The sequence below is a fragment of the Sturnus vulgaris genome, chromosome 5 (genome assembly GCF_052056855.1).
Source record: "Sturnus vulgaris isolate bStuVul1 chromosome 5, bStuVul1.hap1, whole genome shotgun sequence".
NCBI lineage: Eukaryota > Metazoa > Chordata > Aves > Passeriformes > Sturnidae > Sturnus > Sturnus vulgaris.
The window spans coordinates 23,780,293-23,902,188 of record NC_142247.1 but is presented as its reverse complement, the minus strand read 5'-3'; the positions used below and the strand labels follow the sequence as shown (position 1 = coordinate 23,902,188).

Sequence of the window (121,896 nt, the reverse complement as noted above, 5' to 3'; positions counted from 1 at the left end):
GAAGATGCTCCTCTTCCAAGTAACTAATGAATCATCCCTTTTAGTACATAGCATGCATGACTGCATTGTTAAAAGCAGTCTTAATCACTCACTGAGAAAAATGTTATTGATCATTTCTCCCTTTTAGTTGTTAAGTGGAAGCCTTGGGAGTTGTGACTCACAGCCTTTGTGCTGTGGCAAGCCCAGAAAAACTTTAGTAGATTTTTAGATAATTGTAGGAGCCCTCTGCATCTTATTCTTCACATCTTCCGAGTATAGCTATAATTTGGAAAAATGGTAGATTTCTTAGTTTTATATTATTCTAGAAATCACTGTTTTGCAGATGGATTTGGCCTGACCTTTACACCAAAATTAACAAAGAGAAGGATTCGTGGTAGGCAACTGACTTGTAGCAGTGGGCAGGAGGAAGCCCACCTCTCATTTTGCCTGTAGCTCTGTAGTGGTGTTGGACATGCCATGCATACAGCAGTTCACCCTTGTTTATAAGCATAGGAGTATGTCAACAGAACAGTGAAATATAAGGAAAAGGAAAGGAAAAAATAAGTTGTAAGATTAAGTTTGAAGGCTCTTGACAGCTTCCTGGAAAGAGAATGAATGGGACTGAGGTAAGAAATAAATTCTCTTGTTTACTTGGAATTGCTAAAAGCAGAGAAAAATGAATAGATAAAATGTTTTCAATGTGACATGGGAAAAAAGTATCTGTAGCTATTTTAAATGTAGACAGATATACTGATACTTGTGTATTAACTGCATGAAAAATACTAGGGTGAAAGATTATTATTAATGCCAAATTGTAAAGTTTTCAGCTGATGCAGGGTGCCGTAGTTATGACAATCTCTACCCTCTTAAATCAGTCTTTCTATGTTTGTATATCTATTATATGAGTATAATATGGCTGTATTCTATTATTACATCCAACTTACTTAATTGAATCAGTCACTTGTTCATTCCTCCACAAAAGCAGAAGAAGCTACAGGGTCTCCATGGAGGATGAGGAGTAAGACGTGTAGGGACAGTTCTGGTAGTGAGTGATTGAAGCATGTTTGTTGTTTCCAATTTTTTTTGTTATTTCCCCTAAATAACCTTTCTCATTCATTCTGAACAGAGAGCTTTCCCATGTGCTCCTCCATGACACTACATCAAATATTGCTGGTCAGTAGTTCCTCTGCTCTCCCCCATAGTTTTCCTTAGCTTCTGGAAAATGGAGCCAACCTCTGCTGTGAGCAGACACTTAGGAGGCAAGGGTAAGAGGGGTAAAAAGGCACCCAACTAGTGATTAACTGTGTAATGATACTGAAACAACATGCTTTACAAGACTTCATCATGTCTGACTGTAGCTGGGAGCAAAGGTTATGTAAAATAATGTATGATAATAGTTTTCTTTCAGCATCTTTGCCTAGCACCAGATAAGTAGCTTTTTGTTTCTTGGGCTGTCATTGTTGGGAAAAGTATTGCCATCAGCTGTAGGCTCTTAAAAATATCCTTTGATGTATGGCAAAGAAATGGGATTTATTTTGAGGCAGAATCTTGCCCCCCTGGTGCACTGCTTGATGACTGTGGTCACTTGATAGAAGCCTGCTCCATGGGGTAACAGCCCTTGAGATTTGTCCCTGTGTCAGGTCAGCTCTTAGAGAATGACACGGAACCATTGTGGAGGAAGAAGATGTTCCCAGTGGTATCACAAGGAAAGAACAGACAAGAAGATATTTGAGAAGAAGGGCATGCTAAAGACCCTAGCAAAACTGCATTTGGCATCTTCAAGGAAGGATTCAGTGAAGGCAGAGATTTAGAGTGAGCCTTGCAAGGGGATAGCTCCAGAGACTCCCCCAGCCATCACAGGCTGTGGGCGGGAGCTCACTTTTTGTGTGTTGACCCTACAGATGCAGAGGAGTATAACTTGTAGAGCTCAAATCACTCCATCCTCTGGATGGAGTTTAAAGGATCCTAAAAGATCTGTGAGAAGCAAATAGTAACTGTATAAAATTCTAAAATTCTAGTCTTTACATAGTTTTGTCTTCGTAGGAAATAGCCTAGGCTTTGACAGCTGAAAGTGGACAGACCTGCTATAATCATCTGTAACAGTTTTTGCAATGCAGAGATACAGTAGCCAGCACTTGTTCTTTGTGAGTAGCAGGTATCAGGAAACCAACATCTTTAATAAGAAATTGTTGGAGTCAGTAAGTTTTTGTCTTAGCTAGTTGGAAAGTTTTGTAAAAGAACATGCATCAGGGAGAGCTGGTGCTCTATGCCATGGCTTTATGCCATGTGCATTTTGCCACTGCAGCTTTGCCATTGCTTTATGCCATTGCTTTGCTTTGCTTTGTTCTTGCTTTTGAGACTGATGTGCTTCTGCAATAAATAACTTTATAGCAACTATTAGCTGCTTCGCTTTTTAAACAAAAGAAGAACTAGCCCGACAGTGTGGGTACACAGGAGGCACCCGGAAGTCCCCCGAAACCTCACAAGAAACAGCAATTTGAACTTCTGAATGTGACTTCAGTTTGAACTCTCTTTAACACTCTTAAAATATATTTCAGTTTAATAACCTCATTCAGCATCAATTTTTGCTTGGATCTGAGAGCACCTTTTATTATCTGCTGTTTCTTACATTTATAAAAATAGTACTTAACACCTAAGGAACCTTTAAAGAGATAAGCTTCTTGGATCACTTCAGTACATAGCTTATTGCTACTAATTGCCCACCACTTCATAAAACCCCTTTCTCTTTTATGACTCTTCCTTGCAAAGCCTCAGTGAGACCGAGATAACTCCATATCTAGTATCCCAATATTTAAAGTATAAGATTGTGACTCTCAATTCATCTTTTCCCTTTCTTTTTGCATGTATTTCTAAGTCTCAGGTCTCCTTGTGAAAGGAGGATTGCAGAGGCAGGCCATTGCATTGTGAATCTGGAGGATTCCCACTGGTTCCCACTCTCAGCCGTGTCTATGGTTATGGTCTCATATACCTCTCTGACAGCAACGCCCACATGCTTTCCGTGTAAACAGAGCCCCCAGCTGTGCTTCTACCTAACAGGAATACTAGTCCTCAATGAGAATCAAAAGTCAGGATGACCAAAAATGTTCTGCTCAGTCATGAACCATGTGTAATGAGTTTTCTCTTTCCTTAGTGTAGACTGGAATATTGATTTAAAAACCTCACTGAGGTTAGGTCCGACTGTGTGCAAAAGAGCCAAGGGTCCAATGGTCAGTATTGGGAGATTTCTTTCAATGTCGTGAAACACTGAATACCTCCTCAATTCTTTTTCTACTTTGGGCCAGGCAACAAAACAGATGTCCGGTAGAAATTATTGTGGATGTAATATTGCTGGGCAGCTGAGAAATGATGTAGCAGTAGATGACCCTCATCTCCTTCCTAAAGAGAGAGGACATTTTTACCATTATATTTTTGCAACTATATTGCCAGAATCCAGGAATACATTACACAAGCTTAAAAATTAAAGATTTTCATACAAATCAGTATTGTCCAACTGTTTGCCAAAAAAAGGGCTTTATTATTCCCTATGGAAAATCTCTATATTTGATCAGAAATGTCTAATATTAATAAAATGCCCTAACTTCAAAGAATACACTTGATTTTCCATTTCTTGATCATTCAAATTACCTGGCAAATTCATAAAGAGATTTTGGTGCACTAAACACTTCTAGCCAGGTAGTTAAACCACTGCTGAGACATTTTTTAGGTTGGATGATTTTATTTGGTTTTGTAATCTTAAATAAAAAATTTATGTGATGCTTTTCTTGCTTCTTTGGTTTTAAAAATTTTGAGACAGAGACGGCCCTTACTAAAACCTTCCACAATATATATCCAGTTTTGGGGGAGCCATTTCATTGCCAAGCTGGAAGTAAGGAGTGAATATTTATTTTTTGAGCAGATACATCACTAGTATGACCATTACAGCTAACAATCATCTAAGAAAAGAGAGGTATAGAGGCCAGGCTAGGGTTACATGGCTTGGCAAATCAGACTTCAAAGTACTTAGCTGGAGATCAGAAAAGTTACCAGCACAAATAGCAAAATTCCAGGTGTTGTGCAAATTTATTCTACCTAACAAAATGTATTAACATTGTTTTAAAGCAATTACTTTCTTCTGGCCAGTTTTATAATAGATTTGATGTGGAAGATTTTTGCCTGCAATTAACTTGCAGTCAACTGAAAGTATAAAACTGCTTTAACATTATAACCCACACTCTTCTTAGCTCAGATGATACAGAAATTCAATGATGCATGTGTATTTGTTTCAGAATAAATCTGTATTGTTTGTTGACCCAGTAATGCATCTAGCTGGCATTAATGGAAAGGAGCCTCAGCTGTTGAAGGGTTGATCCTTGATAACTGTGTAACCACGTGGTATTTCATCATGCCACAGGAAATGCATTTGTTACTTTTTCCTTCACTGATACCCACTGCCTCTTTGCCCTAGGCCTTGGTATATGCATTTTATTTTCCATTAATAAATTAGATGGTTTGGGGTTTTTTTGCTTCAGTATTTTATGAAATACTGAAGCAAATGTACCTGCTCTATACCAGAAGAAGATGAGTGAAAGGTCCTACTCTTAAATTTTTTAGTGAGAACAGTCTAAATCATTACTACAATTGCTACATAGACAGGTTTGGCTAGTACTGCAAGAAAAACAACGGCTTGCCAGCCAGCATTTAGTAGTGTTCATTTATATATACACCTTAAAAATAGCATTTTGATTCCTAGATGCAGCAGACATTAAAATACAAATATAGATGACTTTGAGAGGTCAACTTTACAATTACAGATACCATTAAGCATTATGTGATTAGTGTAATGCTATGGGTCTATTTGTTTACTGTTTTAAGAAAGCCTGTAGTGTAATGCTATGGGTCTATTTGTTTACTGTTTTAAGAAAGCCTGTTAACCTCCTTTTATAGTTAAAATTCAGGCTCTTTATTTAGCAGCCTGTATTCTGGTAATTTAAAAATGTTTAACTGAATTGCTGATGCAACACGTGTACACAGTGACTCTCAATAAAGCTAACATTTATTGCATCTACTTACATACAAGGCCATGAACAAATAGTGCATTAATGTTCAGAGAGAGAGGACAGAGTTTGAATCAGTGCTGTATGGACATTCCTATTTTTTAAAAAAAACAACCAACCAACCAAAATAACAACAACAAGCAAAAGCTTGTTGTTGCACTTGGTTGGATCTATGTTGGAATAAAAACAACCCATGTCAGACCTTCAGCATTTTTTGCAGTTATGCAGAAGGGTGATAAAAATTATGCCCCTAGCTGTTATCATTAAATCTTCAAACATTAATCTTCATTCACTGAAAATTCATCTAATGTTTCTGCTGCAACTAGGAAAGTCCTACTAAGGTTCATTTTAATAACCATTAATACTGACATGCAAATGATCACTACTTCTCTTACTTCTTTCATTTGGCATTTAAAGCATTTTGCTTAAAAATCTTTGAAATAGTCTCAAACATGCCTAGACTGATGGAGATGAATAACTTTGTGTCTAAGAGGAGGGAAAGAGAAACTACATACGTATATTAGCACATGCCAATATGAACAGATAAGTAACCCCAAAGAATCTGTTATTCAATATATTTTAATTTTACTCTGCAGTGAAATTCCACAAAGCCCCTTTCTTGTTCCTTTTCACCCATTTTCTGTGCCATTTACTGGAAAGTACCTAGGCAAATTGCCAACAATTCTTAACCTCTCTGGACTAATGGGATCAGAATGGACATGGTATCAGCGCAGCTTTTTATGGTGGAATTTTAAAATATTTCTTTTGTGTCAGGCTTTCAGCTTGAAGCAGAATAATTTCTTAGCTGAGGCATTTGGCAAAGACTGCTCTGCATGACTCAGCAGCAGATCTTCTCCATGTCAGATTTTGGTTATATTAATATGGGGCTTATTTTTTACACAAACTTTTACATATTTATGACTTCAGTTCCCTTGCATGCTGCTGGGCTTTCTCTAGTTCCAGTGCCTGTCTGTCCAGCTACAGTAGCAAAGTTACATGACATATGCTACACAGGGATTCAGTATTGAGATGGATGGAAAAGAAGTCGGTGACAAGAGCAATTTTTTTTGTTGATAATAGAGATAATTCTGCCCCTAACTGGGGTTTCTTAGGGAGAGCTGTGCAAATTTTACAACATTCAGATTCTGTAATACTAGAATGAAGTCATTATTTGGAGCTCTTGTATTTGGTATTAATGTTGGCTGTGCAACCTTTATTAGTACACACTCTCATTACTCATGCAAGTAATTGCACTGACTTGAAAGAGGCTCTCTGTAGCACAGGAACCGGCCTCGAGTCGCCAGCTCTTTGTTAGAGACATCACCACAGAGCCAGACAGGTTCTAAAGCAGCTGAGCAAACACACTCTAATACATGCAGGGAGAAGTACTCTGGCTAACCTCTTCAGTACCATGAGTGAAGAATTGGAGAGCTGTTATTTTTCTCTGTAGTGAGAAGGGAATGGGTCAGGAACTATTGGTGATTAGTTCAAGCATAGACTAAAACTACTCTATGTGCTGGTAAATAGCCCTGCCTTCAGCTGAAAATACATTTTTGTCCAAATCGGCACTTCATAAATCTTCCAAATTTTGTCATACACCTTTCATAGTGTCATTGAAGTTTGTAAAGACCTGCAAGATCATTAAGTCCAACCTTTGACCAAATATCACCATGTAAACTGAACCATATCTTTTAAACAATCTGTGTTCAACTGAGTTTCATAGACCTCAGCTTGAAAGGAGAGAGCTTCAGAAAAAGATGTGGGTAAATTTGAAAGTTACTTACTGATAGTATATGGAACAACACACAGTGACAGTCAAAAGTGTACAGTTAAAGAGCTAGGAAAAAGAAAACCAACCAGAGGCTGATACCTTTTATAAGTAGGATACTTAGAAACAACATCTTGTCTTGTGCAGTACATCATGAACCAAAGGAGCTTGTGACCAAGTGATTTTGAGGTCAGGAATTTTACATGACTGAAAATAGTCATCTATATAAACACTGAAAACATGTAGGACAATAAATAGCCCAGAAACTTGTAGGCTGTTAGTGTAAGCAAGCATATGTACTGTGCATATACCACATGTCTTCTTTGCCATTTTCTACCAAATGACAGTGGTTCCTTGTAGCCCTCAATTGAGGTAGAAGACTGTGTGAACACCAATTCTTGTGAGCCATGGCCCAGACATCATTGCTTTTTATTTGACTATATGCATAGCCATTAAAAATAAAGAAAAACTCCCCAAATTCCCAACAAAACCCTGCAGTTATCTATTGGAAGATCTGAGAAGTGCTAGTGCACACTGGGCCATCCTGAAAACTGCTTGTACAGTCCAAAGACTGATTTCAGTTCTGTACTGAAATTAAAAAATGCTGGCTTTGACAGAGGCTGCAAGAGGTTGTTGTAGTTCAGACTCTCAGGCTTCAGCTTCTGTTTAAAGGATAAGGTACCTGTTCCCAGCTGCTTTTGGAAAAATCTTTGCTGTGATTGTGTTCTGAGACTTTCTACCAACAAGTGACTCTTTAGAAAGGCATCTTCTAACCGTTGTGTCACCAAACCCTTAAGAGAATTTATGAACTTGGATGAAATGAAAGTTTACAGCTCCCATGCCTGAAGACACAGCTTATTTATCAACAGCTGAAAATTCTATTGAATTTTAGGAGGGCACATGATATGAATTCATAGACATTACTATACAAACAATAATTAAAACCAAGGACTTCCACTAGAAATGGGACAGATGATTTTCCCCTAGATCTCTGCTGCAAGGGTGAGTTTTTATGTAGATTTTCTGGTACATAAAAGCAGCCACGCTGCAATCTTTCCTTACAGCCATGATTCAATAGGGACTCTCCTCTCCCTGGCTACCTATTTAAATTTGTAGGAACTTAGCATCTTTGAGCCTTATCTGACTCTGTTGTATTTGAAATCGGCCCATAGATGAACAAGTTACTGAGGGAATGATGCTTGGACAGGGAGACAGATGCATGTGTTCTAACATCCATGCAAGGAAAGGATCATGTATTTCCTTTCAAGTCTTGATAAGAAAAGCCTCCTCTGATATAAGAGTTTTAACTAGTGTCCTCAAATCACTATCATCTTCCTCTGAGCACTAAGGAATTGCTAACCTAGGAAAGTAAAAACTATTCTACAAAGATGGGCTGGTCATGTTGCTTGGGTCTGGCAAATTAAGCACTCCAGCAGTTTGTTGCGTATGCTCTCACTCTTGTTGAAATATCTGTAAAACTTGCAGTCATTTCTGTTTAGATTCAGAGTAAGTATCTGTGGTCTGCCTAAATATTTAAAGATCTGTACAGCTGTACAAAACCAGTCTTATTCCCATTATTAATCCCAAGTACAAAATTCAGAAAAAAAACTAACTGCCAAGTCACCACTCATCAGCTGAAGCCATTACCAAGTGTGTGTGTGTGCTCTTAATGTGCCTCAGTTGTGGATCCAATGACATTAACGTGAAACACATTGGAACCTGTTGCTGGAACAAACTGAGTCCAGTCACATAACGCTGCCATGCTTCAAGGCTCCAGCTGCGGCAGCCAAATTCCTCTGGTCATGTGCTCACAACTCACGCAATGTGTGAGGATTTTAGAGTACTTAGAAATGTCAGCTTCTGGGTAGAAAAATGTTTTTGATCTTTATAGCACGACTGGTGCTCTGCTGTGATATTTGTTCTAGTCGACACAATTAGTCATTGACCAAGTTTATTATTTACTTGTGACCCTATGTCTGGCATCTAAAATGTGGAAATTGCAGCTTTTGGATAGAACAGGGAGCTGTAACTTGTTGAATTACGTATTCTAGAGGATACATGCATTCCAGCAACTCTTCTGCCACGTCTGATGTGGGTTTTTGCCTAAAGATTCTGGTTACTTCTCAGTTAAACTTGTCAGGAAAATTAATCCACAAACGCCAGAGGTTTATGTGAAAAAATGAGACAGAGGAGTCCTGTAACTTTATTTGCATGAAGGGAGAGGTCATGGAGCATTCCCAATGGGGTCTCTCAAAATTTTAGGGAATACAGTCCCTCCTTTTTATCCTGATTTCCTGGCCACATTTTCCCTCTCTTTCCACATTGGCTGAGGTACATTGAGAGGTACGGACTCCCCGAAACACCTAATACCTAAGACCCCCTTCTAATGTATAGCCCCCTCCCCCCATTTTTCTTTTTCCTGTCTCTGTTCTTTTTCTCTAAATCCAGAGATTTAGCACAGTCTTGAGTGAGTAACAGTCTGTGTCAATTAATGGAATTCCTATGGAACTGATGATTCTCCCTATTGCTTCTTTTACCACTCCGTATCTGGCCTTATCTACCATCAGGCCCACAGTTTGTTTGTAAAGACACCTCCTTCTCATTCCTTTCAAAGAGATGCTTTTTGGGTTGTATCTTTTATTTTTTTAAAGATATGTGTTTGTGTGAGTAAGATGTTATTTTCTGATATTTAAAAAACACCTAATGGGTCATGCCACATGTCATCTTTTCAGCTGAGGGCTTGAAGCAAGGAGCTGCTTCGTCAGCATTAAATTTCCGGTTAATTATCCAAACAAGTTTGCTGCAACAATCCTCACTGAACGCGCATTTCTCCGTACTTTCAGTGCCGCACGAGTAACAAAGTAAGACGAGCTGCATTTGCGCTTTGCCTCCTTCAGTGAGCCCTCAGCCGCAACCTCCTTTTCCTTCTCCCGCCCGATGCCAGATTGGTTGCAATAGCAAGAGGCCCGCAGCTGTCGGGAGCCTGGGGCAGTCCCCCGAGGGGAGAAGGGCCGAGGGCCGGGACACCGCCGCCCTCTGTTCTCCCCCGCCCTGCCCTCAGCAGCCAGGACGCCTCAAGGGCGGCAGAGACCCCGGGCACAACACAGGGACAGACCGAGAGCGATCGGGGCGCAGACTCCCTCCCGTCCCGGGAGCAGCCTCCGCCGGCCCGGCACACTCCGCACTTCTACCCCATTTTGCCTCCCCTGCTCCTCGCGGCCGGGCGGTGGCCACTGCCCCTTCCCCGTGGGACCCGCCCCTCCCTGGGGCGGAGCGCGGCTGCCCCGCCTCCCCGGCCGCGGCGGCTGTCACGGGGCGAGCGGGCCGCACCGGGCTCCTGCGGGGCGGGGGCGGCGCTGTGCGGGGCCCCGCGGCTTCCCTTCGGCCTGGCCGCGGCCGCCCAGCGGCATCCGCGCTCTACCACCATGTTCAGGCGGATTCTGCAGCGGGTAAGGCAGCGAGACCCGCCCCAGCGGCGAGGGCGGCGTGCCGGTGTCGTGCCGGTGCCGCTTCCTGGTGCCGGCCGGCCGCGGAGCTGCGCTCCCGCGGCGGAGCCGGAGTCGCCGGCTCTGTCCGGCCCGTCCTCTGGCTCAGGGTACGGGTTAGGGCCGTCGCGGCTCCGGAGGCCGTGAGTTTGTCCGCCCCCGCCTTCTCGCCGGGGGACGGCCCGAGCCCCGACGGGACGGGACGGGCCGAGCCCACTGTCCCGGCTGAGGGCGGTGCCGTCCCCCGGGCTGGGCGGAGGTGCTGGCGGCGGGCGGTTCCCGCGGCCGGGCCTGTCGGAGGGGCGAGGGGCGGCCCTGGCCGGCGTGGCTCCTTTCCGTAGCGCGGCGGCGTCTCCGCCCGCCGCCTGCGCCCGTCGCGGCGGCTGCGGGTGCCCGCGCCTAGGGCAAGATAAAGGGAAGCCCGGCCTGAGGAGAGCCGCCGCCGGGACCTGCGATGATTTCCTCAGGGGCTGGCAGGTAGCAGGCTCTTAGAGAGCCAGCCCGGCAGCCACCGTCCGGCCGCCTCCCGTGTTTTAGGAACCGGCTTTTCCGGCAGCTCTGCCGGGCTTGGAAAGCCAAGTTGTGACACCCGTTTATGAAACCCTTCTGGCTTGGCCAGATGCCCCGCGCCGGTGCAAGTCGCCTTGCGGCTGGCGTGCGGCTCGGTGGCAGCTGCGGGCGCTCGGCGGGGCGATGCACCGAAAAGGGTTGAGTCACGCCGGCGGTGGGCAGGCAGCGCTCCAGATCCCGCACCGCAAGAGAGCGGTGTCGGTGTCACGCAGGAGGCGCTCACGGATAGAGAGAAGACCAGCTGCCCTCCCCGTTTTATCTGCTGTTCCTTCCAAAGCGTGCTGTCTATATAACACCTCTGCCAAAGAGTATTTTATTGGAAACACTGGCTTGCTCTCCTTATCTGCCAAGCAAAGAAGTGTTGCTACAAGAATGAGAGTTAGGGGAAATAAATTAAGTATACCACCGACTTTTTCAGTGTAAAACATGCCTCAGGTTATTTTTCGGTCACAGACCCTGTGCAGGTGAAGAGTCTTGGTCTATTTGGAGCTTCGTGTTTACAAGGAAGAACTTCCTTCCTGAAGCTTGATGGGAAGCTCTGCTAACAAGCAGGAAAACTTAGTTCGGACCTAATTAATTATTGGCAGCAGTTAACTGAGTGTTTATTGATTCTGAGAAATACTAGGCCATCAAGGAAGGCTTCTATGAGAGAGGAAAAAGCTTCATACAGTGCCAAATGATATTTGCCCCTAAGTATGAATTCAGTTAAACACATGTAATAAAAATCTAAAGTGAGTGCAAAAGTTTCAATGGGAGAAACAGACATCTTTTCCTGAAAGATTGAGCAAATAGTTGTTCTCCAGTTGCTCCTGAAAATTACAGGATTACAGGAGGGCTTATTATCAAGAAAGGTGAAACAGACTTCTTCCTGCCTATAAATTAGAAATGCCAAGATTTTTGAAGGTGTTGACCTTTTAATTGCTGAAAATAATTATGCTTTTAAAAATTCACCTCATACTAAAAGGGGCTTTAGGCATTTTGTAAAAGCAGTGATTGCATGCACAACCTCATACATACATACCATTTTGACTTGCACTCTGGCAGGTGTGAAAAGTCACTTGGCAAACTGTGAAAAATACTTCTGCTGCACTTTAGTATTAAATATGAACCTTAGGTTTATGTCAGATATTTTAATAAAGAGCATAGTTATTAATATCTTTCATGTGTCTTGTGCAGTAATTTGAAGGATAAGAAACCTCCTGTTGACCCTTTTATTGGCCATCATTTATATAGCTGGCAAAAAACCCCCCTGCCTTTCTGTCACTGAAACATAGCTTCTTGCACATCTATTTGGGTTTTTTTATATGATTGTAGGTGATGCCACCCTTTCTAGCCAGAGAGCTAGTCTAGTCATTAATGGCGATATAACTTGAGTTATAAAAGTGTATTTTTTGAAAAAGGGATTATTTATTGCATTCCTTTTTGTTGTAACTCAGCTAGCTGACAAGCTGCAAAGGAGGCAGACAACAGCTAGAGATATATGGTTTATAGTTTCTGATTCCTAAAGTTTCAAAACATTAGATGTTTCTTTTTTATACTACTTCTCTACCTTGATCACCTTTTTATTTCTTCCACAGTTGTAATTTCTAAGAGCATCTTCACCGTGGCTTTGAATAACATATTTTCAAAGTAGAAAGTATTATATACTGAACATTACTTACATTGTTTTTGAGGTTAGTATCTCCATGCTATCTTCAACTAGCTCCTCATTTTACATCCTTTCCCTGCAAGCTTCTGAATTTTTTTACAAGTTTCTAAATTTTATGTGTGTTTTCAGCATGGCATCTCAGAGATCCACCTGTTTTGTGTGTTTGCACCATAAAACCCCCATTTATACGTTGTTGCCACTTCCTGGTTTTGTGCATTGTTCATCATGCTGATCTAGAAAAAGGCAGTTTTTCCCAAAAGGCATCTGTATGGAATGTCCAAGACGCAACTTTCCTGCTCAAATAGTTTGGTTTTTGTCAGCGGATTCCTTGGAGAGCAGTCTTTTCTTTATTGTCTTCAACTTTGATGCCCTTTGTGGGCATTGTGTCATCTCTCCATTGTTAATCTACTTGTGGGACAGTGGCAGTTGCCTCTGGCCTGTGAAAGCAGAGCTTATTTCTTGTATTTGCAAGGAGGAGACATTTATTTTCAGCTGGTAGAAAGCTGATTACTTTGACTTCCTTCTGAGCCTTATTCCCATTGCTCATGATTTTTTAGTGGACAACTCATCCATTGGACCAGTGTAACTACTATTTGCATTAGTTTTTGTCCATTATTTGTCTTTAACTGAATGTCTACAACTGTTGACTACTGTGCTGTGTTTGGGTGCTCTCTGTGCTTCTCTATTGCTTTCTGTTTCTAACTAATTCTTGAGTTTTTGGTCTTGAGATCTTAGTGTCTGTGGGAGAACAGGGCTTTGCAGGCATTTCTGTAGTTCAGGTAGTACAATCGCCTTTTCTCTTACTCAGGCTCAGGCATGGAGATATTTACCTGTCTGAAATCATTGCATCTCATGCCTGACTTACACTTTTCACATTTATATGTGCAGGGCTCTCTAGATAGCATATTTACTTAGATAGATGCTGAACTGCAGCTGTGCCTCTGCCCTCTCCTCAGGAGTCAAAGGGAGCATGCGTGCCTCTTCCAGGGCACAAAGTGTGCTTGTGTGAAACTGATGGCATGATGAGAAAGAAAACTTTTATGCCCTCTAAAGTCAGGGGTCATTTCATTTTACAGAGTCATAAAGTGGCATCACACTGCTTTAGAAATAAATGGTGTTACTGTTCTGTATGGCAAAATACCGTTCCTAGCACTGAGAGTTCTTTGGCAAGAAGGGCTTTGGCCCTCTTACCTTCTCACTTTTGTGGCTTGTTTGTTGCTTCGGGACCTTTTAATGGTTGTAGTAGTACCCGTAGTAGTAGTATTTAAATCTGTGCTGGTAAAACTGCTAAGTCTACTGTATTTTTTTCACATTTTCTCAAGGCTTTACATATTTTCTTCCAGAGGTTTTAATTTATTCTGAATTTAAAATTGCTGAAAAGAGTATTCTGACTGAAAGGAATGTAGCTGTAGACACATAAAAGACGATTTAAAAATGACACAGTAGTGGTCCATATTTATACTCCCTCATCTTAAAGCATTAACTCAACTCATTCATTATATAATTTTCAATTCCTTTTCAGAAAACAAGCTGCAATCATTGTCATCCTTTTCGTTGTTACTGATGTTTGTTTATATTAGCTTGCACTTTTGAGAAAACACAGAGAACGGCATTATGAAGTTTAGCATATTACTTCTACAACTCTAGGGCTAGCAGTAGAAACGTCTACTCTGCAAAGTAAACAAATGTAATTGACAATTAGGAGAGAAGTATGCTGGATCAAAGACTAGCTTTGCATTAGTCTTTCAACTCTGGGTATGCCTTCAGATGTCAAATGTTAATTTTGTAATTGTACATACACAGAAGCCTGTGTGGAAATTTTCTTTTTCTCTGGGATTAGTAAGTCATTTATTTGCTTCCCTGTATAGGCCATCTGAAAACAAAGGACATCATTCTGAGTTCTTTCGTAGATCACAAGGTCCAGATTGTTCGATGTGTTGTGGTTCTTTTTTTTAGTGGAATGTGATACCACAGTGGTACGTGAGCACAGCATAACTGTGTGTGAACTAATTTGATGATGCAATGATCATCAAAAAAAAGATATTCTCAATGCTCCATTCTTTATTTGGATGGTGAAAGATATTTAAATTGCATTACAACCTTGAAAGATAAGTTGATTTCATTTTTTAGCTTGGCTTCCTTAACATTTTTCCAGGTTTTAGTTTAATTTTTCTTACTACTCTGTATATTTTGCAAATGGATACTGTAGACTATAACTTGAAAGTTACTTAATGACCTCTTTTCTTCCCGCTCTTCTTTCCCTGCGCATGGCACTCACCAGAAAATGTAACCATTTGTACTAAGCTTTCTAAATCTAGCTTGGAATTGTGCTTTCTCTTTTCAAGAACATACACTGATATTTGAAAGGTTAGAAGGATTTTACCAGGTACTGTCTAATAATTTCTGTCATACAATGCTGCATAAGACATGCCATCCAGTGCTTATTAGTGTGATTATACAATGTCTCAAGTGTTTCATAAAGCAAATACTTTGAGCAACCATGGAGTAATAACAGTGTACAGTGGAGTAATAACAGAAGAGCTTGCATCTTGGAGGTTGTAATAATCTCAAATTTGTAGTTCTAGAACTAGCAGAACTTAATATGCAAATCTCATTGCAAAATGGAGTCAGCTCTAGGGTGAAATGGGATGGGCTAATAACAATGTACAGTAGTGTTGTATAAGGAATTATGACATGAGGTGAAGAAAATATTGTGTTAATTGTTGCAGAAGATTCTTGGGTTTGGGACTAGATGATTCATCAGGTGTGCTGAAAGTGTATGCTCAGATATTGCAAAAGCAGAGGTAGATGCTGCCTGTCGAAAGAAACTGTTAGACCATTTCTTAGTGCCACTGAAACATTAGGTGCAGTATTCTAAATTACCTGTCTTCCTGGGAAACCTGGCTACGACTTATAATTTCTTTTAGATATTATTCTTCTGACCGTCAATTGAAAACAATCCACATGTTCATTAAGGGAGTTACTTAGCTTGTATTTCAAAGCTTTCCTGTGGGATGTGTATTTCTGTGGGCAGCACTTCTTAGGCTGCAGAACAATTAGGGCAGGAAGGGAGCTCAGGATCTCCCAGGAGTGAACAGGATCAACTTGGAAGGTCAAGAGCAAGTTGCTCAGACCTATCTCATACTGGGAAAGTGGTTCTTTATATCCAGTAGGAATCTCTAATTTCAGTTTTTGTGTCTGGTGTTCCCACCATGTGCTGCTTAGACCACTTGGCTTCCTCTGTTTGATGGCCTCTTCATGAATGATAGTATGGCTGCTGTTTGGTGCTCCCAAAGCTGTCTCTGCTTTCAGGCTGAGCCAGCCTGTTCCCTCAGCTTCTCCCACAGGTCAGATGCTTCATCCTCAGTTGTGCTGGTTGCTTTTTGCTAAACTAGCGCTGGTTTATCAGTGTTTTCCCTGGACTGGGGGAGCAGTACCTTGACAGGGTCCAAAGAGTGCTGGCCAGTGGGGAATGATCACTTCCTTTGATCAGTTGGCCGGGCTCCTTGTTAACACAATCCAGGCTTCTGGCTGCCATCTCTGCAGACAGGGCACACTGTGGGCTCCTGTTCGGCTTGCTGGCTCACATATGGCCTTGGTCCTTTGCAGCAGAGACCTCTGTTACTGCCAGGAATTTTCCTTCCCTGGCACCAGACTCTGCATTTTATCCCTGTTGAATTGCGTAGGGTTCCCCTTGCCCTGTTTCTCGTGGCATTTCTAGGTCCCTCTGAGTGACAGCGCTGCCCTTGAGTGTATCAGCTGGTCCTCCCAGTTTGATGTCATGTGGAAACCTGAAGAGTGTGCACCTGTGGTCCATGCTGGCATGTACCTTGTTTAGCGTCTTGTGTCAGTCACCCTGTGAAGAAGTACTGATGCCTTCACTTTGATATATTCTGCATGTGTATAGTATCTCTGCTTACTCCCTTCTTTGCCTCTCCTATTATTAACTTGCAGAGCTTGCATTGCCTTGCCTGTTGCTTTTGTATGCTGTACTAGAAGGAAATGTTGTTTATATTTTCTTTAGAAATACAATACAGCTAAGGCGAAAAAGACATGGAGTAAGAAAACCAGAGTATGTTGATCACATAACTGATGACCTCAGGGAAGGCTGGGGTGAGGAGAGATGGTTGTCTTCTCTTACTGTCACCAGCCCCCATAGCTTAGTGCTTCACTCCTTCTCATTTCCCTTTGGCCAATCTTCCAAAACCGAAATGTATTTCACTGGGAATTAGGTCTTTAATCAACAAACTTGACCTGTTAATGACATATATTTTAGATTTGATAAATAGTAAAAGGCTGTTATCTTTGCTATCTTTGCTATCTTTACTATGTTATCTTTTTATCTATGAAAGTTGAAAATAGAACATTCTTTTTAAAACAAAGTAGGAAAATATACTTAATATTCAAAGAATGGGAATCATGTGTGCTGCAGATACCTTATAAGAAGTTATATAACTGATTTATTTTCAATAAAAGGATCTATCTTAGCAAGAAAATTCTTCTCCAAATAAGATTACAGAGGCACAAAGATCAAGAAACTAAAACTCTGTCCCTCTCTCCGTAGATTTCAGTCTATATATTTAAATTCTTTACCCTCTTATATTAAATTATAAAATCCTTTATGGAGTTACAAGTATTTCCAGATGGACTAAAATACAGCAGTAGCATTACTTTATCCCATTTGAGATTGTCATACTGGAACTAGATAATGAACTTTTTGTTCTCTCTTGAAACTAGGATTGCATATACATATTAAGATAATTCTTTAATGATGTTTACTTTGAGAATGCTTACTCTTCTGCCATCAGTTAAGCAGTGACATTCTGGAGATGAGTAAGAGAAGTTAAATCAAATTTAAATTAAAGTTATAGTTAAATAACGACTATAAGATACAATCCATCTATGCAGATTTTGAATTATGTCGTATTTAAAGTTCATTTCCTTATTTTATATAAGTCTGTAGTTTCAAATTATTATTGTTGTTTTGATTTTCAGCATATTCATAGGAGTATATCTTTATAGGTTGTCTTACTGATTAGCATGTTTTAACTTTACCAAAGGTTTGATTATTATTTTTATTTTTTCCAGATCAAGGCAGTGTACCTGCTTGTGTGCTTGTTGAATGAACAGGATTCTCAAACTTTAGTTTTCCGTCTTTCATATGTATAAGGGCTTGTCCAGAATGTAGAAAGTTACCAAGAAAGTGGATGATACCAGTTTACTACTAATGAAACGTTTTAGATTATAATTTCTGCTGTTTTCCTGTAGGATATAGCGACCTGATTTACCATCACGAAGAGTGATACAAGGGCAGAGTTTAGTTTTTATTTTGTGGTGAGCATTCATGAGAGGAAGTGGTTTAAAATCCTAGCCTTTGCTTCTGGTATCTGCTTGGTTTTTTTATGTATGGAGAGTGTTGGATAAAGGCTTTTGTTGAAGCGTTGTGCTGAAAATTAAACAGGCTTGTCAGCCTGTTCACTTCTTGTGGAGGGAAAATACCTCTGTATTCCAACAAGTAGAAGAGAGGCCTTTGCATAGGATGTGTACTGTGCTTTATTAAATATTTATTAAGTATTAAAATGTAGACTGTCATTTTTGTCTTCCCCATCTATTTCAGACTCCAGGTAGAGGTGGGTCTCAGAGTTCAGATTCAGATTCATCTGCCACACCTGGAAATGCCGTGGACGTGAACAACGAAGGCTCCTCAGAGGTACTGTGCACCATACATGGGACTGATGTCCTAAATCTTGGATGCTATTTCTCTGATTCATGGAGCTGTTGGAGTAACTTTCCTAAATATCAGCTGTATTAAACAAATACTTGCAAATGTCATATACTAAAAATTGTTTGTTATTTAAATAAAAATGGAAGACTAGGCTATGTTTATATGTAACTATTAATTAGGCTTATTTATCCTAATGGTCACAAGCAATGCTTCCTGTAGTTGTAGAGATGAATTATTAAAATTAAAAGCAATGGGATGTAAGCATAAGGCTCCTTTTAAATAAATCTTTCATGAGAGCTGCAAAAAACAAGAATTGACGTTTTATCATGCTTGTACTCCAATTTCACCTTGCTTCTGCTAAGCTATAGTGTGTACTGGAAACCTCTTCCTTCTTGTGAAACATCAAATATATTGGGTTTTATTTGGTGTTGGAGTAGAAATCCTATCAGTGTTTCCTGTGCTGTATGCCATACTTAATCAGCAGAATAAGTTGTTATTCTTGCTGCAATCCCGTATTGCAATGTCTTTGTATTTACAGTGTTGTCTGACACTAACTCTGAAAAATACAAATTGACTTCACTGGCTGTTGAAGCTTGTTTGTGCTAATGTAGCCTGATTACTTATTTTAAAAATGTTTTGAGCTTAACATACAAATACAGTGCAAGGTTAATTACCCCTATTACAACACTGAAGGGGGAAAAGTGACCTTTCTAACACGGAATAAAGTGTGTGATGATTCAAATGCTCCTGTGTGTTGATACCATAAAAGATAAGATAAACTTTCACTGTGCTGTTTAAAATCTTGTCTGTGCATCTGCTTATTTCTTCTTTCTTGAAGCCTTATTGCAGTCCATGCAATCAGAGATTCCTTAATATTTTGCTGCATTTTCTACATGTCACACATTTTAGAGTCCAAATCTGTTCTGTGTGCATATTTAAAAATCCCTGAAGCAGATAAATATTCTTAAATTGCAGACTGAAATCTTACTACTTATGTAGTTGATTAAGGCATAAAAACATGCAATGAGATGATTACTTCTTTCTAAAGTTTGGCTAAAATTATACAATTCTGTTAACATGAGTGCACGATCGCTGACTGTACAGCTTGTGTGTGCCATAAGGTACCTCAGAACTAATGGAGCGGTATTTTCTTGACATGGGATGAGCTTTCAGTGTGGTGATGTGCTTGCACTATTGCCCCATTGGCTGTTCTTTCTACTGAGTCAAAACTGGATCAGACCAAAGGCTGCCTTGTCACCCTTGATATGCATGTTTTATATAAAAAAATGTATCTTTTAGCTGCCCATAACTCCATCATTTCTTGCAAAGAGTATTATCCTTAGCACAGAATTTCAAAGTCTGTTTGAAACTGAGCTCTGAACCTGGTGATGGGTATTTAGATTCACATGTAACACTACTCAAATCTGTTACCCTTCCTTTTCCCTCACAGCTTGCCTGAGGTCTTGTCTCTCCTGGAACTTCTCTTCAGGGGCACCATAGCTGGTCTCTGCAGAATGTTTGCTGTTTGTTTTATCATGATATTCCTACCTGGTTATCCATTATTATGCAGTCAGAAGTCCATTAACTTGTTTTCACTCTGGTTTCTTTGCTAGATTTTCTTATTTGTATTGTTGCACGATTCAAATAGAGAATAATTATTAAATCTGTGCAGATTTGCATGTTTCCTTTCTTCTCGAGCCTGGTTGAAATAAATCCTGATTTTTGAGAATTGTAGTATGAAACAGAAGGAGTGGGAAAGTCTGAATTCAGACTGCTCAAACTGCTCAAGGAGAGGTAAAAATTTGCTTATGTCCTGTCTGTGACCATGTTGGCATTCAGGTCACAGGCCATAATGAAGTCTTTCATTCACTGTACAGTCTGCCCAAGGAGGAAGCATTTGAGTCTCTCTTACATTTGCGGCTTAGGTCCCAGTGCAACTCTCTGCAGTGCAGAGTTGCTAAATATTCCATGCTTGCAGTGAGTCTACCAGTGAGATGATGCTCTCCTTAATGTAGTGTAACTGCCTTAACCAGACAGGTTTGCCTCAGACTCTCCTGCTGCTGTTGCAAACTTGCTTATTAATTTATAGAGGCATTTCTGCAATCTCACTGCACCACTACTCCCTCTTTCTCTGAAACATCTGAACACCCTTATGGGAAGCCTTGTGATGGATGTGACATAATGTGCCTTGTAATGCTCCCTTCACAGTTTGTTATGCAGCTTGTTCCTCTGTCACATGAAGGGGGCACCAAGAGTGTAAGGAAAACACACAGTATACAGCATAGTCCTAGTTTTTAAGGCATGTTTTAGATTTATTTATTTTCATGTCCTTAATAATTCCTCCTTTTTGCCTTCTCTGTGGTATTGGTATGGTTTGTAGAAGTTCTCTCCTCAAGAGGAAAACAGTTTTTGCTTTTGGTGATTATAGAGAGCTTTCAGCATACGAATTCAATCTTTTGATTCCTGATCTGCATTTTTTTATCTTAATTAGTTTCTTAAAAACAAATGTACATTTCACAGGGCTTCATCTGTCCATTGTGTATGAAAATGTGTGTAACTCCCACTGATCTGTTTGAACATTACCAGAGTGAGCACACTGGGACAGAAGGAAGACAGGAGCTTCGCGACCTCGCAGCTGTTAGTGTGGGTCTTGTTTATTTTGTTTAAATAGCTTTGGTGGTGGGCTGCTTTAAATGAACTACATATTTTTATGGTGTCAGCCTTTTAAATAGTTTCTTTTGATTCCTTGCTTAAATGCAATTTTACCTCATATGCATGATTCCAAAGTATACATTCAGCAGAAGAATTAATTCATGTCAAGTTTTCTGGTTTGCAGTTGTCTGTCACATGAGACATTTGCAGTATTGGAAGACTTGCAGTCACTGATATATACACTTTTTTTTAACGGCTTTTGCTTGATTTTCTTATAAATAAGACTGTTTCCTTATTTGATTTTCTTCACATCAGACTCAGTATCATGATAAACATGGTGTTGGATCAGGCACGTTCTTTGTGAAAAGAAATCTTTTGAGTTCTTATTAGCTAACGTTTCTTAAAAGCGAATTTCTAGTGCAAGATCGTACATTGGGTAAAGACAATAGAGGGTGGTAATATAAAAAAACTCAGAAACTTCTTTTTTAAACATGTTTAAGAGCTTATGTATTGCAGCAGTATTATAAGGTTAATAAGAAAACCAAATTTTTAATAGATAAGGTGACTGGATTGTTTATGCCCCCAAGAAAATGCAAAGGCTGTTTCAGTAAATTGATGTAAATTGTAGTGCATTTCTAAATTCTTCCAGTTGTGCAGTGTAAAACTGCACACTTAAAACAAAATGCATAGTTTTATGCTCAAGAACTAGAAGAATTTAGATTCTGGAAGTCAACAGCTTCCAGCTGCACAAGGCTATCTGATTCTTTTTGCTGTAAGCCTTGAGAGAGTAGATTTGACTTCTGGGGGTAGGCAGCTTGCTGTACACTAAATGGGTTGCTATAGAGGTGAAGTTTTGCATTGCTTCTGCCAGTGTTACTTTTGTTGAGATTTGATATCTAAGTGTTTATTCTAGGATGTGTATGTGATGTGATTTTATTTGGTTTGTTGTTACATTTTCTAGGTAGTGCTTTTTTCCTTCTTTATACTTGATATGTACTTGTACTGTATTTTTGAAGGGAAAACTTCAAATTCTTGGATGTTATTCTCAAAAATGATGGAAAGAATCAATACGTTGATTATTCTAGAGATAACCTGAGGCGTCATTTCGAGTGTGAAGTGTCACCTGCTAAAGTGAGAAGGATCTGTGATAAGACTGAGCTGTGCTGCTTTCTTGGAGTGGTGTGGGACCTCCTCAGAGCCAGGACAACTTGAGTATGGCTTTTGATGGACTCCTCACTGCCTCTTGTTGAAGCAGTGGCTGTCACTAGGGCTCTGTTGTAGTCAAGTCAACTTCTTACTTTTGTTATTTTCTGGTCACAATGCAAGTGCTGTACTGAAATAAGCTGTGGTTTTCCTGATGTGATGGTGTCAGTAGACTGTGGGATGTGAGCCATCAGAGGTGGTTTGATTACCTGAAGTTGTTGATGTTTTATTTAAGCTGGTTGTGTAGCATATTTATGGCATTGACTGCAGGGTTCTTGCCCACTTTGACTTTTTGTTTTTCCACTGACTTTTTGTCAGTTCGTTGGTCTGTACTTTTCACTGGTCAAGAGCTGATTACAGATTTTAACTTGATAAACCTGTGTATTGAGTGTGGCACTTGAAATACAAATTCACTTGTTTCTAGCTGTTTCCTGTTGCTGAAGCTGTGTTTCTTTGTACTGTGGATATTTACTGAGTAAAAGGTGAGAAACAAAGAAAGCGAATATGTGTGTGGGATTTTTTTCGGTTTGATCTTTTATTATATGAGAATGCTTAGAAGCATTGAAAACGTGGGGAATTCTGTTAATAACTGTAGTCAATACCAGTATGAAAAGTTTAAAATGTTTGACTACTGAGAAGTCAACAAGCAAGCTTATTGTTTGCTTATGGAGAATAGTTTGCATTTGTAGCGAACACATTGAAATAGCAACACAGCCAGGCTGTCGCACCTCATTCAATCTCTGCCCTTTCTGGGACAGCATTATAACAATGATAAAATGTTGTCAATGTCATCTTATGTAGCAGACATATGAAACATTTCTCAGTTTGCCTTATTTAAACTGTAAATGTTTAGTAGTATTGCTTGTAGAGTACTGTGGATAGTATATAATATTGGGAAGTGTTCAAATACCTTTTGTTGGAAACAGTGCTGAAGAAGCTTGAGAGTTCAGGATTTTTGCTAGTGAATTCTTTTTAAACAAGGAGATAGGATGTGTTGCAAGGCCAGTGTTTGGTCACACTTTGTGAGACCTGAAAAATTGTTACTTGGTTCACAAAAGCCTTAGTACCTTGATTTAGATTTTAGGTGTAGCTTCTTTGTTAACCCTTCTTCAACTGATATACCTACCAGCTGATGGAAATTTCATCAAGTGCCCCTCCGTTCTCCTTGCTCTTTCTTCCTCTCTGTCCTCCAATCAATGAATTGGTCTTTGTTCTTCAAGCACAAACATTCACACCTGCAGTGTTGTGCACAGCTCCTGTTGTGGGAAAGGTTTCTTGCCACTTGCCTACAGCCTGATTTATCGCCATCTTCTTGAACGGCTCTCTCTGCAGCCCTCTTGTTCAATCTAGGGGTTGAAACATATGATGACTGGTGAAAATGTCAGTGAAACACTTCATCTGCCTCCCAAGCTGTGATGAAGCCTTGCTTTAAAATACAATGGCCTATTCAGCTGCAGGAAAAACCACCAAAATGTTGGCAAATATCTGTCCATGTATAGCCAACTTAACCAAACAAATGCTGTATGAAAGTCACACACATTGCCAAGTTCCCAAATATTGTTCCCCAACTTTCATGTATACAGTGGTGTCACTAACAAAAGCTGTGTGGTGGCTTCTGTTTTATTTTCTTTTTATTGAAAGGAACGATACATTTCTAAACTGTGTCCTGCATTTCCTGACAGTCTCTGTTGGACGTTCAGAACATCTAAACAGTGAGTCACTATAGAGGCATAGTTTGAGACTTCTTGTCCTGTTTTTGTCAGAGGCATCCACAGCAACCACTGGATGGTACCCCTGCAGCATTTAGAAAATAGTGGCTGTTAATATCTATTGTCTTATCTACCAGTTGGGCTAAATCTAAGACAATTTTCAGATGGTTTTATTGGGTAGTCTTCATAAATTTCCAGACATTTAGTAAGAATATGTTTCTTGGCTAATACAAGCAAGATGACCTTGATGTTTTCTGAATAGGTTTTTCATAGCAGAATTGCAGAGAATGTAAATTGGCATAGTAGTTGTGCAAAAATGTGTGGTTTTGAAGTCAGTCTTTAAAAAGACTACATTCTTTATGTTTTTTCCCACTTGTCTCATATTGTAGTTGCAATTGAGTGAATCTTCTCTTTTTATGTGTGCCCTTGGAATGTTTCAGACTGTTATTGCACAGGACATCATGTCACTGCTTTAAAGCTGATATTTTATTCTCTTTCAGTTGCTTCCCAAATTAGGTTATGGTGCCTCTTTTCACCTCATGCTTTGTACATGAACAGAAATTATTGATGGAGTTACATTAGTGTATTAGCTTTCTTTAACATCTGAACAGTATTAAGAAAATGAAGAATTAGATATACTGATTTGATTTAATTTGGCCATGGAATATGACTTTTCTTTAAGAAATAGAGATCCCACTGGATTAGAATTTGTAATTCATGACAAAATTGGGGTCTTGTAGGTTGTGACACAATTTTAGTCTTACTCATCAATAGCAGTAAAAACATAAGAGAACTGAATCAGAAATTATGTTGGTTCTATTCTTCTCAGGAAGAATCCAGCTTCTTTTCTAGGAAGAAACAAATTCTACATTCTGGTATAAAATACTATATAAATGCACCTTTGCTCTCTTTGTCCAGAAATTTAAATACTTGTAAAATTGGAATGGACTGCAGGTCTTAATTATATTCAACGTGACCTTTTTACCTACTTTTCTAATGATTAAATAGAGATGTTATCTAAAAGCCACTGTCATCTTCCTGTTTACATAAACACAGAGGAAAGGGCTTTATCTGGTGAAAGACACGAAAAATGTCGACTGTATTTTCCTTTTAGCAATATATAAAAGGATTGACCTAATTTATTTATTCTTTAACTTAAAATATGTCATGATTTTTTAAATCAATATGTAAGCCTTCTGAAATAAATTATAAAATGTAGTCTTCCCCTTGCTGTCTCTGCAGACTGTTTAATCTGCTTCTGAGAACTTCCTGAGGATTCAGTTAATTGCTTTGATATATATTTGGCAAATACAATCTAGAAGCTACTTGATACATCTTTCAGCTCTGAAGTATCACTTATGTTTCTCTCCACTGGCCCTAAATATATAGTTTGTTATCTTCCATCATGTAAAAAGTTTCAGACTCTAAATCACGGTGTAACTAGAGAATATCTGGGTTTTAACTTGGACTTACTGTTTGAGTGCTGGTGAAGATGTGTATCTTGTATTGAGGATCATTGTGGAGGTTCACCTGCAGTGTAAGAAACATGAATGGTAAGCTTACTTTCAGTTTTCTAAACATGTTGGACTTTATTCACAGCATACAGCTTATTGTACCAATACAGTTGTGTGAGAGTTGCTAATGTCAGTCTGGATTCTGAGAGATAGGCTAACCTACGTCATGGCCAGAAGGTGTTACAGCCCTGGGCTTCAATCACTGCTATTGGCTTTTTGTTCATGCAGCTCACTGGAAACAGGCTGCAGTTGGGGGGTGCTGGCCTGGTATTTCTGAAAGGTCAATGGTGAAACTTAGATACTCAAATCTGTTTAAACTTAAAGCCTATTCATGTGAATGCCAAGCATGTTAAAGTGCATCCTGGTTTTTGGTTTGGGCTAAGGTGTCCTATAGCATGTGTATAGTAGAATAGTCATGAATGTTTTCCATATGGTAAAAGTGTCAGTTATCCTGAAATTATTCTGTAGGGTGGAGGTTTTTTTTAGTTAGATTTTTTTGTTTTGTTTTGTTTACCACAGTTCTTAAATATTTTCCAAGAAGGGAAAACAGTGAAGCAGTGAAGTTACACGATTCTCTAAGCTTGACTCATGATGTAAGTGCTGGAATAAAAGTACAAGATGTTGCAGAAGTTTTGTATGTATTAGTAAATGAAGCTCTGTGCTATATGAAGCTATTTGTGCTATGTGGCTCTCTACCACACACATCTGTAGATCAGCAGCAATCATAGCACCCTATTATTCAATTCTATGCAGTATTAAAATGGGATTGACTACACTATCATCAGATATTGCTAGAAGATGCTAAGGAAGCTGAGTTGCTATGGCTGTGACTTTAAAACTTAAATAAGGTGCCTTATTTCTTGAATTCTAAGGACCTGAGCACATTCCATCCAGTAAAAACTGTTTTGTCTATGGGACTATCCTACAAGAGGTATTATCTGTCTGCCAGATAACTCCAGTTTTAATTTGTGAAAAAAGACCTTTGAATGAAGTAAGCTGTGCTCTCACTCATTAGCTGATTAAGACAAGATTTCATATTAGCTCTAAAAGACCATTTCATTAAAGCTCAGGGCAAAAGGAGAGTAGTTGTCAGAAGAAGAGAGATTGAATGCATCTATATGTAGGTGTCTCAGGCTCCAGTTACCGATGATGGAGCCCTGGGAGTTGTTATGCTGACCCTACCTAAGGTATACACATTTGTTCAGTCAGATGACTAGTTTCTTGCTCCATTAACTGTGTTAAATAGCTCTGCATTGGTATTGACTGGGGAGTAGACATCTACATGTAAATGTTAGGGGTTTTTTTAAACTTCAGTTGGGAGCCTTTAACTGATGAAAAAAAATCATTAAAAGTAACACAATATTCTGAAAAGGCTGAAATTTTCAAAATACATCCTTACACAGCCAACCCCACTACCCCTAGTCCTGCAGAGTAATATAAGGAGAAGACAGAAACGGAGAAACCATTCAGTCCTACACATTTATTTTCCTGTTACAGAAACTACTTCTGCATCCAGTTTAAAATCATGTGAGGATTAGGAGGTAGCCTGCAGTTGGTCTGGTTGTGCACTTGTCTGCCTGTGGGTCTGTGCCCTGCTTTTGCTGGGCACTGTGTTTCAGTGTTGTAAAGTTCTTCTAATAGTTAATAGCTCTGTAAATTATTTTAGTACAAAAATCCCCCAAACCCCACACTAGTTTTTGTAGCCAGAGTTTCCTTCTAGTGTTGTTTTTAGTATCTTGGCATACTTCCCAAAGAATGCTGTCTTAATGATTCATACAAATATTAATGTTACCAGAAAAAAATAATTTACCTTGGATGGCTTTGAGGAGATAGAGCACTGAGAAGCTTAACTTTATCAAGCCTGAAAATAAATCTCAACTGTTAGAGAGGAAAAGTAGTTTTTTGCTCTTCGGGTTTATTAGTGAGTCTGTCTTGAGAAAGGTAGATAAGAAAGCTTCTGGTGCTTTCATGGAGTCTGAGATATTTTGTGAAATTTGGCATTGTAACTCAAGGCAAGATGCTTTCCTACAGAGCTTCTACGTAGCAGTTTCTGTTGTGCTGTGAGTGAAACCCGTGTGTTTTGGAGTCTTTGCACTGCGGAAGGCCTGTCCCACTGCAAACAGCATGGTGCTCTGGTAGTGCTTGATGCTTGGCATGACTCATGGGCCTCCTGAAAGAGGACATTTCCCTTGGGATGAGAAGATTGGGATTTGAAGTTTAGCATTTCACTCCTTGTCATTGAAATGCCTGGATTATTGGATGGGGGCTATAATGAGCTTTAAATTGTGTGCTGTCTCCTACTTGGTTGTTTGTGTAGGTATAATTGGGGTTTGGTTTGAATGCCTTTGGTTTTTTTACTGTTCTTTCTGTACATTACTTCAGAAATTCTGTGGCGATTTCAAGAACTCTTTCCTGATAGAAACTAGAGCATGTAGTTGTTATAATTTATTTTTTGTTTTCTGTGAAGCTGACAGGCATCTGCAAAAATCTTTAAATTCAATAAATTGTCATTTCTTGGTGAGATGGCATAAAAACAAACCCAAGTAATCATCATTTAACTTCTTTTAGGCTCCTTTCTTCCTGTATAAAGTGAAAGATGAAACCCAACTAGAAACATCAGCCAGGGAATCATGAGTTACGGTGCAGCACTGAAGGGGCTGTAAATGCTGTCTTCACTTTTACTAAATGAAGAATGTGAAATACCTTTCACTTCTCCATGGCTGTGCTTTATGCAAAGTAATCCCTAAGTACATGTTAAAAGGAAACTGACGAAAATTCAAGATACTCTCATACTTGCTTCTTGAGTAAAGGAGTCTGTTAGTTAAGGTATCCAGGTGTCTGGGCAGAGAGTGATTTCAGCTCTTTTGTGAGCTCTCCGCTTTGGTCAGTGCAGGAGGAAGAGACGGGAGCTGGGTGTGGTGATCCAAGGCAAAGCTTTATTCTTCTTTCCTTGAAGGGGTCCAGGGACGAACAGGCTCAAAGGGATCTGAGGGAGCAGGGTTGATATAGGAAAGCCAGGGGGTGGGGTAAAGCAGCAAACGAATCATCTGAGGGCTCAGGGGAGGTACAAAGGGGGAAGGGCCAATGGGGTAAAGGCAATTTACATGAAACAGGGAGGCATGCTGGGAGTAACTTCTTGTAACCATTATGAGAGGAGTGCCTAAGGGCATAACCTCCAGGGGAGTGATGCAGATTCTCTCATTGAGAGGCTTTCAGCCTCCACATCCAGGTGCAGGCTTACTGGGAAGGATGCCTCAGCTGCTCCCTGAAGCTGTGATGACCTGTATTACATCTCTAGGTTGTAGCTACACAATCTCCTCTTTATGCAAGACAGGTGTGGTTCTGATACAGGAATATGTTGGACCTGATATAAATTCCTGCAAACTGACAGAAATGTTCGCTAAATTTAAGCATCTCAGACTATGAGGTTTCTTCCCCTCTTACATGTTTGTCTTTGGAATAGTAAAACACACTTTTGACCATATTTACAAAGTTCATCTCAAGGTGATACTGAGAGATATTTTTTATTTGGCTGTATTTAATTTTAATTTTTAAAGAGATTTTAAAATTAGTGATACACCAACCCAATTTTCTAAACAAGATTGTCACTGGGGCTGATAGTAACAGATCCAGGAAACTATACACTTCTGTCTGTTACTGCCTGCTGCCAGGAAGATCCTGATAATTCTGATTTTCCTGCTGTAAAGAGAACTGAATTAGTGCTTCTGAGCCAACATTGGATATTATCAGTCTGTGAGGGGCAGCTGGTTCCTGGGTTCATGCAGTTTGAGGCTCTGATGTATGAGTGGTAGTTGCCTGCATCTATAGGAGCTGGTGTTCCTGTCCACCTCTGCACAGGAAAGATGACATTTTCCATGGCAAGGGCACCTTGTTGCTGAAGGGTAATGGCTCACTCTGTTAGAGCCTGTATGTCAGACCTCTAGCAAAAACTGCATTAAATTAATTGTGCAGTTGAGAGCTGACTCCCACAGTGCCAGGTCCCCCAAAACTGAGGCCAGCCACGGTCATGAGAATGCTGGTGGAGAGCTTGTGGCTGGTGAGTGATGCATTCTTTATCCCTGCTCGTGTAAGAGGAAGGCAGTTTCTAACAAGGAGAGGAAGAGGTTTTATCCATGTTTCCCCCCTCTGCCAGTGTCAGTATGCCTGCCTCCCAAGAGCTCCCATCCACCCTGGAAGCTCAAAACTGCAGCACATTCCCTTTGCTCAGCAGCTCTGCTCTGCTTCTGGCCCCTTGTCCTTGTGGACATTGCCTTTAAATCTGCCTCCCTGCCTGCCTGGGAAATCTTGGCTGGCGTTGCCCAATAATTGAGATGAATGATTGCTGTTCCCCTGGGCTAATTGCACATGTAATCTATTCTTTCCTCTTCTCTAGGGCTCCTATCTGCACAGAACAAACCCCAAGCACAATAAAACCACAAAAAAAAGAAAAAAAAAGAAAAAAAAAAAAAGAAAAACCAAGCAAAGAAACAGATTTTATTGTTTAAATTAAAAGAGATAAAGGGCAAAAGGAAGGAGAGGCCGGAACAATTTTCTGCACTTTTTCTTTCTAGATGTGCTTACTGGAACTATGAGGAACATGTACTTTTCTCTATGAACAGCAGGCCTTCCCATCACTGGGAAACTAAACAACTAAACACTGCACTGAGAACTGCTTAGTACAGTATCACCTCAAAAGGATGCTGTGGCAGTGCACTGTCATTGTATGAAACTGACTGCTTTCTGTATAAAGCATACTAGGAAAAACCCCAATTCCCATTTTTTTTGACCCCCTATGGTTCATTAACATTTGCTGTGTGCCAGGCAGTCCCTCTGGTTCAGAGTGACTCTCACTGGCGTCCTATGCAAATTGTATCAGATAAACATTACTGGGAACGTTGTAGCTGAACAAATTTTCTCTACTTTTACGTATATATAGGTTAAACTGGTTTAATCTGGAGTGAAACTGTGCTGATCAACTCTGCAAATAAATAAATGGTTGTTCAGGTTAAATGCCTGTTTATTGTTTAGGGAAGAGTACACTGTATTTTTGGCTAGTTGTGACAAAACTAGTTTTCCATGTGATATGTGGGGGACTTGACAAGCAACTGCATTTACTAATTAATTTCTGAAACACTAAATAAATAATAGAAGTTATGAAGGCTCTGTTTAAAGCTTTGGCTACATTTGAGTAGCTGAACATGGTAGTTTTCCTGGGTTAAAACCATGTAAATGTTGTTGAATTCTTAGTGACTCATGAAACAAAATGCTATGAATACCAAGTTAATAAATGAGTGCTTTTTGTGCTTATCAACATACACATTCAATAAGTTTACTTTGTGCTAATATTTAAAATGTGGTGGCTTGTCTGTTAGCATCCAAATGCAATGTTAAGAGCAGAAAAGTGTCAAAACTCTTCATGGGTCTTTCATAAATCATATATGAGCCTGTGCTAGGGGAAGTGTAATAATCCTGTTTAGAGGAGTGCTCTCATCTTGGATATTGGAGTACACTACAGTTTATAGTGCATAAGAAACTTAAGGATAACATATAAAAATGCATATTTGAAATGAATTAAAGGAACAGGGAGCCTTAAAAAAATTAAAGACAGTCATACTTACATAAGGTCTTTTGCACTGCTTGGGATTACAGGGAGTCTTTAATGTGAGGTTTTCACCTCTTACTCTGGAATGTCTTAGTGTTGCTGCTATGTTGCATCACAGGCTGAAGTGTAGATGGGAATTGGGCTCGGAGTTGGCATGATAACCACATGAGTGAGGAGCCAGTGTAAAGTCCAGCAGTCAACACCAGATGTAATAAACTGTGAAAAATTAGGTGGATGGTACTTCTGCTAAGTGGCAGCTTGGACACTCCACAAATATTTAGAGTTACATAAGGAGGACCATAACCCTTACTGTTTCCATTTGTGGGCTAGTGGGTAGAACAAGGGCATCAATCTGCTACATTTCCACTCTGGTAAGCTTGCAGTACATATGCTGGAAAGAAAATTGATGATTTCTGATCCTTAAGGCTGTAGAGATCTGATTTTCTTGATGTGGTATTTATCTGAATGACATTTGCAAATTAATTATATGAAAAGTAAAAAGTGATTCTTAGTTGTCCAGCCCATATTAAAATTAGTAGTTTCTATATGGAGATAAGTGGTTTATGAATTACTATGCTTTAGAGAGGGTCTTTATATTTCCTTTTTAAAAACCAAGCTCCAGATTCTACCTTCTGTTTGGAATAAGAATGTGATGTTATGAAAAGTTATATGGAAAATTGTTTTGTTGAGGGTAGAGGGGAAGAAATTGTAGAACAGTTCTTTTTTATTTTGCTAAATAAAATTTTGTTGCTATTATATAATGCTGTTGGGGAAAAAAACTTACTGAATAATGGAATATGCTTTTTGCAGGCATTTTCTAACATTTTAATTGCCAGAACTGTTATTAGATCATGAAATAATTAGTATGAATCTTCAAAATTGCACTTACTACTTCTTAAATGTGCAAAGAAAATTTACAGTTCTGTATGAAAATAAGATGGAAAAGAAATGTGTTTCATATTTTTTTGTTTGTTTGTTTTTCCTTTTTGCAATAGGGCTTTATTTGTCCTCTCTGTATGAAGTCTCATGGATCAGCAGAGGAGCTGTTCAAGCACTATGAAGCAGTTCATAATTCTGGCATTGATTCAACTCATGGAGGGGAAGGTCATCTGTCACCAGAAAGGTGAAACAGTACTCGTTTGTGCATGTGCTTTTGTGCCAGTGTTGAGCTGCTTCTAGTTACACTGAAGGTTTTATTAATTTGAACTTATGCAGTCAAGTATGTAAGTGTTCATGTCCCATTTCCATCTAGAATTAAAAGGCAGCTTGTAGCTTATGTTGTCTGGTACTGACCTGACAGTAAGTGAAACTCAGATACCTGTGTTTATGATATTAAGCCACCTGTTTCTAATTCAGCAGACAATGCAGCATTGCAGACCAGAATGATTTTTACAAGTGTGGCAGAAAAAATACAGGTTTCTCCTAGTTTCTGATATAGAGCTGAAATATCATCATTTGAGAGTGGAGAGGACAGCCCTAAAGATAGCAAAGAAACTCAGTTTGTCCCTAGTTAATTAGGGTACTTACTGGGTAATTACAATATCAGTATTTGCCTGAAGAGCTTATTACCTAGTTATTTGCAAATCTGAGAAGTTTCTGTGTGTGCCAGTAATTCTCCTTCTGTGTTTCAGAAACTCTATGCTGATCTTCAGAAATCTTAACTAGTTTAAAAAAACTATAAACTAACTACATTTTTTTGGCCAAAACTGTATTGTTAAATACATCCCTGGAAGAATATGAGGTTGTTTTATTTTTGAGAGCAGCAGTATGTAGCAGGAACTGATAATGTGAAACTTTATTTAGAAATGTTTAACTGAGTAGTCTGAGTTGCTTTGGGAAGATTTTTCTTGGGGGTAAAATTTGCATAGGTTCCCCCTTGCTTCCTACTAATTCTGTTCAGTGATTGTTTTGTGCTGTTGTAAATAGCAGTCTGTGGTGCTCTTATGTCACACTCCCCCAGACTCCCCCAGTTTATACACAGGAGAGTCAGAGTGAGTAGCAGAGAGATACACAGCATATGACCCTGTGGCTTCTACTGATCCTGGGAACAGTTCAAACGTTTTGTTACAAGCAGAAATGTGACCCGAATTGACAAATAATTACATTGAAAGAAATACATATATTTATGTAACTAACTCAAGTGAGGGTGACTGTGGTGAGAAAAGAGTGTGGAAGATAACATGTTTCAGTTGTTACCCAAACACAGATTTCGATCTTCTCAGTATTGAGCAAAACTGGCAGCCAGCATTAGCAGAGGTCTTGGATGACTCCTTCCTTGTGGATAGCTGCCTTCTCTCTCAGATGCTGCATCAAAGAAAGCAAAATTGTGGCTTTATACAGGGTAAAGTGATAGGGTACTAGTGAAGTCATATTGGGCTTCTGATGTGCACATTTATTCAATAATGAGTTTTTATTCTTTTTATGCCTGATTTAAGTAATTTTGGAGTGATTCAACTTAGTCCTGAAGTGATACTTTTGTAGGATAATAGCATTCACATGGGGGAATTATTGGTCATAACTATTTTGTTTATATAGTTTATTAAATTATACTTATTTTTATATATTTATAAATAATTAAATATATAAAATTATATAATATAATTATATAATATAAGTATATTAAATATTACTTATTTTTATGCCTGCAAATTTCCAAAGCCAGCCAGATGTTGGCTGGTGAAATTTAGGGCTTTTTTTCCCTGATTCTTGACAGTTTAGGGACAAGTAGTTTTGTTTTCTCTCATGTAATTGAAAAAGTGGATGAGGTCAGGGAGTTTTGATGGAATAAAGAGAGCCTGGTGAGAGCCATTGTGTAACACATGAGCTATATTTTCCTATTAGTGGGGCATTCTTTAATGCTACTCATTTGTGTGCTTGCTTGAGAAAACTCCCATTCAACATATATATGTTCTCCCAAGCCTTGGAATTCCTTGGAATATTAAAAAATATTGCAGACTGCACCAGGGAGCCACTCCACTTGCTCTCCATGTGTGAAGCTTATATGCAATTCTCAGGACCAAGATTGGGAGGTGAAATTCTATTTTAGTCAATAGGAAAAGTTAAGTACTGGGAATTACACAGTTTCCTCTTCCTCCCACTTCCCAGTGAACTATGATGAATCAGTTCCAAGAGTAAATCATGTAACTCCCCCCAGTGTGATTCAGCAAGGCCATCAGTACTCGGTACTAGGGTGGAGGCACTGGCATTACAAGTGGGAAACAGAGTGGACCATAACGAAAAGGCACTAAGGATTTTCCAGATGGTAGACTCAGATCTGCTGAGAGAGGAAGGGATTGTCACAGAACTAGCAGAAAAGTAAATTTGGTGAGGATTTGGATGATGGGAAGAAAAACAAAGTTACAGTGCCTGTGGTGATCCCTTATACTAATTCCCCCCATGAATTTTCTACTGGTTAAAATAAATTTAGGTTTCATTTTAAAATAGTCAAACAAAATTTTGTTGGAGATATCAAGGCAACTACTGCAGAAGGCTCCTTACGTTACAAACTCATTCCTTTCTCCTCCCCTCCACCTTCCCCTCTACTACAAACTAGCTTTATACAACTCAAACCCTTCAATCTAATGTGAAGACCAGAGCATCTTAAAAGCTTTAGTATTGCAGGTCTGATATATGTTCAGCCCAACTTTAATACAGTTAACTGTTCCACCTGCTTTTTTATTTATAATCTTAGATCTGAATCTTAGCTCATTTACTTACTGGTACTGATGAGAAAGTGGCTTCCTCTTCTCCACTCACAACCAATGTATAGGTTTTGGAATGCAGCTACACCTGCCTCAGTAAAGTTGTATTTGCAAACCTGCAGTAAATATATCACATAGGCAGAATAATGTGTACATAACAAAATTTTCCTCTGAAAAAAAGTAAATCTCCCGATATCCCGTTCTTGTTTTGTCATTAAAATTGGTCTGCCTTGGAGTTCTTGCTCCACTGGTTCAAATGCATGTTTCACTTGCTACTTGATGACCCTGACCTGATGCTAATATGTTAATGTAGATTGAATCTATTCCTCACCAGTTTAGCTAAGGAATAAGTTGCTTTGGTGGTTTCTTTTCTCCAAAGTATGAGATAATTTGAAAGAACACCTGTGGAGGAGGAGATAATGCGTACCAGCAGCAATAAAATTATATGGTATAAAACGGAGAGGATTTGTTGGTACTGGTATACCCTCACATTATATATTCTGTGTAACTCTTAGTGTTGCCACTGTACAAGCAATCAGAGTATTTTTGCATTATTTTACTGACCCTTGTATTCTTGGTTTGGAGTGGCTGTATCTCAGTAATGCAACATTATCCTTGTGCGTATAGTTGTGCAACTCTGTAACGAGACCTGTGATTTTTGAAAGGTGCTGTGTGAGTCAATTACTAACAGTTACAGCCTTGGATCTTGTGTTCTTGTGTGTCTGGAGGCTTGAGCATGAAATTTGAGAATTTTAAATTCTAAGGCTTTAAATATTCAGACCATAAAGTGAATATGTCTTTGGGGCATACCAAATTGGTGTGTAGATGAAAAATTATGTAACTGCATATTTCAGAAGTAGGATAGCATGCTGTTGCTTAGCAGTGTTCCTTTTACACGATATGGGAAGTGAAGGAGAAAAAACCTGTCCTTTTTGTACATGGGCATGCAAACCGGTTAAATGTTCCAGTGCATAGCTTTGTCATTCTGAACTCATGTGGTTGAGCTGATGCACTGATTTAAATTTACATTCTGATTTCGTGAGGCTTTTTTTCATATCTATTTCTTTACTTATCCATTTAATATATTTAGCATTTTTCAAGCGATGTGCAAAGTGATAGTAATCTAGTTTGTTCCAAACCAGATTTAAAAAAAATCTAAAAATGAATGTTTACAATTATGTAAGTTATATTTATGTAGGATGTGGCTATCAGTCCAATTACTTAATACATGTTACAACTTCTATGTAATTGATAAAATATAAACACTGTGTATTCATTTTCTCCACCCTATGGATATATTTATTCAGAGATGAAGTATCACTGCTCCGACAAGAAGTCCAAGACTTGCAAGCTTCGCTGAAGGTTGGAAATGTATTTTATTGCACTTGGTTCTTTGTTTCAAATTGAAGTGTTCCACTGTCTTGAGCAACCGAATTTATAGTCTCTCTCCCCATCTCTTTCTTTTTTCGTTATCATTTTCCCCCTCAGGAGGAGAGATGGTATTCAGAAGAGCTGAAGAAAGAACTAGAGAAATTGCAGGGGCAGCGGCAGCAAGTAATTGCTTTAAAATACTTGAAGCAGGTTTATCGTCAGCATTGACATTGAAGATTAAAACCTTTTTTGTAAGGCACGTGGCCTGATTTAGTTAGTACTGTAATTTAAATATTGACATGTTCTTGAAAACAAAGCTAGTTATCTCTGCACAATGTAACTAGATATATAAATGTAAAGAACAAAGTCAGAATAGATAACTATTCTTCCATACTACTCACTACAGATTCAGTTCAGACTTTTCCTTCTGTTGAGCTTATTCAGAACTCAGTTTATTAAAGAAAGTAAATTGAATGTGGTGTTTCATCTTTTATGAGAAAAGGCTATGGAGTCTTGTAAGAACTTTTGGAAAACAGCGGTGGTATTTCATAGGTATCCAGCTGAGCTCAAAAAATAATGCAAGGCAAATTGTGGTGTGTTGTGCCCTAAAGGAAGCTCTTGCTTTTTTTTTATTACTATGAGCTGCTTAGATGCAGGATAGTTGCAAATCTCAGAAATTGCTTTCTGACAAAACACCCTCTCAAAATGTACTTCTTAATGTCTGTTACCTCTGTTTTAAGGACAGATTTCTATATTGAGGAAAGGGAGGGGGAGGGGATTCTTACTGAAGCCTTAGAGTGGAAACCTTAATAGTGTAGCAATATATGAAATGAAAAGTCGTCTTGGCATTTTCCAGTCTTCCAACTATAACTGTTTGAATTCAGGTATTTTTATATGGCTGTGAAGTATCTGAGCATAGAAGTCTTTATTTCCCTGTCTTTTCCAAAAGGATGAGTGAACTTTGGAAGTAGTAGTTTTTATTCCTACTGTCTAATGGTGCATTTATTCTGTTTTCTTAAGGATTCTAAATCTGATGGATTGACAACAGCTACATCTACAGGTGGCTAACATTTTATTATATTAATTTCTGCACTGCTTTGGAATTTATTTTGGTTTAGCTTTTAGGTAAATTAGCACTTTTGGTAAATTAAAGAGCTAGAAAGCTGGTATGTTACAATTACTGGCAAAAAAACTTCATTGTAAGACCTATTAAGAGCAATTTATGTTAAGCAATAGTCTGGGAAAATGTTCCAGGGGCTCAGAGTTTGAATTTTTTAGAAGCAAAACAGGAGTTCTTCTGAATCTGAAAGCTGTTCTCATGAGACATTTTGAACACTTTTAAAATAATTTCATATATTCAAGCAGTCAGATATATACTATAGCATTCTTTATTGATGGTTTTATGTAATGTTTTTCTGTGCTTATTGCTAGCAAAGAAAGCAGTGAATTTTTTTTTGTTTTGAAGACTCATAATTCTTGCTCTGTTCTTCAAGAGGCACCCATAGAAGAAAATTTTCCCTATTTGTACATAACCTATCTGACTGATACTGATTAAAGCTTTTAATTACAGATCAGGGCGTGGAATTCAACATCACGTTGCAGTGATCTGAAGGGCTATTTGTGACCAGTGAAAACCAATATGTCCTTAGTCCTGCACAGTACTCAGCTAGTGACAGTGACATCATGCTTGTAGATATTTAACTTCAGTAAGGTTGTTCACTTTGCTAAGAGGATTGGATGTTAAGGGATTTTGGATTACATATTCACCTCTTGTGGTTAGTTATGGGCATGAGAAACTGTACTGTCCTAGTTCTTCTTGAAAATAATACTGCTTTTTTTATGGAAATAGAATCATTAGAACGGCAACTAGAAGAGATCCAAGTAGAAAATTTTAACATTAAGCAAATGAAAGACTTATTTGAGCAAAAAGCAGCACAACTGGCCACTGAAATTGTGGGTAAGTGTATCAGCATGAGATCTGATTCTCTTCTTTACTTGTGCAATTTGTGAAAGGGATCATTTATTCCACTTCCCTCTTATTAGATCTTAAATCAAAGTATGATGAAGAAATCAGCCTTCGGGAAGGTGCAGAACAGAAAGTGACAAACCTGAGACAAGAACTGCAGAAAGAGAGAAGTACAGTAGAAGACTTAAAGACAGAGCTGGTATTCACATCACATTAATGTTTTTGTTGTTTTCAGGTCAAGGGAGAGGTTTATTTAAAAGCTAGCAAACAGTTTTAAAGCAGTCAAACTCTGTTGAACTTGACGATGTCTGCTTGTGGGCTGAAAAAATTAAGAGTACCATTGTTTTTGATCTGCATTTTCAGTGTTTTTCCGGAGAGAAATTATATGTTGTTTCTGACATACCTTAAAATTCACCCTGCATTATGTTATAATCTTCTTGTTTGATGCTCTACCCTTCAGAATTTCTGCAGTGTATTACGCATATAAATGTGTTGCACAGACCTGAATTTAGAGCATGCCATTGCTGACTTCCACAGCTATCTTTAGGTCACTCTTTTTCCATGAGGTGTTATGCTCTGATTGTCCTTGGGCAGCTGGGTTTTTAAGAAGTGCTCAGAGAGGTGTTTTGTGACATGGTGGCTGAAAAGCTGGCAGCTGTCATCATCATACCTATGTTAATCTTGCCCCTTTTGCACTCGGCTGATAATACCAATGTGTGTGTATTCCAGGATTTTGGCTCCTGATGACTTTTACATTCAGCCATGGCTCCAGGGAGTAATCTCAGTGACTCAGCAAGCTGGGCCACTTCTAATGCAGTAGTGCAAGGAATTTCCTAGTTTCTCCCACTCAGCTACTGCTTAGACTCTGGAGGAAAGTAGTATTTGTTTATCCCCCTTCTTCCCTGTAGCTGACTGCCCTCAAGAGCCTCTTGGCCTTGCCCAGCTGCTGGACGTGTCCATTCCTCCCTGCTCAGTTGTTTGTTGTCTTCCCTTTCCTTATCTTTTTTTTTTTCTGTTCCTTTTCTCTTCTAAGGATGCCAACACACCTTTTCTCTGCTTTCTCTAGTGCTCCTCGTTGCCATCCCCCTCCTTTCCCTCCATACTGTTTCATACTGAGGGATGTTATGGTGCTTGAGATGGAATTACCAACAGATTTTACTTGTGGGCTTGGTATGAGCCATATCTGATAGTATCTTCAAGACACTGCCTTCAGCTGCCCTTTTGCTTTGTCTGTGGTGATTTTCTGAATTAATTCTTGAAGACGGGCATTATCCTATATCTATCCATCTACCTACATAAAAAGTTAAATTAAAAATTTAAAAACCTACATTAAAAAATTAAATCTTTGAGACAATTTTCCATTTGTCAGATTTGATTGAAATCAATCAACAAGTTCAAAATTTAGCAGACAAAACCTAAAAACTAGCCCTTAAATCCTGTTCTCTTTGGGATTTATAAGCACTTCTCTGTGGTTTTGGTTTTTTTTGGGAGAAGGTTTTCTAATCACTTTTTTTTTTTTTTAAGCCCAGCTGTAATACTGTATATGTCACCTTGTCTATAAATTGATGATCTGATACATTTTTGAGAAATTACATTGGCACTGGATGCATGTTGGCCAATGTGATGTTGCTCATTGCTCACAACTTTTCAGCTACAAAGACCTGGGGTGGAAGATGTGGCTGTCCTGAAAAAGGAGCTGGTCCAAGTTCAAACCCTGATGGATAAAATGACCCTGGAACGTGAAAGAGAATCTGAAAAGCTGAAAGATGAGTGCAAGCAATTGCAAGCAAAGCAGGCTAACTCTGAGGTAATAATCTTACATAAAGATGTGTATTCTAGCTTTGCCATCATTATCATATGAAAATGGAAAATAATGATTAATCATAATGAAGAAGCATCTTTCTTAATTGAATCTTCTCACTTCTCCAAAAGTTTTGGTTATTCTGCTCTTCTATCAGTTACGACTTCCACTTCCATACAGGCAGAGAAAAAGGGATGCAACATCTCAGATTTGGATCTTTCAGAGGAACTTTACTCCTTAAACTGTCTCAAACAGCTCCTGGCTAAAACACAATTTTGCTAAGTGCTATTTATAAGAACATAAGAACTAGAAGTCCTTAACTGACACATTGGCTGCAGTGCTTGACGTAAATGTTTGGCCATGTTTCATCTCAGCTTTGCTCTTCAAGACTGCATCAAGGTCTGAATGTTTAAAGTGTTTTTTACACCATCCTTGGCTGTCTTTACAGGCTGCTGAGGATACATATATTAATATTGGTTTTCAAAGTGAATATCTTTAAAATAAGGTAAATGCTCCGTATGGGTGGAAATAACAAAAATCATATTAGTCCTATATCAGCATCTTCAAATACTTCAGGAGAGGGATGTGAAGAATAGTACAGTCTACAATTGTCACCTGTTGGGTGTTTATACCTTTTTCAGAGCTCTACCTGAAACTGGCATCTACATCTTTCACATGAATATTCATACTGAGCCGCTCCTTTCATCTTTAGTTTTTCATTATAGTGAGTCCTGCATAGTAAATAACAGCTGCAGTGCTTTGGAGCTAAGCATTGCTATGAATCCCTGCTTATTGGGATTTGTTTCAGTAACTTATAAATTGTCATTAAATGCAGCACTTAGGCTTGATTGTTAATTTGAGTGCCCAAAGAAATAAACAAAATTAGTAGCCTAAATTGAGGGTAAATTTAATACAGCCAGGACTAGTGTTTTTCTGTTTGGGTTTTTTTTCCCTTCACACTAAGCAAAGGCTTTAGAAACACTGGAATATTTATAAAGCAAATTTGAGGAAGTGTGCCTACTACAACTCTTGTGACTGCTTCTTTCCATCTTTCGTCCATCCATTTAATTTTTCTGCTTTTTAATAGAAACACTTCAATTTGAGGTAAATTTTTTGGAAAGTATTTTAATTTTATAGCAAATTCATATCAAGACAATTTCAAGATGTCATTAAACAGAAGCATACCTATTTTTTTAATGGTTCATTACTATAATTATAATTATTCATTATTCATGCAGACACATCAGCAAGAAGATATCAGGACTGAATATTTATCCAGGATGCATTTCCCTGTTAAGAAAGAAATGTGGAATGGTCTTACTGAATTGTGAACAAGAAATCGATTTTTATGCATTTAAATTATTACACTAGTTGGAAAGGCTGCAGTGGTGTCCTTTGTGAGCTTCTGCACATTTTCTGCATTATATTCTCTCAGTTTGAAATAACCATACTGTTTTCTGATAACACCCTGGAATGTTTGGCCAAAAAAGACCAATTCTAGGATGTGTTTTACCTAACACTTTGGTTATGAAACAGTGCTGTAAAGCACAGCGTTACAGTCAGTTAACTATATGCAGTCATAAACTGTGTTCTGATGTTCTCTTTGCTGTTCCTTTTTCTGTAGGAAGGTTGTAAATTGGATGGTTATTGTCTGTTCTGTTCTGCTTTAGTTCACTTTTGAATTCAGTATGCGTTTGTGCTGAAATCTCTGCTTATGAGAACAATAGGAAAGAAAACTTCTTTATAAAGGTCACTACTACACAGTGTATTTGAAACGAATGCATTAATACACAAAATGTTTTAGAGCAGCCATGCCCTAAAGTACTTTTCTTGGGTTTTTTTCATTACTGTATTCAAATACTGTGTAGTCATTGATAAGTTCTGTTCTGCATTGATCCTGTTTAATGGGGTAGTATTGTTCCTTTGATTATGCTGACCTGCAGGGTTGATGTGTCCAAAAGTCACACACCAAGTTTGCATCAAATGCCAGACTTGCTTCTAGAGTCTTTTCCAGCACATTTTCCTTCCTAGAGCAGCCAAGATTTTGCCCTGTAACTGCAATGACTTGGAAAGGTTTTACCTTTGGCTAGAACTGTGATAATTATCAATGGATAATCTGTTATGATTTTCATCAGTTTGAGATTCAACCTGGCATTTGCTATTGGATTGGGTCAGATTTTTATTCTTCCAAAATAGGGAAATTGCATTCAGTGATACTTCAGCTGGTGCTCTGAGCTTAGTTTACTGGTGATTTTTTTCCTTAGGCTTTTTATTTGTATAGAAAACATATTTTTATTTTGCTACTAGACATGTTGCTTTTGTTGGATTACGCATGCAAAGTTTTGTTGTAAATGTGGATTTTTCTGTTCGTCTGTTCAGGCTACCATTAACCAATTAAAAGCTGAACTTGCCAAAGGACCTCAGGAGGTAGCTGTGTATGTTCAGGAGCTGCAAAAACTTCGAAGTTCAGTCAAAGAGCTAGAACAGATGAATCAGGTGAGACTGCTATTATTTTCTATGCTTGTCAGCCCACATTAAAATAGAAGCACATCACATATTACCTTTGGAAGCACTGAAGACTCACTTCTTCCAAAAGTTAAGAATTCCTTTGCTATTCTGTTTAAAAATCAGACTATTATAATGCTCAAGCAAACACCATATTTTAATATCATCATATCTTACAACTGAAATTCTTTAGGTTGTTATGACTGCAAATTTTTAATTGCTGCAGTTTATGCTTACCTATCATTAAACAGAATTGCCGTCTCACACATTAAAAGTAATACCCCTGGAAATAATACATTTGCCTAAAAATCATAATTTAAAAGATATTTTGAGCTCTCTTTATTGGTTTTCCAGTTTCTTAGCTTTTAGATTGTAATTTTATCGTATTTTTCTGACCATTTACTGGTATCATGAATGGTAGAAAATGGAAATTAATTCCAGAAACTTCTCAACTTATATTCTTTGAAAGCAGTTATCAGCGCTCTTTGAGCTTGCTGCGTTTTGTATTTGTGTTTAGAAATCATGTATTGTGGGGGTAAAAATGGAAATAAAGGATGACAGGAAACAAGGACAAAGATGCATAGCTAGCATGGAAAACTTTTCAACTTTCCCCCAAGCAATTGCATTTATAATAAAATTAATTTGAACATTCAGGGCAAACAAATTAGTTTTCAAGATACGGACATAGAGTTTGTTTGGTGTTCTCAGTAAGAGGAAGTGGATTTATGTGAGAATATGAAAAAGAGTATTTCCAGTTGAAACTATGTGTTATATGGGCTCCAGAACCAACATGTGTAATACAAGATACAGGTTAATATTTTCTTTAATAATGTTTTTGAACAAGTTCTTCACTGTTCAGCATCAACACTTAGAGAAAAATTTGAATAATATGTTGAACAGCTGCAAGCAGAATTGTACTTGAATTGCTATGTAACTCTCTTCACAGAGTCTGACTGAGAAGCTGCTGAAGAAAGAACAGGACTACACCCAGCTGGAAGAAAAACACAATGAAGTATCTGTGAGTAAGAAGAATGTGCAGGCAAGTTTTCACCAGAAGGACCTGGACTGCCAGCAGCTTCAGGCAAAGCTGTCTGCGTCTGAAGCCTCGATACAGAGATTACAGACAGAGCTAGGTGAGAAGGCAGAAGCAAGCCAGAAACTTAAAGAAGAGTTGTCTGAAGTAGAGACAAAGTACCAGCATCTCAAGGCGGAATGTAAACAGCTCCAGCAGCAGAGGGAGGAAAAAGAGCAGCATGGACTGCAACTCCAAAGCGAGCTCAGTCAGGTAAGTTTCCTTAAGCCTCCTAGACCATCCTATTTGTATGGTTCTTTAAAACCATCACATAAGTTTAAAAACTGCACTTGCATATTTCTTATGAACATGCATTTACATTTCCTTATTGGAAGGAGAGTAATTAACTAGCACTTGCATTTTACTACTCTATAGGACGTTTGAGAAAAGTGAGTCTTGGTTTTACATTAGAACTGAACAGTGCTTGATTTGCTTTAAGTCTGAGTAGTTAATATAGTAGGGAATACCTAGTGTGAAAAAACAGGGTAATGTGAAATCTTGATATTGCTTCCTTAGTGTTTCTCCCCAAACAACTTCTCTTTATGTTGCTGATAGATGGGAGATCACCCAGAGCATACATCCCCCCCACCAGAACCTATTATTCTGCTGAGTCAAATGACTTAGAGAAGTAGGACTTTCATATAACATTGAGCATTTTGAAACTTGAGGCTGATTGAATTCAGTTTATCATTTTTTGGAGACTAATGTGTTAGACTGGAGAAATATTTGTGTATCAGTAATCGTGTCTAGTCTTAAGACGTAGAAAATGTTATCTTTATTTGATAGTATGACATACTTTATTTTAATCTTGCTAAAGCTCATTTATTTTAAAGTGAATGTTTCAACCCTTTGTAAAATCTGAATCAGATCAAGTTGCAAGATCTCTGTGTATAGTTTACCTTGGAAGCACTGTAACTTGGCTAAACCACATTTATGTGTGTATTACATCCCCAGAATGTCTTTCCTTCTCTCATCAGTCTTCTGTCAGGGTGAGAGGAAATAATTATGTTAGTTATCTGCATAGGCATCTGCATTTGGTGAAACTGCCTCAGTCTGCCTGGGCAACAGAAGCATAGCAAAGAGGTTGAGCTGGAATCTGTCTTTAGCTTGAGAGGGCATTTTCAAGAAGGATTTTTAGGATGGGAAAATGAAGGAGGAGGATGGTGAGTAAAGCACTGCTGAATTAATTCCTATGAAAGGAAATGGAGGTATGACTCATTCTCTGGTGATATCATTGGAAAAGAAGACAACCTAAACAAGAAATCTTCAACAAGCCACCAGACTTCAGGATGCATTTTAGAATTAGTAAAAGAATAGTGCAGGAAAAAGCCCTTTGTACCTGGTATAAAAAAAAAAGAAAAGCCAAGCATAAATATATTTTTCTTTCTCTTCCTGTGAAGAAGAGTTCAGTTACTATAGTAATGAAAAGACTAAATTTATGATATTTACCCACTTGGTATTTCACTGGAATTACCTTTTTATGTATGTACTCCATTAGCTTATATTCCAAATATGAATTCTGTGCGTGGAGGTGTATGTATAGTTGTTTAGTCAAATCACATTTTTTAAGAGTTCTTGTCATCTTCTCAAAATTCATTTGAATGGGTACATGTCTGGTTAAGTTTGTACATTTTAGAATTTGAGTGATTTGAAAGAGCTGATCTTAAGGGAAAAAACTTCAGTAACAGTGTTGGTTCCAGCATGACAGTAAGGAGGAGGGTATGGACAAGAGAGTATGGACTCCTTCAGTTTTGAAGAAATGTTAGTCACTAATAAATTCTGTTCTGAAAACTTGAATCTACCTGATTGTATCTTTTAAAGTCTAGATATTTTTTCATGGTTTTTTTTGCATTCTATAGCACAGGTTAATTCTGGATTTTATGGTCCTATTTACTTAAATGTCATCTTAAAATTCTTCAAAAATACTTAACCATGCCTATAATAAAAGTAACTAGTGTAAAATATTGTTTACTGATTTCCCCCTTTCCAAATATTTTCTCTTGGTATCAGCATAGCCATGAATAGTTACTAGTTATCTTGTTGCACCCTTTCTTTGGTAGATTTTTTTCTACAGTTCTTGTTTGTATTTTTAGTGAGGAGAAAATACTTTTAAATTGATGATCCTGCAAGAAAAGGACAAATGTTCTTCATTACTGGAGGAGAGATTTTGGTCTCTTTCCTCACCCTGTCCTACCTCTTTCTTAACTGTACAGTCACCGTTAGCAATCAGCATCTTGGCAACAAAACAAACAGCTTTTGACTTATGATTTTTGTGGTTGTGGACAGATAATATAGCTTGATTTTTTTAAGAAGGTAAGTAATGGATACATTTATTTCTCTGTCTCCAAACCCTATGAACTTTTGTATTGTTTGATAACTTGAGCTAAATTTTGACAGATGGCCCAAAAGACTTCAGTGTTAAGTTCTTCAGTGTTAAATTCTTTGGGAAACAGACATCAGGAGTGAGGCTTCACCCCCCTTTAACTGCGTGGAAAGTGTCATGGTATCATAATCACTGTTCCTTTTTCTGCTCTGCTAGGCAGCCAACTGGTCAAACAGTGATTGCTTGCAGGAAACAATAAGATTGGGCTGCCTTTTGCATAGATATTAGTAGGGATTTAAGGAAAGCATGAAGAAAGTTTAGGGGTATTGAAAGGAGGACCTAGAGTTAAAAGGTGAATGATTCAAGGGTCTTGGACATAAATGCATAGGGGAGCAAGCTTCATTCATAGCTTTCTCACAACCTGTGGAAAGTTCTTACCATGCTGCAAGGTCTGATCCATTCTCTGATTTTGCACTGAGTTAAAAGGGCATTGTCTCCTTGAACATGTTCGTATAGAAGTAGGCAGGAGGCAACCCAGAACCTATAGTGGCAGTTTCAAGTAGAGTAAGCTTATTTTATGAAAAGAGCTTTTTAGACAGTGAATTGTAAAAGGCCATCCTTGTACTTTGAAGATGGTGCAGTACTGCTTTTGATAACTGATAAAATCAGGAAGCAGGTTTGTGTCCAGCTGAAAGAGCACATCCACCTACTTACTCTTTGCTGCTGGAAGGTACTGGACTGTAAGCTACCAAAGTTACTGTGTACCCTGTACTGACTGTTCACATATCTCTTCTCTGCAGAGAATGAATGCCATTGATGTAGCCAGCTCAGGCTAAAAATTACACTCGAATATTCTAGCAGAACAGTATGTTATGGGAGGCAGTAGAGCAGGTAAAGGCAGGGTGCTTCAGCCACTGGATCTACAGGAGTTAGTTGGTGAACTGGATAAGCTGAGATGGCTCAAAGCATCACTGTTTACATGATAGTCCTTATGCTTTGAAGGATCATGCTCTTTCTGTTAAATCTCTGTAACTTGTTTTGAAGTGCCCTTGTAGATACATGAGGATGTTTCTAGGTACTTCCAACCCACTTTTTAAAATATCTGTTCTTGCATGTGAAGTTGATGCTGTTTTTTAACATGGTTTGTGTTTCTGAGGTGTATGAGATACATATATGACTTCAGGAGGTCATGGACTTGTTTTGCTCTGGGTTAGGAAAACTTCCTATAAACATTGCACAAAATGAGTCTACATCACTGTTGGCTAAGGAATGACTGAAATAGTGGCTGACTCTTTTTTGCAGTTGCACAGTAAACTCCTAGAAACAGAGCGCCAGTTAGGGGAAGCACATGGGCGGCTCAAGGAACAGAGGCAGCTGTCCAGTGAGAAACTGATGGACAAAGAGCAGCAGGTGGCTGACCTACAATTAAAACTTTCTCGTGCTGAAGAGCAGGTAGGGGTTTTTATGCAGATTCTATAGTTTGTTCTGGTTCTGGTGATATGTCTGTATGCACACTTGTGGTGATATTGCAGTTTATAAAGTTTGTTCTCATGGGAATTTCTGTTTTCTAATAGTGTCAAGGACTTACAGTAAAATTATCAAGATGTGCTTAGATGCTCCTTGTCTTTACAGATGTATGTGTGTTTGGGGTCCTTAACAAAAGAACGAAAGTTGTGCATTTTGCACTTATGAGCTTTGTCTAAGGGTCATATAAAAAGTTACTTTAGGTGCACATAGGCCCATATGGGTAGTTTTGTATGTAGATTTTTTTTAAGATAAAGCCCTACATGAAGAAAAAATGAATATGGCACAGCAGGTCATTGATAGTTAATAATCAGTGTGGGGTGGATGGGCAGAAAACACTTGTTTTATTAATTTTTATTTGTTTTAATGAATATCTTGTATATGTTGCTGATTTTCTGCTGGCTGTAGGGGGATTGGCCAAATATCTGAGTGGTATGTTGTCAAAGCTTTAAACTTTGCTCTAGCTAATTTGCAAAGCCTTGACTAGTATAGAAGTGAAGAGACTGCTAAACTGAAGTTGCTACTAAAATAATGACTGACAGTTGCTACTGAAATTGCAAGAAAAAAAAATAATAATGTTGTTTTACAAATATCTGTATTATCAGTTGTGTTACACCTTAACAATTATTGCAAAAACATACTAAAAATTTCTTATGTTTTAGATTATTTGAGAGCTAAATTACATGCGTCTGATAATTGTTTTATAGTTCTCACTTGTGATATAGAATCTCACCCATTAATTGTAATGAATGCTTTGATTAGATTTTGATCTAGCGTTACAGATTTTTGTTTTTATACAAGTTTTTAAATATCCATGTTTACATTAAAATCTTTTACAGTTAGAGTGAACACTGAGTACAACTGGCATACTGAGTTGTGTTTTTTTCCCTTCATTAGTCGATTTGTTTGGTATTTGGTTTTGGGTTTTTTTTTTTTCAGCTAAAGGAAAAAGCGGCAAATTCCACAGAATTGCAACATCAATTAGAAAAGGCAAAGCAGCAGCACCAGGAGCAGCAGACGCTTCAGCAAAATACAACAGCAAAACTACGGGAAGCCCAGGTAATGTAGTTATGTGTCTTCGTGTGAAAGTGGGTTACAGGGTTTCATTATGCTAAATCCTTTTTCATACTAAAAGTGACTTGCAGGAATTATATTAATTTCAATAAATTAACTTATAAATCTGGAGTAGAATATACAGGAAGTGTTTGATAAATTTATCTGATATTTTATGCATTAGGGGGCCACTTTTAATGTCCTTATAATTAAATGCTGTTATGTTCTTGTCTAGAACGATCTGGAGCAAGTACTACGACAAATTGGAGATAAGGACCAAAAAATTCAAAATCTGGAAGCTTTGCTTCAAAAAAGTAAGGACAACATCTCTCTGCTAGAAAAGGAAAGAGAGGACTTATATGCAAAAATTCAAGCTGGTGAAGGAGAAACTGCGGTTCTTAACCAGCTACAAGAGAAAAACCATGCATTACAAATACAGGTAAGAACTTTGGGGTCTGTTTCTTTCCATTCATTCTCATTTTCGAATCTTGTTTCCTTTTTTTTTCTATCATCTCATCAGATATGATGCTAATCTTTTCTATATACTGTAAACTATACTATATACTTTTCTATATTCTATACTTTTCTGTATACTATATTCTCTACTGTTCCATTTCTTTTAAATTGGCTTTAAAGATCTTACTGTAAATTTCACACGACTTGTGTTTTGGTGACTTTTACATGCTATCAGCATAGGGAAATTAATTTCTAGATATTTAATTTGTACATCTGCTAGTAATACGTACTTACAAATAGTTATGTAGCTATGTAACTTTATATATGTATTTGTATAGCTGTATACTTTTAAAAAACTATATAGTTATAACTATAAATAAGTAAATATAATATATATATATATTTGTTTCGCTCATTTTAAAGGAAGTTTGATTCCTACTTTCAACACCAAAATTCAGTTAGCCTGCATCTGTTGTCTCCTTAGTATTTTGTTTCTGTTACATTAAGGCCAAATTGACAATTCCCTTTTGCTTCTATTTTAGCTGGTAACCTATTTAAAATCTGATGTTGTGTACAATATAGCTTTACTGTAATTGTTCAGGAAAAGAAATGTGATAGCACTGAGTCTTCAGAGATTATAATAAGACACACTAAAATTAAGTTTTTTACTTCCTTGGACATGCTGTTCCAGCCTTCTCGCATTCTTTTTTTTTTTTCCACTGCAGGTAACTCAGCTGACAGAGAAGCTGAAGAATCAATCAGAAAGTCATAAACAAGCCCAAGAGAATTTGCATGAACAAGTGCAGGAACAAAAGGCACACCTAAGAGCAGCTCAAGATCGTGTGCTTTCCCTGGAAACAAACATCACTGAACTAACCAGTCAGTTAAATGAAAGTAAAGAGAAAGTGTCACAACTTGATGTGCAGGTAATGGATCTCTGTATTTTATGGTGATGAAAAATTCTGGTTCTGATTTCCCATTTGGGAAAAGGTGCATTTTTCTACAAGGGGATACATACACTAACAAATGAATACTGCTGATTTTACTATTAAACTTACTGATGGCCATCAAAAACTTAGAATGAGCTATGGTAAAACAGATGTTTTAGTGAAATCCAATTTATCTTTCAGGTAAAAGCAAAGACTGAATTGCTACTTTCAGCAGAAGCATCAAAAGCTGCTCAGAGAGCAGATCTACAGAACCATCTGGACACTGCCCAGAATGCACTGCAAGATAAACAACAGGTATTAAGTGACACACAAAATTTCTGTGTTACCTAAAAACTGCTTAAAAGCCTACTAAGAGTCGGTTTACAAACTCAATAAACATATGAATAAGCACTGGGAAATGATGATTTGGGATGTTTTAACCATGTGGTATGCACTCATTTACTTTTGCTGCTCTGGAGCAGATATATTTTGCAGTGCAAGGAATTTACAAGGAATCCACTCCTTGCTGTAGGGTTATCATTCAGAATCTAAGCTTTCCTTAAGTATTCTGGAAGTACTATTCAAGTCCTGTGTGTATGCTATGAAGAAATGATTGTAGAATGCACTCAGTAGGAGCAAAAACTCCTAACTCTATTGCTGACTCAGATGAATTTTGTATCAGCTGCTGGTATTCAGAAATAATTCTCAAAGTGTGCCAGCTGACATAAAAACTCAAAAGGCTGGTGATAAAATTATATGCTTTTTAATGTGTTTTAATCCTAGTGAAGTATTTTACCATCTGTTGAATCAAATATTTGCATAGTTAAAATCAGTGCTCCTGTGGTCTTCATGGAAATATCCAGCAGATGTTAATATGGCACCATTATGTAGAATGGGAATGTAATTATTTGCTGTAAGCAGAAGACAACTTTTTGCAGCCATTAAATAATTAATTAATAACTAAATACATCAGCTTGGTTGGAGAGCAGTGAACTCTGATGTACTTGCTGTCATAGTAGTTACTAGGTGAATGTGTTCATATCTCTTTCAGAATTTGTTTTGTGTTGAACAAAATGTTTTGAAATCATCTCTGGTATGTGAAGAACTGAGCATTTCCATGTTATTGGCTTTCCTCTTTGATGGTTGATTTCATGAGAAACAAGGACATCAAAAATTCTATCTAGTTTTTTAATGTTATTTTCTAGTTACTGCTGTAGTAATTTGAGCATTTAGTGCCTTTATTACCTACAGTTCCTCTTTCATTTACGACTTGAAACACCTTTGTTAACATTTAGCCCAGAGCCTCTAAGGTTTGAGAGAATATTGAGGCTTTAATATATTTTTGTTTCAGTGAAACAGAGGGAATTTGTGCATGTGTTTGTGTTTCCCTTTTCAATTTCCTGCCCCTCAGAATAAAAAATAAACATTTTTTTCCTTTTTAATTTGAACACATTAGATCATTTAAAGCACATATGACATTAGTAATTTTTGAAGTTATTTAAAAAGTGACAACCATTGTATTTTTGTTTTACCCAGGAGTTAAATAAGGTCAGCGCTCAGTTGGATCAGGTTACAGCTAAGCTGAATGACAAGCAGGAATACTGTACTCAGCTGGAAGCCAATCTTAAAGAGTACAAAGAAAAATGCCTTTCTTTAGAACAGAAAACTGAAGAACTAGAGGCACAGCTTAAGGTTTGTATTGAACACAGTATCTGGACTTAAAGAAACTGATCTCTGCTGTTAGCCAGCATGTGGTAAAAGCTGTGCTCAAATTAGGGGGGAAGATTGATTATATCAATATCACTTTTGTGGGTTTTCTTTCTCACTAATGTTTCCTGATTCACCATTTAATCCTGTTCTCTTCTTCCATGCTAGTATATCACATTAAGAAGAAAGGCCTATGACACTGTCACTATATTGTAATTTTCCTGTGTGTATGTTTCTACCAACTTTCTGCTACCTGGAAATTGTTATGTGAGCGAACATAAATAGATCCCAAAATCAGAGTTTTCAAGTTTGAACTTAAACACTTTACAAATAGTAGCAGGGAATATGTTTTACATTGCCTAGCCCTGCTTAGCACTGCCTGTCTGGTTTAATTTATTTCTGAAGTCTTTCATTAGGCTTTTTAGACAGATTCATTTATCATTATTTCATCTTTTAACTTGATCTGGAGTTTTGCATTCCAGTTCTGAAATCAGATTTTATTTTAAAGTCCACATAATTCTGGCAGAAGGTTTGCCGACCTTTTTGGTGTTTTGATATGCTAATATTTTTAGTTAAGGACATGGATTAGTCCTAATGCTTGAAAGCTTTAAAATTTGGGCTTTGACCTTTATTCACTATTTTAAAAAAATACTTAGTAGTCAAAATTCATAACACATAAAAGCATAAGATAACAGGGCTCATGGGAGCAATGCAGAACTGATTTTACAGTGTTGTCTGTCTATTCTGAGGGAGGTTATTAGTCTTTATGCTCAAGACTCAGTTGAGTGTTTTTCCTAGCTTTTGTGCTCTATAGAAGAGAACAAAGATTGTTTCCCGTGTATGAAATTTTAAACCCAATGTTATTAAAAATTAAAGCTGTCATGCATTTCATTATTAGCATCGTTATTTTGTTCTTCCATCTCTTGTTTTGGACACTGGATTTTTTCCTTGCCTACTTTGATTTGTGTTTTTAGTTTTCATTCTTTTGCTGAAGTTTCACAAGTAGCCAATAGACACAAATGCTTGGGAGAAATACAGAGCTTGCTTGAGTATGATTTTATGAGGTTCCTGGTAGCTGAAGTGTGAAACTGAGCAGGGTTGTTGATGCTGTCAACAGGAATGCAGTTCTATGTAAAATCTTGGCATCATCACCATTCTTTGAGATTATTCCAGTTGAATGTGTGACATTTAAAAAAATTAGAAAACAAAAAACCCTCAGGAAATTTTTTGGAGAAACTTGGCCGCTTTGTTTTATGGCCTCCATGTGAAAGCAGAAGTGCCTGTAAAACAGCCAGTATGTTGAAGAGTCTGAACAGTGCCCATTTGCTGAAAGCTCCTGTGTTCTTTACACTCCATGTTAGTGAAAAAGTAGCTTTGGAAAAAAACAGAAGAAAAATCTCTTCCAGGCAAACAGAATTTCTTCACCATTGTAGTTTGTGTCTTTGCTTTTGCTGTAAAGCTTTTTATCTATTACTTTGCAGTCAAATGCCTTCTTGGCCTTTAATTTAAAGATGCTTTCAGAATATTTTACCAAAATAGTTCAGTTCTGGAGGAGCAAGTGATTAGCAGGAACTGAATAGTTAAAGATAAATCGCAAAGTACTGAAACAGGTAAATGATGTGTGAGAGTTGTGACTGCTTTTTACAGTTAATGCTACTCCTAGACTAAATGGCTTTGCTTTTTATTGCTATCTTTATTTTGTTGGTTGTGTTCTAATGGCTCTGTCTTTTTATTTTTCTCCCTCAGAAACTTGAAGGTGACATTCTTGATGTTAGAGCAAGTAAAGACCAAGCTCTTCAGGAGTTACAGCAACAGCGACATCAGTCTAAAGAATTAGACCTCCGGACAGCAGAACTGAGTAAACAACTTGAAGCAGCAAGAGAAGCGTATGCATTTCCTGTGTCATAGCACTTTGCAAAGTCAGATATAACACTGGGGCAGTTTGACTAGAGTTGAAATTTTCTCCTTCTCTCCTGTGATTTCATAAAGTCATAAATAAGTGCTGTCCCCTCTGGTACAAGAATTATTTTGTGTCCCACCTGTTGTCTTTCACTTCATCTGCCATGTATGTCTCACAGGAATCACTGACTTCTGTGATTCCCTACACTTCTTTTTATTCACTGTGATTGTTGTCAGCTAAATATCTGAACGGTTTGATGTAGTGAGGTCCATCTTTAAATATCCATAGCTCTGTAACCATTTTCAGATACAAATTTGCAATTTTTGCATAAGCAGCAAAGGAGTCGTTTCTGTTCATTATGGTTGAGGAAGGAAGAACCATGTCGAAACTAGTTTCTGAAGTTGCTGTTTCATCTTAACTGGAGAAATGTAATGCCCATGCTTGAAAATAGAGACATTTAAGGATACAAAAGAATCTGTGAAAAAGAAATTTTAAAAAATATGTTTTATCCTTTTGTATTTTCAGGATGTCTAATGCTCAGTTGGATTTGCAGAAGAAATCTGAGGCCCTTGACCAAGCAAACCAACAAATTTCAAAGCAGGAGGCAGAAAAGGCCAGTCTCAAACAAAACCTTGAGAAATCAAATCAAGATACAAGTAAACAGCTCAAGGAACTTGATTGTAAAATGCAAGCAGCCACATCAGAGCTGCAACAAGTGAAATTAGAGAAGGACACTCTATTAAAGGACCTTACAGATACCAAAGAAAAGCTCTCAAAAAGCTCTGAATCCTTCAAAAAAAGAAAGGAGGAATTAGAAAAAGAAATTAAAAAAGGAAAAGCAGTTATGGCAGAAATGGTTAGTAGATTCTTTAATTAGGCATTAAGTTTGGTTTATATACATTCTTATAAAATGACTATGCTTTCTTTTTTGAAAACAGTGTACATATGATGACAATGCATGAAAATTTATTACTTTAAGGAAAACCAAATTGTGATTTTTAGTAGTTCATACATGTTTCTCACCTTATATTTTTGCCTGGATATTTACAGTTGTAAACATCAGTCATATCACATAACAGGATCCTTTCTTCTTGCTGCATGCCTTTAACATAGTGAAGAAACTAAATGGAGATGACAAAGTGGTGAAATGATGGCAAATGTACCCCTTTTACAAAATAAATCAACTGTATTATAACAATACCAAGTTTTAGAACCCTTGCTAAAATGCTGTTGCATTAAAGATGTTATTTTTCTGAGGCCATTTTAGTTTCTTTTCTGAAGTGTTTGTATATAGAACTTCCTGTGCACTTGTCTGGACATACTGGAAATCTGCATACTGCAGGTAGACATCTGTCTGTCCTTTGGGGAATGCCTAGCTTAAAGTCTTATTGGAGTACTAGAACTATTTGAATTTCAGATAGGTCTTATAAGTGACAGTATAACAAGTGCTTGACCACCAGAGCAATCTATTATGGTAAAGAAAGTACCATAATAAAAAAAAAAGTATTACTAGGGTTAAAATACACCTTTCTCTTACCTCTTCTGCCTTGGTTATATGAATGGGCACTATAGGAATACAGTTGTTCTGATACCCTTGTCTCAGAAGTGGCAAGGAGTGTCTTTCTCGTACTCTGCTCATCTTACATGTCACCATTTGCCAGAACCCATTCAGAGCTGCTTTTATTCTGATCTAAAAAAAATCTGCTTCTAGTTAGAAAGAACATTTTTCTCTTACTCACTCACCTAGTGAAGAAAAGCTCTTTTGTTTGCTTTTCTTAGTTATTGCTGTTTAAAGATTTGTTTGTCCTAAAAGCTTGAAGGATTTTTTTTTTCCCCACTTTAGACTTAAAGATAGTAGTCTAGAACCAGTAGTCTGCTTCTGGTTCTGTAATCTTTTGGAGGCTCTCCACTGTCTTAAATGTGCAGTATTTTGGCTTAACATATGGTTGCATATGCATGGAGGTCTGCAAATATACTTGCATGTGAGTTTTTGAACATGATGGAATTTTAGATCCTGAGGAGACCAACGAGCCTACTACTTCATTAAGAAGGAGAAGGGGTCCCAACCACAGCTTCAAACAGGGAGATTCTCCCTAATCAGAAAATCTCTGGCACCTGGCTGAGTTTATTAGTACAGGGCGTCTAAAGTTTGGCTTAGATTTGCCACTTAAAGTTTTGAGAGGTTTTGAGCTTAAAATATCTGCAGTTGAGAAGGTAAGATTTTTCAATGAAAATGAAAACAGTATTTTTAAGGATTTGTAACTTGTGCAAAAAATACTCCGTACATGGTCTTAGAAGCTAAGAGGAATATTTCCTTGTCTTATGTTTTTTAGGAAAAGTCTTGCCAAGAATTAAAACACCAACTTCAGATACAGACAGAGTCTGTAGCTAAAGAGAGGAATGAATTGAAAAACTCACTGGAGAAAGAGGAAGGGGTGAGTTGTCTGCTTAATTTCAAAAATCTGAAAACCAATAATAATAAATGTTTAAAAGGTTGATTTTCAGTCTCACCTGCTGGGACTGATGAGAGATATGCACGTTTCAATTCTCAAGTTGTAAACTATCTTTGGGACTGAAATAAACTTTCCTAGAGGGTAATGTGAAGCTTTAAAATACAGATTTTAGTCTTAGTTTTCTGTGCTCCAGAACTACCACATACCATAGCAGGGGATTTCAGCTGCTCAGGTTTTTCCATTAGTGTAACGGTTACTTAGTGTTACTGTGTCCTCATTTTCTTTTGTATTTTCATACAATAGAAGTTGTTATTTCATTTCCTTAGATCTATTTTACTCTCAGGCTTATTCAGTATGTTCTCAGTGTAGTTGATAGGACGTTTTCAGACATCCTTCAAGTCTTGCATTGCTTTTTCAAACTTGTGCAAGTCACTGGCTTGTGACTACATAAGGACCAAATGTACTTCTTTTTCAAAGATGAGCATTCAGATCATGCAGTGCAGCTGGCAGCCTGAAGGACACGTCTGCTTTCATGGATTTCTTTACCCAAGGCATCTTCTGTTCCCTAAAGGAATCAGAAAAGATTTGTTCAGTGGACATGGTTTGATAGACTGTGATGGACACTTACTGTCTGAAAGAGGTTTGGGGGTGTGCAGGTGTGATGGTAATCGCTCTGTGGCTATTGCTGCTACTTCCCTGGCTCCTCACTCGTTCAGCTGAAGTGCTGTGGTGCTCACTGGAAAGTGCAGAAGGATGGGCTTGGTGTACGCTGCTGTTGACAGCAGGAGAGCCCAAACCACTGCCGGTGTGAGAAAAGTTGCCTGATCTTAATTTAGAATGGATAAAAACTGCTGCTGATCTCTGGGTAGTAAAATTGGAATAGGAGATTATTTTAATGTGTTATGGTAGTTCTTAAAATCTGCTTACCAGTGTTCAACCACATAGCTCTGAAACAGCAGTGGCACTGTGGGATGGTCTGATTATGTGAACAGCATGTACAAATAGTGATTTGAATTTAAATTATTTACAGTTGCTTAATATTTTTGAATGTAGATTTCTAAGCAGTTGTCTATAGACCTTGATTCAGCAAGAGCACAAGTACTTGAAATCCAAGGTCTTCTGAAGGAAAAAGAAAAAAGTGAGCAACATCTCCAGGGAAAGCTGAGAGAGTTAAAGGAATCTTTTGAGCAGAAGAAGAAACATAGTGAGACACTGCAAGCTGAATTAAAAACTGCCCTTTTAGAAAAGGTAAGACTGTCCTTTCTTACTCTTGTAAGAAAATGAATGTCAATTTCTCTGATAAGTACTGAAGCTTTTATGTCAATAACTTTGTGATAAACTCTGCTGTGTCTTGTTGAAAATGATAAAGTCGGGATGTGGAAGTGAGGCCTTCAGATGCTGTTGGAGATAGAAACAACATAAACAGCCATTATGAAAAGAACCAGTGCTGAAATATGAATTCCATAGCAATTGAATTTTAATAAAGGGATAAAAGGAGCTAGGTTGAATGTGGATTTTTTGTTTCAGTAGCAAAGCAAGAGCTGCCATTTTCTTGTAAAGCAGTAGAATTTTGTGGAAGTATTTTTAGACAAACTCTGCTGTGTTTTAAAATGTCCATGGCAGTTTTAAACCAAGTCTTCTCATATTATACCAAAAGAATTTATCTGAGTGACAGTATGAAACTCATAAACCATAACGGAAGGAGTTCAAATGTCTTACAACATTAGGGAATGTTGTGCTGTGTGCCATGCACTGTTAAATGTGGCTCCAGCTTTGGCTGCCCAATGCTACATGTTCATATTTGTGCTTTAGACAGCCTGTGGAAACATTAGGTCTTGGTATTGTGGTTTAATCCAGCCATCAGCTCAGCACCACAGAGCTGCTCTGTGACTTTGGAGGACAAACACCATCACTCCAAACTCCTGCCCCTTTCTTCTTCTGCCAGCTCCATATGCTGGGCATGATGTCATATGGTATGGAATATCCCTTTAGTCAGTGGGATCAGCTGTCCTGGCTCCAAATTCTTGTGCACCTCCAAATTTCTTGCTGGTGGGGTGGCGTGATAAGCAGCAAAGGCCTTGGCTCTGTGTGAGTGCTGCTAAGCAGTAGCTAAAGCATCACTGTAACATCAACACTGTTCCCAGCACAAATCCAAAACACAGCCTCTGTACTAACTACTGTGAAGAAAATTCTACCTCAGCCAAAACCAGCATACTTGGAAACATTATTCTAGTTTTTAATGTTTGGTCATAATGTTTCACTTAGTCTTATGTCGTGAATTAAATTTTGTTGTTAAATTAGTTATAAAATGTTACTGTAAAATCACAAATATCAAGTTACTGAACTGTTATTCCATAAGAAGAACAAAATTCTCTTCTTGCAGTAGAAATGCATTTTATTGAAATGCTTAAGGTAACTTTACCATCTGTAACTTCAACTAAAACTTTCTATGCTTGTGTTTCAGGCAGAGCTGGAGAATAAACTACAACAGCAGTCTATTTTGTCAGCACAGGAGCTTAAAGCAGAGAAAGGCAAGCTAGTAGACTTACAGAAGGCCCATGATAAGCATAAAGAAAACATGGAGAAACTACAGCTGGATCTTTATGGGAAAGAGTCTGAGCTGCTGGCAACCAGGCAAGACCTTAAGGTACTTGAAGTCATTTTAATGTCATATGTGACTTAGTAGATGTTAATATCCATTTTGAAGACCAAGAAACAATGCAAGAACTGTGTAAGTGGAAAAAAAAAATCTTTTCTGGTATACATAGAAATTAGTGCTGTTTAATCCCTTCCCCCGAGACAAAGGATATTCTGAAACTAATTTAAATGCAAACATATTTCCCAGTTTACCTGAAATAACCTTACATTTCTGCAGAAACAAAGTGAAAGGTGATTTGGTTTCATATTCATTAAACAGTTATTTTTTTAATGTTGCTTTTTCTTGTTATATACTGTAGCTTTCAACTAATTTATATAGCATAGCTAATTAGGGCAAAGTCTGCAAGCATGTGAGTAAGTGCTATCTTCCAGATGATTTAACTAGGATATTCCTGGCTGATGGTAGATGTTGAGAGATGTCAAACTAATAGAAGCAGTAGGCTTACGGACCTACCTGAAATATAAGTGCCGTAATTTAGTCCTTGAAGTTTTTGCTATTCCTAAACTGAAGTTACCTACTTTTTGTATTAGTGTGCAGTGCCTTCAAAGAGATATTGCTGGGAGTTGAGACAGTCAACAAAGGTGTTTTTTGGCCCTTTTTTCCTGGCCTTCTGCTTTGTGTCAGTACTAAGTCAATGCTTCAGTTAGTCCCAGGACATACTGTGCTACAGAGACTGAACTCCAGCTTCAGGTTATTTTAAGAAACAGAGAAATACCTCCTTTACATATAGGCCACTGCAGTTTTATTAGACTTACTCCTCTGTAGTATTAAATTACCTGCCATGTTTCTCTGCAGGTTATTGAAGCTTTACTTTCAGTGTACCATGGTTGAATTGCTACGTTAAATTGTGGAGAGCTTCAGCATGATGAACAAGCACTGGTGGTTTAAGCATATTCTTTCTTTCAGTTTGTTGCTATTGCACATATACATCTGTGAGTTTATTTCCTGCAATGCATTTAAATCACCATTTGGTAATGGATTGGCATGTAGAAGCATTGGATATGTTCAGTAACTTCGGGTTTTTTTGGTATAGTTTTCATTAAAGTATCGCTTGTTGCAAAATAGCTGTAATTATTGTTATTAAAGCAGTTTGATGATCTCTACTTCTGGCAAGTAGAAAATAGGACAGTAAGTGTCTCGTATTTAGACTTGATGGGGATGGTAGCAAGAGAGAGGGAGGAGCTCTATGCACAAAGGTAAAATAAGGTGATGGCAATGGGGAAGCAAGATTTTTAAGGTGAGCAATCAGGTAACTTGATTTATGATGTAAGTTTCTGTGGAGCCTAGAAACCCTGAAGAAGACTGGGATCCTAAGTACTGAAGTGGTATACCAATTTGGAGGCTGTTTGCTTGATTTAAAAATTTTGTAAAAAACATATATTAATTAGGATTAGTGAGGTCTGATTGATGCCACTTTTTTTTTCCTGGAAAAGGTAGGGAGCTTAACTTTAATCATGGCTGTGCTACCTCAGTACATTAAATTAAAGCAGTGATAAATGTGTATTAGAAGACCACAAAAGAAAAAAAGCACATTCAGACAGCCTCAGAGTGACCACATTAGTCTTGAGAGATAACTATCAAAATGCCACTGAAGGCAGAAGAACTTTATAGTAGAATTTTACAGGCTATTCAAAATCAGTTGTCTGCATGATGTTTTGCCTTGAGGAAGTTACTTATTAAAAGTAGCTCATTTGAGCCAGAGCTGAAGTTTGGAACCAAATCTGATGGGCAGGCTGAGCTTTAGATTGGCCTTAATCTTCTTGGTAGGCAGTGGCAGAAGTTTTTCAAACTTGTCTATGTAGAGTCAGCTTGGGTGTCTTTCAGTGCAGGATTTTTAGCAGAGATAGGATGCACTCCCTGCAGAGCTGTGTTGAGTCAGCACTGTCAGGAGCCCAGCATTGTCCAGAACAGGCCTGGCCACACCATATGGTGACATCCTAGCAATCCTAGATTTAAAATGGAAAACTTAAACATCCTCACGTGGTGTGGCACGGTGCTGTTGGCGGGGCCAAGATGCAGGCACGGGGATGGATCCTGAAAGGCTGGTGGGTGCCGTGGGTGGGGTGGGCCGGTTCCCGGGAGGGCATGGCGGGAGTTGTGCCGTGCACAGAGCACCATCTGCTGGCATCTCTCGGGAGCATCGCTGCTGCCATCGCTGGCTCGGCCCTGGCCGGGGGCGGAGGTGAGCCCTGGAAAGGCAGCGAACGCTTCGGGGCAGTTTGGCAGCGCTGCCCGAGCCAGGGGTGCAGAGCAGGGCGCTGATCTCCGCAGCGCCATCGGCACCGGGGAGCCCGAGCTCCTGGGTCCACAGCAGGGCACCCCGGCCATGTAGCTTGTAACGTTGTAATAAAAAAAAAAAAAAAAAAAAAAAAAAAAAAAAAAAAAAGAATAAAATCTGAAGTGGGAATGTAGTTATACTTTGATGGATACTATTTGCTGCGAATTTACTTTGCTTTAGAAATGTCTCTTTCATACGCGTTTTCATCTTTGTGGCTGGAAAAAGAAATAAGGAAGGACTTGAATGCTTGTTAAAGCTGTGATTTTTGATAAAAAAGGGATATATAATTAAAAAAGAATATCACTAAATAAATTTTGTCTATACACACACATAATTATACAAATATCTCTGTGTGTGTATATTCACACTTTTTTATGCGAAAAAGGCATTTTTTATATAGAAGAGTTGATAAAAATGTACCAAGTGTTATTTTTGCCTTGATTTTGACTTAGTGCAAGAATAATTTCTGTGAATCTGATCTCCTGAGCTCTGCCAAGTATTCTTGAGTTTTGGCATTTGTGCTTTTTGTAGTCAGTCCTGGTTTCTTCTGTGTTTTCAAAAGAATGTTTCTTTGTCTCCAGTGTTGGCATTGCTGTCAGCATATATCCAGTGAATGTTCTGGAACAAAAGTCATATTTGCCAGACCTCAGTAAGTCAGGAGCCTAAGCTGCAGTCAGTCAAAATCGTTTTCTTAGGGAGTGAAGAGAGATCAGGTTAGCATCTGTGAATAATTTAATGTTGATCCTTATGGACTGGGATCAGGGAGCACACAGACTCAAATGCTTGTTTGTGCACTTCATGTAGGTAGAATGAATGTAGGTGCTAACACCCTGCTAGGACCAGTTGTGATGCTGGCACTATGATTTGCACTGGCACAGCCCAAGCTGTAGTGAATAAAATTGTAATTTTTCAATATTTTTATTTATTTAAACTCTGTACTAGTCAACCTAGCATTTCTCTTTATTTACTCAAATAAGTGCTGACTAACCTCTTGTTCTGTACCTTTTCCTTGTCTTAGCCTCAGTGTAGATGCAATGAGATAACCTGTACAGTGTGGGCACTTTGAGGCATGGGTGAGAAAAGTACCCACTGTGTGTAGGTGTACCCACTGTGTGTAGGTGTCACTATCCACTTCATCAAATTTCATCATCTGGTGCTACCAAATTTGATGTAACCACATTTCCTGTTGTGGCTTGACCATGTTTCTTTCTAAAACTTCAGAGACTGTTGGGTTTTCCTGTGGAGATGTTACATGATGATGCTAGGCTTCCTAACCTTCTTCAGTGTTAGGAAAACATGGTATTCCACTGCACACAATGGAACAGAGGGAGATAATTTTGCTTTCTGAAATACCCACCCTATTGAAACTTCGAAACTGCAAAAGTGCCTCCTATTTTTTTACAAAAAATTCAGAGTCAACACCTTTCAAAGTATTAAGTAGTAAACTCTAATAGCTCAGAAAGCAAGTAAAGTAATTTGTCTGTAATTTTAAAAGCTTGTGTGAGCTTTTAAAGAGTCATGGGGATTGTTGAAACTGCTGTTGAATCAGCAGTGTTCCATCACTGCTGTTTCAAATTAAGTCTGACTCTACAAGCAAAATACTTCAGATATTACAAAGGAGGGTCATGAGGCATCAGAAATGAATTAGCTTTTAAATCAACATGGGAGTGACTAAAGCATAGGCATAATTGAATGAACTGAAAATTCTGCTTATAGTTCCTTTTAAAACCACTAACCTTCAACAAGCGGTTTGATTAATATTTCAGCAAAGATTTCAGAAATAATTGAGTTTGTCTTGAAAGAATTTAAATCCTTACTGCTGCACTGAAAGCGATAAACTTATTACTAATAATGAATCTCATCTTGCTGCCTGTATCGCAGCATCAAAAGATTCCATCAAATAACAATATTTTGGAGAAGTGGAGGATTAGTTTGTTTGTTTGTTTGTTTTTTCTTGTTGGTTTCAAGTGGAACTAGTCTTTATCTAAGCTAGAAGGTTTAAAAAACCTTTAGAATATTAACTCAAAAAGAACCCCAAAGTTTGACTTTGCTGTGAGCCAACAGAATGAGCTTTGGCTTGGGGTGCAAGTTTTGGATTGTTTTTTGTGACCTATTTCAGAGAGATACATCAAAGTTCTTTTCCTAGCTAGTGATGAGAATTAAAAGCAAATAATATATCATCTCTGGATTTTGAATGAAAGTTTAAACTCGATGTTTACAATGCTTATGCAGCAGAAGCTATGAAACATCTTATTCTGATATTAGCAACTTTATCTTATACATTTCACTTCAGAATTTTAAAAGATTTTACAGCTGTCCTAACACTAACTTTATTAAGTCATTGATAAAAATAGCATTGAATGATTTTTGAAATCTTCAAAGTATAGCTTCACTGCTTCTTAAATAACAGCGGTCTAGATTTATAGAACAGTTGATTTTCCTAGATAATAAAATTAATTCGTGAGAGCAAATTCAAGTGTATTCTTTTTGTCAGTTATCTTTTGTTCTCTGCCCTTCTGCATGTTTTCACCCTTTGTCTGTGTAAGGATGTAAGCTGGAACATGTACAGTAGGGTTTTGTTCCTGGAAATGAGGCTGGCATGGTTTCTTTTTACTTAGGGTAACCCTTGTAAACGAGAAGTTTCTGTAATTATGCTCTGTCAACATTTGAAGCTAAATGTGGCACTCTAGGTAGCAATTTTTCTACTTGGAAAATGTTTAAGTGGCTGTTTAATATCTGAAACTTTTATACTGAGAGATAACTTGCAGAACTCTCTTTGTAATTAGTCCACAGAAGAAAAACTTGCTCTAGCTCAAGAAGAATTAGTCTCCAGCAGGAATCGAATTGCTAGCAATAATCAACAGATTCAGGAACTGAAGAAAGCTAAGTCTACACTGGAGCAGGATGCATCAAAGAAAGAACAGCAGCTGGGTGAGAAGACCAAAATGCTACAAGATCTTCAGAATGACAGGGTAAATGCCTCTGCCTTTTGAAATCTCCAAACAAAAGATTTCACATCCACCCCATTCAGGCACCCTTTATTATTTTCTATTATGTCTCTAATTTGAGAGCATTACGCTGTTGTGGTGCATGACAATGACAGTTTTACGGAAACACTGCTGAAAAGACTTAAAAAAGAGCCAGTTGTAATGAAATTGGTTCAGAATGGGCTTTTAATTTGTTCTCAACAGGTTTGTGGCTAGACAGGTGGGAAAACATTATTAGTTTTAAATCTAAAACTGTAATCATGCTGCTAATTGTATTACAAAGTGTGGATAGATATATGGCAGCTGTTTCCCCATAATTAAAAAGCCACCAAGTAGTTTTTGGACCTTGGATGTTTTTTGATTGGTTGGGTTTTTTATTTTGTGAACTTGGAAGAGGTAACTTTTCTAGCACTTCTATTTCTCTTCAAGATTTTAAAAGAAAAAGATTTGGCTAATGAAAAATATAAAACGGCAGAACTCCAGGAAATAAGGAGTAGACTTGAAAAGGAAAGTGCCAAGCTGGGTGAAGATCTTAAAGCCTGCAAGCAAGAATTTGAGAAGGTACATTGAAACAAACTAAGTTTTTTTTTCTCCATGTGTTTGCTTATCTGATGAGAAATATGTGCCTACTCAGTAGATATTATCTGGAATGGCTTTGCAAAGATGGTTACTGTAAATGTTGGTATTACTAGTTAAGGGAAACAAAGCCCAGATTTTATTGAGCTTCCTCAGCAATGAGGTCTGGGCTGGTGATGATCCTTGAGCACCAGGGCCTAGTGAGCCAGGTGGGCTGCAGAACTTGTCTTAACTTCAGGATGGGTTGTATGTCCTGACTTTTCTTCAGTTCCACTCTAAAGTCTCTGTGCATACCCTTGCTTGACTATTCTGAAATGAAAAGCTGTCCAAAAGAGTCATGATGGTGAAGTTTTCCAGATATTCTAAGCACATCTGGGACTTCTCAAGGATGCATGGTTGAGTTGAAACTCTCCTAGTGTTGTTTCTTAAAATGTCTTAAAAAATCACAGTTGGGGAAGCCTCATAAGAGGCAAATGTCAGGAGCCTCGTAAAAGACAAACTTTCTTCAAAATCATAACAATCAGTTGAGCTCCCTAAAGGGTAAAAGTTGGGAGGCTTTAATGAAATAATTTTAGTTTTCAGTAAAACTAACTGTTTCTTGCCAGACTCTACACATTCTGTTTTTTAGTGTCTATAAAAACTAACATTCCTGAAAGGCTGCAGTTTGTGTTTTCCATAAAGTTCTATTAGCAGTTATATTTGCATCTGTTAAGCACACTTAGTTTAAATTGTTGCACAAGTATAAATACAGGTACAATTCCCTATACACTTATAAAAAGAAAATAACATGATAACTTATGATCTTCAGATGTTCTTTTGTTCTCCATTGTTTGGAAAATGGTCTGTAATTTTTAGATATAAGTCTGTACTCTTTTTCTCTCGAGCACTCTGCTTTGGGAAAGGTATTGTAATTCTTGTTGTTCCTAAAATCTCTACTCTAAAGAATAAAATTTATAAAGATGTAAAAGGTGTGCACACCATTATCAGCTTAATAGTAATTTCTTATCTCCCTACAAGCAATCAGACTGAAAGTCTCCTAAAGACTTAAATTCTGTTTCCCATCTCCTAACAAGGAATGGATGTATATATATGTGTAGGGCATCTTCTTTTTCTGAGGATATATTCTTTTCACTGTCCTTGGTTTGGTTTTAATTTGTATTGTGAATTTTGATTTATAGAAAATGGTCCACCCCTATTTTTCTGTTAGTACCTATATGCTTGGCTATGTAATTTTAAGGAAGATGATTTCTATAAACTATTCTACTTGAGTTCAGTTACAGAAAAACAAGTGAAGCCATTATTTATATCATCCCATTTGTTTAAAACAGAGTAATTTTTTATACATTGGAGACTATAGAAACTAAATTTCTTCGATCAGCATTCAGTTTTATGTTGTCATTACAATTTTTTTAACCTCATTATTGCAACCAGAGAATAGTGTGAAGTAGATTTTAGAACAGTACCTAGAAAATGACAATGGATACATCTTTTCAAGGAATGGTAGAAAACAATTCAACAGATCTTCCTCTCTACTTTAGCAGAAACATGTATTAAAATTATGTTTAAAATTGAATGTTGACCATAATATAAGTTTAAAATCTTTGATCATGAAAATCACAGATACTTTGCTTTATAAAATCATCCTTTCTTCCAGTGATAAAACTAAAAATTATTGCTGTCCTCTCCTAGGAAAGGATTACAGTATTTTTGAATTTAAATCCATTTACACTTTCACTGTTGCTATGTTAACTTTGAAATCTGTATCCTAATAGGAAGTGACAAATCTCAAGGATGCAAACCAGCTATTGATTCAACAGAAATTAGAACTGCAGGGCAAAATAGATAATGCAAATTCAACTCTGGAACAGGAGAAACAAAAACATCAAGCTGTCAAAGATCAGTTGAAAAAGAGAGAAGAGGAGCTGAAGAAAGAATGTGCTGAAATTGAAGCCAAACTGGTTAGTATATTAGAGAGAATGAGACTGCTGCTTTGTGAATATGTCTTTGGATTCTTCTAGGGACAGAAAAGAAGCAATGGGTTGACTTTAGTTTCACTTTACGCGAGTTTTTAAATGACAAGATCAAAAATCTTTGAGGCATTTAATGTTACAGGAAAATTCTGTGAGGTGACAGCCTTGTCTAGTAGAGTATGTTGATTAAAAGTAGTGATTCTATTACAGTAAGATTATTTGCCTCAATTAAATGTAGGGAATAGGGAAAGAATGCTTTGAAGCTTGTTTTTCATTTTTCCGTTGTTTTTATAGCACACAGAGAAAAAAGACAAAGAAGAAGAAAAACGGAAACATGAGGAAAAGGAGACCAAGCTCACCATGCAGGTCACAGCCCTGAATGAAAACCTGGCTACCATGAAGAAAGAGTGGCAAAGCAGTCAAAGACGAGTGAGTGAGCTGGAGAAACAGACAGATGATTTACGTGGGGACAATGCTGTCTTGGAAGCAACAGTCCAGAATAATCAGGATGAGAGAAGAGCCTTGCTGGAGAGGTAAGCTGTGGTGATGATGATATGGAAGTGTAGTTTGAGAAATTAAGCAAACTGAGAATGAAAACTTGTTTGAGTTGATTTGGCATTCTGTATTCATGCTTTAAATAAAGTCTGCATTTGTTCTTAGTGTCTGGGCTGTGGGTGCAGAGTGCAATCTTCTGCCATCCCTTCCAAAGCACAGCAAGAGGTTTTGGAAACCAACTGTGATCTTTGTGATTGTTCTGTAGAAAATAAGGCAGGCTTATCAGGATCTTTACTTATCACCAAATACACAGCTCTGTGCTTGCTCTCCAAGATTTATGTCCATCTGTGAGAGCCTTCTAAATCCACTGATTCAGATTTAAATTCTCTGAGATTTCAGGTATACAGGCTGTGGCTTCTCAACTGTTGTGTCAACCTTGTAAGGCCTGGCAGAGAGAACTTTTCTTACCTGAGTTAACTGTCCTCCATCACTCTGAGGCTCCCATGCCTTGATTCAGTTCAAATACATGCCCTAGTCATCCAGAAGCCTGGAAGAGACCCCTTTTAAGTAACATAGAATTTGCATAGGAACTCCTAGGTGTGTCCACTACTCTGTTAGGAGACTGAGTGTGTAATTGGATTAGATAGACTAAAATTCACAGAGGAGGCATTTTCTTCCTCTTGGAAACCTGCAGTTTTATTTTCTCCAGTTCTGCTGCTGTCTCTACAATATATTTTTAAGTCTTAGGTAAGCAGAGTGCTTTTCCTTCAGGCAGCAGGGAGGCTTTGCAAGGCAGCAGGAGCTACCCGAATGCAGTGATTTCCAGGGTGGAAGAAACACCTGTAAGACAGGAAGCTTTCTTTGTCCTTATTTCCTGACATGTTTGGTGATGGCAGAGGGGAAAATCTTTGTCAGTACTGTCAAGCTTGGTGATTTGACTTTTGGGCAGTAGACCTTGGAAAAGAATGGGATCAATTCAAGTGAGATCCTCCTTTTTTGGCAATCCCTTGCTGTACGGTGTTGGACTCATCCAGTAGCTGTTTACTTAGCTTGATAGAAAAATACCCTTTGAAATTTGCCTTTGAGCAGCTAACTGAATTTCAGCTGATGGGAGGTGGCCTTGATAGAAGAAAAAGGTTTCTTTTCTGCTCTGTTGCCTGACCTGATCTGCAGCAGCTGGTTTGTGAGAATGTCCTGTTGCACAGGGGTATTTATCAGGGCTTGCTGTTGAGGGACTGCATTCAGCACTGTCCCTGGTTTGGGGTGTAACTGCAGGTGTTGATAAGCTGCAGATACTTAGGAGCAATGCCAGTATAATCTTTAATTGATTGTTACAACAGAATGTTTACCTAGTTAAGGCATCCAAGACCTTTTCAGAACAAGGATTTTTTTGGCTGGATTTTATGCGGGTAGCTTCTCAGTGTGACAACTGGCTCAAAGGACACATAGTGCACATTGTCTTAAATGCTTTGAGCTGACTATTTATTATTTTACCTCAGGTGTATAAAAAGTGAGGGAGAAATTGAAAAGCTTCAAGCCAAACTTGTAGAAATGAAGAAAAAGCTGGATAATACAACTGCTGCCATGCAGGAACTTGGCCGAGAAAACCAGTCATTGCAGGTATAATTTGAAGCTATTAAACCTGGTGATTCTCTATTTGGGACCTTAGGATAATTTCAAATTTGTGTCAGATTAGTGGGTTGCCTTTCTAGAGTGAATTAAGCTTCTATATTTGTGGTGTGTGGTGCTTCTGTCTGTGTGTTATTAAATCTGCTTATAGTTTTGAAGCTTGGAAGGTTTTCTTTCTGAACAAACATAAGGCCTGGGTATCATGATAGAATTGGTGCTTTTATTTTGTAGTGGGTAGTGCATGCTCTGGAAATAGAGGATATTATCAAAAATTAGACATGCATTTTTAAAAAAGCCTGATGCTTTTTTTGCATCTTCTTTATAGATCAAACACACACAAGCTCTCAACAGGAAGTGGGCAGAAGACAATGAGGTACAGAATTGTATGGCCTGTGGAAAAGGCTTTTCCGTGACAGTAAGAAGGGTAGGTGTGTTCTACCCTGTGTCTATGGGGATTTTCTGTTTTTATTGTTTTCAAACTCTTAAATGGGATATAGACTTCAGAAAATGGCCTGAATAGTGTTGTGATTCTCAAGGCATCTCAGAATACAATTATTGTTTGAAGTGCCTTAACTTATTAAAAATAAGGGCTGTGGAGTTTACTTTATTCATGATTCTTTTTCCATTTTAACAGCATCAGTTTATAAACAGTATTAAAATGCTTTAATCCTCTAAGCAAGCAGGCAAAATTATACTGTTTGTAAGCATATTTACAGAAAATGTATTTGTAACCAATCTGAACTAGATTTATGGGTATAAAAGGAATGTAAATGGGTTGAAATCAGGTATGTGTGAAAATATGAGGCATCACCGTGGTCTGGTGCTTTGTGGCTATACATTTGTAAACCACGGAACAGAAGAAACAACTGGATGTGTTCTAGATCTGTAGTCAGACCTTGCTTAAAAAACTGCTGTGGTCAGCTAAGATGTTAGCATCAATTGGCAGGGTCTGCCCTTCATCCAGAGATGAGCACCTCTCCAACAAGTGACTGCAATGAAGTAGATGAGGGATATTTGTGAGGTTCATTTTTGCAGAGCTTCCTGATATAGTTTTAGGTGACTGCCCCTGGCCTGCACTATTTTGGTCATGTTCTTTGAGTAGCCTTTCAACAAAGGCTGCTGGATCCTTTGATTCAAGGATACTTCTCAATGTGAAAGCAGGTAATTACATATAAGAAGAATGTATTTCATGTGACCAGAAAAAGTTCAAGAGAACGAATTCAAGAGGAGAATAAACTTAACCATCAATTTTCTGAAAATGGTATATTCTCTTGACTTAGTGAAGCACTTCTGAATGTTTTACTCATATATCCTTTAGAAAGAATTTACTCAAATTACCTCCTCTGTGCTATGTAACTGCCAATTAAAAATTGACTAATTTTTGAAACATGGGAGTTGATTTGGCTGAGAGTTGACTTGACGTGATAGTGATCACTGCTCTGCCACTGATGATCAGAATGTATGTTTCTTCTCTTTTACAGCATCACTGTAGACAGTGTGGAAATATCTTTTGTGCTGAGTGCTCAGCAAAGAATGCCTTAACTCCTTCTTCCAAGAAGCCTGTCCGAGTCTGTGATACGTGCTTTAATGACTTGCAAGGATAACTGGCTATTGTGAGTGACCAAGAAATATTACACTAAAATTTACTATTTCTGTTGATGCACTTCATTCTGCACTCAGACTACTATTCAGTTTGGACAATGATTGTAACACTTGGCAAAATCTAGTATATTTTAAAATGTTTATTGATACCAAGCAAAACTATTGTATTTTTTGTGAGACATGGGCTCAGATCATCCATAGCTTACTGACATTAATCATGGAAAGAGCTTCTATGTCTAGATTAGAAATATCCAGTTATTTGTAAATAAAGTTTAAACAGAGGAGTAACAATGTATTTTTTTATCTTTTATTTTTTTGTTCAAGAGAAACAGCATTTATGTGATATTGAAGTTTATTCTTGTTTCCTTCAAAGAAAAAGGAAGATGCTAAAACTTGTGAGGATTTTATGTATCAAATGTTGCTATAAAAACAACTAATTGTTGCATTTGATTGCATATCTGATGGTCTTTATAACCCCCTGTGATTTTGGTTTTTTTTCTGTCTCTCTGGTATTTGCATTTTTGTCTCTAAAGTTTGAACTCCACAGTGAGGGTAACAGCTGGACTCAACTTCAACTCAGTTTTATTTGCCCACTTGTCAATCAGTAGTATCAGCATCCAAGTCCTTATCCAATACAGCACTTGGGTGCTGGAACATCTTTATACATACTCTATTGTATAGTTGGTATGTGAGTGTGTCTGTCTCTCTGAGAGAGTATGTGTGGACAAATGATGAGACAAAGTTTATCTGGCATTGTAGCAATATTATATGATACATTACAATATTTCATCCCATGGTGATTGATTTCACTTTTACAAATTTGATTGACACATTTTAACATTCAAGAAATCCTTACATGTGGGTTTTAAAAAGCAAACCAACAATGCTGGTAGAAGCCTGTAGCACATCTTTGCCCCTGTCTATATCCTGGAAGCACTGAGAGATCACTGCAGTTCTAAGGGATATCCAGACCTTCCAAGCCAGGTATCCAACTAAGAAAAAGTATTTTTTGAGACAGCTTTAGTTTTTCTGGCCTTTTCTTCTATCCTTTCCCTCAGCTTTTGGTGGAAGAAGCTGAACTCCTGCTACACCTAACAAACCTCACTTTTCCGCTACTCCATCTGACCCCCATTACCAGGGTAATGGTCTGAACGCTCTGAAGTGTCATGTTAGTTATGTGATTTCGTCTGCTTAGAATGGAAAACTGGCTTCGTTGTAAGCCAAAGAGCTCCAACTAAGAGGCCAATATGCATGATTATAAATATTTATTAATGCTTTCTGTACTGGGAACAGAAGTTTCTTGTAGAGTTCATGTAGGCTCCAGACTTCTTTCTTGTGATTTTGTTTGCACCTCTTCATTTTTGCTTGCCTGTCTCTAACTTTTCTTCCCTTTGTATCTGGTAATTCAAAACTTTAAGATTATTTCTTCTAAGCAGGGGTGCCTTCCAATATTTAGGATTTTTTTTTGTCTTAAATACCCTAATAAGTACTCCATCCCTCAAATGTTTCAGTATCTTACCAAATTTTGCCAGCTGTTGAGAGGAAAAAAGGTTGTCCCCTGAACTCCTCTATTCTTTCCTGAGGCAAGGAATCAAATACTTTCACAATGATGGTAGGTTAGTCATCATTAGGAAGATTTGTTTGCTTTTATCTAGTTTCAGCTCTATATGTGAATGAAGAAGTGTCTCCTTTGTAAAAAAAGTCTTGTCTTGATTAACTGTCAAGTGAAGAAACTTCATCCCTCTACTCCAGAAGAAGTGATCTATATGCTTCATATTCCCTTTTGACTTACCCAGCAAGTTCTACAGCAAGTTCTACTGTCAAGGATTTTTCTTAAAATTGAGTTCTTATTTCCCAAAAGCCAACTGAATAATGTAACTTGTTCTTGTCATTGTAGAAGGGTTTGGGTTACAACAGTGGTTCATACAAAACACTGACCTGCTTTTCTGAGTTGCTTGCTCAAAAAAAAAAATCCCTGCTGCAGCAATTCCATATGAACAGAGCCTCTGGACTCCCTGTTTCTCCTCATCAGTGTAACTGTTTGGCATAAGAGTCTTTTGAATAGAAAATATGAACAGAATCTCTGCCTCTGGGAATTTTTTTTCTATTTATTTATTTACTGAGAGAAACAAAAAAATTGCTTTAGAGTCTTTCTTTGTCTGACTTTAGGAATGTGGGAAAAGTAGAGATGTGACAGTCGTGCTCCAGCCTAGATGCATTCTGCCGTTTTGTGTAACACACAAGAGCCTTGTGTGGTTCTTAGGGTGAAGGACAATCACATAGAACAGGAGGGATTTTTAGAGGGAAGGGAGAAGCTTCCCACAGCTGCCTAAGATCAAAACACAGGAGGCAGAGGAAGATGGAAATCTTTCAGGGGAGCTAGGAAAGTGATTAGAAGATTCAGTTGTGTTTAGGTGTTTTGCTTTTTATTAGGAATGTGTGAAAGCTCACTCTGCAGTGGTAGAAACTCTGGAAGGTTTGTTATTAATGCAACCTTTTGGGATGCCATTGTGTAAAGACAAGAAGAGTCACCTTTCTCAGCAGGCTGCTGAAGCAGCACTTGACTGCAGATCACACCTTGGTGTGGAGCTCTTCAGCTTCAGGGGCAAAACCAGCTGGATTTTTGAAAGTTGCTTTTGCTGGCCAGTTTATATAACCAGCTTTTTGAGGGGATGGAAATGCTTTTTGAACACACATTTGTAGAAAGAAGGATTGTTAAAATCTGGAGGAACAGTGGGGTAGAAACTTTCATGCTTGAGCTTTGATTCTGCAGCAATAGGTTATGATTTCTACAGCTTTTCACTGGAGTGAATTTATGACTCCATTGCTCAGACTTATGCTCCTTCTTTTGTACTTGTAATTCTTAGTGCTGGTCTGTATTTGTGGACAAGCTGATGGTATACTGACTTTATAATACTTGGCTTCACTGCCAGGAAGCTGTGTTCAGGCTCAAGCAAATATCCCATAATAAGGGAAACTGGAAGGTGAAAAGCTGTGTATTTACCAATGTGCTTGCAGAGTCTGACTGTTTTGATCGGCCTGTTTCAGTAGGAATGTGAATTTTTTGTTCCACTGCCTTAAAATCCAAGTAACAGGAAAACCAAGTAAAAAGCCTGGTGACTTTTACCAGAGTAAAATGAAGGATTCCAGGCAAAACAGTTTAATTCACTGATTTTTCAGACTGCAGACACAGGGACAGAGGGGAAAACTAATAAAATGGCAGAAGAGACTGAGTCTTGGAACTGGAGGATGTACAGTGATGTTTTTACAGCCTAGCAATAGGCAGATGGCTCTGATTCACTGAGAAGCAGCCATTATAGAGGAAGAGTTGAAAATAATGGCAAAACCAGCACTCAGACCAGTAGGTTTGAGATCCTCAAGCAGTCTTTGGTTACTAGTCATTACTATGGCATCAGGAATGGGACAGTGAAGTGTGGGCTTTGTTCTTGAAACTGTCCCATCTGCAGGATATTCCATCCACGTTCAGAATTACTTCGAGAGCAGAATGTGAGAGACCAACTTCTTCATGGGCAGAGACAAGCTACAGAAGCTTTTGTAAATGTGTAAAGGACAGTCTTACAAAGGGTGGGGAGAAATTATTTTAACTTCCTGGAGACAACACTTCTCTTCCCAGTCAAAGACCCACAGTCCCCTGCATTTTTGCCCCACAAATGCCAAATCCTGCTGTTCCACTCTGGCCTCATGTCAGCAGCATGGCAGGCTTTTGACCTTAGCTGGCTCTGCTTCACTGTTATTTATTTCTTCTCCCCATGTACTCCCTAATGTAATCTTCCCCCTTCTGCAAAGGTTGAATGAAGAGGATAAAAGTAATGAGTCACAGTAGGAAAAGTTGCTGTCTGGAGATGAAGAGACAAAAGGAATTTTCTGCTGCAGCTTTCAACAAAGGCAAGAGGTTTAGTAGGATCTCATTTTTCAGCTGGCTTCACTGTCTGGTACGAGCCCAAATGAAATGAGGGTGAAATGTGGGTTTTTACCTCTGTTTTTGGAAGGTGTCAAGTAACCAAGTTGCCATGGAGTGTGGAGCACAAGGTACATAAGAACGATGAGGAACTACTTTTGTTGGCTTTGGGACCATTAAGATTGTTTGTGAATCCTCACTGGAAAAGCTTTCTTATTAATGAAGAAAGAAGGCATTTGGGAGCAGAAGCATGAAGTAGCCTCTCTGTGTTTATATTACATGAGCCAGAACAATTGAGCTTTTTCATGCTAGATGTAAGAGAAGTGACATTCATAAAGGTACCTGGAAAACTCAACTGCTTTTCTGGATTGTTAAGTGTCAGTTAAGCATGGAGTGGGAACAAATGCTTGTTGCAAAACTTAAAAAAAATTATGGCCAGTACTCAGTGATGGACAGAAAAATGCTGGAGCTGAAGTTCAAATAGAATCTAAACTATGCCAAGAAGAATGATACCATGGTTTGAGCATGTTGAAACAGATAAATTATTCTTCCAGGTACCACCCCTCCTGCTCTCATATTCTCAGAGAACTAGGAAACAACACTGTCATTTGCACTGTGCACTTTTTGCTGTCTAAGAGAATCTACAGTAAATGGAATGGCATCATGTGCATTGCATGTGTTAGCTGTAGTCATTGGACAGCAGGTTTATAATCAGCTGGATTTTTCACTGTATACATTTGGCCCTAAGGAGAATTGCACTCACAGTTCCTTTTACCAAAAACACAATCATCATCTGAGAGCACATATAACAAAATCATGCTCATCACATGCATGTCTTTGTAGAACTTAATTTTATGATTACAAAATGAGAAAAAGAATTAGTTTTATGTATTTGCAAGGATCTTGCCAGTTGTCCATTTCTTTGGTTTTGAAGTCTTGACCTCAGTATCCCCTTTAGAATAAGTTTAAAATTATTGTCCAAACACAGCATCTCCAAATTGATGTACTTTTAAGAACCAGCTATAATTGCATGTAAGTCCTGCCACTGAAATGTGGTTTTTTCTGTTTCTTTTTAAAGGGACACTGAATAAAAAAGTTTGCATGTTTAGAGAGAACATTAGATACCACTTAAGTTCACAATAATGAAGAGTGTAGGTACTAGGTAATGTAATGAACTCTGCCTATTGTCTGTAGCTCTCCACATACCACGCACTCACTATGCAGTGGATAGAGAAGTGTCTGTGCATTTAGAGATTGATGAAGCCCTGCTACTCCTTTGAATCAATGTGGTATGAAAGCAGGAACCTGGAAGGCACATTTTCCAATTTTCCCTCCCCCTGTGACTGAAACTTAAAACTAAAACCAAATTCGTCTGTATTTCCTGCTTTTTTTTTTTGTAAGGTGGGCTGGGAAAGGATGTTCATTGTTATATATCAACAGGTCAGTGCTGGCAGGTCCAGGCTACTGTTGTTGGCTTTATGGCAGAGTCCTCCATTGTGTCACTCTAGAGCTTGATTCCTGGCACAAAAGGGATGTTTGAAAGAATGTCTCGCTAGGTTAGCAAATACCAGAACTTTTTATAGAAATATATCCAAAATGCTGCTTGTATAGAAATATTCACTTTTGTAAGAAAAGGAAAAAAGTAACAAAAATAAAGTCACATTCCCCACTCCCCCATTTGATGCCATTACACAGGATTTAATTTAAGCTACCTCTCAATATGAAATTCAAACATTAGGTAAGTTTAATAAGGTTTTCTCACTGTCATGTTATGTAAAAGTTATAGTGAATGCCAAAATTGCAAAAGTTTATCACCAAAAAGGAAAAGAGTTGAGTATTTTTTTTAATGTTGATTTGAAAATATCCAACAGTTTCAAGTTATTGTAAATTCTCTTAAATTCTTTTAACTTCTATAGTTTCAACCTTGCAAACACTAGCTGCTGGACAGGAAATAAATTATAACCACAAGCTTTCATAATTATGGTCTGCTGGGTAAAACCAATTTTGTATGGAGCTTTGTCGTTTGGATACAGATAGCCTCAGTCACCAAATGTACCATTCATTTGGTCGTGTTTTTTTTCTTCAGTACTCGAGATGTGAACTTGATGATTGGTGTTCTGTAATGGATGCGTGCCACAAATTACATGGTCTCATTTGCCTCTTTTCTGACTTTTAATGATCAATTTATTATTGCAGATGTGAATATTGTTCATACAGCTTAATTTCTGTATAATTGTATAAAATATAAATGGAAAAATTATAAGTTTTTACTTGGTATTTAGAAGTAATGTATTATAAAAGACTTATGTTGCAGTTTTACTTACAGAGTACTGTATTTCTAAACTGGATCATACCATCTTCGTAGGTGTAGATAGATTTTTTTGCATGAGTCTGTTTTGGTTTTATTTCTTTTTAATTGAAGTTTTACTCTCTTAAGTTCTATTTTCAATGTTTGTGTTTACTATTTGTGATCATGTAGTTGTGCCTTACATTGTGAAAGAATTTAGTCCAGTGTCCACTGTAATTCTTAAACTCCGTGATCTAAAAGGTGGCTGTGGATTTGAATGAGAAGGTGACACCATGCATCAACGGGTTCTGTATTAAACTATGATGAATTGTTGCTGAAATGTCATTTTTGTTTTCTAATCTGTTAAAGAAATGGTTATTATTAATAATAATAATAAAAAATTAGACCTTTCTAATAGACCAGGTTATGTCATTCAAAACTACCTTCCCCCGTTTCAGACAGCAAAGCTACTTTGAAATCGTAGGTATATAGTTTCACAAATGAGCTGTAGGGAAGCCACACATGTAAGAGCAAGCTAAATATTCCAGTTTCTTAGAGTTGCAGGGAGCTGCAACAAAGGCTTTCACATTCCTGAGGACACAGTAATAATGACTGGTTTTGAAATCTGTTTTTTTTCCCCACAGGTGAAATTCAGAGTAGTCTTTTCATTCCCAATAGCTGTGCAAGGCTGCTGAGTATCCCATATTGGATGAAAGTCTTTCTGTCACTGGCTGTGTTCTAACATCGTGTTCGATGCATCTGGACAGTTGGCATAACTGGAAAACTCAAAAGTAGCACTTGTTTTATTTTTTAGACCAATAAAGGTCTCACTTGTGAAATGGAAAACTCTTTCAGGGTGGAACTGTGTTGCAGAGAGAAGCCAGAGGGTTAATATGGGAGATCAGTCTTGTGGCAAAGCTGGTATTGAATTATGGAGGCACAACCAACCAACCATGTTTGGATATGGAAGCAAGGGGCTCTTTGTAGATATTGAGAAAGATGGAGAGGAAAGGTCCTCTCTGAAAGGCAGTTTGAATTGGGAAGCCAATTTCTGCCTCAACTGCTTCCTGAGGTACCTTTGACATCACAGAAGAGCCTGTTGAGCTTGTCTCCATGAAGACAAGCCTGTGTGTAAATACTTCCCCTGGACTGTATTCCTTGGAGACATGCTGGTCTCCAGGAGTGACTGCTTGTCTGGTAAAGTGAGTAGACCTGGCTAAAAGTTGTTCTGGTAAAAAGTGCACAAATTGAAATACCCTCTCCCTTCTGCTGGCTCACAATGCACAGACCTTAGTCTATCAGGTGTGAGTCCTCTGGGCTTAAAATGTCTTTGTCCTGTCAGCACTGGTTTCAGGATGCTGTGAGGTTCTGGTGAGCCTTGGTGTGATGCAGTGTGCAGCTGAGCATGGTATTGGGGGATGGAGCACAGTTATGTCAGCCAAGTTGTGGCGAGGCATTGGCAGCTTGTGTGATGCCCTGGTGCAGGTCTGTCTGCACTCTGTTCTGCCTTCCTGCTTCACACATTCACCACTTGGCATGGAGCCTGATGGTTGTTCCTTTCCCAGGAAGCTGTGACAAAATCATGCCCATGATAGACACAGGGGCAGAGCAGGAATTTGTGTATCACAGTGGCCAGGCTGTGTCTGGAGAGCACTGGACCAGGTAAATGCATACATATGTATAAATATATACACACGTTCAGTATTAATGCAAAAAACATCCTGTGATGTTACAGGTTAGTGCTTAGAGACACGTAAGTATCAGAAGCTATGGCTACACAATTCTAATTTAATGAAATTTATTAATACAGTTTGAATGATGCAATAACCCTTCTAAACTTCTGTGGTGGATGAGTTCTCCATACCAACACAGGGGTTTTTTCCCTGTCATGCTTTCTAGGAAAAGACAAACTCTGTTAAAACTTCCCTGGGTGGCAAGAGCCTTCCCTAGGTGAAGCAAAGGAGCATCTAGGAGCGATATATTTGTTGCATGGCTCATTCCCCTCCTCCAATTTATTCCTACGTGGTGTGGTCTTATGCACCATACTTTTGTCAAGTCAGAAATGTTAGATTCAGAGACCTAAGGCATTCTGAAAGAAAGAACTATATTATCACCACAATAGTCTGGCTCTGTCAGTGCAGTGCTGACATTATCAAATTTCAGAGGATTCAGCAGGGAAGCAGAAAGTAGTGTGTTTCTTGGTTTCATGTTTTGTGGTGTAATTGGAGATTGCTGTTTCTATCTGTGACATCCATGCTTTCTGTAACAAGAGAAAATATTTGTAAACAAAGACAACCTATAAAATTTCCAGTAAGTTAGATGCATAAACATCCAGAGCTTTTAGTTTTGTTTATCCTCTCTTTAAGCTTGTGCTCGTAATTGCTGAAGGAAACATGAATTATCCCACAACTGAGACCCTCCCAGTTGTTCAGGCTACTGAAATCTGTGTCTGGGGACAGGGATTTCCAGTGAATATTTCCATTTTTGGTTGGCAGGCAGGATTTTAATGCTCTGCTTGTAATGGTGAAGTTTGTTGCAGGCTATTTCGCCCCTTTCTGTATAATGTTTATTCATTAGTTTAATACTGTCCCTGAAGTTTGGGTTCCTCATTTTTCTGATTAAGACAGCTCCAGTCCTATCAGTATCACAAGTTCTGTCCCCCTCCAAAATCTGCCATGTGCTGCCAACTGAATTTCAGTTTCTATTATCATGCTGACAGCATTCAGGTCTATTTTTGCTGTCATCCAGGTATGAGGACAGGGGGTGATGGAAATATAATTTCAAATATGTAACTTCCTTCTCTCTGCTAATCCAGATAACTTCTGTGACCCGAATAAGTTGTCTCTGAATTTCTATGATTAGACATTGGACTAACCCTAAAAGGATTTATCCTTTGGACTAAAACCTTTAAAAGGCCCTTTCAACCCAAACTATTTTATGATTCTATGACATTGAGGAGATGGTAGCCCTGGTATGAAGGCGGTTTTGGAAAGGGAGGGTCATGTTTCAGTAACAGGAGAAAGTAATGACTTCTTGAGTGGATAGCTATTCCAAGTACCAGCCAGTAACTTGAAAATTGAAAGAATGCACTCAGTGCTTCTCTTAGAAAAAGTCTACCACCATTTACTTGCAAGAATTAGTATTAGCAGTGGTCAAATTTCTGGGCATTAGGTATTAGAGAGGGAAATTCAACTTACATGAGAAAGCAAAATACTGAAAAGTGCCTGACACACTTTTAGATGTGATACACAGTGCTGTTACTAGAAATGTGACATGGTGTGAAAATGAGGGGTAAATTTATATAACAGTGGAATTAATCATACCATCTGTTCAGTCTGAAATTGCAAAATGCATGTTGTGAATAGATGAGCATGAAACAGGTTTCTGATCTGAATACTACTGCATGTGAATTGGGTGTAGGGGGTTTGTTTTGGTGTTGACTTCTCTGGAGGGGCTGACCGTCTTCTGTGACACAAAAAATGGATCTCTTTTTTTAGCATTGAGAATTGATAATGTTTTTCAACAAGACTATGACCTGCTATCAGCCCTGATAGAAAACTGGAACATGTTCAGCAGCAAAAATTGTATAACAAATATGTGAACCAGAGCGCTGGGGTGTTATTTTGTTTTCTTTTAGTTTTGGTCAAGTGTCACAACTGTAAGAGATTCTTATCACAGTATGAGCACTTTTAGGCTGCCACTCTCCTTTAGGGAAAGCATTGTTGTGTAATTAGAGAAGAAAAGAAAGTTGTTACCTACCTTGGCAGTCTCTGTCTGAGCTTGTAGCAAGAAGACTGCTATGCACTGCTGGTACCTGTTCTCATGCTGAATTAGAAAAGCGTTTCTCAGGCTGAAGACTGTGGAAAAGTGCAAAGAAGTGATATAAATGCACCTTATACAACTATCAGTCCAATTTTATATCACATTGATTATGATTGAAGGAATTATATATGTAAGCATCTTTTCTGATTTCTAAAAGGGCAACTGGACCTTCACGGGGTGAGTTAATTTTGTTGTGTAGGAAGCTTTCTTTTTTCAAAACATTTGCATTTGTTTTATTTTTAATTGCTTCATCATGGTACAGCTAAGGTGCTTTTGAGTCTGAGGATCATTAAGAAATATTTCCCTTCCATGTGGCCTAACTGAAGTTAGAGAAAAACAAATACCAAAAATTTAAAAGAGAGGTCCCATTTTAATTTTATTTAAGTAAGTCTGTGTGATGGCTGGCACGGGGGAAAGTGGCTGCACTCAAGCTAGCTGCTGGCTTTGTGTTCTCCCTGGGCACGTGCCTGAGCTGGTGCTTCTGGGGATGCCCTTGGCTGCTGGCAGCCTCTGTTGCCTCTGTTTTATGCCAGGCTTTTGTTCCTGAAGATGACTGCGAGCATCAGGTAGTGCATTTCTCTGCAAGGGGACAAAGTGACACCAATGTCACACATCTGGAATAAAGGGGGGCTTAAGTCAGCTAGTGATTTTCTCATCGGAAGGTGTGTTGCTGCTTACAACCTTCAGAGCTGGGTTCCTACTATTATATTTACATGTAAAGTTACATCTCTTGTACTAGGTCATGGTGTTTGCAGATGCTTCAGCTTTAGGTTACCTTCCTGGTGTTATGAACACACCATTTTATCTTCTATCCCTTCACTGATGCATAGAAGGCTTTGGACAAGAATTATCCTACATAAATATCAGCCTCCTGCCTGCTACCCTAGAAAGGGTATTTCTAGGATATTGCAGCATATATATTTTTTCCTAGTACTTGCATTGAGCTTTGTTTATTTTCAAAGTAATGTGAACTCTCAGCAAACTAATGGATGCAAAAATACTTGCTAGATCAAAAATCAGGATTTCATTTTTGATTAATGTGATGGATCACATGAACTTTCTGAGAACATGCTAACTAATCTTTTAGTGCCACCAGTAATAAAAGTCTCTTTGAGACTGCAGATAATATTGGCAACATGCCCCAAGGTCACACATTCCAGACAATATCAAATATATTTTTTTTTCTCCTGCAAAGGGACATTTTCTGTTGACATTGGAATGTTTGCTTGTTGTTTTGCACAGAACGGTGGGAATCTGAACTGCAATCTCCCTATAGTAATTTTTCTCACTGTTTTTATTGTACCTCACCCCAAGGGGTCCTGTAATTAGGATAAGGCTTCCAAGGTGCTATAAGACTATAAGTGAGCAACAGAGACTGCCATGGCTACAGCTGTAATAAAGCTGGTAAGAATATATGGGAGAGAAGTCAAGCAATGAGGCCAAGATTGCAGGGAAAGGTCATAACCAGTGGACAGAGCCTAGGCTGGAATGCAGAAGGCAGCTTTTTCTATTCTGATTATTGCAGCTGGATCACAGAGATAGAGATATCCTGGTTAGGAATCTCTATGGAAAATGCTGACTTGGAAAAAAAATCCAAAAATATTATTTCCATCTCCATTATGGTTTTTATGGTAAATCTATTAGGTGCAAACTAAAGGGTGGCTGCACTGCCTTCTCCAGCACCCAGGAGCTGTTGGCCTTGCATTCAGCCTGGGCTTATATAGGATGTGAGGCTGCCCTCCCCTCCACCCTGCAGGCAAGAAATACATTTGCTCCATTTCTGCTGGTTTGGTAGGGGGAACTTATTAGGCAGACAAACAGTGCCTGGAAAAAGTTTTTAAAAAAGGTTACTATTCTTTGTGTTCATCCCCTTATCTTGTCTTCAGTAATTTGCCTTTTATTGCCTACCTTTATATCCTCTCAACATTGATGCTGAATGCTAAATAGTCTGGGCGAATGTATTTCAAAGTTATCGTATATTTTACAGACTGTAGGTTTATTTTCCATATCTATTGCTTTCTCACGGAGCACTGTAGCTCTCTAAGTCTTTAGGATTAGGATCACCCTGGAGCCCAGAGATTTGTATTTATTTTCATTCTCTTTGATGCAGGAGGCTCTTGTGATCTTGGTAGTGTTAGACTAAATCAATGAATCATTAAGGCTGGAAAAGACTTCCAAAATCCAACCTTTGACTGAACACCACCATGTCAGCTAGATCACAGCACTAAGTGCCACCTCCAGTCATTTATTGAACACTTCCAGGGGTGCTGACTCCACCACTTCCCTGGGTAGCCTGTTCCAATCCTTAAGCACTCTTTCTGTGAAAAACTTCTAGTGTCCAGTCTGAACCTCTCCTGGTGCAGTTTAAGGCCATTTCCTTTTGTCCCATCGCTGGTTGCCTGGGAGTAGAGGCCATCCCCCACCTGGCTACAGCCTCTTTTCAGGTGGCTGTAGGGAGTGACGATGTCACCCCTTTTCTCCAGGCTAAACATCCCCAGATTCCTCAGCCATTTCTTTTAGAACTTACTCTTGAGACCCTTCCCTAGCTTCACTGCTCCTCTCTGGACACACTCTGGATTCTCAATGTCCTTTTTGTAGTGAGTGGCCCTGAACTGGACACAGGTGTGGACTCGCCACTGCCAAGTACAGATCTCTTCCCTAGTCCTGCTGACCACATTATGCTCATACAGGCCAGGATGCCATTGGGCTGCTTGGCCATCTGGGCACATGCTGGTTTGTGCTCAGCTGGCTGTCAACCAGCACCCCCAGGTCCTTCTCCTCTGAGCTGCTTTCCAGCTACTTTTCCCCAAACTCATAAGGCTGCATGATGGTGTTGTGACTGAAGTGCAGCACACAGCACTTCACCTTATTGAATCTCCTGCAGTTGGCCTCAACCCATCGATGCAGCCTGTCTAGATCCTTCTGCAGAGCCTCCCTACCTCCCAGTGGATTAGCACTCCCACCCAAATTAATGCCATCTGTGAACTGACTAAGGGATCACTCAATCCCCTCATCCAGCTCTTTTATAAAGGTTTTAAACAGGACCAGCACCAATACTGAGCCCTAGGGAACATCCCTAGTGACTGGCCACCAGCTGGATGTGGCACCATTCACCACCAAGGTGAGGTTTGTGAGAGCCTGCTGTGTCAGTACCTCAGACCACGGGGAGGCCTGATGTTTCATGCCTGCTCCCCAGCCCAGAATCTGATTTAGTGACTTCAGGAGCCGTGTTTTGGCAGGGTAAGGCTGGTCGCTCTCTGTGGCAGTCAGCCCTCCTTCACTCCACACCCAACTGGGCAACAGCAGGGATAGGAGGCATATTCCCCAGTGATGCATTTGGACATCTGAGAGCAAGGAAGCATTAATGTATGCTGCATGATTTCCATCCTCTCAGAGCTGGTGGAGATGTGAATAGGAACAGTAGCAGGAGGTAAATCTCTCCAGCCTCCTTGAGAATGGCTGCTGTGTATGTGGGAGGACACCCAGGAGAACAATGTAGCAGTACAGCTGAAAAAAAGCTGCATAACTAGTATGGAAATGAAAATATTCTTGGAAAAGATGTTTGATAGAGCCTATTAGGACAAGGAAATACTTGGCTTGTGAGAAAGAAGTATTTGGAATCTTGATACCTCCTTTGGGGTGAGTGTATAATATGTGACAGTCACTGGTGTGTGTGTGTGAGTCACTGCTGGCAGCAGGGGGCTTTGGGCTGTGAATTCTAAGGCTGTGAGCAGCTCATGCCTCACAGCAGGAGCAGAGCTGTGAAACCAGGCAGTGCTGAGGCACCAGTGTTTGCACCCCAGGCATCTGGGGGTGGTTTGTAGGTAAACAGCAGCTTGTCCTTATGCTACCACACACACACACACTGCATTGACATGGTGTTTATGAAGGTGTTCAAGTGCATGCAGGCACATACCTGTAATTTGGATGGGTTCAACATTTTTCAGTATGAGTCTGTCTAGTGGGATGGGCTGGTCTAGGACTGTGCAAAATCCCCCCTCTCTTATGAAGGACTGTAGCTCAGGAGTGAGGGAAGGACAGACAGGGATTAAGCTGGTGTCTGAGCCTCCATATTTCTGGGAAGAGAAAATGAAGTTGGTTAGCAAGTTGTCTATCATCTACTCATGAAGTATAGGCACTAAACAACTCTAAATAATGTGCTTTCTCTTATCAAAGATACACAGCTTATTTGCCTGAGGAATCTTCGAAAAACTGACTGATACCTGGAACTCTCCTGCAAGGTCACACTTTGCATTAAAAAGCTACAAAAGAAACACAATACAAGTCCACGTGCAGATGACAGTCATAGGCATTCCAAAAGTATTTCCCCCCTTTCCCTCCTTATTTTAATAGCAGGTTTTTTTCTCCATTCCTTAGGGGTAAGTTTCCTCATCTCCCCTTATGTACATGCACAAGACAGAATTCCTGGAGCTCCAGATGAGTTGCAGCCCTTCACAGAAAGTTCACCAACACATGTATGTGGGACAACCATCAAATAGATTTGCCTAGGGTACCATGTGCCTTGAATTTCTGCTTCCTTCCCCAACCCCGTTGCTAAGGGATGGTGCTGCTAGTCTAAAACCTCTCTCTGCATGCTTTCTCTATCTCCTTTCTCTCTAAAGCAGAGCTCCTGCTTTTCTTTTTTTTTTTTTTTTTTTTTAAATAACCTAGGAGATTTATCACAGGTTCATTTAGATTCACTTTACATCAGTTTCATAAACTTAATTAGCTAAATGCACTCCTACTCTGAAGCTTTAAGAATTTCAGGGCATCTTGTTCTTCTGTTGGTGTCTAAATACAGATATTTATCATTTAGAGAACTCTATAGAATCATTTATGAAGAAACATTTTCTTTAAAGGAGTCATTATATCTCAATTTTAAATTTGGGGAAATCAAGGCAAAGAGAAGACAACAAGCAGTGTAACCAATCTTCCATCATTTTAGCTTTTCCCTGCTTTTTTTTTTCTTTTAATTTTTTTCTTCTTTCCAACAGTTCTGATATCTCTGGGATAAAAAATTCTCAGGTAGCAGAGACCATTAGAAAAAGTCTTACATTCCTGAAACTTTTCTGAGGTTTAGGAATCCAGCACATCAGAAAGACATCAGGAAGATATTAAGGTCTTGTAATGTAAATTCTGCCTGTAACAGTGTTCCTGTACCATACTGAGCCTAGAAGCAGGTTTTTGAATCAGTGTTATTGCTAGTCGCATAAGGAAGTATCAGCTGTTCTTCATGCTGATTAGTCATCTTGTATTTTTATCATTAGATCAATCTCCCAAAGTACATTCAAAATCCATCCAAAAGCTAAAAAATATAACAACTGCAACCTTGTATATCTCTAGACATTATTACCTTTTTGTTACGTTTAATTTTGGTAATTAGTAGGAAGTCATCAAATAGAAAGAGGTACACGTCAAGGAGTCTTGTGCTTTCTGAGAAGGAAAACAAAAAAAAAAATCTGTTTTATGGTGTGATTATTTTAAGGAATTGCTACTTCTAAGATGAGGCACATCTATGAATCACTGTACCTTACAGAATGCTTTTAACAAAGAAGCCTTGTTTCCAGTATAGTTCACAACTCTTTATCCTCCACTCTGCATTCTCAAATGCACTAAATCATATGTCTCAGTCATTTTGGCTACTAAATTTGTATCTTGTAGCAGCTGTCTCATTCTGGTTAAACAACTACTTGCTTGCCAAGAGAAAGAACAATAAACAGTCATACAGATTACTCATCCTATTGGCAGTTTTGCTGTATCTCAGTCTCTCTCTGATAAACTATACAGTTGCTTTTGCTTTTCTGCACCTTCAGAGGTTCATTCTGGACCTGCCATAACAATGTATAATTCTGTTAATCTATCTCTGGACACCAGGAGATTCAGGGACATTACCTGCTAGCATCAGCCTCCCTTCATGAAGGAGAAGTCTGTTCACTGAAGACAAAATGTTTTCACTGCTGTTTTCTCTTAAGTTTTGCTTCAAACACTTGACCCAAAAGAGAGAGAGAGAGAGAAAGGGGAATCATGCATAATGAATGGTGAACTGGGAGGCTACCAGCAGCTAAACAAGATGAGCATATGTGTATTCTTACCTCAGGCTAAGTACATCACACAGTTGATAACCGAGCATGCCTGTGTTTCTTCAGCAGTGCTATTGCTTAAATGTGTTTATGCTTTTGAAATGTTAAGCTGGGTTTTATTTTTCCAAACTGAGTTTAATAGTGTTTGCAGCCCTGTATGTAAACAGACATAATCCTTGAGATGAGACCCACTTGATGATGTTACCATAGGGCTGGTTAAAGTCTGTCTGGGTAATGGAGTAACTACAGCAGAAATGTGCACACCCAGGTATGCTGTGTATTTTTTTTAATGTAATTTAAGTGTAAATGGAAAGTTCTTTGGCTCAGCTTGAGAAGTGAAAGAGGCAAATAATTTCTACTTTATTAAATGGTGATAATACTTATATTTATCCTATTTCATCCTGTCCCCTAAAAGCAAATATGGTGGAGTCCCCCTGGATTTTATCATTGCCCTCTCTTGGTTGCTAACTGAGAGCAACCCATGCTGCCACCCAAGGCACTGTGTGTGTTCAGCTACAGCATTTGCAGTGCCCAGACTGCAGCTGCTCCTGTAAGAGCAGAGCCATCCCCACTAACTAGAATACAGACAACCAGCCAACTTTAGACCACGCTATGAAGACAGACAGGAAACTAAACCTTCCTCTAGAAAAAAAAAAAAAGCTCTTTAAAATCTGCTTACCTCTGGGACAAAGAACCTTTTGTCACGATCCCAGACCTGAGGCCAAATTATAACTTCTTGCAGCTGCCTGAACTTCTGAAAGTTGTCCAACCATTTGACTTTACCTTCCAGATCCCCTGAAATGTGTGAAACACCAGTTACTGCCAGGGCTGGCAAAAGCAGTCCTGTTTTTAGAAGATGCTGAATGTTGATTTTCTCCAGTGAAAGCTGAAGTACCTCACGTGTGAGGCCTCAGATGAAATCTTGATCTCATTGAAAAATTGCCTAAACTCTACTTAGATCAGCAGGGACAGAATTTCAATTCATGCATTCAAAGGTGCTTAAATTCACTGCTAAATGAAAAGGTTGTGTTTACTAATCTGGGGAACAGGAAATCATATAAAACTCAAACTATAATCTTAAAAATGTCTTCAAAAAAAGTCCTGTCATTCGAAACTGTCGGTATAATGAGAGAAAAATAATTTTCAATATATACAGCCTGATAAAAAGACTGTTGAAATTAATGAGAATTAATTTCAGAGGAAGTGTTACCAGAAGTGACTGAGATGGGGGTCCCTCAAAATGTGAAAAATGGGGACTGTGTCTTTGCTGATTCAAGGCCATTATGGGAAAAGTTTTCATGGACCTGCAACTTAAATTTCAAGTTTTTGGGTGGAGTGATGTCGCAGATAATAGTTTCAGACCCATACCTCCCAACCAGAAGGGAAATGCTTGGACTATGACTGTTCTTTATGTGACTGGTTCACTGATCAAAAAATGAAGGCAGATCTTTGTCAGGTGTCTGTGAGTAAAGAGGGGTCACCCTTCTATCTTTAGTTTCCTTGATCTGGAGGTGTCTGATTTCTGGAAGGACTTATTTATTATGCCAGTAATACTCTCTAGACATCCCATAGTCTTTTGGGGCCACACCTAAAACTGCTATCCTTATATATGTTAAATGTATAAATACTATATATTTAAAACAAAATGCAGGGAAAACATTAATATCTGGACCAGCCACTTGTTTTCTGCAATAGCTAGAGAAAGTCTATAGCTGAGACAACTTTACTACAACTGTAAGACCCTGTCATTAGCGAAAGGTCATGGACATAATATTCCCCTTGTGAGTGCAAATTTATCCTATTAAGGATCAGCTCTAAAAAAATCCTCCTTAGACATAAATCCAACTGAAAGACTTCTTTGTTTGAGATCTTTCTTTATATGTTCCAATTTGAGATCTGCTTTTAATTGTTTGCCTGTCACTACAGATGATTCTGAGAAAATACAAGTGACTCACTGATTTGGGAGTCCTGTGACATTGCTCAGAGAGGCTTTGGCAGCACAAGGTAGCCCAAATCATTCCCTACAGAATGAGGGTCAGGACTGTAGAAAGGCACAGACTTCCTTGTTGGTTTTCTGCGAAGACACTTGACCAATTCACACTTCAAAAGACATGCACAGAAAAGCCACGAAACTTTCCAATATGTAATTGCATGCTTGACTTTTAACCTTTGTTACTTACTTATAGACTTTTCCACTTTCTCTTTAAGTGACTGGATAAAACTTTTCTCTGTTTCGTCTGTGCTCCTCTTCCAGATGTTGTTGAGGAGGAGGGGATACCGTGTCAGTCGATGCAGAGGAGCAACCAGCAGCTCTGGCAGATGCAACCTCTTGCACTGTTCATTTTGTTCACACCACTGCTGGAGACAAAGAAAATCTGCCTTAGGCTTCAGCTTCCTTCTGGCTAGGAGGTAGCAAACAGTTTTCTGCATCATTAGCTGACTGTCAGGAGACAGGGACTAATGAAAGATGAGTTTCTCACTCAGTGAGAGCAAGGACAGTATAAACGCTCTTGTCATAGTTTAACCCAGCAAGTATCTAAACCACACAGCCACTCATTCACTCTTCACTCATTTCTTCCTGTGGGATGGGGAAGAGAAATGGGAAATAAAAATAAAGTTTGTAGTTTGAGATAAAGTTTAATAGAATAGGAACAGAAGGGAGAAATCCCCCAGAATATGCAAAACAAGTGGTGCACAATGCTCACCACCCACTGGTCAATGGCCAGCCAGTACCAGAGCAGAGGCCCCCCACCCAACTTTCCCTCTAGTTTATATACAGAGCATGACACCATATGGTATGGATTACCCCTTGGGTCATTTGGGGTCACCTGTTCTGGCTGTGTCCCCTCCCATCTTCTTGTGCCCACCAGACTCCTCACTGGTGGGAGTGAGAGGCAGAAAAGTTTTCGACTTAATTCAAACTGCTTAGCAACAAGTAAACCTCTGTGTGTTATCAAGGTTGTGCTCATCTTAAATTCAAACCACAACACGATATCAGCTACTAGGAACAAAATTAACACTATTTCAGCCAAGCCAAGAACAGCTCTCTACAGAGCACTGCCCCTCCAGATTCACTTTCTGCATTGCTGTTTACCATCCAGATGCTGTGGCCATGCTATCACATCAACTACAGCTCTTATTTATCCACTGTTTTTATTTTCTCAGGAAGACCTGAGAAAATTAGCCTGAGTTAGGTTTGAAAGCCACCTTATATTTTAGGGTCACTGCTACTTGCCACTGAGGAACATTTTTCCTAGGTGTGAACATATATAATCCTCATCAGGGAGCAAGCAATGTGAAACTCCAAGGCCCAGAACGTGCCTGCCACAAAAGGACGTTCTTCCAGTTTTGGGCTGCCTGTGAAAAAAGCCCACTACTTCAGGTTTCTCTTTCTAAGCCTGTAATGTTGAAGATTAATCTGAAGTATTTACAGGACACACTGGTCTGATAATGATGTCAGAAAGAGCAGAGCCCACCACTGCACTGGCTGGAGCTGCTTCAGGCGGATGCAGTGTCAGCAAGGACAGAACCTGCTGTAGTGATGCAACTTGATAAAGAGTCCACTGAGAGCTCTTTCCAGCCTTAGAGGGAGGTAAATTCTCCCTTGCTGGTATTGTTTTATGCCAAAGTAAAACATTTGAAATTGATTTTTGTATATATTTTTTTTCCTGTAACCATTTCACTTTGTCAAGGTGGAGGTCACTGAGTAAAGGAATTATGTACAAAACATATGAAAGAAGCTAGTAGCTTGTATTTTCTGCCTGCAAAAATGAAGCCCAGCTCTTCCCCCTCTTATCTATTCTAAATTATAAATAAGGACTTTCACACATGCAGAAGGGTGACTTCCAATCAGTGATAAGCTCACTGATTCAAAAAATCCCTGTGAAATGCCATCTACATAGTTTTGCTTTTAATGAACATTCCTAGTTTGTTGTTGAAATCCTGTCATAAGGTAGGAAGGCTGAAGACAACAACAACAACAAGAACAGCAATAACAACAACAAAACCATCACTTTACTTTCAGGTAGATGCCAAAATCTTCTCTCTGTCTCAGTTTTTCCAAGTAGAAGACAGCAGAAGTATAATTAAGACAATAAATCTGGTGTGTCTGGCAGAGGTCACCCTGGAAAAACTGCAGAAAAAATTTAGAAATTTATCAAGAAAGAAAAATATCATGGCAAAGGGAGAAACAGGAGTTTTGGGTTTGTAATGTACATTTTATCTGAGACTTCCTTGTACCAAGGAAAATGGGGAAAGGGGGAATTAAAAAAGTAAAGGACAGTTTAAAAAGCAATAAAACTGTAAAGTAGTAAAAATACTAAAACAATGCTTCACTAATGCATGGGAGTACAGTTTTAAATAGCTCTGCAGAGGTGTGACACAGACTTAGTTCTCATTAGAAATAAATGATGTGAAATTCATATGGAAGTTGAAGATGAAACCCACTATTTCTGAAACAGCTTTGATAACTTCATGTAGCATGGTATTTTATATCTGAGCATGCTCTTAGAAATAACAGGATAACAGGATAGCCTTATTTATGTTGGAGATGTTGAACGTCATGCATGATAAAATGCTGCTTTGTCTGGCATTTTGTCTATCCACACAAACATTTTCAATAAGAACACCTGAAGTCAGGTCACAGGGGCAAGAAACCAAGCTCTAGCCATAATTTCTCTGTTAAAAGTCTTAATGCTGAGGTAGGGTCTTTTAGTATTTCCCAGAAGTTTTCCATTGGCCTCTACTCCTAGAGAAGGTTCTGGTCAGTCAATTGATTTTCTGTCTTCATTAATATTTCCAACTTTACAAGCATTATGGGAGCTGAGCAGGAATTAGAGCTGCTTTAGACTGCTGTTCAGACAACTGCCTTGTTTACCACACAAGACTGACCAAAAGGGTTGCAGTGCTTGGCAGTGGCAGGATAGCTGTGGCTGCACCTCCCTCTTGCTTAACAGACACAGGCCAAAATGTAATTTCAACCCCAATGAGCTCTTAATTAAGCAATTATAAACAAGTGTGGGTCTGGTCCATGGAGTAAGGGAGGATTGGTGTGAAGGAGTGGAAGGAGGCAGTGATGGGGCTGGGATCTGGTCTCAGGGAAACATGTTCCATAAAGTGGGAAGCTTGCTTCTGCCAGTGGAAAAGTCTCCTGAGTCTGGGCTGCTGTTCCCCAGGAAGGGAAAACCTTTCCACATTTGATTCCACATACAGGGCATCTTTCCATGACTGCTTCAAACATGCCAATGAATAAAATCCTTCTGATAGGAGCAACCTGAGGCTGAGACCAAACTGCCCATGACAGATGGCATGGATTTGACTGAGCTGATTGCTCTGGAGCACCTGTATGCCATGATAAATGGTCTGCTGCTTGTATTAAAAGCAAGAATACTTGTAATTATGTTACCATTCTGAGTACAGAGCTGAAATCCATAGGAGAGTCTGACTTGCTGATACGCTTCTTCACAGTTTCAAAAAATGTTTTCAGAAAATTGTGACTTATCTAAGTAAGGGGGAAAAAAAAGAGGTAAGTTAGCATCAGTGATTTGAAGTTAAGATTAAAGCAACTTTATTTCCCATCCCTGTCCTCTCTGAAGGCTCCAAGTGTAATGGGAGCCTATACTTATCTCTAAAATTGCCAGAACTATCTTTTGAATTATGCCCAGAAAGCTTTAATGAGTCAGAAGCTAAGACAAATACAAATACACACTTATGTTGTGATAATGCCTGATGACAAAAGCTTTGAAACAAGATTAGTCCATTATACTTGTCTTGGGCTAGCAGCTGTATTTAACATGGATTGAAATAAAAAATGACAATGGGTGAATGGTATCCACTGGAAAACAGTGATTGTGTATGACAGAGCTGTGACAGTTAAGGAAGCCTTCATGGTCATTGGAGGAAGACACCATCTTTCATGGTTTGAGATTGTTTCATACAATTGAAGGTGAAGGAAGTATTTATAAAATACTCCAAAAACTCTCATATTCCCCATGAGTTAACTTTGCATGTTTATATTGGATTCAAAAGTGCCTGCCTTATCAGTCAGATGGGTCTGCAGGCCTGCTCCTAAGCCCACACTTTCATCCTGAATGCACTATTTTCACACAAATCCATGACTGGGCTAAGCTGTTGGCCAAATGTTAGGTCAAAAGGGCACATCAATCCACTGTGATACTGCTACAGGCTGTAGTAGCTGCGGACTGCTTTGTTTGGTGTATTTATGGAAGTAAGGATGCTTATAGGATAATGCTCATTCTTTAATTTTGATCTTTACAATTTTACAACATGCATTTTTTCATGGATTCAGCCTGCTGTCAAGATATGCACACTGTAAAATGTATGAGTAAAGGCACCAAAGGCATTGAGAGCAGCTTCTTTCTCCTACATTTAATGAATATTTTAAGTATTCATAACAATCATTTATTATCCTCATCAATAAGGAAAATAAAATTAGGAAGTAAAGCAAGACCTTTATAAGATAATTCTCTCAAGACATGACCAAGTTCAAATCTAAGTGAAACACAACAATATATCCCACTCCCTTATTTGAACAAGAATCAGGGAATCAACAACCATATATCTGCTCAACTTTAGTAGTTGCCTGCATGTACAGTCTTAGTCCACAATAAGCCAAAGGTGGAACCTGTCAACTAAAAATATTTTTCCTTGTATCTCCAAACCTACTGGTCAGTCATTCAGTAGCTCACCAGATGTGAGGGCTGTGACTGAGCTGCAGTACCTTGCTCATGTGTTTGAGTTCTGGCTAAGTGTCTCTACTTTGAAGACCTTTCCCAGTTTTCCTGTTTTGGCTAAAAAGGATTCAGTATTAAGGCAAGGGAACTGCAGTAAGGGAAATAAATGGAACTCAGCAGCTGCTTTAGGGCGTGTGATGTGATTGTGAGTAGTTATTCAATTAAGACAGCTGCAGAGTTCTTTCAAAAATTCACTTTACAATGAAGGGTGAGGTGTCCTGTAAAAGGGCCCCCAAGCAAAGAAAAATTACTCTGTTTCTAAAGCAATGTGAAGGCTATTTTTGTCTTAGGGGTTTTTAACTTTCAGGAGCTGCAAATGGTTTCCCAGGAGCTGGCCAAAAGCAGCAAAGAGCTGGAGCACATCATCGCCAAGCCTTGTGGCCTCCCTCCAGAGCAGAATAAGTAGTGAGTGAACACAGAGCATCCAGTCTCTGTGGAGGAGATCCTTACACACATGCCAAGGGAAACCTCAGCTGGACAGAGGGGGTCAGCATTTTGTTTTAACTTGCTCTTTTGGAGTGGCAGAATAGATAGTGAAGTCTCTGTGCCCATCTGTTTGCAAAAGGGAACTTGCCATGCTTCCTATTTTGGTGTAAGGATTGGGTAATAGTTTCTCTTAATCTCTTTTAAAAGGTCGCTGCTTGTGACAATTAGTCTCCAACTTGTGTTTACTTCAGAAACAACTGCCAAATGAGCTCTCCCCATGTTTAAAATGCCATGCATCTTCAGTTGGAGATACAAGAGAATGATGTGCATTGGTGATGTTTGACTCTCACTGATATACCACATAGAAAGGACGAAAAGATAGATTATTTGAACTAAGTTCCAAATGTGAGCATTGAAACTAAATAGAAGCTTTTGATTTGTTGTCTTCTTTTACTGGGCTGATTGATTTCTGATCTAAGTAACACTTCTCCTTTTCTACTCACCTTGTTTAACTCCTCTAAGTTTGCAAAAAGTCTCCACAAATCCACATCCAAGAGAAATTCATTATTTTGGAGGTATTTTAGAGTGTTCATAAATACCTTTAAAACCAGAACAAATCAATGTTATTTACTGTTTGTGCCAATTCAATAAATTTTTTCCCCCCTGAAAATAACATTTTTATTGAAATTCATATGAAAGGATTATTTGGTTTAGGGACGGCAGAAGATGGCATTGGGAGAAAAGTCTCCTGATCTGCCTGAAGGTTAAATATTGGGTTTTGTGCAGAAGAGGGTGTGAGTGATGTCTCTGGGGTTTCTCTGTGGTTACCATGGAGGCAGCTGTGTCCCTGCTGTGCCCTTGGGCAGGAGAGGGGCAAATGAGCCCCCTGCAGATCCCTGCGTGAAGGACTTAGTAGCATCAGAGTCACAGTTACAGATTTCTATGACCTTTCTAAATGCTTTCCTTCCTACCCCATGCATCTGCTGCTATCTAAATTGTTAAGAGTTACTATGAGGAAAAAAGATATTCTTGGATTAAGGTAAGTAGCCATCCTGTGTAGGTTTTTCATCTCTTTGAATTGTTTTATTAACTTGTATTGAGTGAAAACTGCATGTGTATTTATTGACTGTTTAAGATTTTGTATTTTTTTAAGCTGATTGAGTGTACTGAATCTGACCTAAATCTGAAAAAGACTTAAAATTTATAGGTTACTGAGTAGATTTTCCTTTTTTTTTATGTGTATAAAGCATAATGAAAAAAACCTGTTACCCAGGTGCCAAGACTGAATAGCTAGTGAGAGTGTTTGCTTAGCCTTGTGTAATTCTTTAGTTACCCATGACCAGGTTGTCCTGAGAGCTTAAAGGGGATTTATGGTGGTCCTAAAGCTCCCTGTGGTGATTCATTAAAATCAGTGGAATATTTCTATACTTGGAAGTAACCAGGTGTCTTTAAAACTGTCTTTAACCCAAGTGCAATGGGTTCTTTCTTTAGTGGGAGAGTTTGGAATGCTAGCATGGACTGAATAGTTCATCATTTGTGGGCCATGCAGGGCTTGCCTGTGGGTTCCTACATCAGACTCACAGGGAGCCTGCACACTTGCTGTTATCATCTTTCTTCCCAGTATTCACCATTCTTTAAACTTTTCAGATTTCTAAACAAAGTGTATAGAAAGAAGGATGTTCTTCTCCTGCCTTGAACCAATAGCTGGTCCTGTTATCCTCTTTTCTGTCCCTTCCTGTTCTGCCCCACCAAGAAGGAATTCAGCCCACTTCTCTATTTATTTCCTTTACTTTGCAGTAGTTCTTGAATTGTCCAGGCTAAATTTTCAGCAACATAAAAAAATGTTTCAAAAATCTCTTTTCTTTGACTTAATAAAAAAATCACAAATTGTCTGTGCCAAGTAAGAGAAAAATAAGAAAATATTTATGTAAGCTTCTATCCTTTTAAATAGATACATTAACTTTTGATGTGTGATGAATATAAATAGCGCAGCTTTTCTTGTAACAGTGTGTAATATTCCTGTCCATACTTCAAGCTCTTAAAATTCACTGTGTCGGAGGTAATACAGAGTTTTTGGGAGAGGAGTTGTTTTCAGTTTTCATGTAACATTAAAACTACATGTCTGCTAAATTCTGAGGTTTTCATGCTCCAGTCAGGATAATCTAACCACAGGTCTATATGAAGTTAAATGACAAATATAATGTTGCATACTAGCAACATTAGCCATTGGAATAGTCCAGTACAGAAATAGCTGTTTGGAGCATGGCTTCAGTACAGTGTTCGTGAGAGGACTAATGGAATATCAATTGAATATCCTGGAAGGCTCTGCAGTCAGATGGTAATTGCAAAGCACTAGATTGCATCACTCAAAGTGATGTTTAGAAGAAGAGATATCATCATAAACATAGAAAAGGGAGCTATGGAAAAAGGATAAGCAGGCAAGATGGGAGGAAAAGCAAGATGCTTAAATCATTCTGCCACAGACCTCTAAGAGGTTTCAGGTGGCTTTGTGTCTGTCACAGCAGAACAAATAATGTTTCATTATTTTTGCAAAGTGAAATATGACGTTACCATCTTGAGAACAAGCAAATGATCCAGAAAGTAAGTGCATTCACTTGTGAAAAGTTCCCACACTGCTGCTTCTTTTTCCACTTCTAACGGACTGTTGACATCTTTCTGCTCAGTCTGTTGCTCTTTTATAAATTCATGCCAAGATTTACTCTATTGGTTGAAGAAGAAAGAAAACCACCAATTGTTGCATCGGCTGCTTCAGACCTTACAAAAAGAATCTATGTCCTATTTACTGTGTAAATCTCATCTACCATTATTAGTGATTTTTCTTCTGAAAGCTTAAAATTTCCTTTAAAATATTTTAAAATCTGCCATTCTTCTCTAAAATACTTACAATACAAACACACTGAATTTGAAAGCAACACAATATGATAGTCTATGTTTAGGTATGCTCTATCAAAAATTAGTGGGAAGATTGCAAATGCTAAGGAATTTGATCTGTTCTGCTGCTCTTGAGTGGATATCTTCTCATTTTCTGGATGATAAAATCAAGGTACCAAAGGACTAGGTCTTTATAGTCATTTGGAAATTGTTTTGCTTAGTCCTATGGTGGCCTCTATTACATTATGGGCCTGCTCCAAAGTCAGATGTCTATATGTATGTTAGACACTGGCAGGAGCCCTCAGCAAGCCTCAGTTTCCCACTTGCCCCTCCATTTCAAATGACAAAAAACATACCATATACCTATGCATTAATTTAACAGAAAAGTCTCATATCCAGATTAATGAACTGGAAAATGTTAGCTTATAAAGAATACAAAGTTCCTCCTTCCATCCTTAAGTATCCTTGGTACAGTATACTGAGTATTTTGGTACCTTAAAGCAGAAAAATTCATCTGTGCAGCAGTCTATGATCTTAACAGTTGAAAGACAATTTTCCAAATCAGATGCTTGCTTCTGTTTGTCTTTACCCTGTGGAATGACAAAAAACCACCCCAATTCATACTGTGTTTTAAAGACTGTTAAGAAGTTTACTCAGCTCTGTAACCTTGCCCTAATCTGTAAGGAGTTTGCCCCTAAATTAGTTATTTCTTTATATTTCCAGGCTCTTCTACATAGAGACAAGGCAGTGATGGCAGCTTTCTTTGTAGCTGTGGGTGGGGTGTGTAAATGCCTCAGGTTTGGATGTGTAAGATCTTATTTACTAATATACTAGTCTCTGACAGGGCAAATCACTGCTATGGCAACAGGCTACCCTTGGAAGACAGAACAAATGAAACTTTTTGCTCCCCTTAGCACTGTCAGTGATAGGGGAAAACAGATTCATAGTTGAAATCCAGTCATAAGTATACAAATTTATGCATTTGTTTATTTATTTCTTTTTAATTTGTTGAGCTACATATGGAAAAAGCTCCCTTGGTCATCTGCAGAGTAGTGTCTGTAAAATGAGCTTTTGGAAAGCTGAAAGAACAGCAGGAGTTTGCGTGAGGGACCATGAAATAAAAACAATTGCTTTTGTTTCGGCTTTGTTTATTCAGGTCTTGTAAAAAATTTAAACATTATTTATGAACTCTAATTTAGTGCTGTGGGCACAGACTTATAAGGTGTTTGGCTAAGTTTTATCTGTTCTCTGGAACAGTATATTCCCACTTCATGGATTTCTATTGTCTGAACTTTAGGCACTGAACTCAAGCCAATTTTGAAATATGTGTTTGATTATAATATTTGAAACTTAGGGTCTAAGTTCAGCTCCTAATTTTGAAAGATAGATTGAAATGGAGCAGAAGAAATAATGCAGTTAATATATATGCACACTGAACTCATGTACCAGCAAATGAATCTTCGTGAATTAAATTTTATGACATTTAATAGTCTTAGCAATCACTTTTGTCTAAATATCAAATGCATTCTATTGCAGATTTAAATTATTTTGCTGGATTTAAAAATCCTCAGTTTTAGGTCATTGTCCTTCAAATGCTATGAAACTGCTATCAAATCAAGAGGGAATTCTTGCATCTATTAACTTGAGTACTTGCCTTGGTTCTGCAATTGGGAAGAGACTGTTCTTAATTACATGCTTAGGCCTTAGAAAAGGCTATCAAGACACTTGTAAGTAATTTTTGGAGTGCTGAACAGTACTGCACAGAAAGGAAATTCAGATACCTTAGTAAGTGAAAGTTTTCATAAATGGGAAAGACAAGGAATTGTGTTAGATAAGGAAATCCACTAAGTTGTGCTTTCACTGGTGAGGGTGAGGGCAGCCATGAGGACAGGAAAGGACTAAGAAAGTGTCCTGGAACACTGTATTTATAGGTAAAGCTTGGATCCCTTCCTGAATGAGAGTCCCTGCTCTCACTGCCCATCCCACTCTGCCCTCCTGGTGCCAAGGACTCCTCTTCTCCCACCACCCACAGGGATGGGGAGCAGTGTCCCTGTCTGTGTTTTCATGTGCATCACCTGCAATGGCTGCATTGCAGCCACTCAATCTGTGTTACAGATTAATGTGCAAGCAGTCCTAGGGAGGGCTGAGACCTCTGAGTTCAGCTCACCTGCTGGCTGCCTTTCTCCAAGGACAGGAAAGTAAAGAAGCTATTTTCACCCAGGTTAGTTGTGGGAGAAGGCAAGGTCAGTGCAGGGAAAAATAAAATGATAAAAATACTCACGACTCCTCTTTTGGCAAATGGCCACCTTGACTTTTTGGACTCTAATGGGTAAAATGAATGTTATTAGTAAGGAAACAATAAAAAAGAAAACTTATTTAAATTATTTATATATGTAGCTTGATAGACTATATATACTCTATTTGGCTCATATTTAATACTTGAGTTTAGGCAGTTTGTGCACCAGACTTAAAACCCATTAAGCTTTTTGGATTTCTCCCAGCAAGAATTATGTCTATCTGTGGTGGGATCTTGCATGATGCTAAACACTCCTACTTGTTGCAGGTGATCACTATGTGATTGCCAATTCTTTACTTGGGAACATCATCACACCTCAAGCCAATTTTTGAAGATGTTTTAAAGCAAGGATTAGTCTATGCCTTTTCATTATGATAACTTGGAGTTATGCAGGTATTTAAATCTCCAGTGAATAAACAATCGTATGATTGCCTCAGATCTGTCACAGGGCTGGCACAGTGAGGCCAACTGTAATTTGTGGTCCTTGGTGAGAAAGCTGGGGATCTAGATTTAGGAATGCACTGGTGACTTGTGAGGAATGACTGTTCAGCAAGAAATCTGAAAGGGTTTTCTTTATGTGACACCCATCTTCAGGTATGTGACAGGGAATCACAGTCAAAACTCTGCGTTTCTGGATTTTGAAGGTCTTGGCCATTCTGGAAATGACTGACTTATTGCTGTCATGAAAATTCTGCTTGTGACCTTGGGTGACTTGCTTTTGGAGAAACTTTTTGACCTCTGGCCACCAGGGTCCCCGTCAATCACACTACACACTTTACTATATTCACTATTCTATATTCTGATAGCTATTTGTGGAAATTGCTTGCAGATCAGCATTTCAGTTTTGCAATGTCTTGTGAGCAACCTCTAGCCATGAGTGGGGTTTGCTACCCTTGTGATCAGAGCACTACTGCAAAGGGCAGCACGGGCTGCTTTTCCTGAAGCTGTGGAGGTAGGAAATTGTACCTCAGCTGCTTCCAGATGGAGAACCTGGCTTGGGCTCTGGTTGCTTCTAGCCTGTGGAGGAGCAATGTGATCTGTGTCCTACCCTCTCATCTACTTGTAAAACGGTAAAATGCAGGGGGAAAAAGGCAGGAAAAAAAAAGAGATGAATTCTAAAATTAGCAATGCAGTCATTTTGGTGTGGGGTCACAGGATCCCCCGCAGAGGCTGCAGCTCCTCTCGTTCTCATTGTGTACATCCCCCCTCCCATGCCACACTCACACTCCCGTCCCGGCTCCTGCTGGGCTCAGAGGAGCAAACCCCAGCTGGGCCTGACCTGCACTGAGCAGGAAGGATGAGTAGGGCAGGTAGTCCATGGCACTGTCTGACACCAGCAGGTCTCCAGGGAACACCTCGAGTCCCGGCAGGCTCACGACCAGGGAGCTTCGCCTGCGCTCGGCTGATCTGCGAGATGCAACAGCAGCACAGGTCATGTCTGTCTGCTGGAGGCTGCTCAGGAAACTGCTGGAGGGCTCCTTGCTGGGCCAGGAGGGAATCAGCTAAAAAACCAAACCACAGGGGCTATGACATCATGTCTTAACAGAGCAACGAGCAGAGAATTTCAGTGACTTACAATAAATACCTAATTGTCTTTCCAACTCCACATTGTTGCTGAGGTCGAAGTTCTTATGGTCATGGCTTGCCTCACATAATAAGTAATTAGAGCATTTAAATTGAAAATTCCTGTTTTTTTCTGATGTTGAACAAAAAGTAAGTTGGGATTTTAGAATTTATGTTTTGGCAGTGGAGTTTAAAGGATCGATTAAATACAGTTTTTAGCTGACATGTGACTTATTACTTTTAACCTTCCTGTAACTCGGGTGATTTCAAGAAAAGACAGCACGCTAGTGAAACAGTTAAAATGTTGGGTTTTTAAAAAATTATTTAACCTTTTGGCTAGTTTGTGCTGTTTCCTTTCTAACTTTTGGCATTTTTTTCTGCTATTTCAAATATTTAGAATGTAATATGACTCAGTGGCCCTACAGATCAAAAACAAATGTCTCTTTCCAACCATTGTTGTTCCTAATGGAGAACATTGTCCAAGATCTAGATCCATTAAGAAAAGTGACACAGGCATTCGGTATCCAGCAGGATGTTTGTGCCAGAGGCTGCTTGCATTCACATGCAGAAAATGTTGGTGCATTTTAAAAAACATTTTGTATTTTGCTAATAACTCACACTGATACCTCATGAATTGTGTTAGTATATGCTGCAGAGGGACTGCTGTCTGCAGCTGCTGTTGTGTTGCCTTCAATTGATACATGAATACTGCATTAGGGCTCAAAGGGTCAGTAATTCAGTAGCTGAGGGAGGAGGCACAAAGTTCATGTACATACATAAAAATTCTCTTTTTCAGTCACCACTTATTGTGCATGGTATTTTTGATCAGTTAAACAAGATTCTTACTGAGATTTTTTGTCTAAGCAGTTCTCTTACTGTGAATATCTAGCCATTTGCCACATTTGATGTGAAACCTGGCAGGTATATTTTTTCCTTTAAGTGCATGAAACGTTACTTGACATCTTATCAACTGCCAGATGAGCTCTGAGGTACAGAACTGGGGTTCGATCCATATAGTAAGACATGGAGATTGTGCCTTTTTTATTTCCTGATGGTGACACTACTTGCAATTGCTTTAGCTAGACAATTGAATGGTCTAGATGAAAGCTGCTTTTAACAAGAGAGGTCTGTAGGCTATCAGAAGGGCCAGGCCTGGGACTTTAACACTTGAACCATGGACATATCAAGGCTTAAAAACTACATCTCGAGAAGGTTACATTTATTAGAATAAATTAGAATTTGCAATATTGGAGTTCTTTGAAAGTTTTTCTGCTAGTCCTACTGAATGGAGAATATAGGATTTATTTATTTGGCTTTAGGGTTTACAGTGAAACTCTGTGGTTTCTCATGAAATGGAACCCTCAGTATGTGGTTTAAGAGCTTTATTGCGTGGGGGGTCTGTTTCTTGGCTGTCTGCAAGCCCATACCAGTGCAAGGCACAGGAGTGCTCCTCTCAGAAGTACCTTCCTGAGATGTGCACTGAGTGCTACCCAATGCAAATTTTCAGTGTTGGTAATGATTGTATTAAGATGCCACTGAAACCTCTAGTGATTCAATGATGCAACCTCTGTGGCAGCTGGGCTGTTATACCAGTCAGGTACTACAATATAGTACCAAGATAATCCTGTACTAGGAAATTGAGGAGGTTTATTTCAGGTTGGCTTCACAGTAAAATTTTACCAGTATATTATTGATTTTTAAAGCATCTAGCCTACTACTATTTTCACAATATATTTGAAGCTGCAGCTTATGAAGACTAATAATGGAAGCACAGAGTCACTGTAACCGAGTTAAATTACATTGTTTACCCAGATCAAAAGGCCTTGGACATCAGGCACACATATGGCTAAACAAGCTTTTCACATAGGTGCAGAAGCCTGTGAAATGTGGGGGCATGGCAAGATCACTTGGGTACAATATACCTTTGCAATCTGATGAGCCTGGGCTGGTTAATGGTTCCATGTCTAAATTATGTACTCATGCTTCAGAGATGGAAGCACACGTTTCTGTGGTTCCCTGGCCTGAAGGCTGTAGACAGACAGATCAGATGCTCCTGTTGTTTTTCTTCTGGAGAAATTAAATTACTGAAGTGCTATGTAGTAAAGTTTACTAGGTATTAAGTCTGCAATATTTTAGTATCTTCTCATGTCTTTAGACTCTGTAGCTTTGCCTTTTTCTTTGTTTTTTGTTGGTTTCGCTTACTGGGGACAGTGGATTGCAGTGATGGAATGAAATAAATGCTTGTGCTTTAGGAACAAACTCAGGCATCTGGGGGGATATCATCTGTAATAATTTGTTCTTAAAATCCACTTGCTTTTTAAAACATGGTAATGTCACAGATTTACACAGCAAAGTTATAGAAAATTACTAAAGACATTGAAGTAGGTCATGGTCTGGCAAAATAAATATCCTGTGCATATAATTATTTCTAAGGCACAAAAAGTATCTTCATATGTCCCTAATCTTAGCCTAATTAGCTATCCCAGGGAACAGACATCTATATAGATCACCTTACTTAAAAAGCAGATATATTACTTGAAGGAATATCCACTAGATGCAAATAAAAGCAACAGAGGATGTTACTAAGGTAAATATTATAGGGTGGTCACAGTACTGAGATAACTGCCAGGCAGTGACATTTTTTTCCCAACCAACTCAGGGAGGGTGTTTGGACTCCCTGACTCAAAAAGTTAGCATGGAAAATGAGCTATTGTCAAGAGTACAATATTTCTATGACTGCATAAGGAGTTAGGTTTAGAATAATGGAAGCCATCCTGTGCAATGTGCTCTAGGATGTCCCTGCCTGAGCAGAGAGATTGTAACAAGCCCGAGTGGTCCTTCCCAACCTCACCCACTCTGTGGTTCTGTGACCTTGTGACACTTTACAGCTGTGTGAAATATTAAAAGAGGAATGGGAGTACTTCAGGATAGATGAGCCAGCTCCTTCAAGGCATTGAATATGACCTGTCTTGGCAGATACTGTGAAGGTTCTTCATTAGCTGATTTGCTGTAGGAAATAGTGCAATGCAGTTTTCCACCCAGTCTCTGATAATGCTGAACGGTACAAGGAGAAAAGGAGATCAGAGTAAACCTGAGATTTAGTTTTATCAATGTTTTCTTTGTCAGTGTTGGTTTAGCATCTCACCTTCTCTCCACCACATATACCTCTGTCTGGGCTGCCCTTTTTGTTTATTTATTTTGGATAGTTCTTTATAAACAGCATCAGTTCAGCAAGTTACCTTGCTGACAGGGATGTGCTGGCATTCTTGACTGAGGACTGTGTGGGGGAAGGCTGTTTGAAATGAGTGCATTAAAGAAGTGTTTTGAAAGTACAGCTTGGGAAAAGGGAGAAGAGATGTTCATTAAAACTGAAGGGCAGAGGTATGATTTTACCCAGGACAATATGTAAGTAAGCCTTGGAAAAGGGCTGCCAACTGTTCTAATGTGCTTCTAGATGGAGAGAATAATCTGAGATGTCAACGCTTTTTGCTGGTTGTGATAAGAAGGGATTAGCTGTTAAGGAGTTAGATTAAAGGTCTTAATAAAGGAGGAGCTGAATACAGGCTTAACCCAGACCAAATTAAATCTGACAAAAAATGTTTAAAGCAGAAACTGGTGCATTTTTTAATATATTTTTGCACATTCTAATATTTATCTAGATAGAATTCATAATGCATCAACCCAACCACCTTTGGCAATCTTTCCTGCCGGTGCCTATGGAAAATATCTTGGATTGTTTCCTTGGGTGGTGGTTTCTTGATTTTAAAAGGTGTCTGGATAGAAGTCCAAGGCCAATACTCTAGTTGGCATATAGTTACTTCCCTCTTGAAGCCACTATAGTTAGTAATACATCATGCAAATCTTCATGCTGGCAGTGAGATATGTTTATGTATTCCTATTTTGAGTTGGATCAGAGCAGACTCTTCCCATAAAAGGTACAGATCATTTGTTTTCACATCCAGATGAAAAGATCTTTCCCTCCCCTTCTCTCTCTATCTCCATTGTAAATTCAAAATGCTAAAGAGTGTGTTGGAAATTGTAACAGTTCAGAACATCTAGGAGGCCTCTTCTACAGTGAACATGTAATTTCAAATGCATGTACACATCTCTTGAATCTCATCTAGGGGACTGCGTTGTGTAAGGACACATACATCCTAAACTACATCAGTCTGCTTCAAGCCACCCAGTCCTAAGCATCCTTGAGGGGACCATGCAGTGCAGTGAGCACTACTCCATCAATGAGAGAGGGGTGGTTATTAATGGAGGTACTATCTCCTGCTTCCTTGTTGTGTGGGGAGAAAATAAAACTTCCCTTCTGTAAACATTTGAACATCTTAAAGAAATATGTCTTGCTCAAAAAAAAAAATTTCTAATAGAACATTTGCTTTCTGATAATTGTTTCCAAGACCTTGACACAATTCACTGCACAAGTCTATGATATGCAACACTCTATATTGTCTGCACTAATTTATAAAATCCATGTATTCTATGTACTCTTCTTAGTTTGTAGGATTAACAATCTCCCTCTCCAGTAGCAGTCCTGGATCTTCTTTGCTCATGTGTAAGAACAATATTGAGCTGTTCTTCTAACTCCTTTGGTCCCTTGTCCCTTTCACAAACTTTTGAAGAATGCCACTCAAGATTATGAGATATTTCACATTCTTCAAGCTGAAATTTGACACTCCTAAGCCAAACAACCGGACCTCTTGGCAGTTAGCTCCTAGTACAAAGCTCCCTGATGATCTGGATGAAATACTGAGTGAAATGTAGCTAAACATGCTAGGGAGAGAGCTACCTTTGAAAGAAAATCTCATTAATAAGTTTAGTGAGCTGGTGACAGGCATTTCACATAGCAAATCTACAAATTAAGATTGAGTTATTTATACAAGACTCAATGTTCAGTTTTGTCTTAGAGTGAAACAAATTCATTAAATATGTAGGAGAGTCAAGCTTAGAATCAGATAAAATAAATACGTGCATACCTTTGCATGGGCAGTCCACTCTCCTGAAAGCAAGTGAGATATTTTTAGTTACTTGGTCAGAAAGCAAGCAAGAAATCTGATTTTTTTTTTTTTTGGTGAAAAAAGAACTCATTTGCAAAGGGAAATATGCTAATAATAATGTAATAGGTTGGGCATAGGCTAATTAATTTCACTATTGTGGAACAAGGAGAACTCATTTGATATCCAGAATGTTTTCCATGTTTGAAGGGGGTGGGGGGAGGAGGAAAATAGCTTTTGGTTTGTAGTGCAGAGCTAACCAGCTAGTGAAGAACTCTACACCTATTTGACACCATCCACCCTCAGTAAAATGCGTGTGTAGGTGGTTTGCAAAAGGACAGAGTCAAGCAAGTGAATTTAACTGCCTCTGCACACAGTGGAAGGTCTTTGAGAGCAGATCTAGTAGCAAACCTGTCTAGTACAAAAAGCCTCTCCTTCTGTCCTTGTGGAGAGCTGAATTGTAGTTTCCTGCCCTTGAAAGATGCAGGATTTGCTCCTCCCTTGTTTATTTCTCTTTACTGAGGCTGACACCAGGGCTTCTTTTATTTTTTCAGAAGAGATTGCACAATTGCTTCTTTGCTTATGGAGCTGGACATAAAAAGGGAGGGGTGCGAGAGAGTGGCAGAGTAAGTGGAAATAAACAGAGGGAGTGGTACCTCTTCCTTTGGTAGTAGCAGACCTTAAATTTGACTCAACCAACTAAATTCTTGGTTTTATTAGGGTTAGTAATTCCATTCAGTACAACAGAAGAGAGAACTTCCCTGTCTAAGCAATAATCCTGCTGAAGGGTTAAAGAGTGGGTTGAAAGAAAATAGTCTTCTAAAACCCAATCCTGAACAGGATTAATTACTTAGTCTTGTTCTTCTGTATCCCCACCAACAGTTGTACTGGCCCACCAGGGTGAATGGACACAGGTGGGAAAGCGTGGCCAGGTACAGGAGCGAGCTATTAAAGGATCACGACCCAATTTGCAGTTCAGGTTAAGAACTGGGGTTTTATGTGAGCACTGGCCCATGATGGACCAACACTGAACAAGAAAGATTGAAAAAGAGGTTTTTTCCTCCTATTCCTCCTACCTGGACACCTGCCCAAAGTGTAGGGCTTGGGCGGGAGAGTCTTGTGGGAAGCGTAGCAGAGTTGGCTCTCCAAGAGTTTCTGGGTGGCTCATTGGGACTGCCATTGCTGAGAGGATCCTCTTGGCTTGGAAGCTTTGCCCTGGGTCGGTCAGACTGCAGAGCTGCTATAGCTCTCTCAGACTTGGCTTTGGACGACAATAATTTTGCATGGACACAAGAAGGCAGCGACAATGAAGAAATTGTAATGCACCGAGGTGGACTCTTACAAATGTGGTGGAGAGAGCCGGTGTATTCCTTTTGATTCCTGAGCTGAGCTGTGTCAGAACAGTCTGGAAATGTCAGTGCTTGTGAGGCAGAGGCCATCCTTAGACGCCTTAAAGTTGGAGAAGTGGAAATTCTGGCCCGAGCATGACGGTCAAACTGGAAAGGCGTGTGGTGGATCCCAAGGCACTGCTCTGTCGGAAGCCTCAGCAGTGAAGACTCCCTGTGACCTCGTCTGAGGATGGAGTTCCCCGGAGGCACGGTGGTGTCCAGACAAACGGGTACTGTCTGCATCTCAGAGGAGCTGAAGACATCTTCTGGGCTGCTGCTTTCAGACACAGCAGCATCTGTGTTGTGGAGATCAGCTTCCCTGTCCAGAGGTTCCACGCTGGCGCAGGTTTCTTTGACCAGATCTGGACAATAACCAGAGCTTGGTTGTTGCATTCTTAATTTGCAGCATGAAGATTTTTATCTATGCATACCTAGGAAGCACGATCAGAAACAGTTCTTACAAACTTGCCATGTGAATTTTTAAGAGGGAAAACATGCAAACGGAAAATATATCCAAACAAAACAAGGTAAGTATATGCACTAGTACAGAAAAAATTACCTTTGCACTGAATCCTGCTTAAATGCACGTTTCAACAGGTCCAGGACCAATTTTGGCAAGCTGATTAAACAGCTGCTAACTTTGAGTGTGCCAGCAGCGTCAGCATCAGTAGAACTCGTCACATGGTAAAGAGTAATTGTTTAGAATCTCTGCTCATCTGGTACTGCAGCCACCTGATTTCCTGTTGCCACTCCCCCATCAATAAATGAAATTGTAGCACTGCTGTATATGGGATAAAAGTGAAGTCGTTTGCTCTCAGGACTTGTTGCAAAATTTTTTGTATACAAATACTAATTTCTTGCTGAATTCTTAAGTAAATACAAATTTAACACTTAGGTAAGGTATGTGTCATCACTCTCGCTTTTTTTCAGTCTAAAAATACTTTATAGTAAACATTATCTACATGTTGTAATCAAATAATGAAGAAAATTATTTATATAGTACCTTATCTGTTGCTTAATCAGTAAATAACTGTATGTTCTTTGATTCATGAAGCATCAACATATTCTCTAAAACTGGACTACCATTTCAAGTAATAATGAAGATTATGAATTCAAGCTCTTTAATTTAGCTTATTTGCTAAGAGGAATCTTTAAGCTAGCAATCATGAATAGATTTTTTAGGGAACTGTCATTTATTAGAATTAGTTTATTCAAATCTATGTTGACTTCTTTCTTGAATTATTGAATATCACACATTGAATATCTTTTTTAAAAATCTAATTATATAGTTCCATCAGATTGATTTACAAAGTGATTGGAAAGACGTTAACTTAGCAAGTTTGCCAGTTCAAAGTATTGCTTTTCCCAAAACCTTCAGAAGATGATAATTCAGATTCTTACAGAGAGAAAAGCATATCTTTATGATAGAATTAGCTTCTTTCACAACTGCAGTGAATAGCCACAAATATATTAGCGTCAATTAATTTCTCTTTAATAGGTAAGAACTAATTAATACATATGCTTATTAAAAATCTCATTTAATATATTGCAGAATGATAAAGAGAAATTACTACTATGTTCTCCTTTTGAATGAAGATATTGCATACTATAGCTCTGAGATTTGTTGTTATTGCTTTTCAATACTTCAAGACTTTTATTTTGTGACATGTAATCATGTCTCACTGATTGTTGTTAGGCCAGGCATTCTCATTGTTTTTTTAAAAAATTATTTTAATTTTTTTTTTTGTAATCCTCTCTTCTCACGGCAGAATTTTGCAACTTGACATGCAGGTTCCAGATATACATGTGAATAGTGATCTCTTCCAGAAGTAGAAAAGTTTAAAGACCTCCTTTAGTGGAAGCCTTATATTAAAAATAGGACAATTTTTTTGCTTTTCAGTTTAACATGCTTTTTTTTTTTTTTAAAGAACTAAAAATTTACGTATTTCTTTTTGGTATTTCTATGTTACTTTCACGAGTAGAATCTCTCAGCAGCAAAATATTTGTAAAGAAAATACACTGTTAAAAAAAGCACAGAAATACACACACACATGCAGAAAAAAATTATATTATCAAACTTACCAACATAGCTAATTGAATATGTCACATACTTTTAAATCAAATTTTCAACAAGTCCTTGATTAACTGATGCAATTCTTCACAGTAGCATTTTGTCTCTTAAAATCTCCTTACTGAACGCTGGTATAGGGAACAAGATTTTTCTTGTAGATTTGTTTCTAGGGGATTTGTTTATCAGGTCAGACGGAAGTGGCTTCAGGATTAATGCCCCTAAGCAAAAGGTAACATGATCCATACATTGGATTAAAGTTCATGCCTTTTATATTTCTGGGCTTTTCACATTGAGAAAATTTGGGAAGACCAATCTTGTGCAAGCGTATAATAATTTGCAAGAGCAGATTAAATGCTTCCACGCCTCCAACAATATTTTTTCTTTTCCTACCCCTCTTGTCTTGATTCATTCAGCTGGATCTAACTTTGCATTGTTCATCTTTCGTGGAAGTATAATACTGGTATATGTCTTTTTTAAATTATTTATGATTAGTTTTTAATTTTAACAAGTATGCTAACTAGTTAAGTAATTTTGAACACAGATTTTAGTACCAGAATATTTGCGAATTCATCATTGATAATTCATTGTTTTGTTGTGTTGTAGAACTGAGTGGAAAATACTAGAATTGATTAAGGCATTCTTTGGTGAGATGAATTGAAAGTGAAACCTGGGCAAAGATGGTTTATTTGATAGATGACTTGTGAGGAAGCACTAACATCTACAAATGTTCAAGTCTATTGTGTAATTAAGGCACATTTTCAGAGGGCTTAGTGAACTTGAAAATGCAGACAACATTTGCAGTACAATGCTTTCATTTTCTGTAAATGTTTATTTGTCAAAACTCATCCACACACCAAGTCAAGATACCCCTAAACTGGTATAAGTGCCTTTGATTTTGCATAGCATTGGATGTGACTCTGGATTGAAGGAGGGTTATGTTGAGAAAAAGAAGTGAGAAAACAAAGACTTTATTTGCAAAACCGTGGCAGCGTTACATCATTTTTATTAGTATTTATACAGTTTGATTTCTAGGAAAAAGAGATGTGCTCATCCTGTCTGATAGTGGCTACTACAAATGTATTTGCTTTAAGAAGCACTTTTAGGGATGTAAGAATTTTTCCTCTCTCTTTTTTCTTTTTATTTTTGGTGGGGGAGGGGGAATGTGTGTATGTTTGTGGTATCTTTTTTTTTATTGTTCTTTGGTTCTGCTTTGTTTTGACTCCTTAATATGCAAATGTCTGCAGAATTTACAGTGTTCAAAGCTGTGCTTTCCTACCCCTCAGGACAGACCTGGGCACCCTGTGGTGTGAGGATCTCCAAGAAGTACATTCTCAGGGGAAAGGGGTCAGACAGGCAGCAAGCAAAGCCATAACCTTCCCCAAAGAGGGAAAAATCTACCTCTTAGCTGGGGAGAGTAAGCAAATGAAAATATCTATAAAAGAAAAACAAATCAGAGCCACAAAAATCCCTATTATTTGCTATTAACAGAAAATATTTCTAAAATGCTATGAAGTTTTCCATGGAAAGATAATTGCCTTTGAAAGAACATTTGCTCAGCTAAAGATACTGGATGGAGTAAAGCCCACTAAAATTTTCAGTGGAAAAGAATTTTTCAAGAAAAGGAAAAGCTAAAAATTAAAGATTGGAACTGATATAGAAATAGCCTTTCCTGGACTGCAGGGCATCTTTTTTTTTTTTGCAAATTGATTTTAATTGATTAAACTATGAGCACATGCAAAGCATATAATTAATGAAAAAAAAGCTATTTTGAAAGAAATAATTTATGCTTGCATAGTATAAACCATGTTCCCTGAACTCAAAACCAATTGCAAACTAGATAGGATATAACTAAAAAAAATATGCCAGTCCAGGGAGTAATGAAAGATGCTATTCACAATTTTCTTATATATCACTTTAAAGGTAGCTTGGTTACAGGGAAGTAGAATAACGTGATAGAATTGGACTAATGTAGAGTCAGACACCAACAACATTTCATGGTGTCTGTGTAATTATTGTCTAAGCAGCACAGCTTCAAAGCAGAAGGGATTAGGCTTTTGAAAGGTTATCCTCAACAGAAAATCACAAACAAACTACATATCCAAGGGAAATCAAATACAAAGGCTGACATTAACCACTAAACACCAGGAAATGCCACAGTTCTGTCTGGCTGTGTCATTGTGCTGCTGCTTTTTCCTGTGCCTTATCTCACAGGCTGATTACATGGATGCCTGAAGTCCCTCAAACAGAATTTATCAGATATAATGACCTCTCACAGATATAAACCTGTGTATGTGCTCAGTATTTCTCACCAATATGTCTGTAGCCAGTGACAAAGTTGTAGTTATCAGGTGGGTATAAGAATGCATTCAAATGATGACTAAGAGAACTCTGGTAAAATAAATGCTGTATCTCCATCATCTCAAGAGCCACAAAGAACTCTGTAAGGGAATCTCAGATCTGGAATAGAGACTGAATACTCATGCAGAGGAGTATAAAAAAATATGCCTGGACACTGCAATTTAACACATTGCTTTTCCTAGAAATATGAAATCCAAGTTGAATGTGATATGGAACCATGAAGTCCTGCCTCAAATGGAGAGCAGTAGTTGAGATTTCAGAGCTGGCCTCCAGCTGGGACCACTGGTGAGATTTACAGGTAATGTTCACCTGTGACACAGTCTCTCAAGTATTGCAGCCATTATTGACACCTCTTGCTATGCTGGTCTGTTGCTGTTAAATTCAATTTTGTCAGGTCTCTTGCACAAGGTCCCCTAAGCTGAATCTCTCATATTTCCTGTTTCTCTGATAAGCCCTCCCATGACTAAGGTAACTATAGCAGAAGCATTTTGAGTGTGTATGTGCCTATGTATGGAAGGAAAAAAAAAAAAAGATAAGAAAGGAAAAGTCCAGAAAAGGATGGCTCTCTGGGAGACAAAGGGATCATCTCGGGGATACAAAAGGGGCAAATGAAAATTAAGTCAGTTAACTTCCTGAGAGAAGAGATAAATGTCTTCTTCTCATGGATTTACAGGTCAAAGGACAGGTAGGCCTCATTTCTAAAATGAGTTTTGGATCCAGACACAAAGTTCTGCTTTACTTGCAGCCTTATACTGTTTCCTGACTAAAGAATGAAGCAGAACATCTGCTATGTCTTAATTAACAGCTGTAGTGTCCCAGTATGCAACGTGATTTCTAGTTCTGATTTCTTTCTATACAATCTAATACTTTTGGAGCCTAGAAACTGTCCATAGCACCATCCCAGTTGTGCTGTTTCCCTCTCCTCTCGTTCTAGTCAGATCAAAGTGGATGGGATTTTCAGGGATTTGCAGGAGATTTATGGGATGTTATAAGCCCTGGCATGAGGAAGGGGCTTTCTAAGATGTTGTGGTGTCAGTCACAAGGTTTCTGCTCTTCTCAGCCTTGTTCCTCATAGCTAGGTCTGAAGTGAAGCATGCTTGAGGAGTAGAGAGAACTCATTTGTATGTAATAGCACCTGAGAGGGATGGGGGAAGTAGCTGAGACGTTTTGTAGGGCAGCTGTAGTGAGAAGGCAGGGGAGATAACACTTATAAATAGACTGGGAACTAAGAGAAACAGGAACTTGTAGCAGCAGTAGGTGTGGTAATCATCCATGTTCTAAAGCAAGTGCCTGCAGGAAAATTCATCCTTCAGCCATGCACTCATTCTCTCTGTTTCTCTGAATTTTCTTATTTTCACAGTGTCTTTGATGGAGCAAGAGCTGGGCAGGCCTACCAGCAGGTGTACAGGGCTGTGCAAAGAAACACTCACTTCTCCTTTGATATGATTGTTCTGTGTAAGCTACAGAAACCTCGATAGCTTCATCCACTACCCTGTGACTTCTCACCAAACATGTTGTCAAATTTAATGTATTGTTCACCATCAATTTCTGCATATGGTACTGCAGCAAGATTTTACTTTTTTGTAACTGGTACCAGTGTAAACTAATAGGAATAAACAGCTGAATGGAACTTTCTGAAGCAGTGTAGGAGTACCTTACTGCAATTTGGATAAAAACTTTCATTGGCACCATTCTTTTTGCCTTCCAGCTGCTGACAGTACAAAGTGCTAGATTAAAGAGTTTGCCGGCCTGTGAGGTATTCTGTGTGCTCAGGATAAAACGTTGGATGAGAAAATAATCAATGTTTCGTGTGAAGGCAGGTGTTTGGTTCAACGGGGAACTTGTAAAGCATATTTGGGAGTAATTCTAGGAATTTGGAGTTGGGTCAGTGTGCCCTACTTCCCTTCTTGTCATGCTTTCCCACTGCCACATAGGACTCTACATTTTCCTAGAAGACTTGTCTGGATCTCAATTACTTGGTTTGCCAGCTGTATTTCCATCTTCCTCCTGTCAGAGAGACAGATTTAGAGAGAGTGGGTCATAGTTACTCTCACTAGAGAGAATTGTGGAGGTCTGGCTGATGCAAGCAGTATAAAAATACAGTCAAGTATTCACAGATGGGATTTGCTTTGTCATGGGTGGAGGCAGCATGCAGAGGAGTATCAGAGCCAGAGGCACCATCCTTCATTGCTGCAAATCCTCCCCACAGTATTTGCTGGTAAGATGCTCCCCAGCAGCTTTATTCTTCCTGGGCAGAATAAAGAATGTTCCATCTCATAAGACATAGGAAACTTACTTCACCAGATACTTTTTTTTCAGCAAATCAGGAGTTAGGAGGTCTGAGGGCAAGTAAATTGCCTGGGAGGATAGGGGAATTTGTCACACTGCTCAGCAGAGGATGCACCAGGCCCAAGGGAACTGTTTATACCTTGGTTTATCTTGGTAAGCCAGAGGGAAATGCTCTTTGAAACATGTTAAAACTCATTAAAGCTTTAGAGAGAAACACAGGGTCTGGATAACCAGATGTTTGCACTGAGTAAACAGGTTAAACTGTGGCAGTCAGTAATTAGCTGCTATGGGACAGGAACAGACAGTCTGATCACAAAAGAAATAATAATAATATGCTGATCTTTTCTGTTTTTCTGTGTCCCACCCTTCTATGATCACTTGCTTGTTCCCCAGAGATATCAAACCTTGACCACAGCAGTTAGAAATGTGGTTTAAACAGCTGTCATTTTGCATCCTGCTGGCTGTTTAGCTCCCTTTCATCTTCTGTCCCAGATGCAGGACTCATTTCATGAGTGATGTACTTGCATAGTCCCTGTGCTTGAAATGCTGACTGCCCTTCCTGAACAAGTTCTTTCTCAGTGTTATGTAAGACAAGAAACCAACTGCTGTCCCAATAGTAGTTAAATATATTGTCAAACATTTTTATTTGTTTATTGTTAAATACTGGCAGCCGAGCAGCCATTGTCCATGATGATGTGGGTGAATCTACACAGGCACCATGGGATGCTCTGTGACCATACATTTTCTCTTGTGTTTCCTTTTTCACTGGCAAGTTAAAACAACTTGAGCTTTTTCAAGCTATAGAAAAAGCTATGGAGCTTTTTCAGTCCCAAACTCTGAATAAAGGATTAAGAATTTAACAAAGAAATACTTCTAACTCTTGTAAGAAAAAACAGCTGAACATCATTCCCGTAGTTGAGTGACTTGTCATAGAAGAATACTATGGTCTGAATTGGCAGGAACCTTAAAGATCCTCTAGTTCCAACCCCCTGCCAGGGACACCTTCCACTAGACCAGGTTGCTCAGGGTGCCATCCAGCCTGGCCTTGAACTCTCCCAGGAATGGGGCATTCACAGCTTCTCCAGGAAACCTGTTCCAATATCTTACCAGCCTCACACTGAAGAATTTCATCTTGGTATCCAATCTAACCCTACTGTCTTTCACTTTTAAACCATTCCCCCTTGTCCTATAGACTTCTAACCTTCTGGACTTACAGACAGAAGTAGGATAAAATACTAGTCTAATAAATGTTTTACTGATCAAACAAGTTCAAAGACCTCTAAAGGCATAGCTTGTATGCCAGGCCTTACAGGCTTTTCCAGCTGAAAACCTTCAAGGCTGTGGCACAGTCAAGGGTTTGCTGGGATCAGATGACAGCAGTTAGATTTCTCATGGATTTATAGTCCAAATCCATACTGGCCCACCTTGATATTGATGAGTATTTCACCTGTGGGTATGGGTGAGTTTTCTCCCTGCAGCGTGGAAGAGACATCTTCAGTTTTAACAACTGTTTTTAGTAGGTTTTTTTATGCCCATGTCCTGCATGGCATCTGGATGAGTGCTGCTAGCTTGACAGTGCTGCCACGGAAGAGACCACCAGACCACCTCAATTACTTCTTTACACTTAAGGATGTTGAAATGAATGCATCTCTAATGACTTCCTGGTATTTGACCTCATAGCATTTTTTTTTTCAGGATCTAGAATAAGGCCATTGGGCGTTTCTGTGAATGTGTACATGGAGTGGATTTTTCAGACTAGGGAAGATTCAAACAAAAATGTTACCTTATTATAAATATAGGAGTCCCAAAATCAACTGAGACTTAGAGGATGACAGAATGGAAGATGTCCTGGGAAAGAAAGTCTGATAATCTCTCCACAACTGTTATTTTTCTTGCTTATATACAGGAGGAGTATCAGACGTAGGTGATCCTAGCACTTTTTGGGTTTAAAAAGGCGTATGTCTCACTTTTTATTTTTGTAAGAAAAGGGGAGCAGAGGACAACAATAAGGAAAGGAAATTAAACTAAATGAAAGAACAAAAGGCCAATAACAAATACAGCAGGAGTAAGAGGGAAGCTGCCTTCCAACCTCTCCTTGTCCAGCAGAAATCTTAGTATGTTCCCACGACTGCCTAAAGCACAGATTTTCCTTGTTAGAAATAATAGTAGAAGATAAAAATTTCTTGTAATGAGCAAAGAGTTAATACATCAATGGGAACTTGTTACAGACCTCAAAACTGAAGTGGTAATTCATATTATTCATATTTAATTACTATTGTTTGATTTTTAACTTTATTTTTCTTAATTACTGCAGCAGCACTTTGACAAAACCTGCACATAATACCTTGAGGCTGCAGTGACTGAAGTGGAGCCTTGAGAGACACCATCGTGCCTCTGTCAAGTACATCAAGCCAGCTCATTTTTATGATTTTGGGTAGCAACTATCATAAATGTCTGAAAAGAGTCTTTATCATGCTCAGGGAGTTAAGTAACTACTTCATCCACTTATCATACTAGGTGAAGCTTACAATTTCCATTCTTTTGTGCTGGGAATAGAGGCACTGCAGATACTGACTTGCTGGGAGGTGGAAATGGCACGCCTTTAGTCCACCACTATTTTGTAATGCTCATATGAACTGTTTGATGATGATGGAATTAATGGAAGCATTTCTCACCAATCAATATTACCACCCCAGGATACTTTCTGATTTACTGAAGACTTGTCTGATGATCATATTATCTATTATATTAAAAAAATCCATGGCCATGTAGTATGGCAACCTTGAAAATTATCAAGAAGTTTATAACTTTCTTGGCACCATACTAAGCAGTTAGGTTGATAGTTACATTTTACTGATTTCAACAGGTCTGAAAGTAAAAGTATGTGGTGTCCTAATAAAAAATGTTGTGATTTGAGTGGTGCCCAAAGTTTTGACATCAAGTCTGAGCCTTAATTCAGTGCTTTCCTACTTCCTTCAGCTTATGGACCTCTAAATTTTGACCCATGGAGAAATAAAACCTTCTGAAAACTTTGCATATACAGTTAATTACAAAAGAGAGATGCTTCCTTAAAAATGTGCTCTTTAAGAAATCTGTTTTTGTGGGCACCTTGGAAATAGCACACAGGACTTTGAGAGATCTGCAAACCAGAAGCTGAAAGTTCAAAGGTTTAAAACATAAAGAATGTTGTTCAGTAAGCCATCACAGTCAGAACAACATTATCTAATAATGATGAATAGAAAGCAAACTTTTTGTAATGGTAGCATCTCTAATATATTAACTAATTAACTATTTTCTTTTAACATCCTACTGTAAGGTCAAATGTTTGCTCTAGAAGAGTTTGCCATCTCTTATCTTGGCCTGTGTGTGTCTGTGGGCTGCTGTGCAGTGATTGCTTCACAAGGAAAGCTAATATCTGTGGAGCTACCAGAGGATAGGTTTTCTTTAAGCATGGATTTTTTACATTGTTCAAGTGCAAGGACCAATCCTGACATTGTATATGATTTATTCAGTGGGTGGGAATGTTGTCTGCAGGAGGTGGATTTGTTCCAAACTCTAAGAAGATACAGCACTGTAGGAATTTTTCATTGCTTGGATGTGTATGAAAGGCATTTGCAATGTTTGTTTAGTAGCCCAAGAGTAGGAGAAAAATCTCCCTGGCTTCTCAAGCAATCCCATTCTTCATGGTGTAAATACAGAATTTGCTCCTTGCTGGCGAGGACAAATTTGAAATGAAAATAATAATTTTCCTCGCTTTGTGAACTCTTCAACAATTAGTAAAATATTGCACATGTATTTACACACTCACACACACCTCCCTGAAAATTTTTGTCCTTGCTTATTTTCTGTACAATGTTTTGGGTTTTTTTGTTATTGTTTAAATATCTGAGATATGAGCAATTCATGCTTTTTGCTCAACACAAGGTGGCAGTAGGACATTGTCCGGTGACACAACGTTGCTTGTTTTCCCTCCTGTTTACTTAGCCTTCAGATAACAAAAGCCCTCATGATGAACGAACATTGAAAGCAAAAGAGGTTGTAATAACAACGATTTAAAAGGTGCACAGATAAAGCAAATGCTCCAGATAAGATCCCAATTGATTGTAAGCTGTATTGTATCATACTGTGGGCAGTTTCACAAAATGCTATATTGCTCTCTTTTTTCCCCTCTGTTGTTATTGTTTTCCTGAAATTTGCATATTAGATAAAGGCTCCTATTGCAAAGATGGATATTTGCCTCTTTTTCAAGTTGCAATTTAAAAATAACCCAATATTGTTTGAGATTCTACATGTTAGAAGTGACAAAGGTTTCTATCTCACTTCTTGGTTGTCTGGAAAACACTCAGGTATTGAGTAGTAGCTACAGCAATAAACTCCTTTTCAAAATGAACAAGAGGGAGAAATAAAGAGCAATGTGCCAGAGTATTCCACTGGCAATATTAAGAGAGGTTTTTTTCCTTTCTTTGGCTGGATATAGGTCATATGCTGACAATCCTGAGTGCAGACCAGCAAGTTGCAAATGTAGTTGCTGTTTCTTTTATTATTGGTTGTCATATTCCAGCAGGCCCCAAGCAGATTCAAAGCACGGCTGGGATGCTGGGTTTGCTAATACGATTAAAATTCATCCTTGTGGGACAAGTTATGGTATTTTAGGTCCATATTACTCCCAGCTTCTCAGAATACTATGAAACATTTGTGCATTATGTTTTTGACTAGATGTTTGCCTGAAATGGAGCTCTGGCAGCATGACCCCAACCTCCCAGTGGCCACTTGGTTTGTCTGCAGCCTCTGTACACACTAGTATACTTGTCGAGAACAAAACAGAAATTATAGATGTTTCAGACAAGCTGATTGAATGGAAACTCTGCATCCTTGTTATGCACGTGTGGTTTATTTTCCAAGAACTGGCTGGCAGAGATCATGTTATTTTGTTTTCCATCAGAATGATTCACTTACAGCTTCTAAAAGCCAATCCTACTGTTGATACTGTGAACTCCTGTGCACGTGAATCAGTCACACACAACTTGGAATATGCATCTTTTAGTATCTATCAAAAATCTACTATCCTTCTGATTTTATAAAACAATAAATACTATTATAAATACTAACATAAATACTGTTAAACAGCAATATAGACCTACTTCTTTTCCTGCTTACTCCTTACAGTTTTGCCCTTGAATGCTTGCCACCTGGAGATGAATGATGGACTTTGAGACTATACAAAATAATACAGTTTCAGGAAGAAAATTCCCAACTGTATAATCTTGATTTTACGCTAATGGATTTCATAATGAAGAATAGCCCCTACAGAGCACCTTTAAAGTGGTGTTTGCTCTATTCTCAATGTGTGATTTATGCATGACCACAGGGTTTGATGTAATAAAATGATATGCTGTAAAACTTCTAATCTTCTTGGGCTGTGTATGACTACTCGAGATAATAATAAAATTGAGGGTCACAGGGACTCTTGTGGGAGTCTTCTTAGGATTCAGATATTGTCCAAGGACTCTTAGCTAAATGTTTTATGTGAATTTATGTGACAATCATGTGAGTCATGATTCTGCATCACAAAAAAATCAAAAAAGTGTTGAAATATTGTTATTATTGTTATGTGCTGTGCTGAAAATTGGATGTTTTCTTTTTATAGGACTAAAGATAAAAAATGCTGCAATACTTTGCTGCTAAGTAATAATTCTTTGCAGAGAATAGGGGCTTCTGCTTCAATATATACCTGTGGTTTCCTTGGATGGAAGTCCAGCAAATCTGATACTGCTCAAGATGTGACTCTTCTAAGCATAAAACAGAGACTCCACTGTAAAGGAATCTTCTCCGAAAATCTCTGGCTACTCGTGAGGTCTTTCTAGGACAGTTTTAGTATCTGGTAACATTCCTTTGAAATTTTTATATTACCTTTATTTTAATCATGTGCCACCAACCATGCCACTGATTTAAGTTTGTAACCCTGAAATAACAGTGCATTTTTGACACCCTCATATTACATTGGAATGGCTGAAGCTCTAGTAAACAGAGCTATTACACTGAATGCCCAAGGGAGGGACATGGAAAAAAAAATCAGTAGCATGCTCCAAGAAAGAAATCTGAGGTCAAACAGTATTCATGGGAGACAAACTACGTGGCTAGGATTATCCTGGCTAATTGTGGGTTACAAAATCTCTCTTGAGAGTTTATCATGGCCAACTGCTCTATTAGCTTTCCTTTTCTACATCTGTTTGTGGGTGTGGACAGCACTCAGGAGTGACCCTTTCCTTGAAGACTTTTTGTGCAAGGAACATGGATGAGATGCTAGGACAGACTGAAGGGACTTTCTGTGCTGTTCCTAGGCTTGCTGGCCATGCTCACACAAACAACAGCCAGGTTTCTGCCTTTAGGCTTCTGCACACACTGGACAGTTCTCTGGCATGAACTGTGCCTTGTATGCACATGAGAAACAACATGATCTCTGCTGAGAAGCAGGATAACTTCAGGGTTAAAGATACTTTGAGGAATTTGAAAGCAAGTAAGGTTGTCTGCTTAAACAAGGGCATCCTGTCAATGAAGTGTTTTTTACTTCCTGCTTCTAATTAATGCATACAGTCACATCTTTTTCATACAAACACGTGATTTCCAGCTCTTTTCCCCATCCTATTAAAACTGGTACACCAACCAGTGGTTTCAGCTGGGTTAGGAGTTGAACATCTGTCATTAAGACTTGCTGTGCAGGTTTAAGGCAAATCAGTCTGAAAAGCTTTATGTCTTAAACACTAGCAATTTCTGGGACCATATAAAAATTATACCTCTTTCTTTTCTGAGTATCCATTTAAATAGCTTACATGGTACAAAGTCTGGACTAGAGTATGCCTGTTATATTTACTGTGACATTCACTTCTTGTACACAGAGGCAGGACTTCCCTTTCAGAAGGCAGAATTGTGGACAACAAGCAGCTGAATAGTGGGCTGATGGTGCTTTTTGGGAAATAGTTACTACTCTGATTTATAATTCTGTATTACAAAAAGGACCCAGGTGTTACAAATTCAAGCTTTAGTCAGAAGTTTTCCATGCCTTCATGCAGAGAAAAGAACAAAATTTTTAAGTGTATCCTAAATGAAAATTGAAGAGATTGTGATGAGTTTTTCTTCTTACAGTAGGTCAAGAAGCCAAATATAGCCCAAGCAAGTGGAGAAAGACACAGATTTTGGAGCAGTGCAGATCCTGGTATTTAATCAGTCCAGCATTACAGGAGAGACTTTGTAAGTGAATAGTAAAAATTTAGCTTACTATGAGCAGCATGCTCCTCTTATATCATCAGTTGTTCATAAGCTCATTCTTTATCACTGAAGGCTGGACTAATTTCTCTGTGGACTTTATTCTAAGTATTTTGTAAGCAGCAAACGAAATGAAATATATTCTTTCTGATTTCATAGCAGAAAAATCTTAGATTAGCACTGAGTGCTATTTGTGACTTGTGACTGAGACCCAGCTTGACTCTGGGCATAAAGTATGAGAACAAGACTCCTGTTTCTTTGATTTTAAAAATAAACTATTTTAAGGTTAAATTGTGTCTTATCCTATGAAGTCTTTGTTTTTATTCCTAAATGCAGAATTATTGTCATACAAGTATGCTGCTAGTACTGTCTAGGAAATGCCCAGTTCAAAACCACAGAAAAGAGTCTCAGAGATTCACAAGTGTGGAATGTGAAATGGTGACACTTCCACCCTCACTATCCCTTGTTTGGCCCCTGGACTGGCACCAACAGCTCTAGCTTAGAAATCAGTAATTGCTACACACAAAAGTGGAGATATAGGTATGCCCAACTGTTTGATATGTTGTTTATCTGAGACAAAGTAAGTGAAACTTTGCATTTGATTTCATGTAGTGATTAAGAGTTGCATGAAAAGTTGTCATGATACAGAGGGCAGAAGAAATTTGGTTTGAGGCCAGGCTAACAAGATTATATTTCCTCAGCTTTTCCTGCTTTTGATTCTTCGGTAGAAAATCAGGTGTATGAGGGGAACAGTTTATTTGTGTCAGGGAGAATAATTAACTGGACTGAAATCACAACTGATATTTTATATGGGAACCCATATTTTATATGAGATGCCAAAATCTGGGGCTAAAATTTCTGTTCTACCAAACGAATCAGTCTGTTATCTACTTCATTAAGCAGCTCATTGCTTGTTTGAGTAAGCATTTTTCCATATTTGTGTCCTTCACCAGAAATTATTGACTGCCATAGATTTATTTTCTATCCATGTGCTGGTGGCCCCATACAATTTTTGGTTCTCTTTTTATACTAGGCAGAAGTCATGAAGTTTGCTCTTTTTTAATGCAGTGTGGTTAGAGAGTTTTTGTTGGCTTTACATAAAGGTCATACCCATAAGTTGAATGTTGTGGTTTTTAAATAAACCAAGAAAACAGAGGGAAAGGACTAAAGCATCCTAAAAACCCACACCCACTCAAACTGGTAATTTTCCAGGTACACGTGGATTGTATATCCATACTAGAGAACAAATTAGCATGGATCTTTGTCTCCTCTGCTACTGGTGTTCCAAAATTCTACCTTTAATTCTGGCTCGTTTACAGTGATTAAAAGAAGACATTAAAAAGCTGGCCAAAGCAGAAGTTTTAAGTTTCCTAAAGCTTCAAAGATCTTTTTATATTATTGAGAGTTCAGCAGTGGCAGCACACAGAATTTTGCAGTTATTATTGGCACTAGAGAGACCACAGAAACACCATATGAGTCCTTGTGATTAGTCATAATGGGTCATTGCAACAAAACTTGCCTGTTGTAGGCTTCATCAGGCAACATGAATGAGTAGTTTTGTTGACAATTCTCTGAATAATTTGACGTCCTGGTTCAAAAGTTCACGTCTTTCTTGGCTGGAAGG

At 38.6% G+C, this 121,896-nt stretch overlaps 2 protein-coding genes across 6 annotated transcripts; one reads left to right on the top strand and one right to left on the bottom strand.

The window, feature by feature from the left end:
- The first annotated feature begins 575 nt into the window (after window positions 1–575).
- EEA1 (early endosome antigen 1) lies at window positions 576–76,489 on the top strand. Of its 5 annotated transcripts, none has more exons than XM_088165053.1 (30): window positions 576–605; window positions 18,122–18,214; window positions 20,750–20,872; window positions 31,905–32,032; window positions 35,918–35,972; window positions 36,099–36,164; window positions 37,002–37,041; window positions 37,831–37,938; window positions 38,025–38,146; window positions 39,599–39,754; window positions 42,128–42,244; window positions 43,200–43,538; window positions 46,951–47,100; window positions 48,112–48,231; window positions 48,461–48,664; window positions 49,407–49,607; window positions 49,812–49,925; window positions 51,147–51,302; window positions 53,064–53,203; window positions 53,743–54,073; window positions 55,551–55,652; window positions 56,724–56,918; window positions 58,135–58,317; window positions 63,394–63,579; window positions 64,024–64,155; window positions 65,943–66,128; window positions 66,435–66,673; window positions 68,135–68,255; window positions 68,590–68,688; window positions 69,746–76,489. In XM_088165053.1, exons 1-30 carry the CDS (start codon window positions 591–593, stop codon window positions 69,866–69,868), a joined length of 4,344 nt encoding a protein of 1,447 aa, XP_088021179.1. In that variant the 5' UTR covers window positions 576–590; the 3' UTR covers window positions 69,869–76,489. The 5 variants fall into 5 exon arrangements, with proteins under 5 accessions (XP_088021179.1, XP_014744631.2, XP_014744645.2 ...); XM_014889145.2 differs by lacking the exon at window positions 576–605 and adding an exon at window positions 10,107–10,250; XM_014889159.2 differs by lacking the exons at window positions 576–605; window positions 20,750–20,872 and adding an exon at window positions 10,107–10,250.
- PLEKHG7 (pleckstrin homology and RhoGEF domain containing G7) lies at window positions 75,507–106,690 on the bottom strand. The gene is made up of 15 exons (XM_088166060.1): window positions 105,980–106,690; window positions 99,620–99,842; window positions 98,326–98,366; window positions 96,539–96,634; window positions 95,724–95,873; window positions 93,607–93,751; window positions 90,865–90,965; window positions 89,993–90,106; window positions 88,155–88,329; window positions 86,654–86,769; window positions 85,787–85,880; window positions 85,248–85,327; window positions 83,811–83,970; window positions 79,832–79,929; window positions 75,507–78,332 (listed from the first exon to the last, which is right to left on the bottom strand). Exons 1-15 carry the CDS (start codon window positions 106,682–106,684, stop codon window positions 78,225–78,227), a joined length of 2,406 nt encoding a protein of 801 aa, XP_088022186.1. The 5' UTR covers window positions 106,685–106,690; the 3' UTR covers window positions 75,507–78,224.
- Window positions 106,691–121,896: the final 15,206 nt, after the last annotated feature.

Coding starts and splice junctions, on each gene's coding strand:
- EEA1 (XM_014889145.2), top strand. CDS start 10,227: ATGTTCAGGCGGATTCTGCAGCGG. Junction 48,665..49,406: donor ACCATGCATTACAAATACAG/GTAAGAACTTTG, acceptor TTTCCACTGCAG/GTAACTCAGCTGACAGAGAA. Junction 53,204..53,742: donor CTTGAAGCAGCAAGAGAAGC/GTATGCATTTCC, acceptor TTGTATTTTCAG/GATGTCTAATGCTCAGTTGG.
- PLEKHG7 (XM_088166060.1), bottom strand. CDS start 106,684: ATGCAACAACCAAGCTCTGGTTATTGTCCAGATCTGGTCAAAGAAACC. Junction 99,843..105,979: donor CACTTTGGGCAGGTGTCCAG/GTAGGAGGAATA, acceptor TTGGTTTTTTAG/CTGATTCCCTCCTGGCCCAG. Junction 96,635..98,325: donor CATTTGCCAAAAGAGGAGTC/GTGAGTATTTTT, acceptor GTCATTCCACAG/GGTAAAGACAAACAGAAGCA.